The 144,179-nt window shown below is 27.4% G+C and overlaps 10 protein-coding genes, 1 long non-coding RNA gene and 3 pseudogenes across 12 annotated transcripts in view; 7 read left to right on the top strand and 7 right to left on the bottom strand.

The window, feature by feature from the left end:
* Positions 1 to 29,133: 29,133 nt before the first annotated feature.
* Positions 29,134 to 32,627, bottom strand: LOC149059446 (uncharacterized). Its single transcript, XM_089216425.1, has 2 exons — positions 32,202 to 32,627; positions 29,134 to 31,341 (listed from the first exon to the last, which is right to left on the bottom strand). Exons 1-2 carry the CDS (start codon positions 32,527 to 32,529, stop codon positions 30,539 to 30,541), a joined length of 1,131 nt encoding a protein of 376 aa, XP_089072551.1. The 5' UTR covers positions 32,530 to 32,627; the 3' UTR covers positions 29,134 to 30,538.
* A 19,524-nt stretch (positions 32,628 to 52,151) lies between these two features.
* LOC149059445 (uncharacterized) lies at positions 52,152 to 53,517 on the bottom strand (annotated as a pseudogene).
* Positions 53,518 to 55,847: 2,330 nt separating this feature from the next.
* On the top strand, positions 55,848 to 58,152 carry LOC149059444 (uncharacterized). Its single transcript, XM_089217175.1, has 2 exons — positions 55,848 to 57,810; positions 57,877 to 58,152. The coding sequence occupies exons 1-2, from the start codon at positions 56,334 to 56,336 to the stop codon at positions 57,921 to 57,923; spliced, it is 1,524 nt and encodes a 507-aa protein (XP_089073301.1). The 5' UTR covers positions 55,848 to 56,333; the 3' UTR covers positions 57,924 to 58,152.
* A 2,667-nt stretch (positions 58,153 to 60,819) lies between these two features.
* Positions 60,820 to 73,805, top strand: LOC149059443 (glucose dehydrogenase [FAD, quinone]-like). Its single transcript, XM_089217174.1, has 6 exons — positions 60,820 to 61,003; positions 65,943 to 66,268; positions 66,427 to 66,597; positions 71,314 to 72,032; positions 72,176 to 72,466; positions 72,905 to 73,805. Exons 2-6 carry the CDS (start codon positions 66,082 to 66,084, stop codon positions 73,445 to 73,447), a joined length of 1,911 nt encoding a protein of 636 aa, XP_089073300.1. The 5' UTR covers positions 60,820 to 61,003; positions 65,943 to 66,081; the 3' UTR covers positions 73,448 to 73,805.
* Positions 73,806 to 77,492: 3,687 nt separating this feature from the next.
* Positions 77,493 to 78,353, top strand: LOC149059442 (uncharacterized). Its single transcript, XR_016189700.1, has 3 exons — positions 77,493 to 77,840; positions 77,906 to 77,990; positions 78,064 to 78,353. It is a non-coding gene; the product is annotated as an uncharacterized LOC149059442 (long non-coding RNA).
* A 461-nt stretch (positions 78,354 to 78,814) lies between these two features.
* LOC149059440 (uncharacterized) lies at positions 78,815 to 89,045 on the top strand. Its single transcript, XM_089224204.1, has 4 exons — positions 78,815 to 79,046; positions 79,375 to 79,689; positions 87,375 to 88,700; positions 89,032 to 89,045. The coding sequence occupies exons 1-4, from the start codon at positions 78,815 to 78,817 to the stop codon at positions 89,043 to 89,045; spliced, it is 1,887 nt and encodes a 628-aa protein (XP_089080330.1).
* On the bottom strand, positions 80,413 to 87,216 carry LOC149059441 (uncharacterized; annotated as a pseudogene).
* Positions 89,046 to 89,738: 693 nt separating the features above from the next.
* LOC149059439 (uncharacterized) lies at positions 89,739 to 100,191 on the top strand (annotated as a pseudogene). Its single transcript, XR_016189362.1, has 13 exons — positions 89,739 to 90,176; positions 90,242 to 90,780; positions 91,524 to 94,458; positions 94,732 to 94,897; positions 95,800 to 96,047; positions 96,109 to 96,220; positions 96,314 to 96,539; positions 97,137 to 97,343; positions 97,422 to 97,549; positions 97,936 to 98,352; positions 98,412 to 98,498; positions 99,772 to 99,870; positions 99,937 to 100,191. The product of XR_016189362.1 is annotated as an uncharacterized LOC149059439 (transcript).
* Positions 100,192 to 113,544: 13,353 nt separating this feature from the next.
* LOC149059438 (uncharacterized) lies at positions 113,545 to 116,078 on the top strand. Its single transcript, XM_089215728.1, has 3 exons — positions 113,545 to 114,013; positions 114,727 to 114,869; positions 115,693 to 116,078. Exons 1-3 carry the CDS (start codon positions 113,953 to 113,955, stop codon positions 115,921 to 115,923), a joined length of 435 nt encoding a protein of 144 aa, XP_089071854.1. The 5' UTR covers positions 113,545 to 113,952; the 3' UTR covers positions 115,924 to 116,078.
* A 2,161-nt stretch (positions 116,079 to 118,239) lies between these two features.
* LOC149059437 (uncharacterized) lies at positions 118,240 to 119,328 on the bottom strand. Its single transcript, XM_089224198.1, has 2 exons — positions 118,838 to 119,328; positions 118,240 to 118,786 (listed from the first exon to the last, which is right to left on the bottom strand). The coding sequence occupies exons 1-2, from the start codon at positions 119,326 to 119,328 to the stop codon at positions 118,240 to 118,242; spliced, it is 1,038 nt and encodes a 345-aa protein (XP_089080324.1).
* Positions 119,329 to 119,942: 614 nt separating this feature from the next.
* On the bottom strand, positions 119,943 to 120,574 carry LOC149059436 (uncharacterized). The gene is made up of 2 exons (XM_089217907.1): positions 120,048 to 120,574; positions 119,943 to 119,968 (listed from the first exon to the last, which is right to left on the bottom strand). Exons 1-2 carry the CDS (start codon positions 120,565 to 120,567, stop codon positions 119,943 to 119,945), a joined length of 546 nt encoding a protein of 181 aa, XP_089074033.1. The 5' UTR covers positions 120,568 to 120,574.
* Positions 120,575 to 123,603: 3,029 nt separating this feature from the next.
* LOC149059435 (uncharacterized) lies at positions 123,604 to 125,464 on the top strand. Its single transcript, XM_089215907.1, has 5 exons — positions 123,604 to 123,854; positions 123,953 to 124,244; positions 124,439 to 124,555; positions 124,620 to 124,816; positions 125,127 to 125,464. The coding sequence occupies exons 2-5, from the start codon at positions 124,188 to 124,190 to the stop codon at positions 125,284 to 125,286; spliced, it is 531 nt and encodes a 176-aa protein (XP_089072033.1). The 5' UTR covers positions 123,604 to 123,854; positions 123,953 to 124,187; the 3' UTR covers positions 125,287 to 125,464.
* A 1,216-nt stretch (positions 125,465 to 126,680) lies between these two features.
* On the bottom strand, positions 126,681 to 127,166 carry LOC149059434 (baculoviral IAP repeat-containing protein 7-like). Its single transcript, XM_089215908.1, has 2 exons — positions 126,968 to 127,166; positions 126,681 to 126,898 (listed from the first exon to the last, which is right to left on the bottom strand). Exons 1-2 carry the CDS (start codon positions 127,090 to 127,092, stop codon positions 126,685 to 126,687), a joined length of 339 nt encoding a protein of 112 aa, XP_089072034.1. The 5' UTR covers positions 127,093 to 127,166; the 3' UTR covers positions 126,681 to 126,684.
* An 8,524-nt stretch (positions 127,167 to 135,690) lies between these two features.
* LOC107172808 (uncharacterized) overlaps positions 135,691 to 144,179 on the bottom strand; it is a 13,593-nt gene continuing 5,104 nt past the window's right edge. Inside the window, exons 2-4 of the mRNA XM_089217727.1 lie at positions 143,906 to 144,097; positions 138,161 to 138,303; positions 135,691 to 136,340 (exon numbers count right to left, since the gene is read on the bottom strand). Of these exons, the coding sequence (XP_089073853.1) occupies positions 135,768 to 136,340; positions 138,161 to 138,303; positions 143,906 to 144,097 (908 nt within the window). The 3' untranslated portion in view covers positions 135,691 to 135,767. The remainder of the gene's footprint in view (positions 136,341 to 138,160; positions 138,304 to 143,905; positions 144,098 to 144,179) is intronic.

The raw sequence follows: 144,179 nt of genomic DNA, 5'->3' as shown, positions 1-144,179 counted from the left end.
TGCCCTTACGATAAAAGTCAGTATACAGTTTTGCCCAAATGAGGTTGGTCATAACTAGGTTTGCCCGGTCAAAAGCCGAAATATGACATTTTGCCCAAGGATTGTGGGCAATTCGCGTTTTGCCCGGGCATTTCTGAGGTTTGCCCGATTTCGACTTTTGCCCGTAACATATATATCTATATCTGTGGTTTGGAGCCAAAAGCTGATATGTGGAAAAAGTAAATTTTTCAGGAGAGCAATTTCAAAATTTTATAAAACCATAAAATACATCATTTCCAACTTATGAATCACTATTGCGTGCCACAAATTAAATTTTTATACATTTCGTAGATCATGATACAAATTACATTTTGATGATATTTAAAAAAAAATGTATTTAATATTCTTTTCAATACATTTAGATAATACCAAAGTAGTTATCATATTTTGGCACAATTTTTGGGGTAGGCAATTAACATAACATATTTTGACAATTTAACTTTATTCAACTTAATCCTTTTTATACTCAATAAAATATATATGTAACATAATATTAATAATAATAATAATAAAATAAAATTATAAGTGATGCCATACAAAATAAAAATAAATTAATAAAATCTTTAGTAACACCATAAAAAAAAAAAAAATAAATATCAGAAAAAATATATACTCCATAACTAATAAAATATATTAATAGAATATTATATTTCATAACAATTAGTAAAACTTATTCATCATCTGATGATGATATTATTATATATAGGTGTCTTTAGTCCATGGTAAAAAGGGTGGTTCTAATATTGGTCTAATCAATGGTAATAAACTTCGGAGATTTTTTTTTTCTGTGTCAATAGGGTTAGGTTTATTATAGGCCTGTGAAAGTATGACTTGAGATACAATAGTTGGTTCTTTTCCAGATCTTGTTTTACCTGTTATCTTACGGATGTCTAATTTTCTAAATGAAGCTTCTGTGTCTAATGAATTTTTGAATTGAATAATACCAAAAGACTTGTCATACCTCAACAAAGATATTTTCAACCAAATAATTTTATCTTTGTTCTCATCTATGTTTCTTTTATTTAGAGTACCTGATAAAAGTGCTGGAATTTTTTTTAAATGTTCCATTTCCATTTCCACAACTCTTATTGGAATTTTCCCTCTGACATCCCGAACAAAGTTATACAGTGATGTGTTTTTATTTTATTTTTATTTTTTTGTATCTGTGTAGGTTACTTTAAAACAAATGACCATACCATTATTCTATACACGATACAATTATCAAAATTTTCAAAATAATTTGATTTGTTTTGAACTGTTTAGTGTTTACGGACATTTCCAGTTTCCAATTTGTTTAGTTTTTTTTGTATGAATATTAATAACATTTTATTTGTTGGGTAAAAAAGCTTGACAATTTAATAGAGAGCTCCTAATACAATGTTACAAAGGCAGATGTAAAATATTACAAATACGCAGTCACAAGGTTAGGTTAGTTTAGGTTAGGATAAAAAAAATTACAAGGAATAATAAATCCGTTATAGTTAAATTATAATCTGCGTGTTTCATTTGTTTTTATATTACTATAGGTATTCAGTAATTAAGATTTATCTTAATTTTCATGGCACTATCTACTTAAATAGTATCTAGGAATCTAATATAGTTTATTCAATTATAATTATAATAACAAGAAGTTAAATAGGTTTTCAAAATTAAATCAGCATTCACAAACGCTAATATTTAAATACCTAAACTATCACTTTGCCTACAACTAAAAAATCATAATATTTTCTTTGGTAGGTACCTTACTATCTAGTTTAGTGTTAAACAATTTAAATATTGAAGATTTTCACACAGTTATAGCAAATATGATGTATCTATATTAATTAATTAAACATTACTCAAATGAATACAATTTCTAAATTTTTTCTTTTCAAAAACAGTACTTGAAAAATAACAATATCTCCTTATATTTGTTATACTAATTTCTAAATACAATTAGGACACTAGATAACTATAGATAGGAAAACAATTTAACAGCATAAATTTCCTAAGGATTTAGAGTATTGGTGGTTATGTATGGATAGTAAAATATTTCTTTGCATCAACAGAAATTGAGGCCAATTTACGCCACTAGTTTTTGAGTACCTTACAATACTACAACTTACAAGTACTTATACATTTAACTCTCATATTTGTTTTAAGATATAATTACTTTATTTGAAACCATAAATGTGATAATTTTATGCATACTTTTACCTTACCTGCGCCAGTATCCACCAATGACAACCAATTATATACATATAAAAAATACTAATTTCTACTAGTCACCTGAATTGTCTTAATTATTATATAAATAATATAAGCAATATAAATTTAGAGTATGGACTTAGAATAACAAATTTCTATTGAAATTGACCTAGATGATGTGATTGAAGAATTTAAAGTCCTTATACCAAGAAAGAAAAGGCCCGAGTTTTAACTATTATGTATAATGTAAATTTTTATTTCAATAAACATGTTTGTTATAAAAGACTTCTCTTTAAATTAAAAAAAAAAAAAATGTTTTTATTCAAAAAAAGATGAAAAGCCTATTTTTATGGTAATAAAAATTAGTAACCAGGTGTTTAAGATGAAATGTTATGTACAAAAAATTTCATAAAAATCTGTTTAGTTCTACAGTTGTCTAGGAGGCAGTTTTGTGCGAAGCTAACTAAAAATTTATCTGGATAAAAAAATGATAAATTTTTTAAATTATAATATTAATCTACACTTTTTTTGTTTATCAATTTATACTCAGCAAATAAAATAAAATAAATTTAACTTTTATCCTTTTATCTTATAACTAAAATATGGTATTTCATAGTTATAATATATAATTTTTATCAAATTTTAAGATTCATTTTCATTGATTCATAATTATTTTTATTTGTATTTGTCATAAAGTCAATTGTATCTTTATTTTTGAAGGTTGGGTACAAGTGTGCAACATGTAGATTTTATCATCATTTATAATATTATGTTTAACTTCGGTATTAATTTGATTAATTATAACAAAAGTTTATAATTAAGTAAGATTGTATTAAAAGAAAAACAATGTAGGTAAATAATGAACAACAAAAAACATGTACATTTATGTATAGGAAATTGGGAAATAAGTAATAAATGATTTGTTTTAATAAAATGCATTCTTTGCAAGTAAATTTTAATTTTAAAAAGCAATATATTACAATTTATATGATACTTATGGAGTAACATTTATAGCAAAAATATTAAAAAGTAATTCATTTATTATCTGTACTTTATTCTTTTTTTTTGAATCAAGTATTGTAAGTCACTAAAAAGCATTAACTGAATAGACTTATAAATAAAATATTAAACAATACGTCAAAAATAATACTTATAATATAACTAAATATATATTGCAGTAATACAACTTTTATATTGCAATTAACTATTAAAATATATATATAAAAAATTTAACTAGTTATTCAAAAAATGGTTAATAAGTAAATTATAAAAATATAGTAAATACATATCATACTAAAATATTAAAAAAAAAAAACAAACTTCATAAAGTATAAAAAAATGTTACGATATATTTTACATAATATTATTAACAACTATTAAATTCTTTCATTAAGCACCTACAACACAGTAACATTTCAGAAGTCTTATCCTGAAGCCCGTTTCTTCATGGGGTTGAGATTTGGTATCCACTACTAAATAGTTTCAACTGGTGCTGAAGAAGGGAGAGTGGTAGTATTATATTTAAAAAATAGTTTTTTGACAATTGGGAATGTGTCTCACATGATCAACTTCAAGTCTTTATTTTTGGAATCTAAATAAGATAGTGCTTGTACAGTTCCTCCATTAGTACTATCTACATTTAACTGTACTCTAACAGCAGCTGAACAATCAATTGAATATTTACTTTGTGTTAAAATACCATAACATTTGTCATCACTACCAGCAGAATCATTTTCAATGGAATTAGAATCTGAATTGGTTAATGAATTCATAAAATTGCATTCAGACAAAAATAAAATTTTACAGTAAGTTAAATATCTATTAATTAGGTACCCGTGAAAGTTTAAACCTAGGATGAGATATTGAAGGAATGTTATGTGGCTTACTTTAAATGTTTTCTAAATCAAATATAAAACTAAATCTTGTTTCAAGCTTTTAATAATTGATAGTTCTAAATCTCTGAAATATATTAAATTTGTCTTTTGAATTAATATAAGTCTTAACGAAATTATGGTAGTTGCGACATAACCCAAAAAAAAGATAATTCAGATTGTAACTTATCAAGTGAAATGGCAAGCGGTTCCATAACAAAATAGTAGTCTTCTAATTACTAAAATACCCATCATTTTTTGTTAGCTGTTCAAGTTTTAATTCAATAAATGAAGATTTTACAGTTTCCTTATGTGCAATTATTTTTTTTACAGCATCATATGAATAATTTTACCTTGTTATAATAAGTAAAGGATATTTGAAATTACAGATTTCATATACTTTGTCTGATGCTACTGTGTTTCAACTTAAAAGATTCCAAAAACTACATAATTTATTAAAAACATTTTTGGAGGTTATTTTATAACACTTACCAGAAATTTTGTCAACATCAACAGTTGCAATCAAGCTAAGGGTATGTGAAGAACAAGTTATATGATCTGGTAATCATAATACCTATATCATCACTTTGGCCATATCTTCAGAATTAAAAAAAAAAAATGTGGAGAAATCTACAGTATCAAAATCTGTACCAAAATTATCAATTTCTACCCCATATAATTAGGTTCATCACATATAGATTCATCACCTAACCAGTTATCATTAAACTTATTTGAAAACTCCATACCAATAGATTTTAATGAGTATGTTCTGAACGCCTTGCCAAAATTGCTAGCATTATCAGTTTTTATATGTGATATTTTAGAGTTCTATATATTATATGTATGAGTTATTTCATTCATTACTTCTGCTATATTACAAAGTATGATTGCCTTTAATTTTTCTACAACCTAGAACGTATGAATATCTAATAAATCATCTATAAAGTTACCTGACATACTTAAGTAATTTTTGTTATTGCAAGACCACATATCAGCCGTTGTGCATGTAACATTTTGTTTGGCTATTCAATCAGTTAAACTAGTTATGTATAATGTGTTCTTCTTATTTGAATCTATATAAATGACTCTACGATCTGGTAATGAGGTTGTATCGTCAAGGCCACATAAAGCGTGTACTACCTAAACTTTGTACTACCTATGTAATTTAATGTTTTAAAATAAAAATTTAAAATCAAAAATTATATTTATTTAAAAAAAAAAGCTTGGGCAAGTAAATACTGTTCTGCTGAAGGTACTGCAGTGTGCAAAAGGGTCACTGTAATGGATGTGTGATGGTGTATAAAAGCTATAAATACAAAAAATGTTAATGAATTTCTACTAACTACAAAAGAAATTGCAAATTTTCACAATTTTAACTTTACATGCTTATAAAAATGTAAGTACTGGTGATTTACTCTTAACTTTTTTTTATTTTCTACTAAGAAAACTTTATGAGGTACCTACCTCACATAGAATAGGTATTCAATAAAAATATCTCATTATCTCAAAATGTTAAAAACTTAAATACATACATAATAATATAACATTTATGTACCTATATATTTTAACTTTTAAGTAATATTCTGAGTAAAAATATCAAGATTTAGACTTTATATTTCAATACAGTATTTGTATTTCAAATTTGGATGGATTATTATCAAGAAATTGTCAGGTAGGTTACCTAGTATACGAGTATACAAGTAATAATTTACTACTTTATTTTTTTTTTTGAACATATGTTTTTAATTAAATATTAATAAATTATTTTTATTATTATAAATAATATTAAATAATAAATAAAATCTGAGTAAATATTTTGAAGTACAAAGAATAAAAAATATTTTTTGGTGCCTTTTCCCCTTATTGGATAATTCAGTGAATGGACTGAAACGGTTTGAACCCTAAGTGAGTCAAATAAGTGGTGACCACTGAAAATTACCTAAATATACATTTGAAATATTATGTTCATATATATACCTTATATTATACCTTTATAATATCATTAGCGTCCTAAAGCTTGTTTAAAAAAAGTTTAGTCAATTGATACTTATAATCATATAAGTTTTAGTAGTATAATTGTATAATATACCTCTAAGACATCGAACTGGAGCACCCATTTGTGTAGGTACTGCTTACAAAAACAAGCAGAATAAAACAAATTAAAACAAGGTATTCCTAAGATGACAACACTACAACAGTAAATCATAAAGTACATTTTTGGTATTTTCGATACATATATATGTTATAAAATAATATATATAATTTACATTAATATTATTAGGTAGTTGCATTCTTAGTTAATTAGAAATCAGTACTAGTTATTGTAGTATCTGAGTTAATATTCAGTGATCATTTAATATTAGTAACAATAAATTTGAGGGGCAAGTAGCTTTTCTTATTGTTACTGGTTATTGATAGTTATAGTTGTAAATGAATTATGAGAAAATATCAAAATAAAAAACCGTTATTGTGGGTAATGCAAATCTGTATCTAAACCGACAATACAATATAAAAGCTAGATCCATTAAAAAATAAGTCAACATATATCATCAAAAAATATTCTAATCAATGACTCAAAATACCAATTAGTTCCACCCTATTTAAAAAAAATTTAAACTCTAAATATACAAAGTATATCTATGTCTAACAAATAATGCATAAAATTATTGAATTATTATTAGTTACTAAATGACCAGGCAATTGTTATTTGTTTTGCAATATAAATTATTTTAAATAAATCCAATGTGAAATATTAAATTTGGAATTCATAATGATTTTAGCAGTAAAGCATCATAAATTTAAATTAAACTACACAATTTTATACTTAATATTCCTTTATTATTATTTATTATTAGGTATTACATTATTACAAATACGGACAAAAATATTGATAATAATGATATTGATTAGGTATATGGAATATTTGTATATCTCTTGAAAAAATTTGAGTGTACAGAAAACTATTAAATAATAAACATTGAGAAAAAATGTCAAGTACCCAACGAATATTATTTATTTTCGAGTTTATTAAAAAATAAATGTAAAATACGTATTTATAGAAAGTTTCAAAATTGGCTCGTCAGACAGACCTTGGATCAGAACAAAAACCGAAAAATATCTTTATTTTATGTCAAGCTTTTGTGTGCATGACATACACAACCACATTTTAGATATCACACATTTTTTAAAATTTGAGTTCATATTTATGAATTATTTGTCTTTTCATAATTAGTCCTATGCTTACATACACACACACAGTGCTATCCATTGTGTTAAAATTTAAGCACTACTACTACTACACCTATAGGCTATAAGTTCCGGTTGATAGTATTTTAAATATAAATAAAAATATGTTTATAATATTGGTTGATAATAACTTCAAATACTTGGTATGAATATTTCTTTATTATGTTTTATAATTTTATAAAATACAATTATTGAAAATAATATTGATAAATGAAAAGTAAAGTACCCTTGATCACTTATTTTACAGAAAATTTAAATGCAAGATAAATAAAGTACAAAATTACATGTTTTTGATATTAAATGATGTAAAAACTAGAATCAGGGCAATATTTATTTATGTAAAAATATAAAACAAATGTTAGCCTGTGCGCCAGAAAAATCTGGAGCCAGAGTGATTTTTAATGGTATTTTTTGTGTCCGATGTCGAGCGCTTGCGTCTTTGACTGTATCTGGATATATTCGACTGCAGCAACGCGTACCCTTCGGGGAAACTCGCCTGTGAGTTGGCCAACATATGCGGCAAGCCATCGCACGATTTATTGGCGCTAATCGCCATCCTGTACATCATGCCTTCGACGTTTTTGTACATCTTGAATAAGCAAGAACAAAATAAATAGGAAAAACTTAATCAACTTAAACATATTATGTGAGGAAAATAACAAAAGAAATTTGGTGGAAGCACGTATATCTAGGGGCAAAAGATCTTATTCAATCTAATTCAGTCACACCACTATAGCAATATTATGCTGTATGATTCCTATGTTTGTCCCGTATATTAAGAGGGCGCAACATCCGTATTTGTTGTCTCGGTGTTACAAGCGTGTAACATAGCAAATTCTCGCTCAGCACTATAGTCAGAAGTTCACGTATTACTCAGTTAGCTTAAAAATTATAGTGAATAGACCTACTATGAAACTTGATAATAAGAACATTATCTATGTTTTGTTGTAAGTATTTTTATGATACTTCATTTTTTGAGCGAATTATGACAAATTTTATTTTACAATTTATCATACAAGCATAATTCACTTAAAAACTGGACTATCGTAAAAATATATCCAACAAAACACAGATAATTGTACTATCATCAAGTTTCATAATAAGTCAATTCACTCTAATTTTTAAGCTAACAGAGTAAAACGTGAACTGCTGAGCGTAAATTTTCTTTGATACGCGTTTGTAAGACTGAGACAACGAATAAGGGTCTTGCGCCCTCTTAATGCTATATGTTATTATATGATCGAACTTTATGTTGCTTTGCGGCGCAGAATCTCTCCGTCTTATTTGATTATAATAATTTTGAATTCAAAATATGAAATGATTTTTTTGAATCATATTTTAATAACGAATTTAAATATGTTTACAAATGGACTGGTTGGAAAATCCTAAACTATTGTAAGCACAAAATACTTACGGCACATCTGACATCGTATCCGTCATTTGATTCGATGAATCGGCCGTATAGCCTCATGATCAAACTTCCATCAGTGTATGGATTTACTGGCGGCGAAGCCGATTGTGGCGTACAGGTAAATACCATTACTGGTCGTTCATTATCTGCAGAATAAAACAGAATTATAATACACGTGTTCAATGAAAGTGTTATGATATTAGGTACATTATTAAATCATATTCATATTACAATATTAATTAAACGTGTACATTATAAATTACTATTAGAAACGGTAAAAATACTAATTAAGAATTGAATGAAATTAAATTATTAATGCTCAAATACAATAAAGCAGGTATAGAATAATAACATAATGTATACAAATTGTAATTTCAAAAATTGTAACATATTTATATATTAAAATAGGTACCTAATACTGTAGAATAATTTATTTAAAATATAATTTTTCGTACTCAATCGCAATTAATGTATACCTAACCTTTTTGAATTGTATACTTTTGATCAAAATAATATTAATTTCAATAAAATATACTAAATTAATGTGTTAGCAGTATGATGATGGTGGTGGGCGGAGGGTCATACTAAGATTATAAAAGGCATACATTTTAGTTTGCAGTAACATTGTTATGGTTATATTTTAATTTTTTTATTTCCAATTAAATTAATAAAAATGGCTATACATTTAATAACATTTGTGTGATAATTATTATCAATGTTTTTCTTTTGTATAAAAAATAAGAAAAGCGTTATTTTTAGTATATTTGCTATATAACATATCGACTTTCATAATATTTAAATGTATCACATTTTTCGAAACATGCGATGCATAATTGGTCCTGCCTGTTTAATATAATAAATGTGTTGTACTATACTAAAAACTAAAATAATAATTTGTAACACGTACCTGGCTTACACATACGTTGTCCAAAGTTATTCAAACCGCCAAATATCATGAAAAATGACAATTCCGTATCGTACTTCGTCTGAATTTCGAATTCGATGGTGGCACAACTTTCAAACTTTGACGAATCTTGATCATAAGAAATGACATCAAAATTTCTTGTTTCAATTATGGGGCATCTCCCACGGGTAATTGGACTTACTCTATCTGTATCTGTATGAGTAGCGAAGTTATATTTAAAATAAAGACAATATTTATACAAAATAAAAAAAAATTGTTCATAAAATTTAATATCTACAGTACCTATATAATAAGGTTAGTGGTATTAGAAATTCAATTTAACGAATAACGAAATGGGAAAATTCATTTCGGTACTTACCAAATTTAAAATTATCAGTTAATTGCATGCTGGCTGCCTCTCTGGGAATAATGAAATTAACGAAAAATGACATAATCACTACTACTATCGACGTCATTGTGGTTTTGCCTTTTTGCATTTAGGTTAGGTTCAATACAACGAAGAAAATTGACGGAATCGAACTAACAGTTGAAAATTATTAAATTATCAAGATAAGTGAGAGAAACGAGACGGATGAGCTGGTGAACTGTAAGAAGTTGGTATTCTGATTGCAATATGGTAGTGAAACACCCTTCGCAAGCTATTTTATATGCCGCCTCATCGCTAGTGGTGGCGGTAGCCATGGCCATCCCTTCCACCGGCTGTAAATAAAAGTGACATTATACCACAGACATTTACCGATTAATACTCCCGCCCACCAAACAATTTATATTACAGTAATGTAATGTGTTTATTCGTAAAATCGTACCTAATAGCGCCGGTCGATCCGAGCAGGGGCGTGACAAAGGGAGTATCGAATTCCTCACATTTTATTTAAGGGATGGGTGATCGTTAAGGCACATAAGAATTTTGTACACATTTTTTGCCCATAATCGAAATAATATAAATCACGGTTTGAAAAATGCCTCTCCTATACTTATGTGCCGTCCCTGGAGTGATATGTAAACTATATCAGATTAAAATTTGTATATTATTCTGTACTATAAAATAAAAATGTAAAATTTTATGCTACACGTACATGTATTAACTTTGTAAATTATATTAAAATTAAAATATTGATTAAAACAAAAGTTATTTAATTTGACATGTTTTCTAGTTCCTTGTCTTGTTTCTAGCTGCGGAGCAAAGGTGTATCTCAAGGTCTATCCTAAGAATTCTTGTCAAAAATGCATTAAATTGCTGCTATACCCTTCTATCATAGGTTACATATTTGAGATTCTGATCGGAGTGATAAATGTATTGATTTTACAATGATGTGTGTTTTTTGTTTTTTTTTTTTTGTTTTTGTGTCTGTGTACAGCATAACTAGTCGAAATAATGCTTCAATTTCAAGTTTTGGGGGGTGGTTTCCGATATAAATGTGAATATCCTTGGTGCATTTAAAAGGTAAAATGTAAACATTTTTCAACAGTTTTCAAAAAAATCGAGAAAAACAAAAAAAAAATGACAGAAAAACGGGAATTTTTACGCAAAACCCGTTTTCGACCAAATCGATATATTTTTATATGGTTGTTATTCAAAAACTAATCACTGTAAATACTTGAAATTTTCACCAAATGTTTTTGTTAGTGTTATCTATATACTGTTTAATTTTAATGTTTTGACTTTTTTTGAGTTATTTATAGACCAATGAAATTTTCGATTTTTATGAGAATTTTTTTTTGAAGTGTCGGTAAAAAAATGTTGGAAAATTTAATACAATAGGTTCCTTATAAGTTGTTTTTATTGTAGCTACAAAAATTAAAAATCGTTAGTTACATTTTTTTTATAAGCATTTATAGTTCGAATTTTTACGAAATCTGTAGAAAACGCGAAAATTCGCAAGTCATTTTGAAGTTGAAAAATCATAAAATTTTTAATTTTATACAACTAAGGACTAAAAATACAACACTAAGTTTTCCATAAGTTTTCCTTCAAGTAAGAAGACTCGAAGCATATAAGCAATAAGAAAATGTTAATCACGTTTGAATTTTAAATTTTTACGAAATAGCATAACGATTGATCCTCAAACGATTTTTAATATTTGTTATTATTCAAAAAGTATAAGTCGTAAATACTTGAAAATTTCATAAAATTAATAAAATATCATAAAATGTATGCCACAATGGTTAAACTTTCGGTATATTCAACAGTCTACACAAAATAAACTCGATCAAGATGTAATTCTAACTGACCAATTAGTAGTAATTTGTTTCAGTACCGGTATAAGATATAGTAGATAGTAGGTATCATAATCACATAACATTTTTAATTTATTATTATTACCTATTATAAGTTTGTAGCTGACTAGATAATATAATCACGTCATTTTCTATAAAATAATATGCAATATTGAATTCATTTCTATTATATCTTATACATAACATGTAATTGGGATTATTTTCCGCAATTCCCAAGTCCCGCATCAATATTATTATGTTATATTTAATTCGCATATAAATAGTGTATTATACAATATTCATGATCCTAGCTAAATCATACAAGTTTACAAGTACATGGTAATTATGTCTATGTTCGGTTTAAGCAAGTACCGATAAGATATAACGTTTAAATCGTTTAACATTTAAAATTTGAAAATCACTTCATTCAAATAAGGTGAATAAAATAAAATAATAAAAAATAATAATAAATAATAAAAATAGTAAATTTCATCATACCATACATTTTTCGTAATTTTTTTTTTAATTAAATTTTTAGTGAATATTTCCATGCATATAACATAGTATTTTCACTGCATATAATAAGGTTCATTGTAAATGATTTGTATACAATAAATTACATGTTTTAATTCGGGTTTTGCTGCTACAGCTGCTGTGGTCATACACGAATTAAAATAGTAAATTAAATGATGTTTTTCGTTGCTAACTCTTAAAAAGCTTGCGCATAAACATGTATCGTGGATTTTGTGGGAATGCACAAAAACAATTTAATTGAAATATAATATTTTTGTACAATACGTATGGAATAGATTATAAGAACATAGTTGTACATCACAATTGCATTCTCCTAGTAAATATTCATCTCTCTTTCAGGTACCTATATATTTAATCTTTTTATAAAAACCTTGTATCGAAAATTCGACTTCCCCAAGAACACACAAATCATGTATTGTAACGCAGGGGCCATGGCAATATGGCATTCCTTTCAAGTTACCGAAAATTTGACTTATAGAGGTTCCATTGTATCATAATATGAAATACCTGTATAAAATTGTATATAATATGTACTGTAATGTATGTAATGTATACTTGATACAAAACTTTATCAAATTTAATTTGTATTATTTTGTATACATAGGTACATATTGTAATATTGTATTGTATTAATTATTATATTCATTGATGAATTATTTTGAATGAATTATTGAATTACTTTTTATACAGTATTGTATTTATTTTATTTATTTGACTTTTGTATAAAAATTACCTAAGTACAATATAATATATTATATTGTAATAAATTATTACATTTAGTGCATATGTTTGCATATTTAGTGATTTTTTAAATTTAGAGCATATTTCTTAAGTTAAAAATTTTTAGAGCATATTTTATAATTTATAAAGATACAGTATAAAAACTCGTAAATAAATAAATACATTTATATTGAGAGAACTTACTAGATATCCTTATATCGTATTTTTCAAATTTCTATTTGACATTAAAAACAATATTTTTCCCAAATTGATTTTATAATATATATATATATATATATATTAATAAATTTTAACTACAGCTAGCTTTATCGGCTTTATCTTATTACGTCGATCAACAAGCGCGACCGTGCCGAATTTAATGTGTTTTACTTGCTCAATATAATTTTCTATTATAAAATAACCGTCCGCAAGACCGCAGCCAACGCACCAAATTCTTAGGATGATGTGGAGAGGAGCTTTTCGGTGTACAAAATTATGTTGACAGATAACAGGCGGTTGTTCAAATTTGAGAATTTATCAAAATCGTTGATTGTGAATTGTAATGTGTAAAAATGAATCAGAAGATATTATTACTGATATTGTGATATTGATATTATAGTTAAATAATAAATATAGGTAATAGTGTAATACTGCAATAGACAATAGTTATATAGATAAATGGGCAAACCAAGACCAACAATAACACTACCACGAAAATTCGATATCGTGTCAAATTCCTACTCTCGGTTTAACCCACCCGTATAGATAGTATTTATATTTACATTCTACGGAGTAAGCGGAAAAGCCATGGTTCCTGTGAGTACATTATTATAAATAGTAAATACTAATAATTATTATCCATGAGCCTATAATCCATATTCTATATATTATATTATATATATATATATACAGTGGTCGAAGTGGGGGGATACGGAGGGATGGCATCCCTCTACTTTTTTGTACGTACATTTTTCATCCCTCTACTTATTTTGTCTAGAATAACGCATTCCTCCTAAGACTTGTGTTTTAAAATGAAATAATTATTATGATTTTTATAAAACATTTTATTTTTCGTATGTTAAAATATCTAAACGTCATTTCTGACAATATTTTGTTGATAAAATGATAACTGATGAGTAGATGTGTATGCGTGAACGTGAGTCGATCAATTTCTAAATTTAGCCCATGGATAGAATATTGGTTATGAGTGTAATGACCACAATTTAACATGTATACTTTTGATAAGGTTTTAAGCTTTATGATTATGGTTAATGCGTGTCAGTACTCACTTTAGTTTATGTCATGCATAAACAAAATGTGAACTATAAAAAAAAAAATACTATACAAGGTATGAAGAATATTACGATGATATCAGGAAATCTGAATTGTAAGGCATCCCTCCACTTATCTTGAGCCATTTCGACCACTGTATATATATATATATATATTTTATATAGCTTTTAGAATTTTGGAATGAAAAAAAAGTAATAATAATAATAATAAACTAACTAGTTAGTTATTTTTCCAACGAGTTAGATTAGAATTATTTTACGCTTTCAATTCAACTCGTTAAGTTTGAAAGTTATTGTATATTAAAACTAACTAGTTAAGTTAGAAAGTTACTTAAAAAGTAACATTAATATTGTTCATTATTATCATAATAATTATTTTTATTTTTTACGTAATCTAACTGTGTGATCAAGATAATATTGTAATAGTTATATCATTCAAATTTTAATTTTTTTTGCTATTATTAATTAATATTTTAGATGGCTGTATACAACAGTTAGGAATATATTTGGGGATGTTTTTCAGATTACCGTAATAATATTAATTCATTGAACAGTAAAAAAATAAAATAGGAATGCGGTATGTTGTAATACGTCGAATACGAAACTTGAACTAAAATATTAAAACTTTTTTTGTGTTCTCTATTTTTTACCTTATAAACGATTAGTAAGATAAATCGATTGCTGAAATGTTGGGTGTTACAATAGGACAATAGAACGTGCAGGCAATGACTGGTCATTTTTAGAATGAAATAAACTGGAAATAATATAAATATACACTCTTGGGTTGGTCGTCGCCGCCAGCGGCATGCCGACTATTGTTATTTTTCTACAAAGCCGTTATCACTCGTAGAAATCAAAATGTAGCTGTCAACCTCTGATTTATATATGGCACTAAATACGACCATTGAAATTGCTTACAACAGAAAAAAAATATTAATAGAACGTTCAGGCGTCTCCGTGGCGGGCGCCTTCATGACGACGGTACCCTGCATATTTGGTCTGAAAAATATCATTGTATCCCCCCTGAAACATGAAACGTACACGAGGTTATATTACACTCCAGGCACCGTACAATCGTTCAAATAATATTTGTGAAAGCTGGAACAATAGGTTTCCGCATTTAATCGGGCATAGTCATTCAACAACTTGGAAGCTGATTAATAAAATTGAGGAAGTGGGGGTAGGTAAAACTAAATTATCTTTACATAATATGGAACCCGTAAGAATAAAAAATAAACATGGATCAGGAAAAAATGTAAAATTACAATATTTATGTACAAAGATTGTTAATAACAAGTTAACAATAGCAGAATTTTAAAATAAGATTGCTTAACAAAACGTGATGTGTATTAAATTATTATTATTGTATTGGCAAACGTAATGCGTAGATCAAATTATAAATTTATAATTACTACGTGTGCGTAGTTAGTGAAATTAAAATGTTCAATAAACTTGATAATGAATGCTATACATTATTTATATAGACCCCTGGTTTGGTCGTTTGGTGTATCACAATATTGTTATTGTTTATAGGTACATAGTTATACATAGTTATAAGTACCTACATATGCATATAAAATATTAATATGTGTAGCCTAGAAAACATTAATTAAATGTAATGTATCCTATTATATATAATATATGTGTTGTACACATGCTTATAGTTTTCGGTTTTAAAAGTTAGGTTAGGTTAGGTTAATTAATTAATTAACCTAACTAATAAGTAGTGGTAGTTACCTAATAGAATAATAATAATAATAATGTTAAATATGATCATTGATGATTTGATAGACATTTTGAACAATATTAAAATACATAAATTGATAAATTAAAGGCTGTACTTAACGTTGCAATTCTTATAGTCATTAGTTATATTTAAAATAATAAATAATGATTCTAATTTCTAATTAATTAACCAATTTGTGCATTGACAGCGATACATAGAAATCAAACATAATATTATACATATACAACGAAAATGAAAATCAGTTACAAACATTGGCCATAGTAGGTATGTGCTTTTGAAATTACAATAATTTGTGTATGAAACTTACTATATTTTAAGATTACAAAAATTAATTATTTAATCAATTTAAATATATATATACCGTGTGTCCCAAAAAACAGGGGCCACTTTACCACTCATTACCATGAAAATATTTTTCAATTCTGTTTGCGGGACATTAAACTAGACTAATGGATCATAAATTTCTATGACTTACAATTTTTTTAACACATGTATCCTGCGCATGCGCAATAAAACTTACATTTTTTTTAATGGCAACCTGTAATTTGAATATCATATTCGGTTTTATCGATTTTTTTCAAGCCATTTTGATGTATCAACTTGTGTCCTAAACCCAAAATTGACTAAACTAGAGCTATGGAGAATTTAAAAAATTAAAAAATTAAATTTATAATAAGTTCCACATTTTAATAGGTATATAGGTAGGTAAATAACAAAAATAGAAATACCAATGCTCATTATTTTTTTAATAGATACTTAATTATAGGTAATTCTGATGGAAACAAAAATACGCTTCTTCTTCTTTTTTGGTCTCGGCCAATTACGACCATATGCAATTTCATAATGTGTAATAATAAAATAAGATAATAATTCATAAATAGTAAATAGTTAATTAATTTAATAATAATAATTTTGATTGTTTGTTGCATGATGTTTAAAAAAAAAAATAAGTACGTACTACAGTTAGAAAAAAAAAATTAAATAAATTTAATTTTTTAATTTTTTTAATTCTTCATAGATCTAGTTTAGTCAATTTTGGGTTTAGGACACAAGTTGATGCATCAAAATGGCTTGAAAAAAATCGATAAACCCGAATATGATATTCAAATTACAGGTTGCCATTAAAAAAAATGTAAGTTTTATTGCGCATGCGCAAGATACATGTGTTAAAAAAATTGTAAGTCATTGAAATTTATGATCTATTAGTCTAGTTTAATGTCCCGCAAACAGAATTGAAAAATATTTTCATGGTAATGAGTGGTAAAGTGGCCCCTGTTTTTTGGGACACACGGTATATATGCATATGTGACATCAGTAAAAAATTCACAATGAATAATATAAAGTATTAAGTGAATTAAGAAATTAATGAATATCACAAATAAAATGGTGTGCATGCCGTGTAGAAATTTTTATGATTAACAGAGCATGGTTTAGTCACGAATTAGTAATAAGTATTAACACAATGTTGATTTTTTTTATTGTGTTTCTGTTATATTTGCATTAATGAAATGAGCAATATAAAAGATATTCTATTTATATATGTGTTTTTCTTCAAGGGTTTTCCTAGTAAATATTTTTTATATACCTATAAACCGAACCTAACTTATATTACAATTATATATATATATATATAACACATGTCATCATAAGTTCGAACAAATTACTGCTGGTAGTTGTGTAGCCTATAGGTTATTGAATAATACTGAAGACAACAAATTGTATGTTTTAAGGAATTGGAATTTATTTAGTGTAACCAATGGTTTATTTTAGGTAAGAGTAGCCTAAAGGTATTGCAATAAAATAAGTAAGAAAAAAAATGTAATTTGCCGATTGTACTTATTAATTAAACATAGGTATCAATTAATTTTATTATATTTTAAGTTTTGATATAACATTAAACACAAAAAAATTAATAAAAGTTATAAAGTAGTAAAATGATACCTATTTATAATATATAATATATAATATCATTTATAAATTAAAATACATGTTTGCATGCCAACAGCATAAAAATGATGACAAATCTACAATATTTTAAGCATAGTTACACTACTTGAGGAATTGAAATTCAATTTATTAAAATATATTTTTACATTATATTTTTTCTTGTTTTGAAAGTTGTTTGAAATATTGCAAAAAATAATATTAATATATGTAAGCCAATGAAAAGGTCAGTAATGAAAATTAACAAACAATAGTAGAATTATAATATGAATTGAAGTAATTAAACTTGGTAATACAATATATCAGTATAATATTACATGTATATGTTTTAAGAGATTGAAATTGAGTTTATTGTAATGTTTTTATGTTTACTTAATACTTATTATTACTTACATGTATGTAACAACATTGTCATAAACAATTGACCCACAAAGCTCCTACTTAAACTCTTATCTATGAATTAAATGTATTGCAATATACATGAAAAATGTCTATCTGATCTGTGTATTCAAACTACTTATATCTTTATTTATTAAAATGCTGGTCGAATAATAAAATAATATATTTAAAAATGAAATGGTGTGCATTCTTATAACAGTGTGATATACCTATATATTTAAGCATTTCAAGTTCAAATTTTGAAAAAAATAATAACCGTAGATTTGACTGATAAATACAATTCTGAAACTTATACCGAGTTTTTTTTTATTATTTAACCTAACCTAAACGTTAATAAATTTTGAAAATATTTTTTTACATTATTTCAAGTCGTTTCTGTCTAAACTTTAAATGCTTATAACTGATAAACTACTCATCCTAAATTCAGTTTTTATGAATCAAAACATTTATAAAAATATTCTGCTTTGGAATATGAAATTAAAACTCTATGTTGTCATTCAAAAAAGTAAAATACTTAAAAAATGATAAAGATAAAAAATTTAATTTTTTAATAAAAACGTTGGTTTTTTAACACCTTGAAACTATGTAAAAAATATTTTCAAAAACATTAATAATTTTTGAAATAATGAGAGTTCAATGATAAAAAGAATCACCCGGTATAATAAATCCATTATATTTAAATTATAATCTGCGTGCGTCATTTGTTTTTATATTACTATAGGTATTCAGTAATTAAGATTTATCTTAACTTTCATGGCACTATCTACTTAAGATAGTATCTAGGAATCTAAGATAGTTTATTCAATTATAATTATAATAATAAGAAGTTAAATAGGTTTTCAAAATTAAATCAGCATTCACAAACACTATTATTTAAATACCTAAACTATCACTTTGCCTACAACTAAAGAATCATAATATTTTCCTTGGTAGGTACTTTACTATCTAGTTTAGTGTTAAATAATATAAATATTAAAGATCTTCACACAGTTATAACAAATATGATGTATCTATATTAATTAATTAAACATTACACAAATGAACACAATTTCTAAATTTTTTTTTTTCAAAAACAGTACTTGAAAAATAACAATATCTCTTTATATTTGTTAAACTAATTTCTAAATACAATAATTAGGACACTAGATAATTATAGATAGGTAACAAATTCACAGCATGAATTTCCTAAGGATTTATAGTATTGGTGGTTATGTATGGAAAGTAAAATATTTCTCTGCACCAACAGAAGTTGAGGCCAATTTATGCCACTGGTTTATGAGTACCTTACAATACTACAACTTACAAGTATATATTTAACTCTCATATTTTTTTTAAGATATAATTACTTTATTTAAAACCATAAATGTGATAATGTGAGCCATACTTTACCTTACCTGCGCCAGTATCCACCAATGACAACCAATTATATACATATATACATATAAAAAATACTAATTTCTACTAGTCACCTGAATTGTCTTAATTATTATATAAATAATATAAGCAATATAAATTTAGAGTATGGCCTTGTAATTAAATTCATTGTAGATGGTTCTCAATACTCAGTAAAGAAATATGGGTTTCCTGTAGAAATCTACAGTATCAAAATCTGTGCCAAAACTACCCCAGATAATTATGTTCATCACATATAGATTCATCACCTAACCAGTTATCATTAATTTTATTTGAAAACTCCATACCAATAGATTTCAATGAGTATGTTCTGAACGCCTTGCCAAATTGCTAGCATTATCAGTTTTTGTATGTGATATTTTAGAGTTCTAGATATTATATGTATGAGTTATTTCATTCATTACTTCTGCTATATTACAAAGTATGATTGCCTTTAATTCTTCTACAACCTAGAACGTATGAATATCTAACATAAGTATGATCATCTATAAAGTTACCTGACATACTTAAGTAACTTTTGTTATTGCAAGACCACATATCAGCCGTTGTGCATGTAACATTTTGTTTGGCTATTTAATCAGTTAAAATAGTTATGTATAATGTGTACTTCTTATTTAAATCTATAGAAATGACTCTACGATCTGGTAATGAGGTTGTATCGTCAAGGACACATAAAGCTTTTATGAGACATTAGAATGATGGTGTTTCGCATGTCACCTAAGGTTTCTTCCTCAATAAACAAAAATATTAAAATATTAAGTCAATTATATGAAAAATTAAATATTGACATACTTAAATTTCAAAATATTTTACTGAATAGTATTATATTAATCTATATTTATATTCTTCGAGGGTTTTATATTTTAAAAATTAAGGTTTATTATTAAAATTTATTTGATATTTAAAATATGAAAGTAGCTTATGTCACACTGGCACATGCATAAATGCATTAGAAACAAAGAAATCTTCATAGATTTTGTTGCATATTCAGCATTTATATTATATGATATTACACCTATACTGTTTATACTAACAATAATAATAAGTATCATATTACGATTGGTGGGGACTGTCCATCGGTTATTAGCGAGTAGAAATATATTGTACGTCATTACGATTTATACTGTCAACAATAAATGTCTATATAATACGTTTATGTTATTATTTATATTTATAATACATAACAGATTGTAAGTTTTATTATCACAATTTAAAATGATTGTGGACACTGACTGACCTCAGAGGAATTAATGTATTCTACTAATAGGTAATACAACAAAACCAATAGTGACACGCTCAAACCAATTGAATTTAAATATTAAATACATAAAAATAAATTTAATTATACTAAATTGATAGTAGTAAAGTGCACCAACCTGATGATTCCGAGTTGCCGGTACAAGTGTACAACTACTTGATGAAAATTAGAAACTGATGATTAGCATAGATACGCTAGAATCGCTAAACATTAGGTCTACATGCATTTGGTGACTCAAACGGAGCATTACAATAGGGGCAACAAATTCATAATATTTTACACATCAGTTGTGTAACCAGTATACAGTACGAGTGTACAAGTAATATTTTACTACTTTATTTTTTATTGAACATATGTATTTAATTAAATATCCATAAATTATTTTTATTATTATAAATAATATTAAATAATAACTAAAATCTGAGTAAATATTTTGAAGTACAAAGAATAAAAAATATTTTTTGGTAACCTTATTGGATAATTCGGTGAATGGACTGAAATGGTTTGAACCCTAAGTGAGTCAAATAAGTGGTGACCACTGAAAATTACCTAAATATACATTTGAAATATTATACTAATATATTAGGTATATTACCTTTATTATATAATTAGCGTCCTAAAGCTTGTTTAAAAAAAGATCAGTCAATTGATACTTATATGAATATGAATTGTAGTAGGTAGTATAATATACCTCTAAGACATCGAACTGGAGCACCTATTTGTGTAGGTACTGCTTACAAAAACAAGCAGAATAAAACAAATTAAAACAAGGTATTCCTAAGATGACAACACTACAACAGTAAATCATAAAGTAGTTTTTTGGTATTTTCGATACATATATAAGTTATAAAATAATATATATAATTTACATTAATATTATTAGGTAGTTGCATTCTTAGTTAATTAGAAATCAGTACTAGTTATTGTAGTATCTGAGTTAATATTCAGTGATCATTTAATATTAGTAACAATTAATTTGAGGGGCAAGTAGCTTTTCTTATTGTTACTGGTTATTGATAGTTATAGTTGTAAATGAATTATGAGAAAATATCAAAATAAAAAACCGTTATTGTGGGTATTGCAAATCTGTATCTAAACCGACAATACAATATGAAAGCTAGATCCATTAAAAAATAAGTCAACATATATCATCAAAAAATATTCTAATCAATGCCTCAAAATACCTATTAGTTCCACCATATTTAAAAAAATTTAAACTCTAAATATACAAAGTATATCTATGTCTAACAAATAATGCATAAAATTATTGAAATATTATTTGTTACTAAATGACCAGGCAATTGTTATTTGTTTAGCAATATAAATTATTTTAAATAAATCCAATGTGAAATATTAAATTTGGAATTCATAATGATTTTAGCAGTAAAGCATCATAAATTTAAATTAAACTACACAATTTTATACTTAATATTCCATTATTATTATTTATTATTAGGTATTAGCGTATTACATTATTACAGATACGGACAAAAATATTGATAATAATGATAGTAATGATATTGATTTGGTATATCGAATATTTGAATATGTTTTGAAAAAATTTGAGTTTTCAGGAAAATTAAATAATAAACATTGAGAAAAAATGTCAAGTACCCAACGAATATTATTTATATTCGAGTATATTAAAAAATAAATGTAAAATATGTATTTATAGAAAGTTTCAAAATTGGCTCGTCAGACAGACCTTGGATCAGATCGAAAACCGAAAAATATCTTTATTTTATGTCAAGCTTTTGCGTGCATGACATACACAATCACATTTTAGATATCACACATTTTTTTAAATTTGAGTTCATATTTATGAATTATTTGTCTTTTCATTATTAGTCCTATGCTCACATACACACACACAGTGCTATCCATTGTGTTAAAATTTAAGCACTCCTACACCTATAGGCAGTGGCGGCTCGTGGCTTGGACGACGGGACGATCGCACCCCCTACTAAAATTAATTAAAAGAAGAAAATTTATTTATTTTTTTAATTCTATAATTTAAAAAAAATAATTTTTATTAAGACCTTACTTAAATTTCTAGTATATTTTGTCGTATGCGAACATTAAATTTGTTTCCCTTAGATACCAGGAGCATATGGGTACGCTGGTACGCATGCACACACGAGCAGTGTCTGGACGACCGGCAGTGTCGTCCAGACGTAATATTCTGAATACGTACATTTTAACTGATAGCACTGCAATCGTGTGCGTGCGGGTACGTTTAAGCTGCGATCTTATTGCGGGATTTGGACGACCGGCAGCGTCGTCCAGACGTAATTCTGAATACGTACATTATAACCGATGGCACCGCAGTCGTGTGCGTGCGGGTACGTTTTAGCTGCGAACTTATTGCGGGGTCTGGACGACCGGCAGCGTCGTCCATAAAGAAAAATATTAGTGTTTATTTTTAAAATTAACCGTATACGCTCGTTGTTATCGGTTGCTAATCGCTTTAATTATTGTCGATTATTATCTTGAAACATTTTTATTATTTATGACACTTTAATAATAAATTAATATATACATGTATACATGCGTGTACATTTGAACTGCGGTCTTATATTATACGCGTTTTTGACGACTGGTAGCGTCGTCCGTGATATAATTATATATAATTATAATATTATTTTCATTTCTATTTTCTTCTGCGGCCTGCGAGGCTGCGACTAGTAGGAAGCGGCTAAGATTGTCGTCATTGCATACATCTTATAACTTGTAAGTGAACAATTTATTATTTTTTTATTTTAATTACCTATTTCAACATGTCAAATAATGTTATAATAAATGTTTCATTTTATTATTTTCATTATACTTAATTTGACAATTTGTTATATCTATGACTAGGGGGCAGGGCATTAATGTATTATATTTAAAGTCGCACCCCCATCACCAGCACCCACGAGCCGCCACTGCCTATAGGCTATAGGGTATAAGTTTCAGTTGATAGAATTTTACATATAAATAAAAATATGTTTATAATATTGGTTGATAATAATGTCATAACTTCAAATACTTGGTATGAATATTTCTTTATTATGTATTATAATTTTATAAAATACAATTATTGAAAATAATATTGATAAATGAAAAGTAAAGTACCCTTGATCACTTATTTTACAGAAAATTTAAATGCTTTTGTCTGTTAATCATTGGCTACTGCCAAGATAAATTTAAGATAAATTAGGTACAAAATTATTAAATGATGTAAAAACTAGAATCAGGGCAATATTTATTTATGTAAAAATATAAAAAAAAATGTTAGCCTGTGCGCCAGAAAAATCTGGAGCCAGAGTGATTTTTAATGGTATTTTTTGTGTCCGATGTCGAGCGCTTGCGTCTTTGACTGTATCTGGATATATTCGACTGCATCAACGCGTACCCTTCGGGGAAACTCGCCTGTGAATTGGCCAACATATGCGGCAAGCCATCGCACGATTTATTAGCACTAATCGCCATCAGGTGCATCATGCTTTTGACGTTTTTGTACATCTTGAATAAGCAAGAACAAAATAAATAGAAAAAACTTAATCAACTTAAACATATTATGTGAGGAAAATAACAAAAGAAATTTGTTGGAAGCACGTATATCTAGGGGCAAAAGGTCTTATTCAATCTAATTCATTCACACCACTATAGCAATATTATGCTGTATGATTCCTATGTTTATCCCGTATATTAAGAGGGCGCAACATCCGTATTTGTTGTCTCGGTGTTACAAGCGTGTAACATAGCAAATTCTCGCTCAGCACTATAGTCAGAAGTTCACGTATTACTCAGTTAGCTTAAAAATTATAGTGAATAGACCTTCTATGAAACTTGATAATAAGAACATTATCTATGTTTTGTTGTAAGTATTTTTATGATACTTCATTTTTTGAGCGAATTATGACAAATTTTATTTTACAATTTATCATACATGCATAATACACTTAAAAACTGGACTATCGTAAAAATATAACCAACAAATCACTGATAATTGTACTATCATCAAGTTTCATAATAAGTCAATTCACTCTAATTTTTAAGCTAACAGAGTAAAACGTGAACTGCTGACCGTAAATTTTCTTTGATACGCGTTTGTAAGACTGAGACAACGAATACGGATGTTGCACACTCTTAATGCTATATGTTATTATATGATCGAACTTTACGTTGCTTTGCGGCGCAGAATCTCTCCGTCTTATTTGATTATAATAATTTTGAATTCAAAATATGAAATGATTTTTTTGAATCACATTTTAATAACGAATTTAAATATGTTTACAAATGGACTGATTGGAAAATCCTAAACTATTGTAGGCACAAAATACTTACGGCACATCTGACATCGTATTCGTCATTCGATTCGATGAATCGGCCGTATAGCCTCATGATCAAACTTCCATCGGTGTATGGATTTACTGGTATCGAAGCCGATTGTGGAGTACAGGTAAATACCATTACTGGTGGATCAATATCTGCAGAATAAAACAGAATTATAATACACATGTTCAATGAAAGTGTTATGATATTAGGTACAGTATTAAATCCTATTCATTTTACAATATTAGATAAACGTGTACATTATAAATCACTATTAGAAACGGTAAAAATACTAATTAAGAATTGAATGAAATGAAATTATTAATGCTCAAATACAATAAAGCAGGTATAGAATAATAACATAATGTATACAAATTGTAATTTCAAAAATTGTAACATATTTATATATTAAAATAGGTAACTTATACTGTAGAATAATTTATTTATAATATAATTTTTCGTACTCAATCGCAATTAAAATATACCTAACCTTTTTGAATTGTATACTTTTGATCAAATTAATGTCAATTTCAATAAAATATACTAAATTAAAGTGTTAGCAGTCTGATGATTGGTGGTGGGCGGAGGGGCATACTAACATTATAAGAGGAATAAATTGTAGTTTGCAGTAACATTGTTATGGTTATATTTTGTGTGATAATTATTATCAATGTTTTTCTTTTGTATAAAAAATAAGAAAAGCTTTATTTTTGGTATATTTGCTATATAACATATCGACTTTCATAACATTTAAATGTATCACATTTTTCGAAAAATGCGATGCATAATTGGTCCTGCCTGTTTAATATATATGTATTGTACTATATTAAATACTAAAATAATAATTTGTAACACGTACCTGGCTTACACATACGTTGTCCAAGGTTATTCAAACTTCCAAATATTACGAAAAATGACATTTCCGTATCGTACTTAGTCTGAATTTCGAATTCGATGGTGGCACAACTTTCAACCTTTGACGAATATTGATCATAAGAAATGACATCAAAATTTCTTGTTTCAATTATGGGGCATCTCCCACAGGTAATTGGACCTTCTCTATCTGTATTAGTAGCGAAGTTATATTTAAAATAAAGACAATATTTATACAAAATAAAAAAAATTGTTCATAAAATTTAATATCTACAGTATATAATAAGGTTAATGGTATTATAAATTCAATTTAACAAATAACGAAATGGGAAAATTCATTTCGGTACTTACCAAATTTAAAATTATCAGTTAATTGCATGCTGGCTGCCTCTCTGGGAATAATGAAAATACCGAAAAATGACATAATCACTACTACTATCGACTTCATTGTGGTTTTGCCTTTTTATATTTAGGTTAGGTTCAATACAACGAAGAAAATTGACGGAATCGAACTAACAGTTAAAAATTATTAAATTATCAAGATAAGTGAGAGAAACGAGACGGATGAGCTGGTGAACTGTAAGAAGTTGGTATTCTGATTGCAATATGGTAGTGAAACACCCTTCGCAAGCTATTTTATATGCCGCCTCATCGCTAGTGGTGGCGGTAGCCATGGCCATCCCTTCCACCGGCTGTAAATAAAAGTGACATTATACCACAGACATTTACTGATTAATACTCCCGCCCACCAAACAATTTATATTACAGTAATGTAATGTGTTTATTCGTAAAATCGTACCTAATAGCGCTGGTCGGTCCGAGCAAGGGCGTGACAAAGGGAGTATCTAATTCCTCACATTTTATTTAAGGGAGGGGTGATCGTTAAGACACATAAGAATTTTGTACACATTTTCTTGCCAATAATCGAAATAATATAAATCACGGTTTGAAAAATACCACTCCTATACTTATGTGCCGTCCCTTGAGTGAACAATGAACCTGATTATATAATGCAGTGAAAATACTATGTTATATGCATGGAAATATTCACTAAAAATATAATTAAAAAAAAAAATTACGAAAAATGTATGGTATGATGAAATTTACTAACGAAAAGTAATTTATTATATTACATTTATGTGTATTTATTTATAGTACTCGTAATTATTTCAGGAGGTACGGGAATGTACCAACCATGTAGTATGTGTTTTAAGACATAAAATATGTCTGTGTTTAAAAATGTGTGTTTCTTGTATTAAAATACGATTATAATATTACATTTTTTTTCCATATTAAATTTCAACTTATCGAGTTAAATTCATAATTCGTTAACTGTTAACTCGAGTTAATTAATTTCATTAACTTGCTCAACTTTGAGAAAAATACGATTATATGCCGTTTATATCACGAATCGATGAAATATGCATTCTTGGTAAAAAAAAAAAGGCTATTATATGTAATTGCATACGCAGATATATTAATGATTATAATCCGAAGTCTACAATGATTTCATATAATATATAACATATAATATATATGTGTGTAGGTGTGGATGTGTGTGTACCTGTCAAATGTCGACACGATTTATTTAGGATTTTTGGGTACAGGCTGATTTTACACGCCCGATACAATACAATGAATAATGATATAATGCCGGTACCTACCATATATGGGCAAATCCGACCCTTCGCCAGAAAATAATCTCGTGTATTGTAGAAAAATAAAGCGTAATATCGTTGTACTACGCAGTAGGTTTACGATATAGAAACTGAGTAGTACCACGAAACAAAAACGGTCTGTCCTGCACATTTATATTATCATAATAGGGTAAAGCATGTAGTTATTGGCACCTTTAGTAAAATTTGGATTTCATATTATTTTATTTTGTGTTTAACTTGATTTAACTTATCAAATTATCTTTAATTTGTTATAAAATATTCTTATCTATCCATTTTTGTTATCAGAAATAGCTTGAGAATAATATTTTCTTTTATATTAATTTAATTCTTTAAAAATATCAAAAATTGTAGTTATTGGCATCCTTAATCAAGTTATTGCCACTCTCATTTCTAGTTATTGGCATGCCTCAAATTTTCATAGAAAGTTTCTATAATCTACCTATTACCTAGTCTAAGAAATATTATCTTATGTAAAATATAGTTTAATAAAATATCTATAATGGACAAAATAGATACATTAAATATAAAGCAAATATGGCACAAATACAAATAGAATCACTTACAATTGTTTGGCATTAGGTAGGCCTTTACACTTAAGGTAGGGATGAATCAGTGGCATTGTCAGAAATTTCAAAATATGGGGTAGGTGGTTGTGGGTAGTTTTTAAAAAAATATGTAGGTGGCTATCGACACACACCCCTCTAGTTATGACAAATAATAATATTTTATACATAAATTATACAATGAGACAATGAATTTTCATATCCCTTATAAATTTAATACAAATCTTTTGCAAAAAGAAACGTCCAATTTACGGGGGGTTAAACCAAATGACCCCCCCCCCCCCCTTCCCACTGAGAGTACGCCCATTGTAGGAATGCACCTTTAGTACCAAAATTAAGCACACCAGAATTACAAACAATTATGCACTAATAATAAACAATACAATATAGAACATCTTCAAGTAAATCTTTATTTAATATACCTTACTAAACAACATTAAAAATACTATAAAAAAGAGAAAAAAAATATTTGATATACCTATTGCAGTCTTGCATCAGTCAAAATTAATTATAAAAATATTTTTAAAAAATAACACAAGTAATTAAAATAACGTAGATAGTTAAAACTTTTAAAACAAAACAAAATTATAATACATTATTTAATTAACGTTATACAGCCTTTTCTCAGTTGCAGTCTTGCATCAGTCTTGATAAATTAATTATTTTTATACATAAGTATTAAGTACATATTACAAGAAAGATCAGTTCTTCAATTGAACTGAACTGAATTAAAAATTAATTATAAAAATATTTTTTAAAAATAACACAAGTAATTATAATAATATAGATAGTTAAGACAAATAAAACAAAACAAAATTATAATACATTTTTAATTAATGTATACAGCCTTTTCGCAGTTTTGACAAATAAAGAGAATATCTTCACAATTGAGATCATCATTGGTATCTTTCATAGCACATCGTTGATGGTATTTATTGTTGCAAAAATTACACTCAACACCCAAATCAGTAACTTTTATTTCAGTGTCACATGAAATACAACAACCACTTTCAATTACACTATTAAATACATTTATATTGAAAGGTTCTTCAAGATCTATGTCCGCATTATTAGTACCTTCAAAATGTTTATAACTAATAGTTTGGCTAGTGACAGTTGTCGGTTTTTTATTTTTATTAAGTACTGGAAAAAGATTTTTTACAACTTTTTGCTTTGTTAATTTAGTGGGTTGATTTGCTTTTAAAATTTTATTTTCCTCCCTAAGTCTTTTTCTTGTTTCTTTGTCTTCTTCAATTGTTCGTTTAGCATGTTCTTTCTGTTCATACAAATATTTCCAATTTTTGGATGTTATAACATAAGGAACTCGTTCAGTCATTCTATTGTTTTTTCGCTCAGGGGTTACAGGCCACACAAGACATGACTCTATTGGTGTTATATTTAACTTTTTAACATTAACAAGGTTTGTAGGTGTGTTTACAGGTTTTTCTAAAATGTTACTTGATGTTGTGATATATGTCTGTTGTTTTAATAGTTCATTTTGATTATCAATAACAATACAATCAGGAGATTGTGCTTTAAAGTTGCATGGTGATATTTGATTAGTACTATTAATATCATAAGGTTGGGCAGTAGAATTTATTGGTGATAATCGAATAGTGCTCTCATCACTATTATCCTTCTTTAATTTTTCAAATAATCTGTACAAAGTAAAAAATTCTTCTGAATACTTTTGGATTTCTACCTCATCATGTATGTTGTTAAACTTCTCCAATGTTTCAGCACCAACAATATCAGAAAAATCATTAAAACTTAGTCGAGTAGCATGAGCAGTATTAGTACTTTTGGTAATGTCACTATTATCTGTATCATTTAATTCAGGACCTTTATTTTTTCCTAAACATTTCTTAAAGTCTATTTGATTTACATTCCATGGGTATAACCCTCATGCCCTAAAACCGTTAATCAAAACTTCACTTTTCACAGTATTTTTTATGACTTGATCTAATATTGGGGCAAAATCTTTCTTTGTAACTGCACAATTTGGATTTTGATTACGCCACTCAAATAATCCCTTTTTCCAACCAGACTTAAGAGGTTTAAATGCGGCCACATCAGCTGGTTGTAATATTCTTGTAGCATTAGGATACAAAGCAATAAGAATTATATTTAATTGCGAACACAAATTGCTTAGTTGGTATGTAAGGTGACTTTTATGCCCATCGACAAAGAGAATAACAGGAAATTGAATACTATTTTCAATCAAGAAAGGATGAAAAACATTAGCAATGTATTCATAAAACACTTCAGCCTTCATCCAACCTGTATCAGACCTTCCAACGCCCCAATTAGGAGGTACAGAATCAATTATATGTTGGGGAATACGTTTATAGCCATAGATCACCATTGGGTGACACATAATTCCTGCCGCATTGAAGGTAAACATAACAGTTAAATTTTCCTTCTCGTTTCCTTTGGCCACTTCATAGACATCTTTTGCCCCTTTTGGCCCTAGGACAGACTTTGTTTTAGGACAAAGAGAAAAACCTGTTTCATCTCCATTGAAAACTCGAGAAGGATCGTTTAAAATAATTGACAAATTTTCATCTGATAAATATTGATGAATATCGTCAAACCACTTCCTAATATTTTGCTCACTTACATTTGCACTTGCAGATGTCACGTGTTCACTTGTTCTAACTGAGATCACAGGGTTTCTTCTTAAAAAGGCTTTATACCAAGCAATTCCTAAAAATAAAAATAGTACCTATAATTAATAAATGTATATTTTAGATTTTCCTAAGTAAATTTCCTAGCATACCTTCAAAGTTAAAATACTTTTAAAGCAGTAATGTAGAATCAAGCGAAACAGTAGGTAACTAACTTAGTGGATACCCAGAACCATAAGAAATGTTCATACCCACTGTATATATAACAGTATTTATTTACCTCTGAGTACAAAATAATCTTGTAATAAACTTTAATATCATATTTCTATAGACAATGTTCATCAAATTGTTATTTAATAACAAATAATTTTAAAATTTTAAATATTGAGTACCTACCTATACCTATTTAATATGGCTCAATAAAAAAAATAGTGTGCCTCAATCTAATTCTTACTAACTACATATGTTTTTAATGAAGTAATGTATTATAATTTATTTAAAACAATAACTTTTATGTTACTCTTAATAAAATAACCTATTTAATAACTATAATAATAATTTACTCAATAAGTTTTTAAGTACCTACCTATTTAAACTAATTTATAAACAAACAAATAATATTTTCTTTTAATTTACATTTTTTTCTTAATAAAGTAACATTAATAAATTACATTAATAGGTAGGTATTTGTTAAATTTTCAATAAAAAGTCCTATGGTACAAAGCATTATTATTAAATTGTTCATGAATTGTTTGTCAATTTATTTGATTATACATTAGACTAAACAGCTTTGTTAGTTGTGTTTAAATAATAATGATTATTATTTTATTTTAGTTAATATTTTATTAAACAGTTAATACTAATATTAATGTATTTTATTTTGAATTGTTTCAAACTTAAATAAAGACCTAATAGGTACATAAAAAACAATATAATTACCAGGATAATTATTTTTAAACGGGCTAGACCTTCCTTGTTCATCTAAGAACTGCTTGACACTCAACTGCAAGTCCTCCTTGCGTCTAGGAAATCCCTTTTTAGAGCATTCCAAAAGCCACCGTACTAGAATTTCTTCTTCTAATTTGGTTAGGATACTTGAAGGGCCACAATTAAATGTTGGTCTGTCTCTATTTTTAAGTCTAAATTGCAAGGTTGATCTATTGATGTTAAATTGTTTAGAAGCTGCTTTTTTTGACATGCCATTATCAACAGCTAGTATTGCTGCAGCAATATTATCCTCACAAAAATTAGTTGATTTTTTTGGCATATCTAGTTGTAAAAAAACATTTAATTGTTAAAAAGATATTATTTTAAACACTAAGTAGGTATTTTTGGGTAGTGTTAATAACTAAAACATAATTATTTACAATGAAGTTCAGTTATTGGCACCCTATGCCAATAACTGAAATAGGTTTAAAATAAAATCTAGTTATTAGCACCTCAATTAATAATAATATCAAAAATGTAATAATTTTAATATTGTTACTATTTAATTGAAATTGTTCTTGTGAATCAAATAAAATATTCCATTATAGCCTAAGGCCATTAAAACTCGAATAATAGCTTATTTTACAGGAAGTATTTGTTAACAAAAAAATATGATTTCTTACCTGTATGGCTGAAGTGACGGAGTGCTGTTTTGTTGATGCACTTTACTTATCAATTAGTTGAAATAATATGTTGATAATTTTTGGAGCGAAAATTAATCAGTATAACCAAATATTAAAAAAAAAAAATCATTTCTAGATCAAATACCGCACTATTTATTAATTAAACAATTATAGTGTGCCAATAACTACATCAGTGCCAATAACTCCATGCTTTACCCTACGTAGTATAATTTATAAACCCGCGGTGGAGCGCCCCCGGCCAAGGTACACTTGGGTACATTGCGAGACGCTGTTGAGCATTGTTTGCGAAATCCATACTTAGAAAATATTTTGTGTTGTTGGAAATACATTTTTATGTTGTTGATAATGTAATAATGATAATATTTTGGGTAAGGAGGTTGGTGAAATGCTTCAAAAATTTTATTTTTAAAAAGCCACCGACGTCATAATCTTATGGGAATTATGCGTATTTGAATGAAGTGATTTTCAAACTTTAAATATTAAACGATTTAAACGTTATATCTTATCGGTACTTGCTTAAACCAAACATAGACATAATTACCATGGACTTGTAAACATGTATGATTTAGCTAGGATCGTGAATATTGTATAATACGCTATTTATATGCGAATTAAATATAACATAATAATATTGATGCAGGACTTGTGAATTGCGGAAAAAAATCCCAAGCACATTTTATGTATAAGATATAATAGAATTAATGCTTTCAATATTGCATATTATTTTATAGAAAATGACGTGATTATATTATCTAGTCAGCTACGAACTTATAATAGGTAATAATAATAATAAATTAAAATGTTATGTGATTATGATATCTATTATCTACTATATCTTATACCGATACTAAAACAAATTACTACTAATTGGTCAGTTAGAATTACATCTTGATCGAGTTTATTTTGTGTAGAATGTTGAAAATATCGAATGTTTAACCATTGTGGCATACATTTTATATACCTACATATAAATTTAGTAATGTTGTATTTTTAGTGTAAATCGTTATATCGTTATGCTATTTCGTATAAATTTAAAATTCAAACGCACTTAAAATTTGTCCTATAATGATGCTTCGAGTTTTCTCTATAGCTACTTGAAGGAAAACATATGGAAAACTTAGAGTTGAATTTTTTAACCTTAGATATAAATACAAACAATTTTATGAATTTTGAACTACAAGATAATAGTAACCGGAAAAAAAAGTCCCGAAAAAAAGTCAGTTGTACTTCGTATTTTAGTGTGTAAGTGTAATGAATAAAATGCTTGTACATATTATATATTTGTCATCTACCATAATAAGTAATAAATAATAGAAAAAAAGTTTACTAGAACTCTACCAAAATACTATTATTATAATTATGTAGGTACCTTAAATGTATTTATTATTGACTATTTGACTTATTTATTATTGACTATTTATTACTGTATTACATTTTATTATTTTATTATATGACTTTTTATGTAACTTTAACGCATTTTTAATACAATTTTACCATATTTATTATTTATACTTAAAATTTGATATATTTTCATTCATTTTTAACGGGACTTTGTATTAAATTAAATTAAACTATATTTTAATATGTGATTTAAGTAAGTAATTAACATTTTTTATGATATCTGTACCGCAGAAGTCAACTAACGCAAGTCACAAAAAGTAGATTTTTCAGGAGAGGCAAAACAAAGTTTTTAACATGGATTTTTGGTAAAATTGTTTTTCTGTGTCTTTATTTTTGAACATATTTCATCAAAATTTTTTTATAAATACTAATACAATATATTTACTTTTATTGAAATATATTTATAACATTATATATAACATTTTATAATACTTTTTTTAAATTCAATTGTTAACATTATAAACTAAAATCACTTTTCCTCTGATTAAAATATAATTATTTCATAACAATATAATATAATTAAATAACATAAGAACACAACTAAATCAAAATTAAAATTTATTTTATAATACTTCAACATAAATAGGAAACTTTTTTTTATAAAATAACATTTAACTTTTATTGAAATATTTTAAAACATTTTATAATACTTTTTTTTTTTAAATTCAATTTTGAACTATATAAACTAAAATCACTTTTGCTCTGATTAAAATATAATTATTTCATAACAATATAATAATAATACATAATATAATTAAATAACATAAGAACACAACTAAAACAAAATTAAAATTTATATTATAATACTTTAACATAAATAGGAAACTTTTTTTAATAAAATAACATAGTAATGATTAATGACTATTTAGTTCTTATTATTATAATAACTGACTAGTAAAGTTTTATTCTGGATAATCAGCAATTTTATCATCATATTTCATGTTTGTATAAAAGTCATGAAATATTCTTGGCACCCATTTAAGAGCTGTTTGTAAATCTTTGTATTTTAATTTACTTATAGGCTTAGGCTCACTTGTTACTTGTGGTAAATGTTCTGGCCAAACTGAACTTCTAGTTGTTCTGTTTAATGACACAGTTTTAAATTCTTTTTCAGCGAAGTCTGTTTTAAACATTAATAGTCCTTCCTTTTCTTTTTCTAAACGCAAATGAACAATTTCAGAAATCTTTACTTCTTTTCTTCTGTATATTAATGGAGAATTTTTAGAATTGTATAGACATTGAAAATCCAAAAAGTCTTCCAGTTCCATATTTATTACCTCAAAAGGGTTTTTGTTTTTGCAAGACCTAATAAATTGTTGCCAATCCCATGGTGTCATTATACTTGAATGTTCAATTTTTTTTTTGCTCTTTCAATAATAGAATGATCACTGTCTACTTCCATGTGGGTGTGACCTCTCAAAAGAAATTTGTGGTTTATTATTTTTAAATTTGGCATTTTTTTCAACAGCCACATATACAAAGTAACTATCATAAAATTTCTATTCTGTCCAGCACAATTATCTGACCATATATTTAATTCTTCAATATTAGATTCTGTTTCTTTTAATTGTAGGGCCCACTTCAACACACACGATGCAATTTCATTACCACCTCGACCACCTTTGGTTTCATCCCAAAGAACACACGTTGCTTTGTTAAGAGTATCATCGTGTATTGTTAGGTTAAGTGTCCATAACTTCCTCAAATAAAAGCTCTGTCCATTGGTTAAATATGGAGTTGGAAGGCATTTTTGTAAATCAACCATTATGGTTTTTTTGTTACAGCCAGTTTCCTTTGCTTTAAGTTTGTCTTTTTTTTTTTCAGCATATCTTAGTTTTGCTTCATCTAGATGGGATTTATAATTTTTTTGTAAACAAGCTTCTTCTTCAATGGTTGAATTTTTTATTTTTATTATAAATTCATCACAAATGTCACAAGAATCATTAGCAGGCTCTTTAAACGCTAAGTTAAACTCATTATTAAATATCTCAGAGTACAACCAATGCTTAGCTATATTAGCCGTTGGTACTTTATGTTCTTTACAGTTATCAACATAAAGTTTATACATTTTTGATATATTTAGTTCATTTCCTAAATATTTCTTAACAGTTTTCTCTCTGCTATAATGGCTTTCAATTGCTGGAAATGACTCAATATGTTTTTTTACACCATCTCTTATGTCATCACTTATTTTATTTGGAGGGGCATGATAACCCCTTCTATCAAGAGAAACCATACCACCATGTGTTTTCTTCTTCAAAGCAGTTCTAACAAACATGTCTGATATATTCAATGTGTTAAGGTAAAACGTTTTGCACACATCAATTTTATTTTTTATTCCTGTGTTCACATTTTCAATTTCAAATGAATAAACTAAACTCTTTTGTCTTACACCAGCACGATTTCCATTACGTTCTCGTTTTCTATCCACACATTTTTCTTCAATGCAAGTGGTAATGTATTGTCTCTTCAAATTTATATCCTTATCTCCATCCCAAAATGTACAAAATATTTTTTTTCTATCATGTTCATCTATTTTTTCACTGCACTTTTTTTTACAGTTTACACAAGGAGGCTTTAATTGTTTGCATTGAATAATTTTATCACCTTTCTTTGACAAATATGACATTCCTGAAGCCAATCTCTTTTTTCTTATATTACTCTCCCAAGATGAAGGATCACATGACCTCTTACGGCTTTTATTTTTCTTACAAACTTCTTTGATTAGATAATCCACTACTTCATGTATAATAAAGTCTGTATCATTTTCAGTAATAACAGTAGAATTAACTGGTACCTGAACTATACAACTGAGACTTTCACTTGATCTATCAATAGTATTGATCATAAATGTTGGATCTTCATCAGAACCATTGTCAACACATTCATCACTTTTTTCAGTTTCAACTGTAACTGAATCGTCGCTTAGCTGATTAATAATATTATAACTTACAGTTTCCGGATTAGAAATGTATGGCACCGTATTCAAAGTTGTAGATATACTGGGTTGTTGTGATTCTAACCAGGCATCTACATTTTTGTATCTCTCATCTTCCTAAAACAATAAAAAATTACTATTACTATTACTATTACTAATTTCATATCATAACAATATTTATTATTTATTCTGATATAATAAATATTATTATGATATGAAATTAGTATTAGTAATATTAATTTTTTTATTGTTTTAGGTAGATGAAAGACAAAGATTCTTTATTACTAAACATGGTTTCTTACTGTTATACTGTATACTGGTAAATTACTGAGAGTAAGAACATCATCACCATTATTGATATTATTTGTTGTATGTACCATGCTAACAGTAGTTGGTATTGAGCAGTCATACATAATATGTGTGTCTTTAAATACCTATAATTAATATTACAATAATTCATATAATATTATAAAAATAATAAATAAGAGCCTTTTTTGATAATAAACACTATTCATGAAATTAATATTTATACTTACATCATGAACACCTTTTTCATTTGTAGCTAGTTTAAAAATGCGTTTTGCACGACTTGATTGCATTCTTACACGTAAAATATACAATATTATACTATAAAATAGCTAATAAAATATAATTTATAACAAATTTATGCTTAATCATCTAACAAAATAAACAATAATGACGTTTATAATCAATAATTTATATTAAAAAATATAAATATGATAAAAATATTACATTTGGCGGGTTGATTACTGATTGATAAATGGACTTACGATAAGAAAAACATGTGATGTTAGCAGTGTGCCATTCTTATCAGTGCTAGAGGTAAAGTATCGTAAAGGGACTTACGTTTGTATACTCCAACACTATTATTTCGTCCTACTATTTTGACCCAGAAGTAAACTATCATGCTGGACTTACGTTTCAATACTTCTATCATAGTTTAGGACTTAAGTTAGTATACTTCTAGGTAACTTTGCATTTATTGTACATAGGACTTACGTTTTAATACCTTTAAAAATATCATAAAACGCACATTCTGATTATATAACTAACTCAAAATGTCAAAAAATGGACTTGCGTTAGTTGACTTCTGCGGTACAGATATTATAAGACTTTTTACGTATTTATATATTTATCGGGACTTTTTTTCCTTGTTTGGGACTTTTTTTACCGGGACATTTTACCTAATGTGGGACTTTTTTAACCGGGACTTTTTTCCGCGATTCCAAAATAATTCGCAAATATTCATGGTTTTGACGAATTTTTGTCAATATTTGAACTTCAAATGCTAATAAAAAAAATTTTTATATTTTAATCACTATAAGAATAACTTATGAGGAACTATGTATTAAATCTTCAAGTATTTTGATACAACCAGAAAAATTTTATTGACCCTCCAGAAAATATTTTTCAGAAAAATTTAAAATTTCAGTTGTCTATAAATATCTCAAAAAAGTCAAAATATTTTGAAAATTAAATCTTGTAAAGAAAATGCCAATCTAAATAACTGGTCATCCATAGATAAAACTATTTGAACTGATTTCCACCAGGAGAGATTAGTTAAGTTTTATATGCCTTTTCATGATCAATCGGTAAGGGCCATATTTTTTCGACCAGTTATATTATCATTTGTCAGTCTATCATTAATCGTGCTTATAAGTTAGAACTCAATAACTTATCATAAACTACTTGTGAAAAATTTTATTTTAAAACATTAAATTACATAGGTGGTACAAAGTATATCAGATAAGGAATTAAAAATGCAGTTGTCACTAAAAATTATTTATAATATATTTTATAATAATTTATTTATAAAATCTTTTTTTTTAACAACTTAATATTAAGTAAAACCAATCACTTTAATAGTTTTTGTTCTAGTCTTATGTTATTTAGATAACTCGGTATAAATTCTTTTCAAACTGACCATTATAATCATTGTTGGATTATGATATGTAATTTATGCTAATCATCAGTTTCTATACTTCATCAAGTAGTTGTACACTTGTACCGGCAAGTCGGAATCATCAGGTTGGTGCACTTTACTACTATCAATTTAGTATAATTAAATTTATTTTTATGTATTTAATATTTATATTCAATTGGTTTGAGCGTGTCACTATTGGTTTTGTTGTATTACCTATTAGTAGAATACATTAAGCACTCTGAGGTCAGTCAGTGTCCACAATCATTTTAAATTGTTATAATAAAACTTACTATCTATGAAGATTTTTTGTTTCTAATGCATTTATGCATGTGCCAGTGTGACATAAGGTACTTTCATATTTTTAATATCAAATACATTTTAATACCATACCCTAATTTTTAAAATATAAAACCCTCGAAGAATATAATATAGATTAATATAATACTATTCAGTAAAATATTTTGAAATTTAAGATGAATATCAATGGTTAAATACTCTAAGTATCTAACATTAATTATTAATACATGGTAATAGGTAATAGTTTATCATATACCTATCAAGTTTTATTACTCAAGAATACATAAAATTGAGGTAAATTAATACCTAAAGTTAAAATACAATTATTTTTTTTAAATGTAAAAAATATACTACATTTACATTTTTTTGTTTATTGTTTTTGTATTGTTTGTAACTTTGTAAGTATGTCAATATTTAATTTTTCAGATAATTGACTTAATATTTTAATATTTTTGTTTATTGTGGAAGAAACCTTTGGTGACATGCGAAACACCATCATTCAAACGTCTCATAAAAGCTTTATGTGGCCTTGACGATACAACCTCATTACCAGATCGTAGAGTCATTTATATAGATTCAAATAAGAAGAACACATTATACATAACTAGTTTAACTGATTGAATAGCCAAACAAAATGTTACATGCACAACGGCTGATATGTGGTCTTGCAATAACAAAAGTTACTTAAGTATGTCAGGTAACTTTATAGATGATCATACTTATGTTAGATATTCATACGTTCTAGGTTGTAGAAGAATTAAAGGCAATCATACTTTGTAATATAGCAGAAGTAATGAATGAAATAACTCATACATATAATATATAGAACTCTAAAATATCACATACAAAAACTGATAATGCTAGCAATTTTGGCAAGGCGTTCAGAACATACTCATTGAAATCTATTGGTATGGAGTTTTCAAATAAGTTTAATGATAACTAGTTAGGTGATGAATCTATATGTGATGAACATAATTATATGGGGCAGTTTTGGCACAGATTTTGATACTGTAGATTTATCCACATTATTTTTAAATTCTGAAGATATGGAAAGTGATGATATAGGTATTATGCTTATTGCAACTGTTGATGTTGACAAAATTTCTGGTAAGTGTTATAAAATAACCTCCAAAAATGTTTTTAATAAACTATGTAGTTTTTGGAATCTTTTAAGTTGAAGCACAGTAGCATCAGACAAAGTATATGAAATCTGTAATTTCAAATCTCCTTTACTTATTATAACAAGGTGAAATTATTCATATGATGCTGTAAAAAAAATAATTGCACATAAGGAAACTGTAAAATCTTCATTTATTGAATTAAAACTTGAACAGCTAACAAAAAAAGATGGGTATATTAGAAATTAGAAGACTACTGTTTTGTTATGGAACCGCTTGCCATTTCACATGATAAGTTACAATCTGAATTATCTTTTTTTTGGGTTATGTCGCACCTACCATAATTTTGTTAAGACTTATTAATTCAAAAGACAAATTTAATGTATTGCAGACATTTAGCACTATCAATTATTAAAAGCTTGAAAGAAGATTTAGTTTTATATTTGATTTAGAAAACATATAAAGTAAGCCACATATCATTCCTTCAATATCTCATCCTAGGCTTAAACTTTCACGGGTACCTAATTAATAGATATTTAACTTATAATAAAAATTTATTTTTGTCTGAATGCAATTTTATGAATTCATTAACCAATTCAGATTCTAATTCCATTGAAAATAATTCTGCTGGTAGTGATGACAAATTGTATGGTATTTTAACACAAAGTAAATATTTAATTGATTGTTCGGCTGCTGTTAGAGTACAGTTAAATGTAGATAGTACTAATGGAGGAACTGTACAAGCACTATCTTATTTAGATTCCAAAAATAAAGACTTTAAGTTGATTATGGTTAACACATTCCCAATTGTCAAAAAACTATTTTTTAAATATAATACTACCACTCTCCCTTCTTCAGCACCAGTTGATGCTATTTAGTAGTGGACACCAAATCTTAACCCCATGAAGAAACGGTCTTCAGGATAAGACTTCTGAAATGTTACTGTGTTGTAGGTGCTTAATGAAAGAATTTCATAGTTGTTAATAATATTATATAAAATATATCGAAACTTTTTTTTATACTTTATGAAGTTTGTTTTTTTTTTAAACATTTTAGTATGATATGTATTTACTATATTTTTATAATTTACTTATCAACCATTATTTGTATAAATAGTTAAATTTTTTGTATATACATTTTAATAATTAATTGCTATATAAAAGTTGTATTTACTGCAATCTATATTTATATTTTAAGTATTATTTTTGACGTATTGTTTAATATTTTATTAATAAGTCTATTCAGTTAATGCTTTTTAGTGACTTACAATACTTGATTCAAAAAAAAAGAATAAAGTACAGATAATAAATGAATTACTTTTTAATATTTTTGCTATAAATATTACTCCATAAGTATCATATAAATTGTAATATATTGCTTTTTACAATTAAAATTTTCTTGCAAAGAATGCATTTTATTAAAACAAATCATTTATTACTTATTTCCCAATTTCCCATACATAAATGTACATGTTTTTTGTTGTTCATTATTTACCTACATTGTTTTTCTTTTAATACAATCTTACTTAATTATAAACTTTTGTTATAATTAATCAAATTAATACTAAAGTTAAATATCATATTATAAATGATGATAAAATCTACACGTTGCACACTTGTACCCAACCTTCAAAAATAAAGATACAATTGACTTTATGACGAAAACAAATAAAAATAATTATGAATTAATGAAAAGGAATCTTAAAATTTGATAAAAATTATATATTATAACTATGAAATACCATATTTTAGTTATAAGATAAAAGGATAAAAGTTAAATTTATTTTATTTTATTTGCTGAGTATAAATTGATAAACAAAAAAAGTGTAGATTAATATTATAATTTAAAAAATTTATCATTTTTTTATCCGGATAAATTTTTAGTTATCTTCTCACAAAACTGCCTCCTAGACAACTGTAGAACTAAACAGATTTTTATGAAATTTTTTGTACATAACATTTCATCTTAAACATCTGGTTACTAATTTTTATTACAATAAAAATAGGCTTTTCATCTTTTTTTTAATAAACATTTTTTTTTTTTAAATTTAATTTGAAGCCTTTTATAATAAACATGTTTATTGAAATGAAAATTGACATTATACATAATAGTTAAAACTCGAGCCTTTTCTTTCTTGATATAAGGATTTTAAATTCTTAAATCACATCATCTGTGTCAATTTCAATAGAAATTTGTTATTCTATGAATATCAACGTTAATTCATCCAAGAACTGTGGGGTCATCGCTGCAACTTGATTACAAAGATAATGTAAAGATATTTTTTAAGTGTTCACTGGTCAATCATGCTGATGATTATTTTAGTTCAGAATAGAAAAATTTTGTTTGGTATCAACTATTCAACTATTATAATAAACAATAGACTTTTTCGTATTTAGACATTGTCGAGTTAAAAATGTAACCATCGTCATTTGTAAAAAAATATAAATAGTTAATACCTACACTAAAAATAAAACCCATATTTCTTTACTGAGTATTGAGAACCATCTACTATAAATTTAATAACAAGTCAATACTCTAAATTTATATTGCATTACTATTTTTTAATCAATAACTAACCAGTAGAAATTATGAATTGTTCATGTGCTCTTAAACGTCTGCTTGCATACTTCATAGTCCACTTATGCTTACCGTTTACAGATTATTATAATAATTAAGAACATTCAGGTGACTAGTAGAAATTAGTATTTATAGTAGTAGACGCCGCTTATAAGACTCACTTTGGGACCAGCACAAAGTGAGTCTTATAACTGAATGAACCTTATAGGCGAAGTGGAAATAAAAAATTATGTACGTATTTATAAATTTTATTTTATTACATATTTTGCTTTGATTTTATTAATACATACATTAAAATAATTAAACGTTAATATATATTACATATAAAAATTATTTTTGAAAAAAATTAAATTTAAATAATTAAACGTAAATTTATATTACATATAAAAATTATTTTTGAAAAAAATTAAATTTAAATAATTAAACGTAAATACATATTACATATAAAAATTATTTTTGAAAAAAATTTGTAATTTTAGTTTGTTTTTTATTTTCTTCTAATATTCCGAAAATATACTGTTCGTATTCGTATTGTATATTAAAATTATTACCACGGTGATGGACAGCTCTCCTTATCACGTATAAAGCCTCCAGAACCTCTTTATTTGATGGTGGTTTAACTACGACGTCGACTTCTTCTTCATCGCTTTCGTCATTCTCCTCATCGTTGGTGATTTCATTTATAATAGACTGTCAAATTTGGTCCTCAGAATACTGTTCAGAAGTTTGGAGATCACGATCTATATCCATCCAATCCTCATATGTTTTTTCAGCGAGGTCTTTACAATGGTCATCTTCTTCTTCCTCCTCTTCCTCAGTTTTGACGAAGCCTCCGTGACGAAAACAATTTCGAATAGTCACATCACTAATATTATTCCACGCTTCATTGACAAAATGTAAGGCCTCGAGAATGTTGATTTTCTTGGAAAGGTCATTAGCCTTTAAAGTCGAAGTAGACTCACATTCAAACATTTCATCAATGAGAGTGATTACCTTTTTTCTCATTTTTAGTCTATAGTAAGCTTTAAGTGTACGAATAATTCCTTGATCACAGGGCTGAATAAGTGATGTGGTATTAGCCGGTAAAAAAACCAGTTTTATATTTTTCAAGTTCAAACTTACATTGTGAGCTGTGCAGTTGTCTACTAAAAGTACAATTTTTCTGTCTAGTTCATTATCCCATTTGATCAACCACTGACTAAAGATTTCTTGAGTCATCCATGCATTTTTATTCGCTGTATAATCAACAGGTAAAGCTTTAACTCCTTTGAAACAACGAGGTTGCTTACTCTTCCCGACAACAAGCAGTTTCTTTTTTTCTCCCGTCATACTGGCACAACACAAGATCGTTATTCGTTCTTTACATGATTTTGTTCCCTTTGCTTTGTCATTTTAAAGAACATAAGTATGCTCAGGTAGTGCTCTAAAGTACAGGCCAGTCTCATCAGCATTAAACACATCAGAGGGTGAAAATTCGGAGATGATTGAAGGCCATTCATTTTCTAGCCAAAAATGTGCACTCGTAAAATCTGCGTCACCTTGTTCTCCGTGCATTTTTTGGAAACAAATGTTTTCTCTTTTTTTCCACCGATGGAACCCCCCCTCTGTCGCTTTGAAGTCAACCTTTCCCATTTTTTCTGCCAATTCTTCAGCTTTTTGGCGAAGCAAAGGACCTGACACGCGAGCATCTTTATTTCTAACTTTTACAAACCATTCTTTCAATGCACGTTCAACAGTATCATCCTTTCCACATCTTTTCCTTTTTCGACTTTGCGACTCATTTTGTAATGCTTCACATTCAATGTTTTCCCTATTCTTCAATATTCTACCCAATACCGATTGTGAAATGTTCGGCCTAACTGCTGCATCACGTTGTCCCATCTTTGGAAGTTGATCATATTTTCTTAAAATGTCTAGTTTGTCATTCAATCTAAGAGCACGTCGCGTATTGGCACTCATGTTAACAACAAGAAAAGCACGCGTTGAAATTCGAATACCGACTGATCGTTCATTGACTCATTGTACAACAATTAAACCGTTGACTGCAATGATAACTGAGTATGTACATGTGCACGTGTACGTATGTGTATTTATGTACCCGTAATTACGATAACTGTGCAGCCACCAGATAATCAGTACACTATAATAACGATAATCGTTGCGATAAATGTGAACTTTTATCTGCGATAAAAATTATTATACGTTATTAGGTACCAACAGAAACTAGAAATAATCAACACGAATATTATTTAATTTTTCAATACCAATTTATTTCTAAATTATAACCAAAAAAGTTTGTTTTCTACTATTTATTTTACGAAATTTGAGTCTTATAACCGAAGTGTTGAGTCTTATAACCGATTTTTTTTTAATGTATTTGGACACGTCCGGACCGTTCCAGACGATTTTGAGTCTAATAAGCGACTGAACCTTATATCCGTGAGTCTTATAAGCAGCGTCTACTGTATATCATCTTCATCTTCAGAATTAATTTCTTCATCAGAATCAGGAATGACTAAATGATTTTCTGTAGGATCAATAGAATCTTCATCAGTGTCAGAAACAAAACATCTGCCTTGTTGAGATATAGGTGTATATAAATCATCATCATCAGACCATTCAGAGTCTGAACTGCTATCAGGTATACTTTGCACACGTGAATAAAATGAAGTTGAATTAATTTTCACCGATAATGGAAAAATTAACTGTATGAATATTTCGAATACTAGGTATAACATAATTTATAAAGCACACAAAAGTGAAATCATAAGTGCATGATGTCCCAAATTTGGCACATACACAAATTTGATTGTATCTAAACAAATATTTGATGTAAAAATGTGTACTTACCATGGTTGGATAGAGCGTAAAATTTTGAAGGAGATCATATTTTTTTTAACGAAATTCGTACGTTTAAAAATGTCTTATCATTGTTTGAAATCAACAACACAACTGATAACATGTTAATTATTATATTCATGATGTTATTCGTAATAGCCAGCACAATTTTAATCCTAGAGGGCAGCACCTTACATAGTTTTTATATGCCTTTTCGTGCCGAATCTGGCCATGCATGCAGTTTTGGAATATTTCAATTATTTTAGACACAAATAATAAAAAACCAGTATGTGCCACATATGGTACAATATGCATTAAGGGGATATATTATAAATAGGTATCATGTTACTACTTTATAACTTTTTTAAATATTATTGTGTTTAATGTTATATCAAAACTTAAAATATAATTAAATTAAATGATACCTAGTTTTAATTAATAAGTACAATCGGCAAATTACATTTTTTTTCTTACTTATTTTATTGCAATATCTTTAGGCTACCCTTACCTAAAATAAACCATTGCCCATTGGTTACACTAAATAAATTCCAATTCCTTAAAACATACAATATGTTGTCTTCAGTATTATTTAATAACCTATAGGCTACACAACTACAAGCAGTAATTTGTTCGAACTTATGATGACATGTGTTATATGTATATAAATGTAATATAAGTTAGGTTCGGTTAAATAGGTATATAAAAACAATTTACTAGGAAATTACACCCGTGAAGAAAAAACATATATAAATGGAATATCTTTTATATTGCTTATTTCATTAATGCAATTGTAACAGAAACACAATAAAAAAAAAAAAATCATCATTGTATTATTATTATTATTTAATAATTAAAAATTAACAACTTATTACTAATTCGTGACTAAACCATACTCTGTTAATCATATGAATTTCTACACGGCATGCACAACATTTTATTTGTGATATTCATTAATTTCTAAATTCACTTAATACTTTATTATTATTCATTGTGAATTTTTAAATGATGTCACACATGCATATATATATATATATATATATAAATTTAAATTGATTAAACAATTAATTTTTGTTATAATTGTAATATAAGTTAGGTTCGGTTTATAGGTATATAAAAAAAATTTACTAGGAACACCCTTAAAGAATAACGCATGTATAGAGGTGTTAGTGGTTCGGGTTAAATCGGGTGCAAGGCCCTGATACAAACATTGATCCAAATATAATAATAATATATTTCAAATAGTTATACGTCTTAAAAAATCTAGTCTACAGTATAATAGTAATATAATTATAATATTTAAAAAAATAGTTGCCTATACGATATATTAACAGATATAAATTAATAATTTGATCTACGCATTACGTTTGCCAATACAATAATAATAATTTAATCCACATCACGTTTTGTTCAGCAATCTTATTTTAAAATTCTGCTATTGTTAACTTGTTATTAACAATCTTAGTACATAAATATTGTAATTTTACATTTTTTCCTGATCCATGTTTATTTTTTATTCTTACGGGTTCCATATTATGTAAAGATAATTTAGTTTTACCTACCCCCACTTCCTCAATTTTATTAATCAGCTTCCAAGTTGTTGAATGACTATGCCCGATTAAATGCGGAAACCTATTGTTCCAGCTTTCACAAATATTATTTGAACGATTGTACGGTGCCTGGAGTGTAATATAACCTCGTGTACGTTCCATGTTTCAGGGGGGATACAATGATATTTTTCAGACCAAATATGCAGGGTACCGTCGTCATGAAGGCGCCCGCCACGGAGACGCCTGAACGTTCTATTAATATTTTTTTCTGTTGTAAGCAATTTCAATGGTCGTATTTAGTGCCATATATAAATCAGAGGTTGACAGCTACATTTTGATTTCTACGAGTGATAACGGCTTTGTAGAAAAATAACAATAGTCGGCATGCCGCTGGCGGCGACGACCAACCCAAGAGTTTATATTTATATTATTTCCAGTTTATTTCATTCCAAAAATGACCAGTCATTGCCTGCACGTTCTATTGTCCTATTGTAACACCCAACATTTCAGCAATCGATTTATCTTACTAATCGTTTATAAGGTAAAAAATAGAGAACACAACAAAAGTTTCAATATTTTAGTTCAAGTTTCGTATTCGACGTATTACAACATACCGCATTCCTGTTTTACATTTTTTACTGTTGAATGTATTAATATTATTACGGTAATCTGAAAAACAACCCCAAATATATTCCTAACTGTTGTATACAGCAATCTAAAATATTAATTAATAATATCAAAAAAATTTAAAATTTGAATGATATAACTTTTATAATATTATCTTGATCACACAGTTAGATTACGTAAAGAATAAAAATATTTATTATGATAACAATGAACAATATTACGAATATAAAATATCATATTGCGCATAAAATAGCTGGACACTATATTTTGAAAATACAAACTTTCCAAAACCTAGCGCTTCGTAAATTATTAAATGCCCCTCCCTATGTATCTAATCATACTATTCATTCAGATTTAAAAATGCCTCTAGTGCATGATGAAGCAAAAATTTATTATAAACGTTTCCACCACCACTTATTATCTCACCCCAATCCCCTCGTTAGAAATCTCTCTACCCCAACTATCCCCGGAAACCCTCCAAGAAGGTTAAAACGTAAATGGTGCCGTGACTTGCTTATATAAATCAAGTACTAAATAATTAAGTACACTCAAAAAAAAAAAAAAAAAACGAGCGAGTGTCATTAATGGGTGGCTGCTCTCATCAAACGTAACATGTAGTATATAATTTATTGTAAACTGTTTTTATATTAATATTAATTGTTTTGATACCTTGTATATATTCTGTCTCACATTTACTTATTGTGCCTGAGGTATAGATTGTAGATTTCTTTTATAAATAAAAAAAAAAAAAAAAAAAAAAAATATTTTAGTTCAAGTTTCGTATTCGACGTATTACAACATACCGCATTCCTATTTTATTTTTTTACTGTTCAATGAATTAATATTATTACGGTAATCTGAAAAACATCCCCAAATATATTCCTAACTGTTGTATACAGCCATCTAAAATATTAATTAATAATAGCAAAAAAATTTAAAATTTGAATGATATCACTATTACAATATTATCTTGATCACACAGTTAGATTACGTAAAAAATAAAAATATTTATTATGATAACAATGAACAATATTACGAATATAAAATATCATATTGCGTATAAAATAGCTGGACACTTAAACGAACTATATTTTGAAAATCTCCATCTAATAAAAAATTTACTATCATTTTGACGTACGTAAGTAAAATCTTTAAAACAAATTTTGTCATTGTAGGTAGTAGGTACTATGTACAGGAACTAGAGAAGTATACTAATAACCGTCTAAGGTTTAACCGTAATAACTTATTGTTAGCAATATAAGGAATCGCAGAAAAAAAACCTGACGGAAAAAAGTATAACAAATATAAACAATTTTATATCCGGATTACGGCTACTCAAATACAAAAATAGTAGGCACACAATATAGTCATATAATAATAATAATAATAATAATAATAGTTACAGCAGGTCAGTCGACTGTAAAAATATAACAATAATTATAGTATAAATATTTTATTGGGTATAGTGTAATATGATATTAAATATATAATTAAAATAAAACTCTATGTTGTCATTCCAATACATATAAAGTGTTCACATTTATATTTTTGGGCTTTTTTTCCATTAAGTTTTTTTTCTGGGCTTTTTTACGTAGACATTTATCTGCCTACCCAATAGAGGTAGCTCGAGAAGAGTTAATATAAACGGTAATCTAAATAATGTATAGAAAAGTACATTAAATAAATGTTTATTAAATTTCATCAAAATGTAATTTGTATCATGATCTACGAAATGTATAAAAATATAATTTGTAGCACGCAATAATGATTCATAAGTTGGAAATGATGTATTTTATGGTTTTATAAAATTTTGAAAATTGCTCTCCTGAAAATTTACTTTTTTCACATATCAGCTTTGGCTCACAACCACAGATATATATATATATATATATATATATATATATATAATGCTACATTATGGTCACTTTAATAAATTGTAAATGTGATGCATATCCTTTGCTCTCAACAATGATGTAATGTAATTATTTACATTACAATCATGTATTAATTATAAATACTGTTATAACCTAACCTAACCTAACCTAGAGAACACAACAAAAGTTTCAATATTTTAGTTGAAGTTTCGTATTCGACGTATTATAACATACCGCATTCCTATTTTACTTTTTTTACTGTTGAATGAATTAATATTATTACGGTAATCTGAAAAAATCCCAAAATATATTCCTAACTGTTGTATACAGCCGTCTAAAATATTAATTAATAATATCAAAAAAATTTAAAATTTGAATGATATAACTTTTATAATATTATCTTGATCACACAGTTAGATTACGTAAAAAATAAAAATAATTATTATAATAACAAAGAACAATATTACGAATATAAAATATCATATTGCGCATAAAATAGCTGGACACTTAAACGAACTATATTTTGAAAATCTCCATCTAATAAAAATTGAAGAATTGCAAGAATTACAATTGTCATACAGAATTTAAATCACAGAATCTGTTAGAAACATTTTTAAAATTGATTAATGATGTTAGCAAATGTTTTGGTTTGTATGGATTTGTCGATGTAAAGTGTATTGGTTATGTTGAGGCTAGTTCAAAAGATATTCAATTATGTTCTGGTTGTCAAGAATTACTAATTGATGATTTTCAAACAATAAAATCCAAAATTATTAAGGATCTCGAAAATTATGTAAGTTTACTGAATAATCCTTAGTTCTAATGTATTAATGTTTTTGAAAATTTATTTTTTTTTATAATTTTAAGTCATTGCTATCTACATAAAAAAAATTATGCAAGGTATCAACATTTTTATTATTATAATTTTTTTTAATTTTTTTACTTTTTGAATCATAACATAAATTTTTAATTTCATACTGAAAGCAGTATGGTTTTTTGAATACTTTTTAGATATATTAAAATGTAATTTTATCAGTAGTTATAATACTTACAAATAAAAATGAGTTAGAATGGTTAAGTGGTGCAGGGATACCCCATAAAATGTATGATTATTAGTTATAATAAATAAACTTATGGTTCAAAACTTAATTTTTATAGATCGAAATTTTTGGTATAATATTATGGTTTTAAACATGATATTAAATATGTAGAAATTTTAATTTAAGACTTAAAATACTTATAATGACTAATGGTTTAATACTAATGATACAATTTTTTTTTTTTTTTGAAAACCATTGTGTGATAATGACTTAAAATTATATGAATTAAATATTTTCAAAATCATTTGTTTTTTTGAAAAAATGAGTGTTTTATATTTAATGGATAAATTTGTTTATAAGTGGCTTATAAATTATTTATTTTTTTTGTTATTTTTATTTTATAGCTGGCTGACAAGAGAGCAAGGTTATTAAAACTAAAAAAATAAAGAATATAAGAGAATATCTTTACAACAATCTGGAATTTTAAATATTATGTTTAATATTATATCAAATTCAGAGCATATTTTAAGTAATTTTCACTGGGTGGCACTTCAATAAAATTGTCTACCAGAGGAACATAAAAAGAAAATCAACTCTCCTATCTCAACAATTTTGATATAGGTTTATTGGATACACGTCATAATGTCGCGGTAATTTTGTCGCTGTAAAAATGTCGCTATAAAAATGTCGCGGTTAAAATGTCGCGAATACAAAAATATCGCGATGTCAAAAATATGATTAATATAATACTAATATATTATAATTAGGGTTCGGATTTATATGCAAAAATATGTTGCCAAAAATTGATTTTATAGACTACAGAGTAGTACTACACAATACACAATACCTATTATACGTAAAACGAACACAGATTACAAACTGCTCGTCGCAGTGTTCATTATCGCATTTATATTTTATATTGATATTTTAAAATTAGTTACAATGATATTATGATAAGATATCTGGTATTTCAGCCGATAAAATTGCGTCCAGGAATAATCTATATATCGAATAATTTTATAATGTACAGTTTACACAAATAAATAAATTGTATTTTTATGTCAATTGATATTGGAAGTTATACGAAATTCCACGCAGGTAGTCGTTAATTGATCGATTTTCATAATCATCACATATGGCTTTAAGTCGAATTGCAGAATCTTTGTATTTTTTCTTTTTCGGAGGTTTGATGCCAGCAATATACTGTTCAATTTTTAGACGGTTTAAGCTTTCTTCTTTTTTCAGTGAATCGATAAAAATCCAAATAGATGGATGACGAGAACTTAACATTGAACTAAAACAATTATGCCAACCCTCGACTGAATTGTTAGTTCATGGAATATCATACTTTAATAATGCATAACAATTCCATACATTTATAGAAAAGAAAGGGGCTCTTCTCGCTCTCCGGCAGGGTCTTCCGATCCATGTGTCTTCGAAATAGTTGATTAAACCTGATAGACTATCTTCATTTTCTCTATAAAACTCGGAATCCAACAGAGATTCAAATGCTGAAATTACATTATTTTCAGGTACATAAGCTAAGGCTGCTAGTTTTCTTAATTCGAGTGCAAAATTTGAATCGTTTGTATACCTAACTTGTAGCCCATTTGATTGTACATGTCGCCAAATAGATTGTGTTAAATGGAAAAAACACCCTTTAATGTTAATTGATGGAAAAACATATTTTGAAGCGTTCATACAGTGGCGTCATTTCAGGTTTTTTTTTCGGGTGTGCAAAGTTTCAAGCAGGCCATTTTGAAATATCACCAGGCCATATAAAAATAGATATACATACGTATATGTATATTATACTGCATTCAATATTTCCATACATTATAGACCGGTTATTACTATTTGATTTTAATCATATAAATAATTGTGCATTTGTGGCTCGTGCATTATTTTAGGCTTCAGCAAGGCGCAGGCCAATTGTAACATTCTAAAAGTAAGGGGTGCAACCGCACACCCTGCCACCCCCCAAATGACGCCCCTGCGTTCATAGCAGCTTTTTCAAAATCAAACATCATTGATTTTGGATTAAGCTGTGGTTTTAAAAATTTTAATGCTAAAAACATGCGTTTGTATCTTCTTTTTTATTAGGAAGAAGTATATAAACAGCTGGTACAACTTTTGAATAATTTATTCCATGAATAGTATAGAGTTGGTGGAAAATACTAGGTACGCAAGAAAATGTACCATCGCATAACCAATGTTCACATTGTTCCATCAATTGTAAATTGTTGTCGATAGTAAAAATTAAAAACCGGTCTAAGTTATTTTCGTAATCAATGCTATCATATTTTAAAAAAAGCTCACCGGTTGAAGTTTTTGTGTAATTATCTGGTATTTTGAGTTCAGTTACTGATTTTGGATCAGGAGGAGCTGATCTTTCTATTTTTCTAACTCGTTGAATTGTTCGTTTTAATCCTGTTGTACTCGGAAATTGACCAGCTATATTGGAAGTGGTCTAAAATCATAAATTAAAAATAATTATTATATATTATTATTATTATTATATTATTATATATATTATATTATTATATATATATTATAATATATTATATTATATTATTATATTATTATATATTATATTATATTATTATATTATTATATATTATTATTATTATTATTATAATTTTATACTATGTTTATAAACTATATACCTGTAATGTCAGTGTTCCTAATACAGAATGGGTACTAAGTTGAGTAGTTTTTGCAATATTTTTAAGTCTTGCCATTGCTTCTTTAGCTTCAACTTTTGCAATATCGGTCACATGGTTATGTTCAGTAGTATGATCTACACTTAGTCCAGATGAATGTAATCGACCGCGACATTTCTTTGAATTATACTCTACGCACTTCCAAATAATTTTATTTTCGTTTTCTCTTTCTTTCTTGTATAAAAAAGAATTAAAATTCAGTAATTTTCCATTTTTTTGGTTTATTATATACTCAAATGCCATAATGTACAGATTATATTATATTATAGAGTTTCTGTTACGGTTGCAGATTACACACTAATATGTATACTGAACTTTATTTTCGTTTTATTACCTATGTTACTTTAATCTAATCTAATCATACCTACGACCGAATGAAAACCGGAACTGTGAGCCACATCGGCGACTACGGCGATATATTACTACCTGCGACATTTTTGTTTTGGCGACATTTTTATCGCGGCGTTTTTGCTGCGATCTTTTTAACACGACATTTTTACCGCGACATTTTGACGCGACACCAGGTTTATTAACTGTACTCTACTGAAAAATACATCTACAAGTTGTATATAGGTTTATTTATTGAGAATTTGAGATATTATTATTATATCAAAATAACCGATTTTTCAATAATAAAACTTTGATAAAATAAGTAGAACAGAGTATATATATTTCTATCAGTATCTGTATTTAAAAAAATATGTGTTAAAATTTAAAATGATATTTTTGAATCTATGGAAAAAAATGTTTGTACAAATTCTTGATTCTGGTATAGCTCTAGGTCAGGTAGTTTCCTTCTTTTCTCTTTAGATTCCAGAAACTTAGCATTTTAATGACAGCTATATTATAATAGTATACACTAGGTATACAGTCAACAAACAGGATAAGATCATTTCTATTTATCAGTACTAAAATTCGTCCAATATGGACTTTTATAGCAAATTACGGACCGATTGAAAAATATTTCTCGAAGGGCCGAGACTATCCAATCCAGCCCTGGACGTGTATAAGTATTTGATATTTCAATCACAGAACAATGCTATGAAATATATGAATACTTCTAAGCAATTGTATAAAAGTAGTATAAAATTTACCTATACAGTGTATGGTCGCCTAGCCTGTCTTTCATCAGGAGTACAGGACGAAAATTCAAAATATGTAGAAAATTAGAAATGTTGTAATATAGCTCCTTATTCCCACCCAACCTTCAATTTACAGTGACGATCGACGACTCCCGAAGAAGTTGATAGCATTGTTAAAATTACGTTTACTATTTTTGTACTACATCAGTACAACTATATCTATTCGTATAATTTATATTATCAATAGGTATATAATGTAAATAATTCCGACAAAATAGTTGTGAACATGTGACATGTTCTACATTCAATAAAATATTATTATTGTTTATTATATAGTATGGGATAAACTATACAAGAGTCGAAAGCTTAAAATAGTTTTATGTTCTTTATACATATATTATATACATAATAATTGACATTGGTACCTATCGGTCGTTATGAGAATGTATTAGTCAGTGGCAGTGTGGCACGATCACCCACCAGTGGGTAGCATTAAAATATCACTGGGGGGCACTAGTGCCCCGTACTTTGTATGTTAAAATATGCTTTGAATTATCAATTTAATGTATTATATTCATTGTATTCCTTTATTTTTAAGTGTGTTTATAAAACGGTTATATATATATTTTGAAATTATAATTGTAAGTCATGTACCTGTAGTTCTCACTGGTTATGTAAATTTTGAACACAAAATGTCTCTATGTTAATTTTATATTATTATAACTTATATAATTTTGTTTGAGATTTGCATATCAAATAAGTAGGTTATGTATTCTTACCACTAACATAATTGTATACATACATATTTGAAAATTACTCGTTCTTTATTTATTATTTAGTATCACAATAGTTATAAGTAATAGGTAAATAGTAATTTATCACTCATAAATGCTAATTATTGTTTTTATATTCTAAGTTGCACACAATAATAATAAGTAGGGCTCGGAACTTATTGAATTTGCATATTTTTATTGAATAGTCCAATAAGTTGCCAAGTAAGACAGAAATTTGTTTCAAGTTGTAACGAATTTAAATACATCAAATAAAAATTGCATATTTTTGCATATTTTGTGGTTTTAATGAAAACATGCATTTTTTCACAATAAATATATTTTTTTGCATATAACATGCTATATTTTAAGTACGACTTGAATATTTCTTATAATAGTTAATAAGAGTTTTCTGTGCACTATCGAAATCAATTATTATCGATAAACGTCAAATAAAGATAAGATATTTGAACAGAACATTCTGGTTTTTTTTTAAAAATAGTTTCCTATACGGCTCGTCATTACTTGCTGCTAGCTATATTGTACACATATCAGTCTCGTGTCTTGCGGTCTCGTGTGCGCGTCTTACGATCATAATATTTTATTTTTATTTTTGTTGTAAATTTTACTACATTTTGAATTTAATTTCGTTTCACAACAAAAATGCCTAAACAAATAACTAGTGTTTTAGTTAAAAAATATATTGCAGAATTTGGGTCAGATGTTTTTTCAGCAGACCAAAATGTATTGTTTTGTAACTTTTGTGAAACGAAAGTGAGCGTGGATAAAAGGTTTATTGTCACCCAACATCTTAAGACGGAAAAACATAAGCGGGCAGCTAAGCGCGTTGAAAATTTCACAAGTAAAATACTTACACAACCGTTTATAACGGACGCTACGAAAAAGTCTATATTCAATCGCGATCTATGTAAGGCTTTGTTGACAGCCAATATACCTTTGAATAAATTATCCAATCCATGTTTTAAAGAATTTCTATCGATGTACACTGGTAAAGAAATTCCTTGTGAATCAACGTTAAGAAAAGGTTATGTTAATGAAATTTATGAAAATACAATTCAAAAAATCAGGAGTTATGTTCAAAATAAATGTATTTGGGTGTCAATAGATGAGACAACGGATGTTACGGGCAGATATGTGGCAAATGTTGTAATTGGTGTTTTAAATGAAACTGAGCGTAATAAGATTTTTCTTTTACATTCTGAGGAGCTGGAAAAATGTAATCATTCCACAATTTGCAAATTATTTGACAGATCAATGCACTTACTTTGGCCGAACGGTGTTCAGCACGATAAAGTATTATTGTTCCTTAGTGACGCTGCCCCCTATATGGTTAAAGCTGGAGAAGCCATTAAATTATTTTATTCAAAAACTATACACATTACTTGTTTGGCCCATGCATTTCATAGGATCGCGGAAACTGTACGAGCAGGATATCCGAAAGTTGACAAACTTATCGCAAACGTGAAAAAGGTTTTCAGTAAAGCACCTTCTCGCATTCAATATTTTAAATCAATAGCTCCATCTCTATCCCTACCACCTGAACCAATTTTGACAAGATGGGGTACTTGGATAAAGGCCGCCAATTACTACTGTGAACATTTTGAGCAAATAAAATTAATCGTAAATTCTTTTGATGACAACGATGCAGTATCAATAAAAAATTCAAAAAAGTGTCTTTCTGATCAAAATATTGAAGCCCAACTTATATTTATTAAATCAAATTTTGAATTTTTACCCGATTTAATTACAAGACTTGAAAAACAAGAAATTCCACTGGTAGATTCCATTTCTATTGTCGAAGAAGCAAAAGAAAAATTAATTAAAATTAATGGAGAAATGGGGAAAACAATTAAAATTAAGATTGAGTCTGTTTTATCAAAAAATAAAGGCTATCAAGCAGTTTTAAAAATATCAGAGATTTTAAATGGAAAAGAAGACACAGATAGATTACCCGAAGATTGGAGTTTAAATGATCTCACATGTATGAAAAACTGTCCAATAACATCAGTTGACGTTGAACGTTCGTTTTCCGCGTACAAAAATTTACTCACTTCCAATCGACAATCGTTCAAATTCGAAAATATCAAAAAATCTTTAATTGTTCAATGCAATTTCCAAGGTAAAATAATATACAACACTAAACAGTAAAAATAGGTACTTAAAGAACATTGTTTTAATTTTTCAGAGCCAGAAAACTCAAGAAAAAATGTTTCCGAAGAAAACTCAAACTGAAACTTTTGACTATGTTTAGTGTATAAACGTATGAATACTAATTTTTATTCACATTTGTATTATTTATATTATTAATTACTATTTATTAAATTACATTTAAAATAAAAATAATAATTTAATTACATATTTCAGTGCATATTTGAGTGCATTAAATTTTTTTGTGCATATTTTCGTGCATTTTTGGTAATATTTTAATGCATTTTTGCATGCATATTTTCATGATTTTCAATGCAACAACTTCCGAGCCCTAATAATAAGTAAAGCACCTACTTGACCAATGTGGACTTGATGAGGGGAATGTCTTCCAATCCACTTTATTTACTTGTAAAAAATTACGTTGGTAAATTTATTTCGAGTAATATTAAACTGTCTTTAAGCTCCTTTATTGAATACAGACTAATATTTATATTTTAATTCTAATTACATTTATTTCCTAGTGGAATGATTCATATTTAATATTTGTAAGGTATTATTTAAGAATGACAATTATTTAGTTAATATCATATTTAAAAAAATATGAACAATCTATAGGTATGTACTATATATTGTTATATATTACATACTGAGGTGCCATTTCAGTTGTAAATAGTGATTTTACAAATACAAAGGCCTTTTTTCCATATGATTTTATTATACAAATAGTTGCCATTAATAACATAATATAATAATTAATACAGACAAGCAAATTAGAAGAAATCACTATTTTTTTTTTTCTGTGTTCTTGGTGACTATTTTTAATCTCAAAAACTAGTGGAGCGTTTATATGTTTTCAATACAAAGTTATATCTACCATAAAGCTTATAATATACATCTGTATATAGGTGATAGACAGGCCACAATTAATTTAAAATTGTGTACAGTTATGATTTATCACACATATAATGAATAAACAATTTAAATATATGCATTATAGTAGGTATATAGACTTATGTTTAAGTTGGATTTTTCTTTTATCAATATATGTGATTTGGTTTTAAGAATCTCCAAATGTTTTGTTCCATTTACAGCCTTGTAGATATTCAGTGGCATCCGTAGAGATAGAATAATTTGGTTTATTCAATTTGAAATAAATCTCTTTACAATTTAAATAATAAAACTAAATTAAATATTTAAATTGACGTATAGGTAATCAAAATTAAAATATGCTATAATATTAAATTATTATATAAATACGTTAGACAAATATACAAGTAACGAGCGTACAAATTGTTTAAACGTTTATTAGTTACTAGCCCGTGCTATATAGTTTTAGTTATTACCACGAACTAAGATTATCAATTTTTGCAAATTTTTTTATAAACTAATCTACTAATTTCATAAAATTTATCAAAACATAATATTATTTGAATTCGTCATGAAATATATTTTAAATACACTTTCTTGAATTTTTCAATATCTAGGTACATTTTTTATAAATTGATTAATTTTATTAAAATTTGAAAAAATACTTTTAGCATTTTTAACCTAAGTATTAAATTATTGTTATATTATTCCTTCGATTTCTTACTGATTAAAATATTTTTTTATGGTTTTATTTGAATAATGGATATTCTTATGAAGTTATGAACTAGGTACTGTTAATAATATAAATAAAATACAAAATTTATAATTTGACATATTTCAAAAAACCAGATCAGTTTTTAATTATTATTTCAACTGCAATTTAAAAAAAAATTTATCTTTTCAAAATAATAATATTTGTTCAGTGTTGATTTGCTTTTCTAAAGTGAGTTCCATTTCCCCGGGGCTTAACATTAATGTGGGACACTGGTTGTACTGCCTTTGCGCCGGCCATGATAACTATTAAGACAGGTTAGGTACCTGCTTAATTAATTTAATATTTTATTTTTAAATAAATTTAATTTAAAATAATATTTTGTGTTTAACCGATTGAATATTGTGAAATTCTCTATTACAATGTATTACATTCGTACAAAACACTCATACTTGATCATAACGATCGTATAATATAGTAATATAACGGGTGTTACGACCGTAGTTGTTTAGCATTGTCATTTTCGATATAATGGTGGCTAGTGTTAGGGTCTTGTAGGTATGTAAACTAACCCTGTTTTATTTTTGACTCCCATTTCTGCTAATTTGCATGTTATGGTAAAATCTAAAAATTATATTAGATAGGTAGGTACCTAAATTGACTTTGGAAATTGGAATGCTGATTCATAACTCTGTCAAATTAATATAGCCTATATTTATTGTACAATAAAATATTGGAGATTTTATTAGGTACTTCATTCATGGCATAAAAAAAATTTAGGAACTTGGTTTAATAAATTGTAGCTTATGCACAAAATAATTGGTTAAAGCGCTTATTTGGATTTATGTATTTAAATCAAGAAGATGTATCTGATTGTTTTTTTACTTGTTTAATGTCAGATATTTCAGACAGCAATGCCATACTAATGTTATACTCACAATATTCTGATTATTTATTAAAAATTTATATAAAAGAAATTTCAAATACCAATAGACTTTTTTTTTTAAATTCGGTGTTACCATAATGTTAGTATTGACTATTGAGTTCCTACTATAATATAAATGATTACAATAAAATAAAGTATCATAATAAAATAATGAATAAAAATGAAAATTAATTTTATTTAAATAAGTACTTAAGTAAATTATTTATTTACTAATAAATATGTAAATTAATTGTATATTAAAATAAAATAAAATTACAATTATATTATAATGCATAATAATTATTAAACTATTATAATTTCAATGAGATTATTGTTAATGTTATTTTTAATATTATTATTTTTATAGAAACATTCAACATATTACTATATATAGTTAAATTCTATAATACTTATATTTTGTTTCAAAAATATGGTTATTGGTTACTACCTAATCTAACTGAAACGGTAAACATTTCCTGATGGACGAAGTTGGCAAGTATGGCACAGGTAGCGCGCGTGGTCAACTATACGGATGCCAGTACATTTTGTCAGTCGCCAATTCACTTTTTGTTTGCAACTGTCCTTCACCTCAGCAACACCATAGCCAGACACACAGAATCCACATTAACCTGTAGCTGTAGTGCTGTACATAAAAGTCTTGTGAGTATATTATACTGTATTACATAGGTATACATACATTTTTAGAATATCTTGGTAGTCTTGCATGTCTTAGATTATTATTATTTTATTTAGCCATAGATTTATTGTTTTAATTATTATTGTCGACCGCATATGCCGACTCCACGTTATGACTAGGAGGGAGCTTTTCTTTGTATTTTAATTTCAATATTTCTTAAAATAAAGATTTTAACTCAAACTCCCACATTTTACATATTTTTTTTGTCTCGTATTTATATTTAATAAAAATAAATAAATGTTTTATTATCCTATGTTTTTTCAACACTTGCTATTCATTATTATAAATTAAATACACGTGCCACAACATTCAACAATCACTTGTAGACTCTATAGGTACACACCCAAAATATTTAACTTGGTCGTATTACTTGTGTTTTAGTTACACGTTTTGATACCTATAACGCTTTGCCCTCGTGGCTCGTGCCTGCATTTCAAACTAATAACCTACATAATCTTAAATTAAAATTTGACGGATACGTCAACTTATAGTGAGGTACTTACATATTACCACCAAACGATCGCATACGATTATCATTTTACGTCTCTTCCTTTTAAGACCTCATATCGAATATGGAATTTACCTTAACACATTTTATTCTTTAAAGGCCGCTCTAACGTTAATAAATGGTTGCAAGACAAAGTACCTGTTACACAATTTTCATATTTTCTTATACATTTTTTTTTATCACATTATATCAATCATTAATATTTCAACAGCATGACCTTGGATTGAAATACAATTTTTGAGAGTTAATATGGAGTATTTAAATATATAATTTCAGACAACTTGAGTTGCTATTAACAAAAAAGTAGATTGTATTACTATAATATCGAGTGTTATAATTTTGAAATTTGTCTATAAATATATATTTAGGCACTCCCTATAAATTCCCGAAACCTCATTTCAATCTAATGTAATATACCATGAACATACTGTATATTATAATATTCCATAAGTCCGTATATTCACTTTTCATTTTATTTAAAAATCATTTAAAACGAATTAATCACTTGTCCAAAATAAATTATTTAATCGCAGTAAAAATAAGTATTTACTAATACAGTCGAACCCTATTTATTAAATTATAACCTATAATTCGTGTTGTTATGAATAAATATATATATATTATATCGTTAGTAAAAATGAACATGTTATTCTGTGTGGTCTAAATAGGAATTTGTTTGTAGAGAGGTATGCTATTATAATCCCATTAACCTTCTTGGCTACGGATCTGTCCATTGTAAGTGTACGACACAATACGGTTTATTTCAATTCAAAAACTAAAATAAAATGCGAAATTTCACTTCTAACAGTATTTATATGCTCCGTCCATCTTCAATTTCTGGTTTGGGTTATGGTCGACGTTTTAGTAATGCTTACCTGCTGTCCGATATTGTTGAAAAAATGTACCTTATCCTCTTTTTCATTTCAAAAGAACCCTTAATCCCATGAGCAATAGTACATTTTTTCATTATAAATGATCGGTGGGTGAATTATCGGCGCTGGATCTCATGTGTACGTTACTGTAATACTAAAGGAGAACTACCTGCTATTGTAGTGGTCCATTCAAATAGTTATAACAATAAACTGTAATGCCCAGTTGTAGAATCCTAAGAATCCAGATCTCTCACATTTCGTTCACTAGCTAAATAGGGCGCATGTAAACTACATCACAATAGTACCTTTTTTTAGTGACTCTTTGGCCCGTTTAACATGGACGCGTATCATATGCGTCATTCCGACGAAGACGCATTTTCCTTGCCAGTATGGGGTTTGGTAAGTTCCCACACAAAACATAGCAGGTAAGCGAGTACATATGTAAGTTCCCACACGAAAAAAAATACACTTGTACGTAAGTTCCCACACTAAAAAAATTTCGGCCGTACGTAAGTTCCCAAGCGGAAAAAGTTAAGTTATTAAGACTTAGGAATGACAACTTAAAATTTGTTTTGTTTTTGTTTAGATAAAAAAATCCAATTCATTTTTTTTAGGTATAAAATAATAATAATAGGTAATAGTAAAAAACTCAAATTTTATTTGGTTTATTGCGAAAGCTCAAACACTTTACATAGTCATAGTGTCATACTGTGTATAATTATTTTTGAGTTATAAAAGTTATATAAGTTATTTGTCAGTCCTAAGTCTGAATAAAGTGGGAAGGAAGTTTGTGTTTGGCAAGGCTGAGCATTAACGAATTAAAAGTTAAGATTATAAGCAATTTATATAAACATGTGTCTGAAATTTTTATTTTTAAAATAAAAAAATTTTAAGTTTAAATTAAGTTAAGTTACTTTTCTTTGCCCAGCCTTGGTGTTTAGTATAATTTTTTTTCGTGTAGGAACTTACGTACAAGTGTATTTTTTTTTGTGTGGGAACTTACGTACAAGTGTATTTTTTTTCGTGTGGGACCTTACGTACGGATATACAGGGGTAATTTTTACCTGCTATATCTCGTGTGGGAACTTACATTCGCTCGCCAGTATGGCCTCTTAAGAGGACATCTCAAGGTAACGTGTAGACATACAACGCTCAAGACAGAGCGTTATAAGCCATGTACTCACTATAAAGCCGCCGTCGCCGCAATCCGTAATTATCTACGTTTTTCTTATAAGATATACTTTACGCGTTCAAAGAATATGGGTTAATGAGTGATTATATTGTAAAAATACCTATGGATAAAATTGTAGAGGATAATCATATCTGGTTCCGTAAAAAGTCCGATTTTTAATATCTGTAAAACTTCGTGTAAAATTTCATATTTAATCATTCCCGTTTTTCTTTTCCTTTTTTCGAGAGTTATTTTTAGGACTTAAAATTTAAAAATCGAAAATTGGGCTCCTTACAGAATCAAATATGAATCTCTTCTAACATTTTATTCTCAAGTATGCTTACAATAAAACCACTCAGTAACCTATATTCTTATTTGAACGAGCAAACGTGTTTTTAAAGGACATTTTACGCGTACCTACATATTATTTTGATGAGTCGAAATCTTAATCAATGTTAACTAAAAACCTGTATGATACGCGTCCAAGTGAAACGGCCCTTAGTTGCTAATTGCACCAGATAAGAACAGCTAACATTTGGTCCATGTAAACTCCGCCAGTAAACAAACCAAATAACAATATAAAATTAGTATATGATTATAAAAAATATACATCTATCATAATTTTTATAATAATAATCGTCCACATTTAAATACATTTTTTCGGTACGTCGTACGTGTTGATGCAAAAAAAATATACAAACTGTAAAGATGTTAATAGTAATATTATCTAAACATATTATACAAATTGTAATAATGTATATAACATCAACAAATCATTAATAATATTAAATAATTGTTATAAACATCTAATATGAATACTAGTATGTTGTGGTATAATACTTTGAACTGTGAATTAAAATATTGTGATACAATTTGTAAAAATAATCTTTTCACTCTAATATAATTTCTATAGGTTTTATTGTAAAATTAATTAGTTCCAAAAATTAGCAGGTCGTTATTTATCTCTAATTTAATTGAAGAACGACTTTCAAAATATACTATTATACTCTAAAATCAAATTAAATAACTATTAAAAATTAAGTTAACACAAAATGATAATGATCCTGAAACTATCATTTGTAAAAAATGTTAGCTATTTATTAAATATAAAGTAGAAAAGTAGATAATGATAATGATCCTCAAACTATCATTTGTAAAAAATGTTAGCTATTTATTAAATATAAAGTAGAAAAGTAGATAATAGATATTTGCAGTTAGCTGTAACGAAATAACCAGCACATAATATTTCGTATATTGTGTTATCTGTTATGATGGATTCGGGGACTAATACTTATATAGTTTTGCGAATCTATCTCTGATTTAATTTATATCTGAAATATTTTTGTGAATCGATATTGGAATAATATAAATATATAAATTGAAAAACAATTACGTCCCCAATCCAAGCGTCTACTTTCGAAGAAAGTGTGCAGACGCAAAATCGTCTAAATATTTTTTTAGTATTTACATGCATCAAATCATCATTACCTTTTTCTAGTGACTCATTTTCATTTCTTCTTTAATTTAAAATTACCTAAAGTTAAAAAGAGTGTATGTGAAGTAAATTCTTATTAGCTTTTGTCATTATTTAGAGCTATTATTATTAAATTTAATTACTAATGGCACAGCCATGTTATAAAAAGCACATGCACACAATTTAGCCACTAAATACGATGATTGATGACTACAATATTTTTAAACTGCAATTTGTTTAGGTATTATTTAAAACTTTTTTTATAAAAGTCAATACTGCAATTCGTGTTTTATTGTGAGGTTCAAGATTAAATCATATTTTAATGTTTAAACGTATGATAAAAATACAGTTTCTTATTTGAATGTTAATCAATATTGATCTAGTTATGAACACTGTCCAGGTATATTGTAGGTATGATAATAGTGCTAGACCTATATTAATTTGTCTTTCCTATAATCTATATAGTCTGGCCAGTTTAAATAAAAACAATTTAAAAATATAATGTAAATACCTATTTAAAAATCTGTTTATTTTTCAATATTTACCAAGTAACACATTGCTGTAAAATATTATAGCCCAATAAAGCTGGATTCATAGCCACGTCTTGTGTACTGTCGTGTTGATCTAATCGCAATTGTGATTGGACGATACTGTTTTGGTATCATGTAATATCCAAGTTGTAAACGTGTATAACAAAGAAAAGTTACACTTATACAGCTCAACTTTTAAACCAATATGGTTACTAGTTGTAAACATAATTACTACCCCTAGCAGCATGGCACGGTTACGACGTGTTGCTGTAAATCCGGCTTAACGGTGAAAGTATTTTCTAAATATATTATAATATGAAAATCTAATTTAACATATTTCAATATAGCCCTTAGATCATATAGAAGTGAAGCAACAACAACAATATAGCGGGCAAATATACATAATTGTTAATTGAGAGAAAGGGAGTGTTATTTCTGCGCTTGTGTTATTATACTAGTGGCGTGAAAACAAAGATATAAAAAGAAATGGAGGAGGTATCCGCGATAATATATGCAAAGTCGGCAACGAAAATGGTCTTCCTGCCCATTTTGTATGCAGTTATTATTTATTTCCAAAGTGATGTAACGGATACTAGTTCAGGAATCATAGACCAGCCTGGAAATTTAATACTCAGTCATTATGATTTTATCATAGTTGGCGGTGGATCAGCAGGTAAAAATAATACATTATTTGTTATCATATAAAATTATAATACAACATGCGTTATGCTCACATAATATTTTTTTTTATCACGGTATCGTGTTGATCATTTCTTCAAATTTAAATACCTATATTTAATATGAAATAAAAATGCAACAAAAATTACTCAGGTGCGGTTCTGGCAAATAGATTGACCGAAAATGAAAATTGGAGTGTACTACTAATAGAAGCTGGTGGACATGAAACCATACTATCAGGTGTGCCTTTGTTGGCTGACCACCAGCAACTATCTGCGATTGATTGGCAATATAAAACTGAACCTCAAAACACAGCGTGTTTGGGTGAGTACCTAATACTTATGTACCTACCTAAAATAAATAAATGTAGTCAAACATGATGTTAAGAATTGATACATTCTAAATTTCTAAAATTAATATAATATCTTGGTCTTACAATAATTATCAGTCGGAAACATACGCAAGGAGAGTGCCGGTGTCGACATTTTATATATGACAAGGGCATAATATAAAACTTAAATTCCATACAAGTATAAAATATATAAGTATTTATGAGTAAATTTTTATAGGCATATCCAAAATCCCTTAATTCCAATTTTTAAAACTTATATTTCAAATATTTATAATAACTCAAAAAGTAGTAAAGAATAAAATAAAAAAAAATAAAAAGAGGGAATTATAAATAATTAAATTGATTGGGGGAAAAATATAAAATAAATATAAGTATTAATATATAAATAAGGCGCTTGAAAATATTTACAATTTGCCTTCAATTAAGTAATCTCAATTAATATAAAACGTGCCGTCCTGAATTCTGTTTCTCTCACACCCAAGGGCAAAATATTTCATTTCTACATACAATGGGCGTGTAGTTATGACTATTTTTATTCATAATCCCTAATTTATTACAATTATTTTCTTGATTCTTTGACAAATTAAATATAGTAATAATTAGTTATTAGGTACCTTATTGTATTACCATGATGAAATATATATACTGTTGATCCCGTGCATTTCGTAGCCAGTTAAATGTACTAAATTTATATGACTCAAAAATTGTTCAATTCGTTATTTAATAATCGGTGAATGGTGTTCAAAACTTATCTTAACTTTTCCGTTACTGAATAAAAATTCTGATTTGCAGAAGTATAATATTATCAGGTAGGCAATCTACCTGCGGTAGATCGCGGACCTTGTGTTGTTTGTGTATGATTTAATTCTAAAGTTTTTAAGTTATACCAAGTTTCCATTTTTACTTAATTCCACTAACGGTGAGTTAATTAATCAATTAATACAAAATCCTTCATTATGCTATAGCAGTATATTTTTATACATTTAAATATATAGCTGAATTACCCGGCGTTGACCGGAAAAAATAGTGATTTATACTGTAAGTGATAGCCGCTTTCTTTCGTCGAATTTTTCATTTTGATAATGCTAATACCATGTGCAGATCACAACTATCTCTGTCTGATGTATATCAAAATTTAGCTTACGCATGTGCATTAAAATAAAATATACGACAAAAGAAAGCAGTGAATACAACATATAATATCTAAATTGAAATAGACTAACAACTAATAAAACTCATACTTCGCATTTTATACTAAATTTTTATTGTTTTATATTCGATGAATGGCCTAAATTAATTTTCCTTTTCATTGTGATAAATTCTTACGCATGTCAGAATATATCGGTCAGTCGGTTCGTCCTTAGTAGCCGTTAGCCGCGGAATGCATTCACCGCGCACAACGCCCGTTAATTTTTACTAATTGAATATGTACAATAACAAATAGTTAATGTATTCTATTATAATAAATGGTTTGTTTGAACTCGTGGCAACGACTTAAAACGATTAACTATAATTTATGGCAACGATTTATAAACAAAAATTTCTATCTGTATTGTATGAAAATTTATAACTCCTTTGTTTATTAAGTTAGACAGTTAGAGAATCGATCAAAAGCATAATTCTTCTACGCAATGAGCTCTTTAATTTAAAAAAAAAAAATCATAACGATCGGTTCAGTAGTTACATATCACTCATAGGTTTTCATTTTCACATTTATATATAAAGATATATTAATGTTGTATATTTATAAAACAGTTGCATATTTACATGGGATGGGGATAGATACCCCTTGGTTTCTTATTTATTATATATTTATAATATTGTGATTTCGATGTTAAGTGAACTACTCTCTTCTCTTATGGAAATTAAATGATTGCTAACTTATAATATCCCTCTTTAACAAAATCCTGCCTAAATACGCCACTGATGAATAAATATATGGTTTGGGGTGGTGTTGTCCTACGCTCAATTGCAGATGAAACGCTCCGAGTGTGTACATACCATCCGGTGTTGATAGCACCTGGATGGTTGACACCTGGGTTTCTAACAACAAATCCTTGCCACACATGCCTTACGTGTTCAAAATCAATCGTTTCCCCCTACAAACAGCTAATGGCCATAATTGCCGAGCTTTTGATCATAAAAAAAAATAAATAAATAAATAAAATGCAGTCATTTTAATTATTATTATGTATACAGTGAAACCTCTAAATACCGGACACTCTCGGTCGCTTAAATGTCGTCCGCTATTTGGAGGTGTCCGCTATTAAGAGTGGAAATATAGTGAATACACATTTCACCGTTCCCGAAATTCCATCCGTTAAAGGAGGTTTCACTGTATATGTTTTTTATATTTGTGATATCACCTTATGTCGTGTAGACCAGGAAGACAACAACCTATAAGCTGTTATTATTATTATTATATTATGTTTACGTTATCAGCGTATGTCGACCGATTACGAATACAACGTAGACTATTTTTAATATTTTTTATTATTTTAAATCTTGTGATTTTAATAGCAGTTAGTCTATCTATCACCATCCACCAAGTTTGGAGCGTGCAGTATGTTATAATATAGACATTATATTTAAATGTTGTCATCGTTTCTTTTTCTTAATTAACATCCTGACGAACAAATAATGAATGTAACCACTAAATCGCCAAGTTAACAACTCTTAATTGTATATCTCAATGTTTTTCTTGCGTACTAAAAATTCAATGCTGGGCATTATCGAGTTAAGAAGTTAAAGTTATGTTAAAAATGTTATTGAATTTTAACTTTTTAACTTAACTAGTTATAATTAGATTCTCAGTAACTTGACTATAAATTTTTTTAACGTGAAATCATCGAATTAATATAGTCATATAGTCTATAAATTAGTTTTAGGTTTGTAAAAAATAAAGTAGGCTAGCGTTGTAAAAAAATTAACTGTTTATTCAATAAAAAGTTTAAAAAAATTATATCAACTTTTATTGATGCATATTAACTTAACACGGCTAAAAAAAATCTTAACATTCCCAGTCTTGCAAACATTATATATATACAGGGTGATTCTTTTAAGTGGGTACACTAATTATCTCGAAAAGTATTTACTTTTTTCAAAATATTTTTTTGCATGGTTTCAAGTTGTTAAAAAACCAACGTTTTTATTAAAAAATTATATTTTTAAATATTTTTTATCCTTATTATTTTTTAAGTTTTTTACTTTTTTGAATGACAACATAGAGTTTTAATTTCATATTCCAAAGCATAATATTTTTCTAAGTATTTCGATTCATAATAATCGAATTTAGGACGAGTAGTTTATGAGTTATATGTATTTAAAGTTTAGACAAACGGAGTAGTGGACAAATATTTTGCGGGGTAACCCCGTACCACTCCACTCTGCCAATCTAAACTTTAAATACCTATAACTCATAAACTACTAGCTCCAAATTCGATTTTTATATATCAAAATACTTAGAAAAATATTCTGCTTTGGAATATGAAATTAAAACTCTATGTTGTCTTTCAAAAAAGTAAAAAACTTAAAAAATGATAAGGATAAAAAATATTTAAAAATATAATTTTTTAATAAAAACGTTGGGTTTTTAAGAACTTGAAACCATGTAAAAAAATATTTTGAAAAAAGTCAATACTTTTTGAGATAATTAGTGTACCCACTTAAAAGAATCACTCTGTATATATCACGGAAAGAAAGAAATAGTTTCCATCACCTACTATGGGAGTTAATTGATATTCCATTTAAACATACAAAACTAAATTTAATAATAATATTTTTATATTATTTAAAAATTTCACTGTTATTGTATAATGCCACAATGTAAAAGTATACACAAGACAGTAACGCACGTCATCACTGCCGACGACGAAACAATTATATTTTTGTAGTATTACAGTAGACGTAAGAGTAGGGGGGTTGTAAAGAAGTGTGTGTGTGTGCAACGCAAACAACGCTCGTCGCTATGTAACAATATTCGACAAATTATATACTTCTAATAACCAGTATAATGAAAAAAAAAAAATGTGATTCTCTAACAGTGTAATAGTTTAATTTTATTTCAATAAGTTAATAAAGAACGTTTTATAGTAATTTATAAAATTATTTCACTATTATGACACCCCCCACCATAATTTCAATAATTAATTTTTTTAGACGTTTCTCTTTTGATAGCTCATTTGCACACCTAGTGGCTAGTACTTGCGTTAGAAAAAGAAATCATTAAAAATTTGTTCAGTAGAACTTCAGATATAAGATATAAATGTCATTAGAAATCGCCTCATGTGTTAATAATATGTAAAGATTATTTATGTTTGACTTTTTTTCATTATCTGTGATCTATAATGTTTATTACCTTCTTCTTCATTCATAGTTTGAATACGACACAAATATTAACATTTTTAAGTATCCTGGTAGTTTCTTCGCTATATTTCTTAAATATGAAATGTGCTATTATGATATTAATACCTACATCGAATCTGGTTTAAGTTTTATCATACAAAAACAGTCTCTGTTATTTTAACTTTGAATGAAATTTACATTTTTCCTAATCTATTTCTACTAGATATTCCTTAAGTTAAAAGTTAAAATGTAACAAATTCCTATAAACGTAATATTGTACATACATGCATATATACATATTTTATTTGTAAAACTGATTTTTAATATATTTTATTGTATTTCAGCTATGAATGATAAAAGGTGTAATTGGCCTCGGGGTAAAGTTCTAGGTGGGTCCAGCGTATTAAACAATATGTTGTATGCCCGTGGAAACCCAACTGACTATGATAACTGGTTGAAACAAGGTAATTCCGGTTGGGGCTATAATGACGTGCTTCGTTATTTTAAAAAATCGGAAGATAACAAAAACTCGTCCTTAACATGTACCCCGTACCATTCGGCTGGTGGATATCTGACGGTGTCAGAAGCGCCATATAAAACGCCATTAGCCGAAGCATTCATCTCGGCCGGACTAGAAATGGGATACGATGTACACGACATTAATGGCCACCGGCAAATGGGTTTTATGATACCACAAGGAACGATCAGAAATGGTTCGAGGTGCAGTACGGCGAAGGCATTCTTGAGACCAGCCAGGCTGCGAAAAAATCTGCATGTCACGCTCAACACGATTGTCACGCGCATAAAAATTGATCCTATAACAAACATCACGTCCGGCGTCGAAATGGTGAAAAATAACACAAAGTATTACGTTCGTGTGCACAAAGAGGTGCTTCTGTCAGCGGGCCCTATCAATTCTCCTCAGCTACTTATGCTATCGGGCATAGGTCCTGAAAAACATCTTGCAGAAATGGGTATACCCATTATTTCCAGTTTAGACGTCGGAAAAAATCTACAAGACCACATCGGACTTGGTGGTCTAACATTTTTGATTAACAAAGAGGTGATATATATTAATTAAAAATAATAAAAATATTTTAATTACTCTTTCTGTACAGATTTACTGCTATAAATTAGAATTTACCATATATAAAAATAAATAAATAAATATCATAATATAATATCATAACCTAACCTATTGTACAGGTATCACTAACGCATAAGAGAACGGAAAACCTCGACTCGATATTCAGATATGCGTCGAAGGGCGAAGGGCCATTAACAGTCATGGGTGGTGTAGAAGGAATGGCATTTATCAATTCAAAAAGGGGCAATCTATCAAAAGACCAACCAGACATCGGGTTGCACATCGTATCCGGTTCCACTGTTTCTGGTAATGGTGGATTCAAAACGTGGAAAGCTCACGGGCTAAGAGAAACATTTTACAAATCGATGTATAAATCGATTCTTAACAAAGACGTTTGGTCCGCTATACCTGTAAGTAAAATGCCTTATTCAAATATCAGGTTTAGTAATAAATAATGGGCAAATTAATGATATTTTCTAACTCAAGTATTTTTTCCAATTGAATTAAGTCAAATTGATTAAAAATATTAATACATAAATCAATTTTAAATTAAGCTAACCAATACTATTATTTTAACCTAACTTCAATTTAGGTATAAGTTTTTAAGAAAAACAATTCTAATTAGACATTAAAAAAAAAAAAAAAAAATGATTTTATAGATCTTTAATATCATAGCTGAAAATATGTCCACTTGTTTTTAATTAATAGTAGTCTAAATTTGAAATGAGAACAATATTTAAATTCCAATAATATTATCTGCCAAATTTAAGACGTCTAAGCCCCAATACTCACCTTCTCATCTACTCCTGTGGTTATAATCAACATTTTGTAACATAATATGTCTGTAGATATTGTTAAGGCCCAAGAGTCGAGGTGAAATCCTGTTGAGAAGCACCGACCCATTCGAGCATCCCATAATCTTGCCCAATTACCTGATGGTCAGAGAGGACGTGGACACATTGGTGAGGGGCATCAGGTTTGTAATAGCTATGGCCCAGACCACGGCTTTCCGCCAGTACGATAGCCGTCTGCACGACGTACCGTTCCCCAGCTGTAAATCCGTGCCATTGCACACCGACGCCTACTGGGAGTGTATGATCCGGCACTACACCGTGTCCACATACAACCAGGTGGGTACCGCCAAGATGGGTCCCGAAGGTGACAAGACCGCCGTGGTTGACCCACAGCTCCAGGTGTACGGTGTCTATGGACTCCGGGTGGTGGACGCGTCCGTCATGCCCACGCTTGTTGCCGCCAGCACCAACGCGCCGGTCCTAATGATCGCTGAGAAGGCAGCGGATATGATCAAGGACACGTGGCATGAAGAGAAACCAGAGCGTTTTATTAGTAATAAGTACCCAACGTACGCGAAGATATTAAACGAAAAATAATTTTCAATCATTTTTTTTAAACCCTAATATTTTTTTAGTAATTTAAGAATATGTCAGCCCAATATTTTTTTTATTTCTCTGACCGACGCACATATACGAAGTAACACTACGTATTCGTTAGTGATCTAAGATTACAATTTCTATTACAAAAGTTATTGAGAATAATTTTATTTTCTATTTTTTATAATGTCAAAAGTACAAACATTTTTTTTTTATTTTAATTGAAAAAACAATTCAATATAAAACCCGTAATATTTCAAACACAAAAATATTATCCTGAATAATTTTTGTAACTGGTAATTCAATTTTTTATGAATGTGCTATGTGGCGAGAAAGAAATTAAATATTGCACTGAAATCCTTTTAATATAACCATAATTTTTTTATTTCTTATTTTATTAGGTAATCATTTTACTTACTATTATTTATAACATAATATACAGTATGTTTAATATATTATGTAGTTATTATTCAATTTTTAATTTTTTAAAAACCTTTTTGCTGTAATAATTAAATAAAATATAAACATTATAATTATTAAAATAATATATCTACTTACTTAATGAATAATGCTTGAATAGTTTTGTTGATGGTAGAAAATTAAATTTAGTATTAAGTATATAATAATTTGATAATATGTACAAACATAAACTACTGCAATCAACATTCCTGAATTAAAATATAATAACATTGAAAAAGTAATTATAAAAAATTATAATGATATTGATCCAAATTGTAAAAATGTTATTTAAATATATGTTTAACATTACAGGTAAATTTCTTAATATTTTCATGAAAATAGCCATAACTGATTTTCTTTTGTATAATTTGTAATTTTAAGATTTTTAAGATTACAATTTCTTACTGTTTAAGATATGTTTTTTTTATATATACTGCATTAAGTTAAAATAAACATGACCTGAGTAGTTAACAAATTTTCGATCAAAATTTTTTCTAGAATAATTTATTTTGACGTCAAGTGGCAATCGAAAATATTCCTATTTTTTCCTCGTCCACAAAAGATTCATAATTTGTTATTATATATAAAGTAGTAATAGTTAGTTACCAGTGATGTTTTAAAATTATTCAGGATGTCCATTTTAAAAATGTTTAGTTACAGTTTGTCACGTTTTTTTTTAATCACCGTTAAAAGTTAAAATTATAAAAAAAAATAATGAATTTACAAATTATTTAGTTAAAATATCTTAGACTGACAAACTGTCTCCGCTTAGATTCCTTTTTGTGTATACAATGATAGGTATTATATCATTGAATTCAAATTTAATACCATCCATTACAATGACTAACTTGTAACCTACTGTACAGCAGAGCGACATCCACCAAAAAAAGACTTAGATACAAATCTAATAATGTGGATATACCTACCATGATAGAATGATGAGTCTAAGCAGATTTACTTGATGCTATTTATGAATGTGATGTCCTTAGAAATTATTATCATTAGCAGTATTGGCGTGATAATTTATTATTATTCATCAATAAATAAAATTACGCAATTTAATACTTATAACCAGTGGTGTTTAGAAATTGTGGAGGTGTTGAAGCATAATATTGTATACCTATTTTAAATATTTTTAGCACCACCTCTAATAAACAGCAATGGTCAAAGGGCTTTCAGACGTAGGTAAAGCAAATGCTTCAAATAATCCTACATACCGCCATCATTGCTTATTACATAAACTTACCAAGTAATAGTAATAGCTTATATTATATAGTAAAGACAATAACTATATCATACGATTATCATTAGATAAGATACTAATCTGCCAAGTACCTACCAACTATTCTACCCACCACTTTTTTAATTTAAGAGACGATTATATTTATACACGTTTAGGCCACCATTAGCTTCATTATATGATTTTCTGTTATAACTTTCAGTTCATATATTGTATGCCATGTAATTAGATAAATAAGAATCATAAGTCCAAGACTATTAATTAGTGACAGTCGTGCTAAAGATATACTTCCGTATCTAATGCAACAATTATTTGAATGATATAAATATAAATTCAAGTTTAAAACGACTACACAGCAGACAATTAACCATTTGGCATTTGAATAACCAATTACGAATTTTAAAAACCAAATAATGTCAAATGAAACATGATCTTAAGTGTTATGTTTTTAACTAAAATGTGGGTAGTGAAAATGATTTTTATTATTATTATTATTGATTGGTTTGATCGTTGGATGTATAAGATATAACCAACTTAGGTTAGCTAGTTTATGAGTTTCCTATTCCTAAACATTTATTAAAGGGGTTGCATAACAAATATATATTTCAATTTCATATCATTAGTCACTAAGAACAAGAATAGGTATCACAATAACAGATATTACTGCATTTGGTAAGTGTAAAATAAATTATATATTATAATGCAAAATCGCCATATAAAATTTAACTACATTTGGCATTTAATAAATCATCGCTAGTAATAAATTATTCTTTACATTGAAATATTTGGTTCCTGGCATATAGTGATGACATTTCATTGTTGGTTTCTTCTTTATAGAATCCATCGTCAGTAATACTTAATATAACACTTAACATATTATTTGCATCGACTTTTCCACTATCAACACAAGGAACTGGAATTTTCACTGTCGTTCCGACTGTTAGAGGTGGAAATTGATTTTATTTTTTTCGCTTCCGCCATTAATCCATCAGCAGCCTTTTCCAGTGATTTTTTAAAATTTTGTTTTTGTTCAGATTGATTGACTAAAATTTTTTCATTTTCATTTAAAACATACATTTAATTTTCATTTAATACCTCCATTTGATAAGCACTATTTATAGCGAATGGACAAGATCTCAATTCTTCACTCCAATTTCTAGACTGATTTTCTTTATTCCGAGTATAAATGATTTTTTTGATGCCCTGGTAAGCTCGCTTTGTGAATAATGTGGCTTCCCGTGCACTATTTTTAAGCTATCCTAGATCAGAACTAAATCATTTATAATATGATTTACAAAATCTCTACTAATATCCGATTACGCCAAACACAGCTCCCAGATACCCCATCGAAGCTGAGTGTCAAAGAAAATTGGACGTCGCTGAAACTAGCCGATGGACAAAGACATTGATATCAAATATATTAAGTTGGACCGGCCGGTAGGAGATTCGGTGAGGTGAATTATCATCTCTCACAGTTTCTCTCCGGGCAGGGGGGCTTTGGAAAGTACCTGCGTAAAATTAAAAAGGTCAAAAATACCAGTTGTGTCGACTGCGGAGCGTCGATTGACGATTCCGAACACGCGTTTTTCTTGTGCGACGGGTGGTGGCGGCAGAGGAGGGATCTGGAGGTGCGAATCAACAGAGACTTCACTCCATCAACCGCCATCGCATTAATGATGGTGTCGACGCACAATTGGAACGCAGTCAACAAATACGTGGACCTAGTCTTAAAAGTAAGGGAGAAAGAAGAAAGAGAGCGTCAAAGAAGACCACCGGCAGCTTATGTAGAAACTTAGTTAAGTGAATTTTGTTGTAGGCCGAAGGCCATCTTTTATATAGCGTAGGGCTATCTATTAAATTGTGAGCCGCGCATGTGGTCTATATACTAACTGTACTATGTATGTCATGTATTTTATTGTGTTAGAACTAATTAACGATGTGGGGGCGCTGGCGAATTGTCTCACCAGGTATTTTTGGCCCCCTGCGATACCGTAGGAAAAAAAAGGTTTGCCTGGTCAAAAGCCGAAGAATGACATTTTGTCTAAAAATTGTGGGTAGTTCGCGTTTTTCCTAGTCATTTCCGTGGTTTGCCCGATTTCGACTTTTGACCGTAACATATATGACACCTAGATATATTGTGTTAGTAACGATACAAAATCAGATTCTCCCGTACTCCGTCCACCTACTAACATTTCGTCATCTTATCCTCTCGGCGTGTCCAGGAGTTGGTTGGGTTAGGTAAGACTACATGGATAATATATAAATACATATATATAAATATATATTATCTATGTAAGACTATGATCAGAAATTCAGAAGCATAGTTGTTATTATAGGAGCGTCTAAACACAGAACTGAACCGTGACCGTTTTGCGCATGCGCTAGTGACATTTCATAAATTGAAATCTCTTATCTGTTATCAGGTTATTACAACCATCTTATCTTATATCTATGATTACAACTTTTAAAAAATAAAAATCGTTTAATTATATTCAAATAATATTGCAATTTTGAATTTACTTGTATTAAATATACCATAATGTTGGTCTATTTGCATACATTTGTTTGAAATATAGTCTAAAGTCTTTAGTTTCAGGATCATTCATCAGTTTTATTTCATCAGATTATTTTTCATTACACTGCCTGTGAACAAGACTTATATTATGATGTATAATATTGTTAAATTTGTATCAGGTAATAATATGTTATAAACTTATATTATTATATATTTTTAATTATTAAGTTTTTATGTTTTATAGGAAAAAATTGAAACTAAATGTAATGAACCCAAACTAACAATTCTTTATAAAGATGGAAGATTGTATGCTTTAAAGAAACAGAAAAGTAAATAGTAAATAGTAAATAGTCATATTATTTTCTAAATTAATTAATAATGGTTTTAATTATAATCTAATAGCAGTTATACGCAGAATAGTGTAAGATGGCAGCCAAACTCAATGTCAATGTCAACAATAATATTCAAGACAACATGTTGTATGTTACATCATACAATAGATGATTGGACGCTGTCTGCTCTTGGAGCTATGGATCCGAAAGATTGTCAATCTATATTTATGAATTATTAATTTTATAATTACATAAATAATGAATTTTCAAATACAAAATTGTTTTTGTTATTAGAATAAATTAAATATTACATGTTAGTAAAATGTTTTAAGTTAATAAAGCGCATATTTAATTATTTTATATTAGATTTATATTTTGTATTTTCTTGACCTATTATTTCCTTTCTAGATAATCAAAGAATAAAAAAAATATATTTAAATTATGAATAAAAATTAAGAATTTTTTATTATTTTTCATAAGACATATTATCACTGTTTACCTATATAAAAAAATATGAATAATATTAATACAAATATACAATTGTGGAAATTAATTTTGTAAAATAATATTAGCTCATTTTCAATTCTTATAACATCATGGTAATCCTAAACATATTATTACATACAATATTTTTATTGGATCTTGTATTTATCTTTTATTTACAGTACTAAAATTTTCCTAATAAAAGTTTTATAAATAGCTATATATAATTACATGAGAGTTATGATCATACCATAATGACAGGCAACTTTGATCAAGTATACAGTATAGTATTAAACAAAAAATAGAGTTTCCTATTTTATTTTAACTTTATGTTCAAAATGGCGATTAATTGTGATATATGCAAAGAAGAATTTTCGACCAAGTCTTCATTGACCAGACATCTTTTAAATAAACACAATGTTAGTAGTGAAACAAAAAAAAAAGTGTTAACTAAATGTATATCTTGTATGGACAAAACATTTTCAAAAAAAAAATTGCTTATTGAACATCTAAATACACAACATGGAATGTGTATAAAAGAAGAAATAATGCACTTTTCTAGTGTATCAGGTAACACCATGACATAATATAATGTTTATTTATTTATTAAATGTACTAAAAAATATCCTAAATTAAATTCTAGAGTTTCAAAATTGGTTAAAAAATTATGAACTAAAACATAACTGTCAATATTCACACCAAACCGGAAAAAGAAAATGCAATGATGGCTGTAGAACTTATTATGAATGTAGTCGATCTGGCACCTATAAAGAAAAAGATAATTCAAAAAGGTTAATAAAGTCACAAGGAACTAAAAAAATAAACTCAAATTGTACAAGTCATATAATATTATTCGAGCCCTTAAACCAAAACAATTGTAATATAATATTTTATAAAGAACATTATGGACATGAAGAAAATGAACTGCAACACATTGGTTTACCAGTTACAACAAAACATGAAGTCGCTGCAAAGTTGTCACAAGGTGTGACAGTTGGTAGAATATTGGATAATTTTAGGGATAACATTGGAAACAATTTGAAAAGAGAAAACCTAATTACTCGGGCTGATCTTCATAACATCAAGCATCAGTATAATATATCAATTCAGGACGGTCAATTGCATAAAGATGATTCCACAAGTGTGGATATTTGGGTTGAACAAATGAAAGAGCAAGGCGATAATAATCCAGTTCAATACTATAAAAAACAAGGTAAATTTTACAACAAAAATTATTTTATTTTAGATGTAGTTAGGAAGGTATTACATTATTTTATGTGTAATTTAATTTTTACTTAATAAGTATAAATTCAGAAATTAAGAAAAATTCAAATTACCAACATATATTTTGGTAATATAAATGTAATTAATGCATTAAGGGGATTGCAAACGGATAATTTTTAAGGGGTTCTGTATAGGCAAAATTATAGATGTTTTTAATCAAGTCGTGCATGTGTGTGCGTAGTAAATTATCATTAGTGTGTGTATACCTCCCAACCATCACCCGCTACCCGCTGTGTAATCACAGTTCACGGTTTATTTCCTTATCTAGTTTACGGTGGCGACGGTCAGACACAATTATTTATATATATATATATATATTATATATATTATATAAAATGTATATTGTATATATATATATATATATATTTGCTGTAATATACGTTTACCGTTTATGATTATCTATCTATATTTATTGAATTTTGTAACCAAAAAATAGGTATAATAGTTTTATACAAGCGATAAAAATCCGGGTATGTTATTTGTTTATAATAGGATAGGTGTCAAACTGTCAATCTTATGCTTACCTCATTAACTTATATATTATATAATGACATCTTGATCTTGTAGAATATAATATGGTTGTTACTATTATTAAGTACTACTGCCACTTATGTGATATCATGATTAATGATAAATAAATAAATAAACGCAATTATAGTATAATTATTTTTTATAACGTATAGTTACAAATATAAAAAAAAAGTTACACATCTGTATACGGGTTACTATTCCTTATGGGTAACCCTCTATCGAATCTTGAATCGATCATTTCCGGAAGAAGGGATTCCATGTAAAATGTGCTCACATGTGGTTTAATTTTATTTATCCAAAATTCAGTATCCCTGGTTATTTTATCTATGACAAAACCTATGAAATATTTAAAAATTATTTTTAATTGAATTATAAATATTAAAATAATACTGGTACCTTTAGGAGTCCACACAACAAAGTAACAAAACTTTTTCTCGCTTATATTTAGTTGTCCCTGGACTTGATAATAATAATTATCGGTTTTCTTTAAAATAAGCTTTCCCTCACAATCAATCATACACTTCAATTTACCATTTTGTACAGCTTCCTCGGGGGTAAATTCTTTAATGCTAGGTGGACATTTTATCTCTATAATAGAGTCATTGTCAATTAATCCATCAGGACTTGCTGCCAGATATGGTAGAGATTTATGTATAAATAAACCAGCGGATTTTATTTCTATGTTTAATTTTTCTTGTACTGCATTTCTAGCTATTGGTTCATTTTCAATCCCATATCTATACATAATTTTTTTTTTAAATAATTAAAATTTAAATAAAATAAAATACATTTTGTAATACAGTCAAAAAGATACCTTGTCGCTGAATTTCCTTGAAAAATGTCATACAGTATATTTTTAACTGTATTTGCACGAGATGTCGTTGGTCGTAGTTTGCAGACTTTACCAAAATTAGATGCCGTTAGCCTTGATTTTCTATGTATTCGCCATTGATCATTGTCTTGTTGCCCAATAGTATCTCGTTCAATTGCTGCTATTTCGTCAGAATTCAACATTAATTTTTGCATAAACATTTTTTTTTTATTTTGGTATTCCTCAGGTGACATATCAATAATTTCACATTCCAATTCAAGAGCTCCATAGTCTTCATCTGGACCAGCAAACAAATTTTTTTTTTTTTACAGCTGTGAAATCAAAATGTTATAATTTATTGTTTGTTTATATTTATTTCTATTATAACAATAATAAAAATAATAAAACAATAACCTATTTTTTTCAAAGTTTAAACGTTTTTTAGTTAATTTTTCACATGACGTTTCTTTTTTTTTTATATATTTCTTAGTAAAAATTCCTGGACTGATGTTTGTAACTTTTTTGTGTATGTGGCTCAAAAAGCTAGGTCTATAGTTGAATGATGTAGCTGCAGTGTTACATCTAGCGTTATAAGATCCTATATATAAAATTAATTTTATAAAATGTATATTTATTCAAATAGCAAAGAGTAGTTCCTATTGAAATGAGATTAAAAATAAAAATACTTATTATTTATTAAAAATACGAATATATACGTAAAAACATATATTTATTTATGTATGGATATTGTTACCTCGACAAGAAAAATTAACTCTTTTTCCACCAACATGCTTTGCAATGACATTATTGAAACCTTCTACGACATTATTGTTGACATTATAAATTAAGCTTGATGAATGATGCGCGACTATATTCCTCGCTCCAAGTATATCTATCCATATACCACAGCTTTCCATTTGCGGGACCAAATTCACCTCATTTTCTTTCGGCCCATTACAAAAATAACTAAATTAGGTAAACAGAAAATGTTGTATATAATTTAAAATTATGAAATAGTCATCAATGAAATAATATTCACCTAGCACATCCGTTATGATAACCAAATACATGATATGGGCTATTTAAAATATCCTGTTTCAAAAGGGCTACTTTTTCAGAATGCGTGAGGTTCATTTCTTTTCTGAATGCTATAGCTTTTGTTACAGCACATCTATTATTATAGGTACATCATAAATTAGCATAACATTGGATAAATAAAAAAAAGAGCAATTTCATAATACTTTCAAATTAAAAACCTGTTTACAAACGTTAGTATATAGGTACGCATTCTATTGAATGTATGGTAATTAATTTACACTCACCGTAGTTTAAGGCGTCTATCTTTCAAAGTTTTTCGCAAAAACCCAGGAACAACTGTTCCTGATGAACACTTTCGACGAGTAGATATATCTAAGATACGATTGCAATAGTTCCTCAGTATATGATTTATGCATTCAATTTTTTTTACATAAAAATCAGGTCCATAAGGTTTAGAAAGTGTTAATTTTTTCATTACACTTGAGTCACCATCTCCTATGAGTTTGTCATAAATAACATTATGCATGGAGAGACTTTTACGAAAACCATCTAGAATTATGTCAGATTCCATGGAAGTGGAGCTTCCATCCCAATTTTTAAAGCATTCGTGTTTTGAAGCTTTTTTCCCACTTGATTCGGCTTTTTGACACACAGTACACAATTTATTTCGAATATCCATGAAAAGAATTTTTTTAGTTCTATATCCAATAATTGAGGGCTATATAAAAGTTAAAATGAGCTGTAAATTATACGAACAATTTATTTTTAATAAATGGATTAATGAATGCATATATTTAATGTTTATATTACATCAACAATCAACATAATATACATTATAAGTAAAATAAAATAAAATACAATACAATATAATAATATAACTGGCTACTTTTAAAATATTTTATGTTTTTTTCTGTTATTCATGAATATTTGTATTACATAAACATGTATTTTATCAATTTATATAAAAAGGTAGTACTATTGAACTTATTTAAGTCTTGAACAAAGGGTATCTATGTGAAATTTTGGAAAAATTTTAGTTTTTTTTTTTCAAGTAATGTCGATTAAAATTTAATACATGGTTCTTCATACGCCGTTTTAAGTGGAATTCGAAAAAAAAACTTGAGAGTAAATCCATAATCCATAATTATAATTTAGATAACATTTTATTCGAATAAAAATGTATTCGAATGATTTTTTTACAATTATTTCAATAATTTTCAAACATTAATATTCGAATAATTTTAAAATATGATATTCGAATAAAAAAAACTAGGGAAAATGCAAAAATATTATGAATAAAAAAATAGATCTATTGAGTGAGTAATAAATTAGATAATCATAATTTAATGATCTTATATTTTGAATAATATTGAATGATAATATTTCGTAACAATTACAACAAATTTAAATAGTAGTAGATAAAAAATTATTCCAATAATAATGGTTTGAAATTTAGTCGAATAACTTTTTATTCGAATATTATAGTTTAAAATTATTCGAATAATAATGTTTGAAAATTATTCGAATAAATAGGTATTCAAATAATTATCTAGATTAAATTTTGCCCAACTCTGTTATAGGCTATAGCTAAGATTTGAAAATTTATCTGAAGTTTTTTCCTAAGTATTTCATATTGGAAGCAAAAATCTAAATATAGTCACAGGATTATTTTAAATTTAAATTTGGCTGAATGTCCATTGTACACTTGCAAATTAAATCAATTATCATAATACATACATATGAATAGAATTTGAAAAGAAAAAAACAACGACTTCACTAAATGTGGTCAATTGACCATAAAAGATTATTAACATTAACACTTTGAGGACTACGGTTAATATTGAAAAAATTACGTTAGGGACGAATGTCGTGTGTAACACGTGATACCGGATTATGAATTATAGACGGAGCAATATTATCGGAAAAATACGTTGGGGACGAATCACGTGCTAAACGCGTTATGCTGATTATGCTAAATGTGGACGAATGATTTTTCCGCCATTATTCATCGTTATCCGGCGGTTTTTTTTAATTTTTCAAAAAATCACAATTTTGTAAATTGTTATCAGATTTTTTATTTTTTTTTCCCATATAATTATCGAGGTGTTACTTTATACGCACATATAAGTTACATATTACTTTTGTAAAAATGTCATTCACCTATGAGATATCAAAATTATCCTGTTTTAATAAAAAAAAAAAGTCTAACTTGAACACTCATATGTATTTATACATAGGTAAATATAATTAAAAAAAAAAAAATGTATCAAGTTTATTTTATTGTTTATTAAAATCCTTTGTTATTTAATATTCATATAAATATAAATATAATTTGTTTATAATTATATACTTGTGAACGCGGATTATATCTGCGTCATCCATAGTTTAAAATATATTATAAACTTGTGCCACGAATATAAAACGTGAAAAATAGTATACAGAATATTTAAGAATACAAAAACAGGACGCGTCTATAATATTTTATTATAATAAAATACAGCAATATAGTAAATAAACTGTAATGTTATCAAAAAGTAGGTACTTCCTCAATCATAATCACAATGTCACGAATATTATTTATTATCACGGCGCGGCGTGGCAATGCGCGGTCGAGAATCGAATAAACTGAAATATTGTAGGTTAATAATTATTCTTTAGAAAAATCCTAAAAATCGATATTATTTTTACTATCGATTAAGAAATGAATGAATATTATAGGAGAAATTCTGTATTTAATATCGATACTGGAAATCGAAAAACGCGTCTAACACGTGTTTCGTCTTTTATCAGTACAAATGACATGACGCGTTTGGCGCGTGATTCGTCTCAAACGTAATTCAATAACTATAAACCATCGTGTATTATAGTTAACTATAATGTCACGCGCTCGGTACGTGATTCGTCCGCAATGTTATTTTTTTAATACAAAACATCGTTTATATTACGCTAAAGTATAACACGCATCTGACGCGTGGTTCGTCCCCAAAGTGTTAAAAAGCCCAACCCAAAAGATAAATAAATACTCACCGCACCAGAAAGGGCGTTATAATTTGTTTTATATGACCTCTTCGACCATGTACCATCAGCTACAACGGTGATAAGCGGTATTCCATCGTCGGTTACACTATTATCCTCCAATGCAAGTTTGGCCTCTTCTCTGCCAGCTTCTTTCATCGCATCCAAAGCTACTTCTTGAGTATGTTTAAGTATTTCATTATGAAGTTTTTGATATATTGGATTGGACATATTATGCATGTTTAAAATGGCCGAAATCATATCTAGCTGTGAATAACCTAGACCCGTGCATAAAGTTGCAGACACAATTGCCGAATTTATTGACATGGACGTACTGTTACGATTTTCATTTGAAATATATTCCATTTTATTACAAATATTACATTGAAAAACAAATTCGGAAAGGAAACCATTTTTTATTTCCTTTTTCAATGTTAGGTCTTTAAAAGTACAACTAAAAGGCTTATGTTCTATTTGTTTAATAGCTTCAAATAAATGTTCTATGTCAACAAAACGTCTACCTTTACATTCCCTAAAATTAAATGCATATTATAATTTAAAAAAATGTATAAAAATCATTTTCTTCAAAATATATATAATATTCACAAAAACTAACCCTGCAGTATTTTCCTTCAGTTCTTCATTTACTGAAACATTAACTGGGTGGTCTCTGAAATTAAATTTATAGACTGTGTCTAAATTTGTATTGTACAATACATTAATTTTTTTATAACTTAATATAGCTTACAAATTAATCTAAGTATTTTTAAAATTTCAATGAGTATAGTAGATAATAATAAACATAATTCTAACTTCTGACTTCAAAAAACTAACAAAATACAAATCTAAATTTTCTTATGCCTAAAAAACATTGCATAAATTTGCAAAATATCCTCAAACTATTATTTACATAAAAAAAACCGTGGAAGTCGCTTTGCTGTTTAGAATTTGTAATGGTTGTGTTAAATTTGAATTCAATGATAAATTATAATACGAAAAACGTATATTCCGCCTCAAAGAATGTATCGCCCTGGAGCAAAAGCTCATTTTGCACCATGGACCTAACAATGCTAATCTTGCCATCAATATAAATTTAATTTGAATGAATACAAAAAGAGTATTATAAATATATTTATAATTTATTTATTTTTAGAATAATATATTCACTTACATATTTACGTTATCGTGACGAATTGTATTGTCAGTAGTAATTTCTATATTCTTAATATCATCTATCAAAACATTTTCGGACACTAATAAATGTGTTTTTTCCTGTTACAATTAAAATAAAAGAATAATGAATAGGTAGAGAATAATCTTCAATTTTTTAGAATATTTATATTATTGTAATTTTAATATCTGTTTATATAATTACCTGATCATCGCAGCTTTGATCTATAACACTTTTTTTCTTTCTTGATTGTAAATTGTTCAATCGGTGTTTTTTTAACCTAGGTGCACTTAACTTACACCTAGTTTTTTTGGCCAAAACGCCAGTCTTTACCCATTTTGTAAAAGAATAAAATAAAAGCACAAACCACCGGAAACTTACAGACAACTTTACTGATCAGAGTGTAGTGTTCAAATAAAATGATTCATAGGTAGTATATTATAATATATTGATTGTATTTAATTTTGGAAAAATATTATTATTATTATTGTTGCCTATTACTTATTCTTGTATACCTATCCAGTTATCCTTATCTGCTAATTGTTTCCGAGAATCGCTGTCACGTCGAGCAACCGCGCCGGAAGCAACTCTCACACGCGCACGCACATGTCATTCTATCGCGAAAAATTAAGTATTTTCTTATTTGCATGACTATAAAAACTACTAAAAGCGGTAGTAAATTAATCATACTTCCCGAAGTTCGATTGTAATTTCGAAAAAATGGTTGAATTTATAAACTTCTAGACTATGCTTCTTAGGAGTCACTTTTTTAAATTAAAAATCAGATGTGCCCAAAATAAATACAAATGTAATGCAATTATTTCATAGGATTTCTAAAAAAAAATGGTTATTTTAAGGGCAATTTAAATTGAAAATTGAAAATCGACTTCCTAAGAAGCCTAGATATTTTATCAATGAATTCAAAGAGGTATAAAAAATTTAAATCGGACATTCCGAAGTATGTGTAATTTACCACCGCTTATTGGTCTAAAACGTATGAAAAATACGTGCGTTGCAATCCCCTTAAAGGACTAATTTTGAATTTCAGGAGTTCTTGATATAACTGGAAAATTAGAAGTAAATGATTTTTGTTTAATTATAATGGACCCTGGTCAAATGCACTTGCTACAAAAATTTGGACAAGGAAAAGTAGTATGTCTTGACGGGACCCACGGACTTAATGGATACGATTTTGAATTAGTTACCTTAATGGTTATAGATGACTTTGGTTCAGGGTTTCCATGTTGTTTTATGTATACTAATCTGAAAGATACAAAAATATATACTGTTATGTTCACAGTTATTCATGATGTCACAGGTATAATAAAACCCCAAACGTTTATGACTGATATCGTTGAAACTTTTTATTTGGCATGGGAAACTGTAATGGGTCCAGTTCCACATCGCATTTTTTGTTCATGGCATGTCGATAAAGCCTGGAGACAAAATTTAAATAAAATTATTGGACCTCAGCGTAAGGAAAAACAATCAACGGTTTATAAATCATTGAAAATGCTTCAAACAATATCTAGTGACACTGAATTCAAAAAAATTTTAACCAAATTTATTATTGAAATGATGAATGATCCTGAAACCAAAGATTTTGGAGTATATTTTGAACGAATGTATGCAAATAGAGCAACATTATGGGCATATTGTTACAGAAAAGGACTGGGAGTAAATTGCAATATGCATCTGGAATCAATGCATAAAACTATTAAGTATCATTACTTAAATGGATGTAAAATTGGAAGATTGGATAAAAGTATAATGACAATAAGACGATTCACACGTGATAAAAAAGTAGAAAGAATGATCAAATTGACAAAGGGTAAATCAACAACAAGAATACAGGAAATTAAAAAAAGACATGTAACCAGTATTTCACTTAATTTAAAAATTACCAAGAACGATGCAAATACCTGGAATGTAGATAGTGAACATACACCAAGTAAATCTTATGTTGTTAAACAAATTAACGAGGAAATATGTTGTGTAATAGTTTGTAGTACATGTAAAATATGCATTCATACATTTGAATGCACTTGTTTAGATTACTCCATAAAATCAATTATTTGTAAGCATATTCATACTATTGCATTAAGTCAGGAAAATTATACAACAAACGTGGGCAAATCGGAATTAAATGAGAAAAATAAACATACAATAGATACACAAGAAATAGATATACACATGAAAACTTTAAAGAACACAAATGAAAATGAAAACTTGTATGAAATATTTAAAAAAAAAGCTATGAGTACAGTAAATAAAATCCATTTAATTGAAGATTCTGATCACCTTAAAGAAGCTATTAAAAAGATAGATGCTCTCAATGCATTTATTGAAGCAACATCAAAACAATCTGCACCAAGTAAAGAGTTCATTAAAATAAACAACGATCCACCTAATAAAAAAATAATTCCTCAAAATAACTTTTTTTCTACAAAATCAAAGCGAAAAAAACCGGAAAACGATTTGTTTAAACCTTCTGAACTTGAAAGTAATGATCTACGTGACACCTTTTTAAACAAAAAATTAAAAATATTGCAGGAAAATGATGTGGAACATTCATATTTTAAAGAACACTAATTTATACATTTTAATTGATGAAGTCTAAAGACTGATTATTATTATTATTATTACTATTACTCAATTATTTTTTATGTATTACATTATAATTAAAACCATTTTATACTTTTTAGGGACATTATATTAACACTATACATTTACTCTATATCTTGTTATAGAGAAATAATTTTTAATATTTTTACCATTATTATTAATTTAGAAAATAATATGACAATTTACTATTTACTTTTCTGTTTCTTTAAAGCATACAATCTTCCATCTTTATAAAGAATTGTTAGTTTGGGTTCATTACATTTAGTTTCAATTTTTTCCTATAAAACATAAAAACTTAATAATTAAAAATATATAATAATATAAGTTTATAACATATTATTACCTGATACAAATTTAACAATATTATACATCATAATATAAGTCTTGTTCACAGGCAGTGTAATGAAAAATAATCTGATGAAATAAAACTGATGAATGATCCTGAAACTAAAGACTTTAGACTATATTTCAAACAAATGTATGCAAATAGACCAACATTATGGTATATTTAATACAAGTAAATTCAAAATTGCAATATTATTTGAATATAATTAAACGATTTTTATTTTTTAAAAGTTGTAATCATAGATATAAGATAAGATGGTTGTAATAACCTGATAACAGATAAGAGATTTCAATTTATGAAATGTTACTAGCGCATGCGCAAAACGGTCACGGTTCAGTTCTGTGTTTAGACGCTCCTGTTATTATCACGGTCTTATCAGAATATTAACCATGTTCCAAGACGATGATTATTTTAATGAAAAAGATAAGACTCAAATGATAAAAAAATTCATAAAGTTAAATTATCAATAATATTTAATCTGACTTAAAATCATAAAAATTGTTATTTATTTGTTATTAATGTTGTAATTGTGACAATGTTCTTGATGTTTTAAAAAATATGAAACACACGTGTGTGATCTACTGTCGTTTAAATTCCTTTACTTAAAACACTTCAAATTGTTCTAGATACCTACAGTATCAAAAAAAAAATATTCGTTTAACTAGGTATACAAGTAAAAACACAATTTTTCGATCATAGTAGCTCTTTGTAAAATAGTTTAGATTAAACATTTATTGAATAATTAACCGTCAATTTTTATGGATATACTTGGTGATAAATTTATTGTAATAATAAAAAAATGGCTTGAACATGGTCGACAATTTGACATGGTTCCTGCTGCTGGTAATCTGTCCCACATTAACTGTTATTACAATCGAGGTAAAAACATCAAAAAACTCTTACATTGAGTATAAAATATTTATTTGATTTAACTCTCGTTTCAGAAGCATTCGGACAGGTCAAGTGATGATGTGCCCAGCTAAAAGTCTAGATGTCAATGCATCTGTATAATGATTGGATAACCATAGGTTTTATGATGTCATTGATAATACATTGATTCCTATTTTATAGAAGTCAGAATATGAACATAGACATTAGAGATACTGCATAATAACAACATAATTAGTTGTTCCCTTCATTTCAAAATGTTGAGTTTGTTCACAACTACTTGCAGACATATACAAAAAATATACATGTTGATAGCTGTAAACCTTGTCATAACAAGGATACGAGATAAACAATTTTAAGAACTACTTTGTATTTTCACTGTATATTCTGTAATATTTTATGAATAATATTGAATTATTGAATTAATCTGGTTTTAGATTTTAAGAATTAATAATATAACTTAAGATGTATCCCATTTTTGAATACGAAGAGTTTCTTGACCGTTTACCAAAATTCAAAGACATTGAAACCAAGATTACATGGTAAAGCAGCATGTTCAGTGGTCAAACAATTTTTGTCAATAAATGCTTGAAAGGTAATGATTACTTTTATAATTAAATTATTGAATTATTTAGACTATAATTAATAATTTAGCCCGTCAGTAGGCGCATGTATGTTAGTAACACAGTTAGGCGCGTATGAGCGCGGCGCTCACTTTCCCAGTTTTTATTAATTAATGTTGTAAATCGAACTGTAAATGAGAATTTTATTATGAATAATTAATTAGGATCACTTTATTTATTTATTATTAATAAATGGTAGTTACAATACTAGGTCAAAACGTATTACAATTAAAAAACTAAGATAGAAATCTCTGAAATAAAAATTTAAAAATACATACATAATAATTATTGCAAAATAATAAATCATATTTTGAGTTGAAAAATTAAAATACATGCATTATAATTAATTATAGCTTTAGTTTAAAAAAATATACTTGGAGATGAAAAAAAAAATAATGTATATACATATAAAAAACTATACGAGAAAAATACATACACCAACAGTCGCGTATGAGCACGCCGCTCACTTTATCAGAACTGACAAGTTTAATCTATTGTCATTTCAACACAAGACTAAGGACCGGGTTATTTTATTTTTAGAAAAGGGCCTAGATAAGATAGCATAAGGTATACGAAGTTTTCAACAATTTAAAAATTAAATTGAAACCAGTGGTAGCTAAACTAATAACGGAATGAGCGCCACGCTCATACACGACTTCTGACGGGTTAAGACATAGTAAGTTTAACTAATATTTTTATATATTTTTATAACCAGATGTTGAAGATCTGAATGTAGCTGAACATAAAACCTATCAAGTTAGTTACATTCATACAAATAGTACACAAAGAAAATAACAAGGCCGAGCAAGTTAACAATATTTTTTTAGTATATTACATTAACTTTAAGTATATATTTTTCAATTAAATTAAAATTTACATTTTTAATACATTTATTAAGATTAAATTAAGGTAACTAATACTATTAATTTAACTTCAATTAATTAATTAAGTTAATTTTAAAAAAAATATTTGTATTTAAAAGTCATTAAATTACTTAACTCATTCCGAAGTGATAAATGTTATAAAACTATTAAACACAAATATGTGAAACGGACATTCAGCTTTTAACTGATGAACCAACAACTAATACGAAATAACAACAAACTTAAAATCATAATAATAGTTTATGAATAATGTAACAATCTACAGATTTATGACTCGTCATTTATGTCACACTCCAGAAACTTGCTTAAGTTAACAGAATACAGGAACTTAGAGTATGAGTATATATATTATTGGCAATGCACCCAGACAGACGAGTCTGAAACATTATGTAGAGATCATCAGATAACAGTTCAATTTGAACCGCTATGGCGCTATGTAGAGATTATTGGACAACAATTGAGTCTACATTTTTAAGTTACATTAATGTTTGGATTTACTATAGGTATAACCTACTAATAAGCTACTTCATAGATAAATCATAATAATTCAATTGTTGAACTCATAGTCTTGTGATCTTTAATATACTACCCTCAAGAACATGGTTACTCAGGTGATAGACTTGTTCATAACCTAATAAAATTAAACATGATATAGTAACGTATGAGTTTATTAAATGGTTAAATAATAATAATGTTATACAGTATACTATCACCTGAGTAACCCTGATCTGAAGGATAGTTAATTGAAGATCACAGGAGTAGCAGAGTACGAGTTGAATAATTTAATTATTATGATTATTATCCATGAAGTAGGTTATTATACCTAAAGTAAATCCAAAGGTGACGTATCACCTAGATCCCCGGTCAACAAGATCCCCATGGTTATCTAAATCCCCCGGGATTAATTAGATCTTTATGGGTCAACTAGTACCCCTGTCAACTAAATCCCCTTAGGTCATCTAGACTTTCTGTGTAAACTTGGTCCATTTTAATAAATGTAGGTATTTTGTAAGCGGTAACAGTGGTTTGTAGTGATTGAAACACCCCGCCTTAATATAAAATACAATAGTATACGTTATTTAATTCGGTAACTATACTTTAAATGGTTGTTCTTAAATCGTACTAGAAATGTTAACATTTTTTACTTTGTTGAAGGGGGGGGGGTGAACCCCCTAAACCCTCCCCGTAGCCCTGATGCTTTGTAATATATATTTTAAGCTAACAGACCATCTTTGCTTAGAATCGTTTTTCGTGTACAATGATTTTATATTATTGAATTAAAATTGAACACATCCATTACACTATTACAGTGACTTCTCTAAAGTCTAGACACCTAATGTACATCAGTGCCTTATAAACTTCCCGCTTTTTTTACAACGCAAGTATACAATTAAAAGTTTTAAATTTTGATAATATCACGAAAACTTTCCATTTATTTTGTACCTAATTAATAATATAAAGTGTAAAATTTCTATACAATTTAAAGTTGAAACTTAGTTTCTTATAAGCAGTTTTTACTGAAACCCAATACCTAATCTCAAAAAAAATAATATGAATTTTTTTTTAGACAATTTAAATTAAAACTTCATAGTGTTATGAAGTTGGTTATTAAAACAAAAAATATTATATATTAAATTATTATAATAATATATTATATATTATTACCTATTACATGATTAATTGTATTAAGTAACAAGCTTTTAGAAAAACATTTTACGGAAGTTTAAGACTATAGATAGTACCTAAATCAGTTCCTCAAAAATATGAATTAAATTAAAAATATAGGAAAAAACATTAATTAGGTACTTATATACATAATATACTAATCAAATCGTAGTTTTATTTAATACAATATACCTATAGGTTTTCAATTTTAATTATTTTCAATATACTATATTATAATAAAAAAAAAATAGATAGAATTGCAAATATTAATCCCTTTCAAAATCGTACGTAACCTGTCTACCATCGTTTTTAATGGGGTTCTATAAAGGCAATGTTTATGATGTAAAAATAATTAAAAATGTTAGAATACGATTTAAAAGTTGGTAAATCAAAATTATCACGCACGTTATATGGAACTTTCACCCTATGTTCCGTTGTGCATTTTGTGCCTACTAGCTGGGTACTCACTAATAAAATCTTATTAATCATGTATCAATAAAATATAATTGCAGTTTATTAATTTAAAAATAATTAATTCAACCTACATATTATATTCTGTATACACACAGAATATAAAATAACGCATCATTGTAAAATCTAAAATAATGTCAACCCGAGAAAAGAACTTCTCAGTTACCCAGAAATCAGTAAATCAGAAACCATAAATTAGGTACCCTTATAAAGATATTATTAAACATTAAATATCTTAGCTAAATTCGTACTTCGTAGTATTCGGTATTCAATAAAGTACACCTTTTTCCAGATTAATACTAATATTAAATCACGTTAAATCTTAATAACCCGCATTAATCGTTCGTTCGTCAATCAATAATCATCGTAGTTGTTGACTGTTGTATTTTAGTCCAGTGTAGAACGCACGTTGGATGAGTGATGCACTGATGCGGTATAGTGTTTCAAAATAAATACATTTTCATAATAAAACATATTAAATTATAATTTTATAATGGAAAAAGTCATTTGAGAGATTTGAGGTTCCAGAGGTGTAGGACGAAAGTTTAAGGATGATGATGGATACACTTACTGGAAAAATCGACAATGTCAAATGCATTTTACGGTTCGTTGTGCATCCTGGAGAGCTGGGTAAATTTAATAATTTAAAACAATTAACTTTATGTTTTATTATACAAATAGGTACCCATAATACCTTCCTTTTTCTTTTATATTTAAATATTTAGAAGTCATAAATTCGATTTTAAAAGTCATTGTCATCCTGGTGGGTAGTAATGTAGTATTAATTTAATATAACTATATTATGCTGACCAGTGATCTTGCTGTATTTTTTAAGTATATTCTAAATGGCTGTGCTATTAGTACCTACCTATGGTTATATTTTAAATATTATTTTCTTTTTAGTTGTCGAGCAAAAGGCAGAGTGTTTAATAATGACACGTCTAAAGTTATTCTGATTACATGCCACGAAACACATCCAGTAAACCAATTGGCACTAAATAATTTTAAAAATATTTGTAACCAACGGGCACAGGCTGAACAAATATCTCTTCGAGTCATTTATAACGAAGTAAGTATTACATATTTATATAATACAGCGAGGAACTTAATTGGAAAATAATTATCATATGATATATTTTTTTAAATATTTTCTTGTTATACGTTTATTGTCTCCTGAAAATATAGGTATGAAATGTAAATAATATTATGAGTAAGCGCTCTTTCTGAATTTAAAATGATGTGAACGCACTGTTTGTTTTCTCTCTCTGGCCCCCATGCCACAAAGAGAAAACTCATTCACGTGAAATAATTTTTTTTTATGTTTTTGAGTAAAATCACCCATCACAAAATAATTCAATAGACAATAAGTAGGGTTAAGTAAATTAATAATAAAAATTAAAATATAAAACCGACGAAAATACCCTTGAAAATATTATCCTCTATAATTGTTGTAATAGGGTACTAAAAAATAATTAAAAACAATTTTACGTGACTGATTTTTTATCTACATTGCGCTTGAGTCCGAGAGAAAACTAATATTGCACTGACATCCTTTAGATAATTTGTAGTTATTTAATGTTTATGATTTAAATTAACAATAATAAATTTATATTAGAAATTATACGCTTTGCCAGGATCATTTTATCAAAATAAATGATTTATTATTAATTATTAATTCATCAACTATAAATAATAAGAAATTATGAGGTATTTATGTATTGGTATCCACCTAAAAATAAAACCAGTAATTTGATACTGACACCCATTTTTTTTTAATTCAAAGCAAAAATTATTTAACGTTTTTGGAAAAATACTAAAAGATTAGATTATATTATAATAGGTTCTTAAAAAAACACTGGTAACAATATTGAATAGATCCAAAAATTTAAACCGACTAATTTTCTAATTTAATTTGAAAATGAGTGTAATTAAATATCTTTATAATTAATAAAATTTTTTAATGTTATTAAGACATGTGCTTCAGCAGAATTTGTGAATGTGCACGTTGGTGGATTTGTCTCACATCAAAGAACGATGCGGAGACATAGACGTCAGACCCAGCCAGTAAGTCCTCGGTCAATGACTGAGTTCCATCATCAACTCAGTGGAGATTATCACCATTTATCGAAAGTTGATGATGTAACTTTGTATTCCTGCATAATTGGTAACACTCCACAGGAAGGAGTTATTTTACTGTTTATTTTACCTGAAGTTATAAAGTAAACACAAAATATTGTTAATTTTAACTAAACAATATACTAATATATAATAAAATTGCAGCATACTTAGAACTGGTACAACATTTTTGTTTGATGGCACATTTGCAAGTGCACCATCATTTGGTAATGAGTGCCAACAGTTGTATGTCATAATGGGCATAACATTTAACACTGTAAGTTTAGTTTGCAATTATATACTAGGGACCCTATTCAATAATAAAATAGCTAATTTACCTATTTAAATGTATTAAATATTTTTATCTTAGGGGTTTCCAATTGGATTTGCACTCATGTCTAGGAAAACAGAATGTGCATACTCAGCACTATTAAATAAAATCCTAACTTTAGTACCGGAATGGCAACCACAAACAATTGTTATTGATTTTGAAAGGGCAGCAATAGCGTCCATAAGATCACTATTTCCAAACACTGTGATACGAGGATGTTGGTTTCATTCTTCGAACGCTGTATGGAGAAAAGTTGGAAATATTGGTAAGCTATTATATTTACTGTATTTATCTGATAAGTATTCAAGTATCAGACTATCAGAGTATCGAGAATTCAAATCATGCTATATACAAGTTATAATTGTGGTATTATAATATATTGTTTTGAAAAGTTAATACCCATATCAATTTAAATTAAAAATTATACAAATTAAATATTGATAGAAGGTACTTGTAACAATACTAAATATACTTACATAACATACGACTATGATATGTTGAGAAGACCTTTAAACAATGACTTTTGGTAGTAAAATTTACTTAAACGTCTTTGGCTGTAACATAATGTATAAAACACTATAAATGTACCGTCTATACCTATGTTATGTTACACAGTTGTGGGCCTTGGAAATTTATATTCCTACAGTATAAACTATATAAGCGTATCCTTATTAATTAATTTTTTTTTATTATTATTCATTATTATTTATGTGTTATACTTTTAGAACTAAAAGTTGTTTTTTTTTTGTATTGCCTATATTAGACATTAAAAAATAGTGAATGTGGATATAATGACTTATAATCGACACTATACATTTTGAGATTAATCATTAACACTTACCATGTTTCTATACGGATTTAGGATTGACAGAATTATGCACACATAATAGAGTGGCTTACGATATTGTCCATTTGTTGATGGCATTACCTCTTCTGCCACAAAACTTAATAATGGAGGGTTTTGAAAGTATTAAAAATGTCTACCGCGAAAATGTGCAATTAAGTTTAGGCAAAAATAGAGGACAATTTAATGCACTTTTTGACTATTATCGGTCGACATGGCTACAAGGTTTGTAAATATAAAAGTCTGCAGTTAAATATTTAATAACACTAACTAAATATTATATTTTTTTTTTATGAATAATAGGAGTTAATGCAGATATGTTATCGGTGAATGATACAATTTGGCGCACTAATAATGTACTGGAAGTCAGCCATCAACACTTACGCATGCATATGGGAAACAGAACCACCCAGAACCGTGGATATTTCTGAGTAACAATAATGATTTATTATTAAATTTAAATAATTATTTAAAATATTATGTATTTACCTATATAATATAATAAAAAAAGAGTAAGGTCAGTGATAGTAGAAGGGTATTTCTCTCGTGGGATATGATACTTTTGAAGGATAGGTCACTGTTAGTGTTAGACATTTGTGCCAAACATTTCAATAATAAGTGATTTATACATAAAATAGATTAAATTTCAAAATCGCACAAATTTTATGTTTAAACGTATGAACATAATATGTGGACATTCATTCTTTTGTTAGGTATACACTATAAATGAAAACAAGGTGCATGTCGAATTAACAAATAACATATTTAACTAAGCTTCTTCAATTGAATTAATAATTATCTATTAGTAATTTTACAGAAGGTCTAATTACATACTCAAGAGGTATACTAATTGACTATTCTGCGGTAACTGATGGCGAACAAATAAGAGAGCCGCAACGGCAGGTATGGATAGACAACCAAAGGCGTTTAGATTTGGCAATGAGGCTATTAAATGAAGGGCGGTATTCTGTATTGGAGTTTCTTGTCTGTTCACGACATGCAACACCAAATTTTGGTGTCCTACGACCTCAACCACTTCAAATTCAACCAGTGAATGTCCCAGAACCTCAACCAGTGAATTTTCCACAACCTCAACCACTTCATATAGAACCTATGAATACACCACGTCTTCCATCTCCAATTTTGTTAGAGTTACCACATCATCAATTTCGGGAAGAAATTCTTGCAAGATTATTGCCGCCTCCACGGCTACGACAACCTGTTCCTCCAAATCGTAAGAAATTAATAATATTAAATGTGAAACTTAAAAAAAAATCATTGTCATTGTTTTAGTTTTTGATGTATCATCTGATTCAGATGATGAAGAAAATGTTATAGCTAGACTACAGGCTAACCAAATCCAAAATCAAGACTTAAATAGTAATTATTTATAATTTAAATTAATTTCAGTTATTAATTGATAATTATAATCTTAATTCATACTTATTATATCTAACTATATTTTGTAATGTAACTGCTGTTGTTGAGTTATATAATACATTTTGATTAAAAACTAAATAAATAAAAAATTAGTTCCCTTAATCTATAGTTGAGCTAATGCCATATTTGTTTATCTTAATTTTTTCACATTTTAATAAACATGTATAATGATAAAAAAATAAATAATTTTAGATTCTGAGCGGAGCGATGAATGTATTGATTTTACCATGATGTGTGTTTTTTTTTTTTTTGTGTGTCTGTCATCACGTTTTGGGGCAGTAAAAATGCTTCGATTTTTGACTTCAGTACCTCGTTCGATCAGAAAGTGAATCTAGTTGGTACTTTGGGGGGTCAAAAGTAAAAAATTCTTAATACTTTTCTTAATAATCGAGAAAAACAAACTAAAAATTAACGGAAAAACGGGAAATTTTACGCACACTCATTTTTCGACAAAATCGATTTTGGTTTTTGATGTAACTTTAAAACGAATGACCATAAATACGTGAAATTTTCACCGAATGTTTATATAAGTATATTCTATCCACCATGAAATTTTCAAAAAATTTCGACTTAAGTTGAACTATTCATAGGCATTTGAAATTTTCGATCATTATTAGTTTTTTTTAAATTAATATCGATAAAAATTTATTTGTTAGGCAGAAAAGCTTGAAAATTTAATACAAGGCTCTTAACATATTGTTACAATAGCAGTTGAAAAATAAAAGAAATTCATAGTCACAATTTTTTTTAATAAGCATTTAAAGTTCAAATTTTGACAACATATTATGTATAAAACACGAAAATTCGTAAATTATTTTATGCTAGAAATTCATAAAAAATTTTCCTATTATATCTAAGATTTCAAAATTTAATACAAGGCTCATAATATATTTTTACAATAGCAATCGAAAAATAAAAGAAATATATAGTCACAATTTTTATTTATAAGCATTTAAAGTTCAAATTTTGACTAAATACGTAAAAATTACGGCAATGTTCAACTTACTGACTGCCGTATTAATAATAACTAATAAGTAATAATAATCTATAATATATCCTAGACAGATAAACCGTCTCCGCTCAGAATCGTTTTTCGTATACAATGATATAATATCATTGGATTCAAATTTAATTCCATCCATTACAGTAACCCACTTGTAACCTACTGTACAGCAGAGCGACATCCACGACTTACCCGCCTTTTTGTTGTTAGTTTTAGAAAACTCCAATTCAGATGATGAACAAAATGTAATGGCTAGGTCACAGGCTATTAGACCACATGTAAATTGGATCTATAATGAAGACCTAAATAGTAATTATTTATAATTTAAATTAATCTCAACTATTGATTGATAATTATAATCTTTTAATTTTTTAGTCATCCCAATAGTTGAGCGACAATGCTACATATGTATATTTTCGCCGCCAACTGTAATTGTTTTACCTTGTTTACATCAAGGTCTCTGTGAGCCTTGCTTTACAAGATATTCTATTATGCCTCCATATAGCCATCGACCTTATTACAGATGTCCACTGTGTAGAGGACAAGTTGAAAGTTATACAATAATATTATGATTAAAAACAATTTTAAAATTTATCAATGTAAACTTACAAATATATAATTAATATTTAATTGTTTTATTGTTATTTATTTTATATTTACATATCATGAAAATCAAAAATCAAAATATTAAGTTTTATGTTATTATAATGTTGCCAGATTAATGCATAGGTACCAACATAATGATCAGGGTTCAAGACTTGCATTAATTGCTTATTTTTGAGTTTGATATTATTGCAATAATTTTATAATTAAGTTTATATATATTAATGTAATGTATAATATTTTTTAAACTAATGACTTATTAAATAATATACCGAATAATGAATAAATGTAAATTAAAAACTGTAGCCTGGGTCTGTTATACTAAAATCTTTGTAGTTCAAAATATAAATTATAATATAGTACAAAAGTATAATACATATTTACCTTAAGTTCCTTATGGAGGTTCTTCTAAAGACTCATTATTGATCCATTGAATATTTAGTGAACTATTAAATTAGTTACCATCGGGGTTGGGCAGTATCAAAAATACAATTATATTGCATCTTGCATTGTGATACATTTTATATTAATTTCATGAATCTTATTTTGCCAAAAGATACAAAATACTTTCATTGTAAAAATTTGTATTGAAATATTGAATTGTATTAGAAATTACAAGTTACGGAAAATAAATCTCTCGATTAGCATTGTATTAAACTTAAAATAAATTAACACAATATTTGACTTTGTTATAACTCATAAAATAATCTGAAAATCAGAAAAATCAGAAAAATATAAAATGTATACTCGTTTTGTGTCAGTATAATAACAATTATAACTAATATTATTTATTACTTTATTAGATTCACGAGGTAGAATTCTTTGCTCCGAGACAATTATTAAAGTTTAAAGACAAATTAAATATACTATTTTTAACATTTAAATGTCAGTTCTAATTTTAATGATAGGTAAAGTTAGAGATAGACTTGGGAGTTGTGACACATGTGAATATTGTCCAGTGCTTGGAAAGTTCCTTAAAAAAGGAACTAGTTTACATCTTGTTAAAAAGGAGCTAAATTTTTTATCGTTCCTGGCTTAAAGATAGAAACTAGTTACTTTCCTCATTTTTAAATAAACAACTTTTTTCGTTCTTCAATAATTTTAAAATTGTAATAATAAATTGTTTAATTAGGTAGTTGTATTGTTTTTAAAATGTTAAATTTGTTTATTTCAAACAAGTTAATTTACAGTAACATTTAAACATACAATTTAATAAATAAAAGTTAAAAAGACAGTATTTAGTTTTCATGATAAAACGGTTATGTCTTACTATTTATTTATTAATTAATATTAAATGTTGACATAGTACATTGAAATAACTCTTCAATCTTAAATATTCTTAATAGACAATAGTTTAGTAATAAATCAACAATATTAAATTAATATTATTATATTGTTGTACCTACAAAGGTTTCATTTTATAGCTCATTATAATGACTAAATTGGTAAATACATTGAAATAACTCTTCAATCTAAAATATTCTTAATAGACAATAGTTTAGTAATAAATCAACAATATTAAATTAATATTATTATATTGTTGTACCTACAAAGGTTTCATTTTATAGCTCATTATAATGACTAAATTGGTAAATACTAAATAAAAAATTATAGAAAATGTTTAAATTCCCTATTTTATTTAAGAATAAATAACCTAACTAAAGAATAAAATAATTCATATTCATCTAAAAAATTAAAGAAATTTAAATATGTTACCCTTACCTCACACAAAAAATTAACTATACTCACCTGTTAACCTTAATTTTTTGAAAATTGAACAATGTTATTGAAAGCGCGAATTCCTTTGAATGACTTATGGCTATAGTCTTGAGTTCTTGACTACCTTTAGTATCTTAGTTCGTGTTAAATACTGATTTAATATTGTACTGAGAAACGTAGTCCGGTAGAATGGTGTGAATAGGTCGGTGTTATAAAAAGCTTAGCATTTATTGAAATATTTTGAAAATGCTATTGTGTATTTGCGTATGCGGTATGCCGCAGAGAAATCAGTAAATAATAATATTGTGACATAAACTTTCAAGACCCTATAAATTATAATTATTTTCTCAAATTTTTGAAATTTGAATATTTTCGTGTATTTTTCTAGTAATTTAGATCCTGAGACAACTAGGTCTCCTATGGTCAACTAGTTCCTTGTGGTTAAATAGATCCCCTGTTAACTAGATCCTGTTTGTGTCATTTAGATCTCTGTATAGTCTCTGCATAGTGGTTCAGACTCGACTATCGCGTGATGGCAATAATATATATATGCTCGTACTCTACGTTTCTGCATTCTATTGACCTAAGCAAATACGTAGAATGTGACATAAATAATCTGTAACTCGTTACAATAATAACTTACAAGTTATAAAATTAAACCATTTTTTGTAAATGTTTAGATTAATAATTATAGATAGTAGTATAATAGTATACTGGCTATAATAATTAATACCACTGGAATGAGGTTATAAGTTTAAAAATGATTTTGCTGTTATCTATATTAGTTGAGAAAATTGTATGGGCTATACTCATATAACTAATTTTAGTTAATTAACTTAGTACAAACCTGAAAATTGAGTATAATTCAGATTGATATAAAAAGGCATTAAATTGTTATAAATAATAATTTAATAGTATATTGTGAATTGTAATTTTTGATGTAATATACTTAGAAAAATTTTAACTACCTAAGTTAAAATCAATGTTTTGATTGTTGATTCAATTAATTTAAGTTATAAATAATATTATTTTAAATATTACTTTATAAAGATTAAATTGTTAATGTCAGATAAAATCAAGGATTTAGGCCAAAATTTGATTGTTACATAATGTTTAGCATAAATAGACATAACGTATTATTGATAAAAATAATTAAAACCTTTTTATTATTATTATTGAGGATACCAAAAAATTAATTATGATTTAGAAACTATTTCATTGGTAAAACTTAATGTAAAAAGAGCGACAATTTTAAACAACAATTTTAAAGTTTGTTTCTTTAAACACATAATTAAAAAAAAAAAAATAGTGAATTTTTAGATATTACTCCAGCAATTGTTACCTTTAAACTTATCTGCATTTATTAACTTTAATGTTATTTGAAATATTGTTATTATTTTTAAAATAACAATGTGTTATGGGTTTTGAAACTTTTTTGATCAATGGACTCAATATAGGTGGTAGATTGTTCTTTAAATTTAAAAGATTCATCTCATTCAATCCAATATTTAGTGCATTGTTTATTTGCTCCTAATATAATTACTTTAATTAATTAAATTTATTTGTTCAATTATGTTCACATTATAAATTACTAAATCCAATCATAATACTATAAAACTACTTATTCTAAAAGTATTAAATTACTCTTAAAAGACAATATTTCATATAAAAAAAATATTATTTTAAGCTTTTATTTTATCTCAAAATAACAAAATGATTGTAGAAATAATACTTAATATGTTTCATAACTGATATAATATAGAATATTTCTTTGTTGCAATTTTATTATAAGTACCTAATTTATCAAATATTAATTGTACAAAATAGAAATATCAATTTTATAATTTGAATTTGTTCTCATTCATCTTTAATGTGTAAAATAAAAAGTTTGTTTAAAACATAACTTTTTTGTTTATAAATATTATAAATATTGAGTTCTTAGATCAGACATTTGTTAATAATTATTGTAATTTATGCTCTAGTATTTTTTTTTTTTTTTTTAATTACCATTAACAATAATTAATTTATAACGAACCATGTGTTAAATTTTCAAATGTTTTTTTATCTACAATAATTTTTGAAAACCTAATAAATATCGCATATTTCTTATGCCTTTATAAATAGCTCAATAAAAGTTTAAATTTTTTATTCTTTATTATATAGATCAAATACTAATATAAACATTTTATGAAAAAACAAATACTTTCAACATTTTACCCATAATCTTTTTTCAAAATAGTCATGGTACTTAAATAGCATTTCTCCAATATTTCTTCCTAATTCTCTTCAGACCAAAAGTCAGCATTCTTATCACCAGTAAATATGACTAGAACAATCCTGTTTTTTTTGCGATTATTCACAACTTGCATCCAAACGATTATTTCTGTGTGAACACCGTTACTTAAATACAGGTGTTTAATTTTGAACGAATGTTCGTGGCAATTTTAAATCACGTTCCACCTTGAACATTTGTTTTGTGTGAAACAACCTTAACAAATGACTTTGAGGGGATGAGTGCCAATTGACTTATTATTGTCAAATGAAATATTCGATAATACAATGTTTACATAATGTGGTCTGAGAATAGACAATTCATATCCGACCGCCTTTAAAATAAGCTGGTCACTATACAGGGTGTCCCACAGAGATCTGACATTCTGACAAATGAAATAACTTTTGTTCTAATCAATATTTTTTAAAAATTTCTTTTAAATATAATCCATAGACACTTGCGCTACATTTTTTATTTTTTATTTTTTAATACTGAAAATAAAAAACTTAAAAATTGATAAAATTTTTTTTCGAAATATTCAATATAGCCAATTTGTAAATTTTGATTTTCAAAAAATGTATATGGTAAAAACACTTATTTAAGTCAAAAGGCTGATTTTTTAAAAAATTTTTAAATATCAATATTTTCGTTAGGTAAATTATAATAAATTATAGTTTATACATCACATATTATTAAAATAAATACAATAAAAAAATAATTTTATTTTAGCATGCACTTATTTAAAAATGTTCTTATAAAATATTTTTAAACAGCTTTATTATTATTTGAAATTACAAGGTTTCTAACATGAACTAGATCGTAATTTACTTAACGAAAATATTGATATTTAAAAAAAATTGTAAAAAATCAGCCATTTGACTTAAATAAGTGTTTTTACCGTATACATTTTTCCTAAAAGTCAGATTTACAAATTGGCTATATTGAATATTTCAAAAAATTTTTTATCAATTTTTAAGTTTTTTATTATCAGTATTAAAAAATAAAAAATGTATTCTAAAAATGTAGCGCAAGTGTCTATGAATTATATTTAAAGGAATTTTTTTTCAAATATTGATTAGAACAAAAGTTATTTCATTTGTCAGAATGTCAGATCTCTGTGGGACACCCTGTATAAATACTAAAAAATCCTTTTTATAGGTACTGTGGTAAACGCCGTTTTTAAATGTATTTCTATTGTACCTAATTGTATTATATTTTGATATAGCTTACTTAGATTATGAAAAAAATGTTATTTGGCTGATGGAAATCATATAGTAGCCTGTAGTTAATAAATAATATTTAAATTTAAAAAAAAAATACAGTGAAACCTGCTTTAACGGACGGAATTTTGGGGACGGTGAAATGTGTACTCACTGTATTTCCCCTCTTAATAGCGGACGACGTTTAAGCGACCGAGAGTGTCCGGTATTTAGAGGTTTCACTGTATATCGATGATTATAAATATTTTTAAATTGTAAATTATTTGTACTTTTTATACAACTAATTACTCACTTTAAAATTAAAATATAATAAAAATCCTATGACATTGTCTAGATAATAATTTAACCTTTAAATTTGATAAGAAGTCAATTCACTCTCATTTTATACTAATGAAACTAAACGTAATCTGCTGAGCGTTAAATTTGATATTTTACGCTCTAGTAAGACGAAGACAACAAATGTAAGTGTAACGCCCCCTTAATAATTAATGCTATGAAACATCGGTGGTCTGGTTTTTGACGGATACGAATCGGCCGCGGCTCAGGAACTTTATATCATAATATTATGTTTAGTTCTAAAATAAAATAATAAAATGACTTAAAACTACAAAACATTATTTTACTGTGATAGGTACTTAAAATATATTTTTTAAATGTATACCGATTGTCATAATAATATGCTATGTGTCTATACCTATGTATTAGTAAGGATTTTTCTTTTTAAATATTAATATTGCAATATAGGCAACAGAATATTTATTTTCTAGATTACAGAAACATATTTGTAAGCGTTTTAATGGTTGGTTAACAATGCTTGTACTTTTTTATCACTCAAGGACACTAAGTTAGTTTAATTGTTTATTTATTATGAGAAGATTTTATTTATATTTATTCAATATATTAAAGCCTATTTTTTAATATTTTTAGTATATTAATAATATATTATCAATTATATGGAAATAAAAAGATTAAATATATACCTGAAAGGGAGATCAATATTTACTAGGAGAATGCAATTTACTATTTTAATTCCTGTATGGCCATAGCTGCAGCAGCAAAACCCGAATTAAAACATGTAATATATTGAATACAAATCATTTACAATGAACCTGATTATATGCAGTGAAAATACTATGTTATATGCATGGAAATATGCACTAAAAATTTAATTTAAAAAAAAAAACAATTATACGAAAAATTGAATTTTACTTACAAAAAGTAATTTATTATATTATTAAATTTATGTGTATTTATTTATAGTTCTCGTAATTAGTTCAGGAGTTATCGGGAATGTACCTACCTACTATGTAGTATATTGTATTTTAAGACATATTATTTAGTGTGTTTCTTGTATTAAAATACGATTATAATATTACATTTTTTTCCATATTAATTTTCAACTTATCGAGTTAAATTCATAATTCGTTAACTGTTAACTCTAAACTGAACTTAACTCGAGTTAATTAATTTCATTAACTTGCTCACCTTTGAGAAAAATACGATTATATATCTATTTAAGTATACAAATCTAGCATGGCTTTATCGTTTATATTATTTATTATTTTTTTTTTTCAATACATTCCACATGAAACGTGAAATAAACATGAAAATGTAATATAAAAGACTTATAAACAAATATCAACTGGTCACTTGTGAATCAAAAATAAATTTTAACGAAGCACTGTGAAAGCTCCATGCACTGTATCGATGCACAGTGTGCACGTTTATGAAGATAATACAAATTTTTATCGTTTAATAATGATAAGTATACAGTAGGTATACACTACAAACCTTATGAATTACAATATGCATATATTTATGCCCTAAAAAAATATACATTTAAAAAAGCATATTTGTAATAAATAAGAATATTTGAAGATATGATACAGAAATAGATAAATTTTATTATATGTATAGATTAATTTAATTAATTTTCTAAGATAATCATTTTCTTTTTTTCAGGTTTGTTTTTATCGTAGGTACATTGAGTTTTAGTATGAAATAAAAATTGTTACATTTTTAGATTCTGTAAGAAGTGATGAATGTATTGATTTTACAATGATGTGTTGTTTTTGTGTCTGTTTACAGCATAACTAGTCGAAATAATGCTTCAATTTCAAACTTTTCCGATGTAAAATTGAAGATCCTTGGTGCATTATAGAGGTCAAAAGTAAACATTTTCCAACAGTTTTCAAAAAAATCGAGAAAAAAAAAATGACAGAAAAACTGGAATTTTTACGCAGTTTTTGACCAAATTGATTTTTTTATATGGTTGTAATTCAAAAACTAATCACTGTAAATACTTGAAATTTTCACCAAATGTTTATGTTAGTGTTATATATATTCAGTTTAATTTTCAAAAAGTTTTGACTTTTTTTGAATTATTAATAGACCACTGAAATTTTCGATTTTTTTGGTGTCGGTAAAAAAATTTTGGAACACCAAAAAAACTTAAAAATTTAATACAAAGTTCCTTATAAGTTGTTCTTATTGTAGCTAAAAAAAATTAAAAATCGTTGGTCACAATTTTTTTTTATAGGCGTTTATAGTTCAAATTTTTACGAAATATGTCGAAAACGCGAAAATTTGCAAGTAATTTTGAAGTTTAAAAATCATAAAATTTTTTCTGTTTATAACTAAGGATTAAAAATATAACACTAAGTTTTCCTTCAAATAGATATAGAGAAAACTCGAAGCGTCGTTATAGGAAAAATTTGAGGTGCATTTGAATTTTAAATTTTTTCGAAATAGCATAACCTCAAACGATTTTAAACATTTGTTATTATTCAAAAAGTATAAGTCGTAGATACTTGAAAATTTTACCAGTTATTTAGATTGGAATTTTCTTTACATGATTTAATTTTCAAAATATTTTGACTTTTTTTGAGATATTAATAGACAACTGAAATTTTCAATTTTTCAGAAAAATTTTTTTGAAGGGTTGATACAATTTTTTCGGCCCTATCAAAATACTTGAAAATTGAATACAAAGTTCCTCATAAGTTATTCTTATAGTAATTAAAAAATTATAAAAATACGTATTCACAATTCTTTTTTTTATTAGCATTTGAAGTTCAAATATTGACTAAATACGTAAAAATTACGAAAATTTGCAAATTATTTTAAGCTAGAAATGTATACAAAATTTTGTATACCACCCCACCACCTAATGTACAGCAGAGCTGCAGAGCGACATCCACTTACCCGCTTTTTTTTAATAATCACCTTAATTGAATATATTTATATATTTTTAGTAATATAGTACTAATTACCTTGAGCATTACACTGAACTTTTTGATATTTTCTCAAGTTGGAAATTAAATCTTACTCATTCATATAAATCATTTTCAAATATGCAACTATAAATTTGAAATATAAACTCGTATTATATATTATTATTTAAGTAAACACATATCTATATTAGGTACTTTGCTATGTGTTTAACGATTATTTAAAAACATGCTAACTTCCGAGTTATATTTATCACTATGGTTGTATATTATAATAAGATCAAGCTATCTTATATTGTACAATATCAATGGACATCCATAAATAATTAACTACTCATATTTTTATTTATTTTATTTAAAATCATTGTCGTACAAATAGTACCTATACAATTTATACCTATTTAGTATTCAAAATTAAGAAGTTTGTAAGAGGTTGAATTCAAAGTCACTGCAATTGCCAAAATATCTATTTTTATACTTAAATTAAATTATTACTGTTGTGTTGTTTATTTTTATAATTGTATTATAGTCCCAACTTATTTAGCTATTTATAAATATAATAAAAAAATAGACAATGAGAACATCGTAATCATTTAATTTCTTTTTCCTTCATCAATTCTACTATATCGTGAATCGTGGATTTAAGTCAAAACTCAGCTGGTTCCTACAGTAAAATCGTTATTTTGCGTTTTTTAAATTATTATTTTTTCAAAATTCATAATATTAATTATATCTAAAGTGTGTTTTGTGTAAGGTAAGTAATTATATTTTTAAATAATTTAGAATTATGAATGAAAATAAAATAATAATAAATATACAAAGATAAAAAAATCTGCTATAGGTATATTATAAGACGTGATACCGTTACTATTATACTAGTATTTATAACCAATGGTGATGCTGATGCTATACACTGCAAAAAAACCTTGGTAATTTCATTGTTGGAATGACAAATTCATATTAAAAATAATTTTGATATGAAAAATAGTAAAATAGCTATATAATTGACATCAATTAAAAATCCATATTTTATTAAAAATTATTTCGGACATTATTTTGTACCGTCCCCCCGTTTAAGTAAAAAAAATAGTAGGGGGTCTCCGTCGCTCCGCTCACTCCCACACACAAAAAAAAAATCGTGCTCTGTACATGCACTATAACAAGTAAATGACTATGAAGTAAAAAAAAAAATAGTGAAAATGTGAGTTAGGCTCTGCTATACACTATACAGTAGGTGTGATTAAAATGATTATAATACCAATCCATAAAATAGCAGAGGTAAAATATGTAAGTGATAATAATATTTAGAATAAACGTATAAATACAATAATTATAAGTGGCATAAAATGTAGGTTGTCAAAAAAGGTAATATAGTATAAAATTATAATTGCAATTAAATATATATAAATTATAAAGATATTAGGTATTGCAATTTGTAACATAAAAAAACGCAATTAATAAAAAAAATTGTATAAAATGATAGGTAACATTTATAAAAATAATATGAATAGTTAGATATAATAAAATAATAAAAACAATAATTATAATTACACTTAGACATATCTAAAATTAAGCACTCTGTTAAAATATTCTCTTTGTACCAGTTGAGCTATTATTTTTATACTTTGATTATTATTTACCTATTTACCTCCTCCATTTTACGGGTTGGTATTATAAACCTGAATTTAAAATATTTCAGAGTATCCGCCACCGGTATATTAGTTTGTGAGCAAATGACAAATGGTACATTTGGTTGAGGGTAAAAATGGTATATTTTAAAATGCAAAAAACAGAAGTTGAGGGAAACTAGTCAACAACCGGCCTGTATGCCTATATATTATATTTACAAAGTATTTTATGATAATATTGTAATTAAAGTAATTTATTATACTATTATAGGAAGATTGCAATCATTTTCCCCTAAAAACTTGCATTAAAATGTAAAATATAATACAATTATAAAATATAAAAATATATGTATGTTAAATGATTCAAGTATCACCATACAAATATTATTGTGAATAAAAATTGTACCTATGCAGCATTTGCAGTCTAAGTATTTACATATTTTTAATTTTAACAATAACAACTTATGGAGGAACTTGTATAAAATTGTCAAGCTTTTTAACTTACCAACATTTTGAGCTGTTGCCTTATACATCTAATAAAGTAATGTTACACTGGCACTAGGAATTTGTAACGCCGTTTTCCGGTGCACCGATGCGGTTACAAAATGTTACATAATACCAAACAGTTTTCAAGTCAAAATTTTGACCTTGGGGTGCCAGGGTAACACACCTTATTTGAATGAAGTGATTTTCAAATTTTGAATATTAAACGATTTAAACGTTATATCTTATCGGTACTTGCTTAAACCGAATATAGACATAATTACCATGTACTTGTAAACATGTATGATTTAGCTAGGATCATGAATATTGTATAATACACTATTTATATGTGAATTAAATATAATATAATAATATTGATGCGGGAAAAAATCCCATGCACATGTTATGTATATGATATAATAGAAATAAATTCAATATTGCATATTATTTTATAGAAAAATAATTGCCTTTCACACTATATTATAAATTTTATAAAAAGCATGCATGTATATGACGTGATTATATTATCTAGTCAGCTACAAACTTATAATAGGTAATAATAATAATAAATTAAAATGTTATGAATGTGATTATGATACCTACTATATCTACTATATCTTATACCGGTACTGAAACAAATTACTACTAATTGGTCAGTTAAAATTACATCTTGATTGAGTTTATTTTGTGTAGACTGTTGAATATACCGAAAGTTTAACCATTGTGACATACATTTTATGTATTTTATTAATTTTATGAAATTTTCAAGTAGATACGACTTATACTTTTTGAATAATAACAAATATTTAAAATCGTTTTAGGATAAATCGTTATCGTTACGCTATTTCGTAAAAATTTAAAATTCAAACGCGATTAACATTTTCTAATAATGATGCTTCGAGTCTTCTTACTCGAAGGAAAACTTATGGAAAACTTAGTGTTGTATTTTTAGTTCTTAGTTATATAAAATTAAAAATTTTATGATTTTTCAACTTCAAAATGACTTGCGAATTTTCGCTTTTTCTACAGATTTCGTAAAAATTCGAACTATAAACGCTTATAAAAAAAATGTGACTAACGATTTTTAATTTTTGTAGCTACAATAAAAACAACTTATAAGGAACCTTGTATTAAATTTTCCAACATTTATTTACCGACACTTCAAAAAAAAATTATCATAAAAATCGAAAATTTCAGTGGTCTATAAATAACTCAAAAAAAGTCAAAACTTTAAAATTAAACAGTATATAGATAACACTAACAAAAACATTTGGTGAAAATTTCAAGTATTTACAGTGATTAGTTTTTAATTACAACCATATAAAAAAATCAATTTGGTCGAAAACTGATTTTGCGTAAAAATTCCCATTTTTCCTTTTGATTTTCTCGATTTTTTTGAAAACTGTTGAAAAATGTATACTTTTTACCTTTTTAATGCACCAAGGATATTCACTTTTACATCGGAAACCACCCCCCAATGTTTGAAATTGAAGCATTATTTCGTCTAGTTATGCTGTACACAGACACAAAAACAAAAAAAATCACACATCGTTGTAAAATCAATACATTTATCACTCCGTTCAGAACCTAAAATATGTAACCTATGATAAAGGGTATAGCCGAAATTTAATGCGTTTTTGACAAAAATTCTTAGGATAGACCTTGAGATACACCTTTGCTCCGCAGCTAGAAACAAGACAAGGAACTACAAAACATGTCAAATTAAATAACTTTTGTTTTAATCAATATTTTAATTTTAATATAATTTACAAAGTTAATACATGTACGTGTAGCATAAAATTTTATTTTTATTTTATAGTACAGAATAATATACAAATTTTAATCTGATATAGTTTATATTTTTACAAATATATCTTTAAACTTTTGTGTGTGGGTTTTTTGTAGGTACTTACGTCAAATGTCGACACGATTTTTATGATATTTTGGAGTATTGGGAACAGACGATGGATACACAACCGACATATTACGTTTTAATGCCGGTCTCATATATTGTATGGGCAAATCTGACGCTTCTGTAGAAAATAATCTTTTGGATTATAGTACGCAGTGGTTTATTAATATAGAAACTGAACAATACAACGATATAAGTGATATAACAATTTTTCACCCAGTACAATTATTATAATATCGTACACATAAATTTACAATTTTGAGTGTTTACTATTTAGACTACTTTATAATATTCTTCTACGCCAGCGGGCAAGTTCATTGGCTCATTGCTTCGTTGTCGGTCCCGACTCAAGGGGTAGGTTACGTCATTGCACTCCAGGGACGGCACATAAGTATAGGAGTGGCATTTTTCAAACCGTGATTTATATTATTTCGATTATGGGCAAGAAAATGTGTACAAAATTCTTATGTGTCTTAACGATCACCCCTCCCTTAAATAAAATGTGAGGAATTAGATACTCCCTTTGTCACGCCCCTGCTCGGACCGACCACCGCTATTAGGTACGACTTCACGAATAAACACATTACATTACTGTAATATAAATTGTTTGGTGGGCGGGAGTATTAATCAGTAAAAGTCTGTGGTATGATGTCACTTTTATTTACAGCAGGTGGAAGGGATGGCCATGGCTACCACCACCACTAGCGATGAGGCGGCATATAAAATAGCTTGCGAAGGGTGTTTCACTACCATATTGCAATCAGAATACCAACTTCTTACAGTTCACCAGCTCATCCGTCTCGTTTCTCTCACTCATATAGATAATTTAATATTTTTCAACTGTTAGTTCGATTCCGTCAATTTTCTTCGTCATATTGAACCTAACCTAAATATAAAAAAGACAAAACCACAATGACGTCGATAGTAGTAGTGATTATGTCATTTATCGTTATTTTCATTATTCCCAGAGAGGCAGCCAGCATGCAATTAACTGATAATTTTAAATTTGGTAAGTACCGAAATGAATTTTCCCATTTCGTTATTCGTTAAATTGAATTTATAATACCACTAACCTTATTATATAGGTACTGTAGATATTAAATTTTATGACCAATTTTTTTTTATTTTGTATAAATATTGTCTTTATTTTAAATATAACTTCGCTACTCATACAGATACAGATAGAGTAAGTCCAATTACCCGTGGGAGATGCCCCATAATTGAAACAAGAAATTTTGATGTCATTTCTTATGATAAAGATTCGTCAAAGTTTGAAAGTTGTGCCACCATCGAATTCGAAATTCAGACTAAGTACGATACGGAAATGTCATTTTTCATGATATTTGGCAGTTTGAATTACTTTGGACAACGTATGTGTAAGCCAGGTACGTGATACAAATTATTATTTTAGTTTTTAGTATAGTACAATACATATATTAAACAGGCAGGACCAATTATGCATCGCATTTTTCGAAAAATGTGATACATTTAAATATTATGTATGTCGATATGATATATAGCAAATATACCAAAAATAACGCTTTTCTTATTTTTTATACAAAAGAAAAACATTGATCATAATTATCACACAAATTTTATTATATGTACCTATAGCCATTTTTATTAATTTAATTGGAAATAAAAAAAAAATTAAAATATAACCATAACAATGTTACTACAAACTACAATTTATGCCTTTTATAATCTTAGTATATTTTATTGAAATTAATATTATTTTGATCAAAAGTATAGAATTCAAAAAGGTTAGGTATACATTAATTGCGATTGAGTACGAAAAATTATATTTTAAATAAATTATTCTACAGTATTAGGTACCTATTTTAATATATAAATATGTTACAATTTTTGAAATTACAATTTGTATACATTATGTTATTATTCTATACGTGCTTTATTGTATTTGAGCATTAATAATTTAATTTCGTTCAATTCTTAATTAGTATTTTTACCGTTTCTAATAGTGATTTATAATGTACACGTTTAATTAATATTGTAATATGAATATGATTTAATAATGTACCTAATATCATAACACTTTCATTGAACACGTGTATTATAATTCTGTTTTATTCTGCAGATAATGAACGACCAGTAATGGTATTTACCTGTACGCCACAATCGGCTTCGCCGCCAGCAAATCCATACACTGATGGAAGTTTGATCATGAGGCTATACGGCCGATTCATCGAATCGAATGACGGATACGATGTCAGATGTGCCGTAAGTATTTTGTGCTTACAATAGTTTAGGATTTTCCAACCAGTCCATTTGTAAACATATTTAAATTCGTTATTAAAATGTGATTCAAAAAAATCATTTCATATTTTGAATTCAAAATTATTATAATCAAATAAGACGGAGAGATTCTGCGCCGCAAAGCAACGTAAAGTTCGATCATATAATAACATATTGCATTAAGAGTGTGCCACACCCGTATTCGTTGTCTCAGTCTTACAAACGCGTATCAAAGAAAATTTACGCTCAGCAGTTCACGTTTTACTCTGTTAGCTTAAAAATTAGAGTGAATTGACTTATTATGAAACTTGATGATAGTACAATTATCTGTGTTTTGTTGGATATATTTTTACGATAGTCCAGTTTTTAAGTTAATTATGCTTGTATGATAAATTGTAAAATAAAATTTGTCATAATTCGCTCAAAAAATGAAGTATCATAAAAATACTTACAACAAAACATAGATAATGTTCTTATTATCAAGTTTCATAGTAGGTCTATTCACTATAATTTTTAAGCTAACTGAGTAATACGTGAACTTCTGACTATAGTGCTGAGCGAGAATTTGCTATGTTACACGCTTGTAACACCGAGACAACAAATACGGATGTTGCGCCCTCTTAATATACGGGATAAACATAGGAATCATACAGCATAATTGCTATAGTGGTGTGACTGAATTAGATTGAATAAGATCTTTTGCCCCTAGATATACGTGCTTCCACCAAATTTCTTTTGTTATTTTCCTCACATAATATGTTTAAATTGATTAAGTTTTTTCTATTTATTTTGTTCTTGCTTATTCAAGATGTACAAAAACGTCGAAGGCATGATGTACCTGATGGCGATTAGCGCTAATAAATCGTGCGATGGCTTGCCGCATATGTTGGCCAATTCACAGGCGAGTTTCCCCGAAGGGTACGCGTTGCTGCAGTCGAATATATCCAGATACAGTCAAAGACGCAAGCGCTCGATATCGGACACAAAAAATACAATTAAAAATCACTCTGGCTCCAGATTTTTCTGGCGCACAGGCTAACATTTGTTTTATATTTTTACATAAATAAATATTGCCCTGATTCTAGTTTTTACATCATATAATATCAAAAACATTTAATTTTGTACTTAATTTATCTTGGCAGTAGCCAATGTTTAACAGACAAAAACATTTAAATTTTCTGTAAAATAAGTGATCAAGGGTACTTTACTTTTCATTTATCAATATTATTTTCAATAATTGTATTTTATAAAATTATAAAACATAATAAAGAAATATTCATACCAATTATTTGAAGTTATGACATTATTATCAACCAATAATATAAACATATTTTTATTTATATTTAAAATTCTATCAACCGGAACTTATAGCCTATAGGTGTAGGATTGCTTAAATTTTAACACAATGGATAGCTCTGTGTGAGCGTGTGTATGTGAGCATAGAACCAATTATGAAAAGACAAATAATTCATTTATTTAAAATAATTTATATTGCAAAACAAATAACAATTGCCTGGTCATTAAGTAACTACTAACTAATAATATTTCAATAAATTTATGCATTATTTGATAGACATAGATATACTTTGTATATTTAGAGTTTAAATTTTTTAAATATGGTGGAACTAATAGGTATTTTGAGTCATTGATTAGAATATTTTTTGATGATATATGTTGACTTATTTTTTAATGGATCTAGCTTTTATATTGTATTGTCGGTTTAGATACAGATTTGCAATACTCACAATAACGGATTTTATTTTGATATTTTCTCATAATTCATTTAAAACTATAGCTATCAATAACCAGTAACAATAAGAAAAGCTACTTGCCCCTCAAATTTATTGTTACTAATATTAAATGATCACTGAATATTAACTCAGATACTACAATAACTAGTACTGATTTCAAATTAACTAAGAATGCAACTACCTAATAACATTAATGTAAATTATATATATTATTTTATAACTTATATATGTATCGAAAATACCAAAAAAGTACTTAATGAGTTACTGTTGTAGTGTTGTCATCTTAGGAATACCTTGTTTTAATTTGTTTTATTCTGCTTGTTTTTGTAAGCAGTAACTACACAAATAGGTGCTCCAGTTTGATGTCTTAGAGGTATATTACACAATTATACTACTAAAATTTATATGAATATAAGTATCAATTGACTAAACTTTTTTTAAACAAGCTTTAGGACGCTAATGATATTATAAAGGTATAATAATATATATGAACATAATATTTCAAATGTATATTTAGGTAATTTTCAGTGGTCACCACTTATTTGACTCACTTAGGGTTCAAACCGTTTCAGTCCATTCACTGAATTATCCAATAAGGGGAAAAGGCACCAAAAAATATTTTTTATTCTTTGTACTTCAAAATATTTACTCAGATTTTAGTTATTATTTAATATTATTTATAATAATAAAAATAATCTATGGATATTTAATTAAAAACATATGTTCAATAAAAAATAATGTACTAAAATATAACTTGTACACTCGTATGCTAGGTAACCTACCTGAAACTATTCATGAAATAATCATAGATTAATGATAATAAATATATACCTACGCCACGGACTACTACACTGGACTGGAAACGAGACGTTTACCACCGGGCCGCTTAGTGTCCTCAAGAGAGGTGAAGTAAGGGGAAATAGTACATGAGCTAATCTGGCGCCATCTATACTTCAATGATAAACCTCTAACCAAATATTGAATTCCCGCCAAATAGACCTACATTTATACATAATATATATTATATTATACTAGCTGAACCCGTGCACTTCGTAGCCCGTTAAAAATTCTCTTTTATGGTCCATAGTTCATATTGTGTGTTAAATTAATTTCATCTGATGATGCTATCAGTATATTTTTATACATAATAGCCGACCCGTCACAGCTTCGCCCGTGATTGGTTGTTTATTTTGCCTTCGGACCATGATATGTAGAATTTTTTATTCAAATATTATTGTTTATTGTGATCGGCTAGTAAATATAAAAAACGGTTTCTAGCGTTACAAATGATAAAAATAAATACTGATAAAAAAGAAATAATTTATGGTTGATAAAGATTTATTAAAGAAAATTTATTAAAGATTTAATAAAATTTATTAAAGAAAAAAAAAGAATTAAAATATGAATTTTATAAGACTTCTGAGTATATGATGTTTTTTGTTATATTTCCTGTTGAAATTAAAATCATAAGATGATTCGGGTCTCCAGTTCGAGAAAATGCCACGTATAATTGCCCATGTGAAAAGCACTCTGTACGAAGATCTACGCCAACGTACTTGAATGTTTGACCTTGTGCTTTGTTTATGGTAATGGCAAAAGAAACTTTAACCGGGAAAAGTAAATTGCAAGTCATTTAATCGAGTGCGCTCTGTAAGAAGAATATCTTCACAAAAATCATTTCTGAACTGTTCCCACAAAGATTGAGGTTCAGACGGTTGGCAGAAAACTATGATTATTGCGAATAATTCTCTTAATTTTGAAGGACTTTCTGAAAGAGTTGCCTCCGCTAGAGTATTTTTCCATTGCTCGTCATTTTCTAAAAGCCCAAGAGCAAAACAGGAAGCTTTAAAAGTCGCGTGAATGACTCCATCAAAGGCCTTCAAGCTTTCAAATGAAGTAGGACCTTGTACATAATTTAGTAACAATCTTAAATGGAAGCACTCACTTTGATTTGGGTGAATCGTGTAAATTCTACCAATGGCAGTGTCCATTTTTATTCCTGGCCAACCTGGAACATCTTTTCCCCGTCTTCTCTTTAACCAGCCTCTGCTATTATCCCAGGTGTAATAAGAAGGAACTTCATGATAGAACAGTGTTTTCGCAAAATCATCATGTGAACACAGTTCAAAAAATGCAGTTAGTGTCGTTTTTCTTGGATTTTCAATAACTTGATGAAGATTATTATCATTAAAGAAAACACGCTGTCCATTTTCTAGATGAACAGCCAAGTGCTGAACTGTCGGATCTCTATCATGGATTTCAAAATTGAAAATTCTCCAAAACGCTTCAGAAGTACATATGTATCGACCATTCAAAAAATTTGTAATCTCATCGTTTTCACGATTAACAGAAAAAGTAGCTCTATCTGATCCTTTATTAATATATTTACATATGTATTTTATCGCTTTAACCGTATGACAGTATTCTACGTTAATATGCGCATTAAAGCACCTAGATAGCACTGGACAATACGGTACAACCCAACAGTTGTCAACCACGATTTCTGTTTTACCACGAACTTTTAATATTGCAGTATAACCTCCATCATCTGGTGATCTCCGTCGGTAAGTCGGATAACCATCATCTCCAGTTTGAGTATCCTTGACCAATTTGTGAGGGTATTTCTTACTACATTTTCCAATATTCATACATGGCGATCTAATATTTAACTCGCCGCATGGGCCATGAATCATATTCTTGCAAACTACTTCATAAAGTATAGGATCTCTGTCTTTGTTTGGTATCTCGGCAGAAATAATTTTATCAATTTCATCTGGCTGAATTTTCGTTTGTAACCACAAAAGAGTGTGGCAGTGTGGCAAACCTCGTTTTTGCCATTCAACACTGTAAACATAACAATTTACATCTCCGAAAATATATTTATTTTTTAATACATGCATAAACTTTTTTAGTTTGAGATGAAAAACTCTAGAGATTATATCGTGTCCATCAAACGACTTTTGATCTTGAAATAATTCATTTTTTATTTCCGGCCATTCCGGGTTGCATGTAAAAGTAATAAATAAATCTGGACGGCCAAATTTACGAACATAAGTCATGGCATCCTGATTTTTTTCATGCATGTAACGTGGGGAGCCAGTAAAAGAGGAAGGAAGAATTACTTGTTGCCCAACATTATTAGCATTAATATTTGCATCATTGTTAACAGCATCTCGGAGGTGAACATAATCATCCGCACGTAGTTGTTTTTGATGGTTACGAATAAAGTGTAGTCTTTCAGGAATCAATTTTGCCATCATATCTACGGCGAATTGGCTGAATAATGTTTTGTAATAATGTAGATGATTTAGACTTGTTTCTCTAACCATAAACCTATAAGAATAAAATTGCATGCAGGATACAGTTTTGGTTCGATTTTGGTTATTTTCCTGTAATATATTAATGTGATAACCGTCTTCGCCTCTAGTATACATCAATGGATATTGCAGTGCATCATAAGATCTATTCAATTCGGAAACTCGACTCAATTGTCCACTCCGACCGTGCAGAACTATATCTCTGGGACCTTTATCTTCATTAACTAATAATACAGCTACTTCATCGATGGTAGGTGCATTATATTGACCTCTGTGTTCATCTTGAGGAACTCTGTCAGCATGAATAATTAACTTTAAGTTTTGCAACTCATCAAAAGACCTCGACTCCAGATTAGATCTAAAGCTCTGTATGAGGTGATTGTTTTCACGCAAAACTGTTTGCAATGATTCAATGAGACCTCTTTTCATATTTGGAATCATATTTGTTCGAATAGATATTTGATCCGACTCTGACATAAAATATATTTGTAAAAATTTAGCATTATTTCCAATTTCGGGTAATAAACTACCTATTAAATGATGCACTTGACCCTGAATTTTAAAAGAGGGCATGAAGTTCCCTTCACTTATTTCGTTTGCTCCAAACGATGTCATTTGAAACAGAGTGTTATACCGTCTAGCATTATCAAAGAAATGTTTTGATAGAGGGTGAGAATTATCAATTAAACTTTTAATTAGGTCTGGAAGATCCTCAAATTGGTGTAAAACAACTTTACCGTCAGCGCAGCAAAGTCCATGGGTTTCATCTTTCCATTTTTTTGCATGGCACTTAGGACATAATATAGTCATTCGTCCAATTTGAAGCGCTTTAATATTTAAATAATCAATCTCGGATTGATAATTAAACGCTGATTTCATACTCAAAGCGTTACGTTGCTCCTGAGCACGTGTTTGAGAACGTTCTGGTGTGTTATTTTGTTGCCTTCTGTTATACATTCGAGATGCATTGGCAGTTCTTCTGCTAATGCGTGCTCTTTGCGCTCTCGGCATGATAATGAATTGGCCACTTACTCAAAATTTGGGTAAGAAAAAAAGGTAAAAAAACTAAGTACAAATTATGCCAGTGTGCTGATGCCAGTGACTGATGTTCTCTTAGATTGTTTACTATAATGTAATATTACAAAAACTTTAGCCACAGCAACGCGTGGCCGGGTCGGCTAGAAATATTATAATATACAAACATGCCCGATAAACCAATAGCAACCACTATATAATACACTACTTATTATTATTTTAATCTGCAACAATAAACTAAATTTTTTATAATTTAGTTTGTTTTTTTCTAGACAGATGGCGCCACTGTTGTATTTTTGACATACAGATTTCCTACATTTCGGGTGGATTTTCATAAAATATTCTTTCATAATAACCTTGTCCTATCAGTATCCAATAGTAACTATATGTCATACAATAAGTTTACCATATGTTTCCATTTTATATAAGAACAACTCATCCTCTTTGGGTCTGCAACCTATAGAACCGTAACAACTAAAAATATTTAGTATATTTTTTGGCCGAAAGAGGGCGCCACTACTTTGATTCTGTTTTTGATTTTGTATGAACTTTATACTTTTTTTTTATTGACAAAAGTGTTACTATAACCTTCAGCGGAGTGTCGGGTTTCAGCCAAAAAAAATTTCAACCAAATCGGTTCAGTAGTTTTCTCGGTTAGCGCGGTCTAAGAAAAACCCTTACAATTTTATATAATAGTATAGATATTCAACTCATATTATGTGATAAATTTTCACAACACAGTTAAAATATTAATAAAGAATGTTGAACGCAAACATAGATACAAGCGTATAGTATTTTTCAAACGTATATGATTAAATCTATGTTCACGTTCAACATTAATTGTATTTTTCACATTACAGATTTCAATGTTAATAATATAATCATACGAATTCATGGTTTACACAAACATAATAAGTTTTAATAGTTGTCAATTAATTTTCTTTTTACGAAATACAATACATTATTTGAAATTTATACAACATTTTGTAGGTAGTAATTAAAATATAATATCTTATAAGAATTATATCAACAATTTTCGTATGTATAAAGCGTATAATAATAATAATAATAATAACCTTAAAAGCGTTTAAGTATAATAGGGTTATATGAATATGGTTTTAATAAAAGAAAAAAAAATAATAATAAATGTTATTTTAAAACTGTGTATAATTGATTATCGTTAAAGAATCGTAGAAAATATTAATGAAGAATGTTGGACGCAGACATAGATACAAGCACATATTAGCACATCTTATTAAATCTATGTTCATGTTTAACATTAATTGTATATTTCACATCACAGAATTCAATGTAAGTTTTAATAGTTGACAATGCATTTTCTTTTTTTACAAAATATAATACATTATTAGTAATTAAAATATAATATCTAATAAGAATTATATTAATAATTTTTGTATATAGGTATAAAGCGTATAATTATAATAATAATAATAATAATACCCTTAAAAGCGTTTAAATATAATAGGGTTAGATGAATATGGTTTTGATTAAGAAAAAAAATAATTAATAATAATAGTAATATAATAAATGTTATTTTAAACTGTGTATAATAATTGTTTATCGTTAAAAGAATCGTAGCGATTTTAATATTTACTATTATTCTTCGACACCGTTTTTACAATATTATATTAAATAACAATATAATTAATGTTTTAAAGTGTATACATCTTAGGAAATTGTTTTATTGTTAGTTAAAATTTTAACGATGAGATATATTTCTCATCATATCTAAAACAAAAAATGCTTAATATGTTTCGGGTACAGGTACGGCGTTAATACTAGCAGGGAATGGGTTACTTTCTAAATGAACTCCTTTTGTTAAAAACCGATTACATAATATACATCGTGTATAATAACAATGATCTTTAAACGCTTCTATATCATTAAATCGAACAAACTGGTATATAGGATTGTAAGTTCGAAAACCAAAAGATCTTTCATCATGATAACATGCACTGCTACACCACTTTTGGGTTCCTACATTTTGTATACACAGTTCAACTAATGTATAATTTCGAAGTGGATCGGTTAAAATATTTAATACATGATCCTTTACCATAAATGGGTAATAATCTCCTACAAATGTTAAGGTGATTTCTGGGTTAGAACGATGATATTCTAAAGATTCTAGAACATTGTTGATTTTTCTATTCCGTGTATTGTTTGAAACGATTGAAGGCATACTGTAATTTATATTTTTAAAAACAATTTTTAATTGAATATTGTACACGTATACAATAATAATGTCGATGTATTCGTTTGAATCGTTCTATATGTAACGTACACCTACCTACCTATATTAAAATTTTTTATAAAAAAAATAATATCTATACTAACGATATATACTTACATTGTTATTTTGTGAAGTTGAAATATTCGAAAAAAAAATTGAACTTTTTCCGTGTGTGTTGGTGTTGAGCGTCGTGATGTGGTATGATATATTATAAGTTAGTGGAACCGTTGTTCAATACAATGCTTGCGATAAAACTGTTGATGTTTTTTTTTTTAGCTAGGTAAGTAAAAAAAAATTAAATTAGATTTATAACTATTTTATGTTGTATGTTTAATGATATATACTTGCAATGTTCTTTGAGAAGTTGAAATATTAAAAAAAACTTTTTTCCGTGTGTCTATGTGCTGAGCAGTGTGAAGCGAATGATATGATGTGACATAATTACTCTCGGTTGATGGTCATTTATCCCTGCTACACTTTTAGCATTACTACGGAAAGACTATCTTGCAGTCGTGCAGCAGGCGCTGCAACGCCCTGGATGTTGCTTTGCATATGTTTTATATCAACGTTATGTTTTATATTAATTTTACGCGAATAACAATATTTCTGCATGGTGCATTAAAATAATTATTCATATGAGTAGCGATATAATATACTATTACTATATACCTACTATCAAGGAGGCGCACTACAGTATTCTTTTTATTGCAGGCGCTGCCCACTACTATTACTATTATTATTGGTCTCAATAATAAAAAAATATAGTCGCACATAATTTACCATCTCTATCAAACAATATAATTTTACACTTCCCGTTTCAGTGTGCTTCAACTGTGTTTAACACTCAATACAAAATAGCAAGACACTTTTAGAGACAGTACGTAAATCCACTCAATATATTTTATAGCTACAAGTTATATCTGAATAAATAAATAATAAAAAAAAAATGTCATTTGTTAGCTCATTAAATAGTAGTAACGAAGAATCGATGATCGAAAGTGATGTAAGTACAAAATAATATGTTTTTTATATAATTTATATTTATTAGTTATATTTTGGAGATGATTAAATACAATAGTTTATTTTGTATAATACTGAACTATGTTGGTTCGGTATTATACATAAAGATGCAAATAAATAGGTGTAGCGTATATATTTTTACTAGATTTTTAGTTACCAAATTTTATTTTATTTCAGAACGATTATAATAATGAGAGTATGAATAACGAGGTTAAATCGGTGAAAAAACAAAACATGCGTAGTAAAAATAAAAAACAAGTAAAATCAAATAAGAACAAAACAATGGCTAGAAAAGTAAGTTAAACAAAACATTTACAGTATAGTAAAAAAATTACATTTTTATTTTTTTTTGTTTTAGAATATTTCATATTTGGATAATATTGAAAGTTTGCTAAAAAATGAAAAAATTGAAACTGATATCATAAATACTATTACAGTAAAACAAGGTGATAATTTGATAAATGTTAAGTCTCCAACTGACGACAAAAGTTCCGAGTACTGGACTATCAGCCACTATAAAGTCAAAAATATTAAGAATGTTGATAGCAAGAACAGGTAATATAATATATTATATGATTTATATATGGGGAGACCAGGACAATTTTTGGATAAACGCTTTTATTACGAATGTAAACTAGTGAATAACATTAAATTATTATCCCTACAAAGCGATACACATTTCTGTCAACTTATATGCTCTTTATTATTTAATCACCAATATTCAAAAATGTATTAACATTATTCACTTCGTCCAGCTATCCGCTTACCCCAGAATATAATATACTTGTAATAAATGTAATATATGTTTTTTTAATAATCATATTACAGTTAGATTAAAAAAAAAATTTTATATTTTTTTTTATAGATGGAAAGAAGCTGAATGTAGTCTTAAAGTAACGATAACCGACCAAGCAAAAGATCAAGAACTTAAGAATAATTTATCAGAGGTTGTACAAACAATATTCACACGCTTTATGTCTGATCCAAAGAGGAAGATAGTAAGATCTAAATTATCAAAGACATAATAATGTATTTATTAATGACGGTAGAAAAAAATTTGAATATATAATAGGTACTATGCAAAATAAAAATTTTTCAGTTTAAATATACTTGTGTTATGAAACATATTTATACATCACTCACATTATATATCAATTAAATATCTGTTACTATTATATTGTAAAAATAAATTATATATTTATACATAGTATTTTATTTATGTATGTAAAAAAAAAAAAATGATTGTATATTTATTTTAAAATGTAGTAAAAAGTAGTGTAGGTACATGAGTTAGTATCATGAAACGTAAAATAAAAAATAATAATAATAATATAAATTACTGGTTAACAGCTGATTGAAAAAAAATTAGACTACTAAGTCTTGCAATATCATATCTGATAATGAGTTATAATGATACTGTAATAATTCATACATAAAAGAAATATCGTTAGACTCCATATTACTATAACTTAAGTCATAATTCTGAATATATTGGTTTGTAAATTCATTCCGACGACAAGAAGAAGGTAACCCGTTTACATCTGCCATGATTAGTGAATATGCTGTGTCAAAAGTCTTTTGATGACTTGACAATTTTTTTTTGTTTTTCAATAATATATAAATCAATACAGTGTTGCAATTGTTTCAAACGGTGTAAATCGATATGTGATAAAGTAATATAATTTTCATTAGAATGTAATATAATTGAAGACTGTTTCACATTAACAGAATAACTTAAATTGTCAGTTATTCTTACACGTTTACATCGAGTTTGCAGATTATCGATAATTGCATTGTAATTATTTTCACACATTAATGTAAGCCATTGTTCTAGATCAAGGTTTAAAATCTTTTTAGTTATTTTACATTCTAATAATATAACGATTGAAATCTTTTTGTTAACAAGCAATCCAACTGTTACACTTTTTTTGCCATACGGTCGAATTTCGAATACCTACTTTGAAACAACCGGTGAAATCATATTATTGTAGCTAGCGGCCTTTAAATTCTTATCGATTTTTTTTTGTTCTGAGGAATTACGTTTGTTAAAGTAGTGTTCTGATTGTTAGAGTGTTTATCATATACTGATAATATTGCTAAATATAACAACATTTTATACTAAAATTATTTAAAAATAAAAAAAAAATGCAAAAAAGTAAATACGTGACCTAATTGATAAGTGTGGAAGGGGGAGAGAAAGATTATTAATTATTAATGATTATATACTTACATTAATTTGCATCAAACCTGAAATTAAACCTTATATATTTAAACAGAACTTCACGCCTTATCCATTAGGTCACGTATTTACAAGATAAAGGATTGAATAATAACACATTTAAGTTGTTTAATAGAATTCGATAATTTATTCGATACCTATTATATAACATTTTTTATACATATATTATATACATCTTAATATACTAGCAAGTGGTATCATATGATTCAATTTCACAATTACATTTAGATCTTCCGCATTTGGTTTTTACATATTCAACAAAGTGATTTCCTTTTGATAATAATACATATATACATTCCGGATTATGTCTCGAGTGTTCAATCCATGGTATATCATCTTTTTTCCAATCGTGTAAGACAAGTCCGCAGGAAAAACATTCTACAACATCTTTTACTCCTCTGAATATGAAACCACAATCAGCCAATAAATATTTATTTTGAGGTATATTTGATGGTAATATATCATACGTTTTTAATCTGGATGTAAATGTAATGTATTCCGGATATGCTGGGAATGATTTGCTTCGTACTAAAGAAACTAATGAAGAAATGTCATTGCTAGTTTTTTGTAAGTTCATGTTTTTAAATGACATTGAAAATCAAAACGTATTACTATAAAAAATATATTCTTAAGAGATACGAAAATAAACATAAAACACAACTTGGTTTAACGATAGTTAATTAGTTACTAAAATGTAAAGAAAATTAATTTTGACACTAAAGAATTACAGCACAGTGTAGCCAACATGTGTAAATAATAAATTAATTGTAAATTATTACTGTTAGTAGTCAGATTGTTACTTTTAAAACCACTATCTATTATAATTGGATTACAAAAACATCGTAAAAATTCGTTAACAAAAGATTGTAGTATATTCGATCATTGTATAATCTAACGAAAGTTGAAGTATTTCTAAACTCTATTGCATATCCGTATGATAATTTAAATTTAGATTTTTCAAAATCTAAAAACAAAAATTTCATTATTTTTGTGTAACAGACGATGTAGGTACACAGTTTTATAATGTGTTATACTTGTTGAGATTTTGTGTTACACAGTGAACGTGTGTAGAAATCTCTTTGTAAAAAAGGTGCTCAGAACATACATTAGGGTTTTTGAGAATTTGTGTTACACGGTGGAGCATGTAGGAATGCCCCTTTGAACTAATGAAATCTCCCTGTAAAAAAGGTGCTCAGAACATACAAATACATACTACTGGCTCAATATGTTGTCTGAAATTAAATTTACGAATTCACTTATAAGGTTTGTACGAAAACAATAAGGAAATACATTCAAAACATTTTAAACTATTCGTTATGAACCTTAGTCTGCGGTGCCCTCGGAAAACACTCGTAGTGCCCTTAGGTCACCTCGTTGCATAGTTTGGCAACCACTGCTCTATAAAATTAACGTAATCTCAGTTCTTTGATTTATAAAGTAAAACATTTTAAAGTAAGTATACTTTTTTACAGAGTGTTCAAATACCTATGTGTAGCGTCCCAGCATAGGACGAACGACTGGTGTTGAGGTTGATGGATTGAAGGAAATAAGTATAACAACTTGATTTGTGATTAATTATTATAATTTATTTGATTGCGAAGTGTATAAAACACTATTACCGAACACAAATGATTTAATTAAAAATATTCTAAGTTCAAATGATTAATTTAGAACGGTGTCTGGCGTGAAGGTGCTTGCACTAACTCTGATGGCTTACGTCTGATTTGGGTCTAATCGGGGCTCTCCTATACAGGGTGATTTTTTTATCATGAACCAGTTAATATCTCGGTAAGTATTAGGAATTTTAAAATAATTTTTTTTTTAAACTTTCTAGGTTTTACTATTTTACACTGTGTTACAATTTTCATAATTTTAACTACCTCCCTTATTAGATAAAACACTATCAACTTTAGATTTTCAAATGGTAATACCTATTTTTAATAACGAAAATCTATAAACATACTGAAAAAAATAATTTTAACGTTTACAGAATTTTATTTGAGTAATTAGTTTGCGACTTATTAATGCTTAAATATTCGTTCAATTTGCTGCTACTGGGCAATTTTACAAACCCAACAGTAAAAACCAGAAGTCAAAATGAAATTTTATCTCAATTTGACAATACCCATAACGGTCATTATCGATAATAACAAGATAGATAAACAATACCAATAAAAAAAAAAAAAAAAAAAAAGGTGTCTTATCATCACTCCCACCCGAACGCCAAGTGTCGGTGAACGACTAGCCAGCAGAAGCGCAGCTGTATCAGCTATAAAGTATAAAAATAACATTTTAACATTTTACACTTTACCATCATGGTTACAAAATATATCACTGGTTACTGATTCCTGGTATACGATCTTATCACGTATTAGTAGATAGACGATAATAAATGTCGGTAAACCGTTTCTGAAAACATGTGGTTAATCGTTATTCGTTAATGTTAGTTTTCCATTATCAAGTATGGAATATTAATTATAAATTAATTACTATTCTTTGACTGTTTAACCAAAGAAAACGTTTTAAGTAAATACTATGTTATGTCGTTATGTGTATTATTTAAAATATAAATTTAAAGGTTAAGCCAATTATTCCAATGCATACCATACCACGAATAATAATACGTATCTTAATTCGTGATGCATACCTGTTATATTTTTTGATCGTGTTTTAATGTTGTATTTTGGTTAACAAATTTGAATTTAATTAAAAATATACCTCTTTCCAATCAGTAATATTATAAGGTATTTGGGAATCAGATTTCGTACTTTGCCGACACCTTATTTGTATAATTTATTGGTAAGTTCAATCCAAATTTAATATATTAGAATTTTATTAATTTTTTTATTAAATGATTTATACATATTATTGACAAATAATAACCATGGTTCAAATATTTTAATTTTATTTCAGTGGCAATTAGTAGAGTTTATATGATTAATCAAAAAATACAATGAACTATATGACTAGAAAGCTTAATTTGACCAGCAATTAATGCAAATTTACATTGCTTGCTACTGGTATCCGATGACTATAAATTAATATGGAATAAAAGAATAAAATATCCATATTTCTTTACATATTATATTTTAATCTTTAAACAATCTAAACAAATTATTATGTAAGTATGAATTTTTTTTATAAAATAAATAATTTGATATTTATCATAATTTTTGCTTATATTTTAGAAAATTAATTTTGTTTTCTTTCAAATTTCAATTGCAATTTGTAGTACTAACTTTTAATTCAAATATTTATAACAAGATTGGATGAACAAATACAATTTGTTATTGTGGTTAGTCACAGCATAGTACATCTCAACTGATAACTTAATAAGTATGGATAAACAATTTTTTTATACAATAAATCATTTCTATAAATAACTTAATGTTTTTTTTTCAGTTTCATTCAGATGAAAAAAGAAAACAGCGCAGCATCAAGACCGCAACTACTTCTATATTTGTAACATTTGTTGATTGTCACATTAATTGTTAATTTTATGTTTAAATAATTAAGTTAAGTTAAGTTATTGATTTACTATTTTCTATAATTAGGGCTATGGAGTTTTTATTAACCTAAATTGGTAAATTGAAAATTTTTTTTGAATACGGTAGTGCCAGTTTTACGTAATATTAAAAGATTTTTATATCATAAAATATTAATTAAAAATTAACATAATTTCAAAAATAAGTGTAAAATTGAATAATTTTTTAAAACATCCATAGCCCTAAAAATATGTTGCAATCTAGAGTAGATAATACATATAAAGTATGTTTAATGTTCATTTAATTTTTATTAATTTATCTAGGGTAGTTGACATGTTAAGTGTTAATATTTTTTATTAGTTATGACCTTACCCAAATCCTGCAATAACTTGCACTACGGAAATTTGTTCATACTCTAGTAAAATTATTGATAACTAATGTGTTTATTTCCTTAGATAATTTAGTAATGAATTAATGTCCATTATTTGTCTATTCACACACAACTACACAAGTTATTTTTAATATGAAATGCGAATTATACACTATATAAAAAAAATATCCCTGAATATTTAATATTTATAAATGGAAAGTCGGGTAGGCACTATGAACAACAGGCCCTGGGCCTATAGCCTCGCATCAGATTGACTCACTTCCTCAATGCACAAAACATGTAATCAAAATGACTTACCTATTCTATTTTTTTTTTTTTTTAGTATACACAGATTGATTTGTAATTATTTATTTTTAATGAAATGAAAACCTTAAATGACAGGAGCTTTGTAAACATATTATATAACTTAAAAAAAAAAAAAAAAGGAATGTGTGATAGACCTTTAACTACTTTAGTCTTGGCTCTAAATCTTGAATCCAAGTACATAAATAATACATTTTTATCTGCATATTTATAAATTATTTTTCTAAATACATAGAAATTGTTGATTTACTTTGTTTTAAAATGAATATATGTTATCTGTTTAGTATAATCATTTACTATAGAAATTAAGATACACCATACTGTTTTTAAAAAATATTTATTTTGTAATTTACTCGTCAATCTGATATAGAAATATAAATTATATTAAATAAACACATATGTATTATGTATAATTAACAAATAATAAACTTAAATAAATTAACAAAATATACAACATAATATCTTCTTAACATAAAGCATTGGGTTTTCCAAATTTATTTAATTTTAGTTATCTAAGTTACATACCTATATGTATACCTACATATCAATATAAAACATAATTGATTTAATGATGAATATGACATGTTTCACACACATAAAAAAGATAAAGGTACCTATCTATCTCATACATTTATAGTACTATTGGTTTTTCACATTTTATCTGTTCTCCGTTGAGTTAACATCTCACAGAGTTACTTTTAAATACATATATTACTTTTCTGTTAAATACAATTTTTTTTCATTAAAAAACATGAGTAAGATGGATGAATTTCCAAGTTCATATGAACAATTTTTAAAAGTTCATAAAAAAACAGTATCTGATGTGTCCGAATCAGAATTTTATAAAGAAGGCTATTTGTCCATTGTTGTTCAGTTGGAGTCTTTAATGCAAGTAAGTTTTACTATTTAAAATGAAACATAATTAGTAGGGCTCATACTAAGATCATTTTAGAAGAATTTAGTATACATAAAAATATTTTTGAAAATATTTTATCAGAAGCTACATATATTGGAGACCACAAACCAAAGTTTGATGGACGAAAATAAAAGGCTGGAGCAAGAAATTGAAACACACATAGAGGAAATAGGATGTGCTGAAATACAATTAGTAAATCGTTTTTAAGTTAATTAATATACAATTTTTTAATAGCAATATTTGGGTACTTCAATTAGGGTCATGTGCTGATTTTAAAACGTGATCCACCATAGATTGCCTGAGGTCATATGGCAGTTAACGTATTAAATATTTGACATTAACTTTGAATATGTGTTAAAATGCACTTAAAATATTATAGAATTTAATGGTGCAGTGTTTTTGAAATTGGTGAGGCAATAATATAATAATTTGTAAATAATTGTATTTACTTTAGAAAGAGATGAAAAAGAAAAATGAGACACTATTTTTTTTATATAGTGTATAATTTGCATTTCATATTAAAAATAACTTGTGTAGTTGTGTGTGAATAGACAAATAATGGACATTAATTCATTACTAAATTATCTAAGGAAATAAACACATTAGTTATCAATAATTTTACTAGAGTATGAACAAATTTCCGTAGTGCAAGTTATTGCAGGATTTGGGTAAGGTCATAACTAATAAAAAATATTAACACTTAACATGTCCACTACCCTAGATAAATTAATAAAAATTAAATGAACATTAAACATACTTTATATGTATTATCTACTCTAGATTGCAACATATTTTTAGGGCTATGGATGTTTTAAAAAATTATTCAATTTTACACTTATTTTTGAAATTATGTTAATTTTTAATTAATATTTTATGATATAAAAATCTTTTAATATTACGTAAAACTGGCACTACCGTATTCAAAAAAAATTTTCAATTTACCAATTTAGGTTAATAAAAACTCCATAGCCCTAATTATAGAAAATAGTAAATCAATAACTTAACTTAACTTAATTATTTAAACATAAAATTAACAATTAATGTGACAATCAACAAATGTTACAAATATAGAAGTAGTTGCGGTCTTGATGCTGCGCTGTTTTCTTTTTTCATCTGAATGAAACTGAAAAAAAAACATTAAGTTATTTATAGAAATGATTTATTGTATAAAAAAATTGTTTATCCATACTTATTAAGTTATCAGTTGAGATGTACTATGCTGTGACTAACCACAATAACAAATTGTATTTGTTCATCCAATCTTGTTATAAATATTTGAATTAAAAGTTAGTACTACAAATTGCAATTGAAATTTGAAAGAAAACAAAATTAATTTTCTAAAATATAAGCAAAAATTATGATAAATATCAAATTATTTATTTTATAAAAAAAATTCATACTTACATAATAATTTGTTTAGATTGTTTAAAGATTAAAATATAATATGTAAAGAAATATGGATATTTTATTCTTTTATTCCATATTAATTTATAGTCATCGGATACCAGTAGCAAGCAATGTAAATTTGCATTAATTGCTGGTCAAATTAAGCTTTCTAGTCATATAGTTCATTGTATTTTTTGATTAATCATATAAACTCTACTAATTGCCACTGAAATAAAATTAAAATATTTGAACCATGGTTATTATTTGTCAATAATATGTATAAATCATTTAATAAAAAAATTAATAAAATTCTAATATATTAAATTTGGATTGAACTTACCAATAAATTATACAAATAAGGTGTCGGCAAAGTACGAAATCTGATTCCCAAATACCTTATAATATTACTGATTGGAAAGAGGTATATTTTTAATTAAATTCAAATTTGTTAACCAAAATACAACATTAAAACACGATCAAAAAATATAACAGGTATGCATCACGAATTAAGATACGTATTATTATTCGTGGTATGGTATGCATTGGAATAATTGGCTTAACCTTTAAATTTATATTTTAAATAATACACATAACGACATAACATAGTATTTACTTAAAACGTTTTCTTTGGTTAAACAGTCAAAGAATAGTAATTAATTTATAATTAATATTCCATACTTGATAATGGAAAACTAACATTAACGAATAACGATTAACCACATGTTTTCAGAAACGGTTTACCGACATTTATTATCGTCTATCTACTAATACGTGATAAGATCGTATACCAGGAATCAGTAACCAGTGATATATTTTGTAACCATGATGGTAAAGTGTAAAATGTTAAAATGTTATTTTTATACTTTATAGCTGATACAGCTGCGCTTCTGCTGGCTAGTCGTTCACCGACACTTGGCGTTCGGGTGGGAGTGATGATAAGACACCTTTTTTTTTTTTTTTTTTTTTTTTTTATTGGTATTGTTTATCTATCTTGTTATTATCGATAATGACCGTTATGGGTATTGTTAAATTGAGATAAAATTTCATTTTGACTTCTGGTTTTTACTGTTGGGTTTGTAAAATTGCCCAGTAGCAGCAAATTGAACGAATATTTAAGCATTAATAAGTCGCAAACTAATTACTCAAATAAAATTCTGTAAACGTTAAAATTATTTTTTTCAGTATGTTTATAGATTTTCGTTATTAAAAATAGGTATTACCATTTGAAAATCTAAAGTTGATAGTGTTTTATCTAATAAGGGAGGTAGTTAAAATTATGAAAATTGTAACACAGTGTAAAATAGTAAAACCTAGAAAGTTTAAAAAAAAAATTATTTTAAAATTCCTAATACTTACCGAGATATTAACTGGTTCATGATAAAAAAATCACCCTGTATAGTCCTACTCAGCGTTTCCTCTCCTATCGATAAGATAAGTATGTGTCCATGGTCGAGTCGCGCAAAAGCGTATTATTATAATATCGCAGCTTCCCACGCTCGTGCGACCGGTTGGTTCACATCCTGGTTATTCGCGATACGCAATCTCCATAACCAGATGACATTAATCCTCTCTCAAGGTATGCTTGTCAATACTGCGATTTCATATTTAGTATTTCTTAGAACTAATTCTAACTATGGCGATATTTTGGAAAGGCTAGTAGTTTGGCCTTCGATACAGCTATTGAGGTCCTACACAATATAACTGGTTGGCGAAATCATATGCCCCGGGGACACTTACGTACATCTACATGTATATGTGGATTTAGTTTTTTTAGCGGGACGTCAGTACATAGCATATGTATTTTAAATACTTTTCAAAATGTTGAATGTTGAATCCAAAACCACTATATAGTGTGACGTGAACTTTATAATTTAAATTAACATTTAGCTATTTGCAAACAAACAGTTTACAATAGGTTATTAAATACAAATATAAGATCATCTGCTCGTCTTCTATAAGCTAAGCTTGTATTGAAGGTGATGAGCTCTTTAAGTAGTATATAATTAGTTACTATACTTCTTTCCATGCAATTAATTATAATCGCAGATATGAAAAAGGTTTTTAATAACTTATTAATAGTTTTTTTAGATTCTGAGGTATGTGTCTTTTTTTCTGTCTGGCGTCAACATGATGAATCCAGGTAGGTAGTGCTTTTGAGAGGTCAAAATTGAAAATACTTATTAGTTTTAGAAAGAAATATTTTTAATTATTAAATTTTGTTTTTGGTACAAGTATGCTAGCAGAATGACAAGCAATTCTTCCGCTTAGAATCGTTTTTAATTTTTTTGCAAGAAGTGATTTATCATTGAATTTAAATATGTTATCCATTACAATGACATAGTTGACAGATACTGTACTGTAGTCAGTAGAACATTATCCCCTTTTCAACATTATTTGTTTTTTTTATATTAAATCTCTATAAAAATATTGAACATGTTTAATTATGATAACATTATTAATAAAGCTAAATACATGAAAAATGCACCCATCTAGGCACCATTTCAATATAAATAAATTATATATAGCCGATGTTTAATTTTTTATTATATCTTATTAGATGTATACAAAAATGTTTTTAGTTATAAATTAATTAATATACACATAAAGTTGACTAAGTTGTTATATGATAAAACATACACTCATGCATATTATTTGTGTCATAAGACTATAAAATATTTATGAAATCAAATTAAATATCTTGATATTTTTTTTTTTGTTTTGTTACAAAACTTTCATTTAACATACATGTTTTAAAAAATAGTTTTTGTTTCGAAAACAAATGAACTTTACCTTAAATTAGAAAGTACAAGATCAAGAAAATAATCATCCATACTATAATGATATCCATTAATACTAGGACGCTTAGTAGTAGTAGTTGTAGTAGTTGGACGTCTGGTAGTAGTTGTAGTTGGACGTTTTGTAGTAGTTGTAGTTGGACGACTGGTTGTAGTAGTTGTAGTTGGACGACTGGTTGTAGTAGTTGTAGTCGGACGACTGGTTGTAGTTGTAGTTGGACGTCTGGTAGTAGTTGTAGTTGGACGTTTTGTAGTAGTCGTAGTTGGACGACGAATTGTAGTAGTTATAGTTGGAAAACTGGTTGTAGTATTTGGACTAATAGTAACCGGATTCATCGTAGTAGTGTAAAAAATTTTTGCCTTCTTTCCTAGTGAATAAAGATACATTGATCCATCGGACCAATATCGTTTTCCCTCGGGGATCATTGGCAGAAAATCTCGTCCCAAAAGTCTTGATAGCCCTTTACACTGGTCTACATTAAATTTCTCTCCTATTACCGGCTTGCTAATCACCATCCGGATTGTTCTCAGTTTCCTTGCGTCTTCATCAAACATATCGTACAACTGTAGACAGAAAGTGAAATATTCAGATAAAAAAAAAGAAAATGAATTAATTATAACTTATAAGTTATAACTGTTGATTAAACAACGTTGATAGGAAATCTATCATCGTATCTGATGCTCTTAGGATCGAATAGGCAACTTAAAGATTGCTTGTCGATTTACACGTTGCAGAGCGTGGAGCGGTATCAGAAGTGACGACGGCCACAATAGGAAAGACGAATGTAATACGGAGAAGCAGAAGCAACAAAGGGATATACGATGGTACAGATTATATTATGATTATATGGGTCCGTGTGGTTGATCCAGTCTGGTACAATGGTCACTGTGTACAATACAATTTATTGGGGTGCACTTAAAATTAACTTAACAACTAAGACAGGTAGAAATGACGGTTGACTTGACTCATAAATAAAGCCCATGGACGACTGTTTTGGCGTCTCGCACACCCACTACGAATTATGGTATGTTCCCTCCCACCCCCCTCTCAAATACCAAAATGTCAGAGGGCAAGTGTCCTCTCTCCTTTCCGCCATAATTACACAAATGAAGAATACAATTACCAGAAAAGGACAATGACTATAAACATTTTGAATTACCTACCAATATTTACATAATTAGTTTAACAACGATGACGTTTTGTTTATATATTAACCTGTACATTTCAAAGTAATGTCAAGAGTGATATTGGTAAAATCCGAGCCGTGTTCATAATTATTGCGATTTAGACCTATTATTTATTTTTAATTATCACTATAAACTAACCCCTGAAAATACAATTTTTATATAAAAATAAACTGAGTGTACCAATAATGAGTATTATATCACCACAACCACCCGTGTAAAATCGAAAACCTATAGATGAGCACAAGAATGACCTCCAATCACGTGTGTCCCTCCCCATCAACAGCAAGTGAGTAATTGGGAGTCTTGGGACTTGTGCTACAATTACCTAATCTTTTTTTCAAAAAGGTTATTGAGTCTCTATAGTTTTACATTTATAACAGGTAAATCCGATGATTAGACCACTATTAAATTAATATTGTTTATTACAAATAACAAGAAAAGCAAAAAACGAACTTAAATTAGAAAAAAATATTTTTTTAATGACAAAAAATATATATAAATAAAGAAGGGAAAATAATAAGCTTGGTAACTATTAAATTATTTAAAGAAATAATTTCAATATTGTTATGTATTAGAAAAATAGTTACACAGATTATACAATCGTATTTATTAACTGATGAGAAAAAAAAATGTATGATAATTATTATTTAACTAATTGTATTGACTTTATATTATATTATATTAAATTTGTGAAATATGCGTGTGGCATAATTTAAAAATAATTGTTTTTTATGTATTAGAAATAAAAATAATAACTAGTCTAATAAATGTGTTATGAACCCTGATTATTATTATTATTAATTATTAGTATATAATTTAGCATTATAATATTATTACTGTATGAACAATTATTTGTAATGTGGGGAACGAACGCTGACTCGACATTCGACGTGCGTACAATGTAAGACCTAACCCGGTGAGACCATAACAAATGTTATATTATATTCGTATATTTTTATGCTATACATTAATTGGACCAATCTCCGGGTGCACTTTAAAAATATATATTTAATTTGTGGCCCGATTGTCGAGTAATAAAATGTAAACAAATATTTTATTCGAATCAGGTAGATAACATGTGGCCCAATTACGGACCTCTCGAATAATCAAATTGGTTCTATGAAGTTTTCACTGCAATGATATAGAATATAAAATAAAACGTAGACATAGTATTAGTACAGACTATAGATACTCACGAGACATCTGTAGGATTGCGTATTGTTTTTATTTTTGTCTTCTGTATGTTCCAGTAGTGATACATACTGCCAGCCCATTGCTAATTCGTCTTTGTTGGTTGGATTACTTTTTGACAAACACTCGAAAGTGTAGTGGTCCATATCTGGTAGAACACAACAGAACAAAATATAAACGAGTATGATGAATGTTCTAGCCAGGGAATAATTTTTGTTGATATATACATGTAATATTTAGTTTAACCTAACCTAACATAACCTTAATGAGCATGTTTACATGGGCGTATACACGTGTGATAAAATGCATATTAAATATGAATTTTAGTATATTATATTTTACCCTAGAATATAGTAGGTTATTAACAGTTTTTTATTAATAGTTAAGTTTTATATTAAGCCGAGTGTTTATAAAGTTTTACAAAGTTGTAGCACCCCGGGGCTATGCCCCCTCCCCCGTAATAAGGTGCTTTGTAAAACATGCATACGGTTATGTATAAAGGAATTATAAAGTTAATATCACATTCACCAAAATTTCTGGTGAATGTCAATTTCTTTTTAGATGTAAATATACACTGTTAAATGTGAAGTACATTAATTATTTTTGGTGGATGTTGACATTTTGTAAAAAACATATGTATCACATAATTTTATTTTATATTAAATTACTGTTAAGAACAAGATTAACTATAAATCAACCACAAAATATGTATTAATTATTTAATTATATTACAATTATTAGAAGCCGCAACAACATGCAGCATTGGCTTAATAAATTTATATTAATACTATTGTAAAGACAGTGTTGAGTGTATACATATTAAACAAACAACAAATTATTATGAAAATTAAAGTTACTTGTGATCACGTAAATAGAATTTATTATTAAAATTTGTATTTTAGTAGTTTCAAGTTGTTTTTGAATATTATTGTTAGGTTTGATGAATTGTATAATTTAACAAAATAACTTGAATATTTCAATAGGTAGATTTTACCGACTTTTGTCATTTTTTGAATTGGATGGTTACACAATCTTGATGGGTCATAATATCTACTCAGTACTCATAGTGTTGAAAATTCTAACATTCACCGGTGCATGTCAATATTGAATATTCACCTTAACGTAGGTATCCAATGTCAACAATAAATACGTTAAATATGAAATATAATTGTATTAAACATCAATATTAGTATTTTTAAAAACTGTCACAACATAACTGATCACTAGAGTGCGGATTTATGAAAACCAACCAAATACCGGGTGATTCTTTTATCATTGAACACTCATTATTTAAAAAATTATTAATGTTTTTTAAAATATAAATAACGTTGAAACGTGTAATGTTGTAATGTGTAATTAAAATTATAGAACCCTAGTAGGTACTAATACTTTTCTTAATTTTTTTATGAAATAATGTCAATAGTGAATGAACGAAATCGATATTTTTTTTATCTTTGTATACGTATATTATTCGATCTAGGATAAATGGATGCGGCCGTTTGGGCGCGGGTACATTTAGACGTGAATAAAATGTAAATAATAATAATAATATATATATTTTATTTGGATTTACGTAGGTAATTTTATATTAGGATATACGTTTTAGTTAAATATAGCATCAAATATGTTATTAATAATATTATGAAATTGTAATAAGAAACTTATTTTTATTTGTTTTTTTTTTTAATATCAAATACCTGTTAGTCGTACTATTCGTTTTTATATATCTGATTTTTAGTAAGCAATACTGAAATCTATAAAAACTGAATATCCTAATACTGAAATATATGGTTGTCTTTATCATTTTTTCAAAAATATTTATAAAAAATCATGTGATCTAGAAATTGTGTTAAATTATCAAAAGAATTCTGATTTTTCAATCTTAGTGAAAATCGTTGAAGCATTGACATTTATTCCTATTAATGATATTGATTTGGCAATTGAATCGCTGTCGTTTACTTATCAGACCAATAATTATAGCCCTTACTAGATTGGTTTGAAGACAATTATATGTGAAGAATTTATAGAAATCGAAGAGGTCGTCGATTACCTTTATTTCCAACTGATGTTTGGAGCATGTATAATAGTTTTGAACGGAAAACACAGAACCAGACACCACGCCGAAACTGCTAATCGAAGACTAAATATGGAGATGGGCGTAAACCATCCAAGTTTTTGGTATTTTATAACGTGTCCTCAAAAAGTACAATTGGTAGAAACTTTTACTATAATCAATTAGAGGTAGGAAATAGTCCGCCTAAGAAATTTACAAAATATATTGATGTTGATAAAAGGATTCTAAATTATGACCAAAATGGAATTTTGTCAGTTTTGAGAGGGATAGCCCAACACTATTAAGTTTGTAATTGTATTTTTATTTGTATACATTGTTATTTATATTTGTATGATTATAATTTATAATTGATGGAATTATTAAGATATTTATTTTTGTATATATTAACATATTTGACGCCATATTCGAACAAAGTGTATACCCTAATATAAAATTACGTACAACTGAATAAAATAAATGTTTTATTATTATTTATGTTTTTTTGCACCCAACATCTAAATATACCCGTGCCCAAACGGTTGCGTCTGAATGACTTCGAGTCTAAATGGCCAAGTCCAAACGGTTGCGACCATTTTGTATATTATTTCTCCGATTATTGTTATAAATTCTAAGGTCTAAGATATTTGGAAAAACCGTTTATACCTACAAGTACTTATTAATTTATTTTGATATTAATTGAAATTATAAAAATATAATATTTTATTCTTGTGTATATTAAAATAAATTATGTATATTTCAAAAATGTCTAAAATAAAACTACGAAATATGCACTAAAAGATGAAATATTCAATTTAAATTATAAAATAAGCACTTAAAAAAAAGAAAAGAAATGGATAAACATCAAAATATACACTAAAAAAGTTTCATTTTTTAAATTATTATATTACGAAACAAATTGTACACTCACTTAGCACATTATCATACAAATATACAATCAACCAGAATAAATATGCAAGTGCATATTATATATCAATATATCCGTGATCTACTGATCCCCAATAAAACATGTTACTAAAATGTTAATTGTGCCTTTATAGTAAATTTCACTATACATATTATATACGAATAATGCATAGCATATGTATATTATTATAATGTATTCCACACATTGATATTAATCTTACCGTACTTTGAGCCAAAGATTATTGTAGCCTCCTGACTAAATGCGCTCTACGCTTCAGTGATCACTTGGCTTCCTACAAAGGGAGTCTAATTTTTAAGAAATGAATCGAATCAAAAACGAAACCTAACGCATTGCAGATCCTCAAATTCGAGACTCTTGCACACGTCGTCACATCGCTAAACGGCTGACCCGGGCCATCGCATGCTAATACATAGCCACAGCTCAACTTTTAACCCTTTCACTGCTATGGACGCATATATACGTCCAATCTAAGCAACTCCGTGGTGCTATGGACGCACATATGCGTCTTTTCATTTTAAAAATCAACAATAGCTGATTTTATTGATGTGATAACACGAACGTATGGTAAATGATTAGACAATTCCAAAGAGATAATAAAAATAAAAATCCGACAATTGTCAAAGAAGTTACAAACAAAATAAAATTTTTAATTTTCCAGGGTTCCCAATCTAGCATTAATTATTGATAAACCGATATATTTCAAATCAGATTTTTGATTACGCTGTTGCATTACTTGCGTTTAAAATTTATTTACTGGTTTTAAATGTTTTAATATTAAATGGTAATATTGGTAATAATATAAGTAGTATTTGTTTATATAGAAGGTTATTTATAAAATATATAATATCACTATTTAGCCTGTGATAATGTTTTCATTTGTAAAATTTCGTCATAAGTACGATTTCAACGAGTGGTTTTTTTCGTTTTCTGAAAGAAAACAATTTGAAAATATGTTGTCAGACATCGATATTTTGAATGAACTAGATAATATACCTATTAGCTAACGAGGAGTCAGATGATGAGTTTCTTAAATATTTGAGTTTTGATGTTGATAATTCAGGTAATTATAATTTATAATACATAATTTTTTTTTTATTTCTATAAATGATTTATATAAAACTTTCTTTTCTGTTCAACAGCTACTTTGGAATCGCCACCTTTGTCACGTTATAACAGAGAAGAACAAATTCAATCATATGATGATGATGTCGAACAAGGTAAATACTGTTGTGCGATACACAGTAGCTTATAATTCCTAAATGATTTACCTTACTAATATAATATACAATAACTTTATATACTATTTATCTATTTTAGATCAACCATCAGGAACATCTGAAACAATTGAAACTTTACTAGAAGTGTCAGTTGCTCAAAATATAACTGGTGCAACTGGTGTCTTTGAACGAAATAAAAGAAAAAACATGTAAATAAACCTTTGCATACACCGAACTTCAAATGGAAGTCAACAGGAAAATTTAACCCCAAGGCCATTCATTTTAACTCATCTAAGGTAATATATTTTATGTACTAAAATTATATTATAATAATACTTATAATTGTTTGTTATTGCAGTACAATGTATTTTTGGGCCTTCGCCCCTTGTATATGGTATTGTTGTGTGCTGTACTAACTAAGGAATTTTTATTCTGTAAATTAATAAACAATAAACAAAAACTAGTATTACTACAATAATATAATAGTTCTAAAATGTGTGTACAAACAAGTGTTATATATTATATTAGTAGGAAAAATACAAAAAATTAACTAGTTTTATTCTGTAATTTATGTTGTTTACATAGTGTGGAGTTCAAAAACACGAATTTGGGTTGAGTGATGAGTCCCCTATTTTAGATTTTTTTGAAGCATTCATGTCAGAGTTTGTCCTTGGAAAAGTGGCGTTTGAAACTAATCAGTATGCAGAGCAATATTTAATAACAGAAGACATAGCCCCAAAATCTAGAGTGAAATATTGGAAGCCAACAGATATTGGAGAACTTTATGTGTTTTAATAATAAAAGAAAAGACACATTATATATGTGTGATTCATGTGATGTAGGATTATGTGTAACACCTTGTTTTGGTATTTACCATACAAAAACCAATTACAAAGCCACTCAATTATTATATTAAATTTGTTATAATAAAAAAAATATTTACCGTTGGTTTTATACTATTAGTATTTTATAAATTATGAGTGTGTACTGTGTATAATATAATTTTTAATTGTTAAATTGTTTATTATGAATTTTTTTTACAAAACATGTGTAAATTGTTTTTTAAATTACAAAGCCACTCAATTATTATATTAAATTTGTTATTATAAAAAATATTTACCGTTGGTTTAATACTATTAGTATTTTATAAATTATGAGTGTGTATAATATAATTTTTAATTGTTAAACAGTAATTCCAAGACAGTATTCAGCTTTTTTGTTGATATCTAATCCTTATTAAACCCTTTATTTTCCCTTCTCACCAAACTTATTTTTAAGCTCGCGACGAATTCCCCATAATCTATTCATAAAAGCTATTATATCTACATCCTACCTATTTTGTAACTCATTACGATTTCCTACATAAAATAATTTGTGTACTACAATATATTTATATTTATAGTTCGTTTATATATTTTAATTCTTGAATTCTCACATTTCTTGTGATTCTTATTTGTATTATCATATATCATAATTGTTGAGCTATAATAGTTAAATAAAGCTAATAAAAAAAATAATTATTCTTTAAACGTACTATATGTATTTCTGCAATTTCCGTGTCCCGCGATTTGCTCTTCAGGACGCTCCAACAACAAATGAAATAACGGAACATGTTCCAGTCCCATATAGGCACACCCGAACATCATTGACCTAGTTGAAATAGTCTCTACTTCAAATTTTGTCTTTTTTCCAAATGGAGGACATAAACGATAGTAAATATCATGAGCTGCAACACACAGGAAGACACATACCGTATTTACATCACATGCAAATTACATTGTTTGTATAGTAACTATTAAACATATATT

Source organism: Diuraphis noxia, unplaced genomic scaffold, assembly GCF_037042655.1.
Source record: "Diuraphis noxia isolate RWA-SAM2 unplaced genomic scaffold, SU_Dnox_SAM2 contig0001, whole genome shotgun sequence".
In the NCBI taxonomy this organism is placed as follows: domain Eukaryota; kingdom Metazoa; phylum Arthropoda; class Insecta; order Hemiptera; family Aphididae; genus Diuraphis; species Diuraphis noxia.
Note: the sequence above shows the minus strand (reverse complement) of the source record. Positions and strands in the feature narration are given on the sequence as shown.

Excerpts from the sequence above, each read along its gene's own strand:
- LOC149059446 (XM_089216425.1), bottom strand. The coding sequence starts at position 32,529 with ATGCCAAAAAAATCAACTAATTTTTGTGAGGATAATATTGCTGCAGCA. Across the intron at positions 31,342-32,201 it reads GTTTAAAAATAATTATCCTG|GAATTGCTTGGTATAAAGCC; the intron begins GTAATTATATTG and ends TTTTATTTTTAG.
- LOC149059444 (XM_089217175.1), top strand. The coding sequence starts at position 56,334 with ATGCCTAAACAAATAACTAGTGTTTTAGTTAAAAAATATATTGCAGAA. Across the intron at positions 57,811-57,876 it reads TGTTCAATGCAATTTCCAAG|AGCCAGAAAACTCAAGAAAA; the intron begins GTAAAATAATAT and ends TTAATTTTTCAG.
- LOC149059443 (XM_089217174.1), top strand. The coding sequence starts at position 66,082 with ATGGAGGAGGTATCCGCGATAATATATGCAAAGTCGGCAACGAAAATG. Across the intron at positions 66,269-66,426 it reads AGTTGGCGGTGGATCAGCAG|GTGCGGTTCTGGCAAATAGA; the intron begins GTAAAAATAATA and ends AAAATTACTCAG. Across the intron at positions 66,598-71,313 it reads TCAAAACACAGCGTGTTTGG|CTATGAATGATAAAAGGTGT; the intron begins GTGAGTACCTAA and ends ATTGTATTTCAG.
- LOC149059440 (XM_089224204.1), top strand. The coding sequence starts at position 78,815 with ATGGCGATTAATTGTGATATATGCAAAGAAGAATTTTCGACCAAGTCT. Across the intron at positions 79,047-79,374 it reads GCACTTTTCTAGTGTATCAG|AACATTATGGACATGAAGAA; the intron begins GTAACACCATGA and ends TATTTTATAAAG. Across the intron at positions 79,690-87,374 it reads TCAATACTATAAAAAACAAG|GAGTTCTTGATATAACTGGA; the intron begins GTAAATTTTACA and ends TTTGAATTTCAG.
- LOC149059438 (XM_089215728.1), top strand. The coding sequence starts at position 113,953 with ATGTCATTTTTCATGATATTTGGCAGTTTGAATTACTTTGGACAACGT. Across the intron at positions 114,014-114,726 it reads ACAACGTATGTGTAAGCCAG|ATAATGAACGACCAGTAATG; the intron begins GTACGTGATACA and ends TTTATTCTGCAG. Across the intron at positions 114,870-115,692 it reads GATACGATGTCAGATGTGCC|ATGTACAAAAACGTCGAAGG; the intron begins GTAAGTATTTTG and ends TGCTTATTCAAG.
- LOC149059437 (XM_089224198.1), bottom strand. The coding sequence starts at position 119,328 with ATGATTCATGGCCCATGCGGCGAGTTAAATATTAGATCGCCATGTATG. Across the intron at positions 118,787-118,837 it reads GTTCATCTAGAAAATGGACA|AAAAACGACACTAACTGCAT; the intron begins GCGTGTTTTCTT and ends TGAAAATCCAAG.
- LOC149059436 (XM_089217907.1), bottom strand. The coding sequence starts at position 120,567 with ATGACATCGTTTGGAGCAAACGAAATAAGTGAAGGGAACTTCATGCCC. Across the intron at positions 119,969-120,047 it reads GTATACTAGAGGCGAAGACG|GTTTATGGTTAGAGAAACAA; the intron begins GTTATCACATTA and ends TTATTCTTATAG.
- LOC149059435 (XM_089215907.1), top strand. The coding sequence starts at position 124,188 with ATGTCATTTGTTAGCTCATTAAATAGTAGTAACGAAGAATCGATGATC. Across the intron at positions 124,556-124,619 it reads ACAAAACAATGGCTAGAAAA|AATATTTCATATTTGGATAA; the intron begins GTAAGTTAAACA and ends TTTTTGTTTTAG. Across the intron at positions 124,817-125,126 it reads AATGTTGATAGCAAGAACAG|ATGGAAAGAAGCTGAATGTA; the intron begins GTAATATAATAT and ends TTTTTTTTATAG.
- LOC149059434 (XM_089215908.1), bottom strand. The coding sequence starts at position 127,092 with ATGTCATTTAAAAACATGAACTTACAAAAAACTAGCAATGACATTTCT. Across the intron at positions 126,899-126,967 it reads TTTACATCCAGATTAAAAAC|AGGAGTAAAAGATGTTGTAG; the intron begins GTATGATATATT and ends TTTCATATTCAG.